The 140,071-nt window shown below is 44.0% G+C and overlaps 2 protein-coding genes and 2 long non-coding RNA genes across 9 annotated transcripts in view; 2 read left to right on the plus strand and 2 right to left on the minus strand.

Annotated features, from left to right (window-relative positions):
• Window positions 1-2,469: 2,469 nt before the first annotated feature.
• Window positions 2,470-90,057, minus strand: LOC117407808 (butyrophilin subfamily 1 member A1-like). Of its 6 annotated transcripts, XM_059018339.1 has the most exons (12): window positions 89,950-90,057; window positions 88,366-88,521; window positions 80,037-80,110; window positions 29,779-29,852; window positions 29,180-29,527; window positions 16,890-17,171; window positions 15,189-15,296; window positions 15,059-15,085; window positions 14,460-14,486; window positions 8,903-8,932; window positions 8,734-8,760; window positions 2,470-3,389 (listed from the first exon to the last, which is right to left on the minus strand). In XM_059018339.1, exons 2-12 carry the CDS (start codon window positions 88,396-88,398, stop codon window positions 2,833-2,835), a joined length of 1,587 nt encoding a protein of 528 aa, XP_058874322.1. In that variant the 5' UTR covers window positions 88,399-88,521; window positions 89,950-90,057; the 3' UTR covers window positions 2,470-2,832. The 6 variants fall into 6 exon arrangements, with proteins under 6 accessions (XP_058874322.1, XP_058874326.1, XP_058874325.1 ...); XM_059018343.1 differs by lacking the exon at window positions 89,950-90,057 and having other exon boundaries at window positions 79,964-80,110; window positions 88,366-88,397; XM_059018342.1 differs by lacking the exons at window positions 88,366-88,521; window positions 89,950-90,057 and adding an exon at window positions 84,619-84,689 and having other exon boundaries at window positions 79,964-80,110.
• A 5,808-nt stretch (window positions 90,058-95,865) lies between these two features.
• Window positions 95,866-99,116, plus strand: LOC131725017 (uncharacterized). The gene is made up of 3 exons (XR_009320389.1): window positions 95,866-95,918; window positions 96,009-96,176; window positions 96,307-99,116. It is a non-coding gene; the product is annotated as an uncharacterized LOC131725017 (long non-coding RNA).
• A 26,002-nt stretch (window positions 99,117-125,118) lies between these two features.
• LOC131725016 (uncharacterized) lies at window positions 125,119-126,109 on the plus strand. The gene is made up of 2 exons (XR_009320388.1): window positions 125,119-125,299; window positions 125,982-126,109. It is a non-coding gene; the product is annotated as an uncharacterized LOC131725016 (long non-coding RNA).
• Window positions 126,110-128,040: 1,931 nt separating this feature from the next.
• The window catches only part of LOC117410028 (butyrophilin subfamily 1 member A1-like), a 69,743-nt gene continuing 57,712 nt past the window's right edge, over window positions 128,041-140,071 (minus strand). The window contains exon 12 of the mRNA XM_059018337.1: window positions 128,041-131,245. Coding sequence (XP_058874320.1) covers window positions 130,695-131,245 — 551 coding nt within the window. The 3' untranslated portion in view covers window positions 128,041-130,694. The remainder of the gene's footprint in view (window positions 131,246-140,071) is intronic.

Here is a 140,071-nt window from a genome sequence, read left to right on the forward strand (position 1 = left end):
CCTCCCTCCCTCTCCCCCTCCCCTCTCTCACCAGCGGTGTGGATCTGTATTACAGCCCCAGCTGTCTCCCCCTCCCTCCCTCTCCCCCTCTCCTCTCTCCTCAGCAGTGTGGATCTGTAGTACAGCCCCAGCTGTCTCCCCCTCCCTCCCTTTCCCCCTCCCCTCTCTCCTCAGCGGTGTGGATCTGTAGTGCAGCCCCAGCTGTCTCTGTGAAGAATCTGCTCATGGTCCCAACAGGCTTGTTATTGTTGAGAGTTATGTGTGAAGAATCACAATTAAAATGTCCAGTTTAAGGATCCAATTCATTCATATGTGTAAATGGTCTAATTTAATCAGCACTCTGCTGTCATGAATGTCTTTCTTTTTACGAGTTCAAGATTGCCGAGGTAAACAATTGAGCAGTAAATCACACAACACCGTTATATCTTTTATACATTTTATCAAGAAAGACAGAAAATAGATGCGCTACAAAAACAGAACAGAAGATTCATATCAAAATAGCAGAAATCAGTTCACTGAGTTTAGCAATGAATAATATTCAGGGAGCATCTCAGCTTCAGTGTAAATATTGATTACATGGAAAATAATGCGTCTAGAAAGTATTTTATCATTATTTATTTCTTAGCAGACACCCTTATCCAGGGAGACTTACAGCTGTTACAAAATATCACAGTACAAAATTAGAGAGGGCAGGGAGGAGAGAGGGAGAGGGAGGAGAGGAGAGGGAGAGTAGAGAGGATGGAGGAGAGAGGGAGAGTAGAGAGGATGGAGGAGAGAGGGAGAGGAAAGAGGATGGAGGAGAGAGGGAGAGTAGAGAAGGCAGGGAGGAGAGAGGGAGAGTAGAGAAGGCAGGGTGGAGAGAGGGAGAGTAGAGAGGATGGAGGAGAGAGGGAGAGTAGAGAGGGCAGGGAGGAGAGAGGGAGTGTAGAGAGGATGGAGGAGAGAGGGAGAGTAGAGAAGGCAGGGTGGAGAGAGGGAGAGTAGAGAGGGCAGGGTGGAGAGAGGGAGAGTAGAGAAGGCAGGGAGGAGAGAGGGAGAGTAGAGAAGGCAGGGTGGAGAGAGGGAGAGTAGAGAGGATGGAGGAGAGAGGGAGAGTAGAGAAGGCAGGGAGGAGAGAGGGAGAGTAGAGAAGGCAGGGTGGAGAGAGGGAGAGTAGAGAGGATGGAGGAGAGAGGGAGAGTAGAGAAGGCAGGGTGGAGAGAGTGAGAGTAGAATGTTTGGCTCTGAATCAGATGTCAATCACACAGTGCATGCATGTGAGTACTGAAAACGTAAATTTAGAAACTGCTGTTAAAACTGCAGAGCTGAAGCTTTCTGGATTTTTGTCTGAGCATAACATAGCCTTGCAAGCCGCTGATCATTTGACTGATGTGCTGAAAGACATTTTTAAGGACTCAAAAGTAGCGCAAAATATTAGTCTTGGCCGCACAAAGGCTACTGTGATCACAAAGAGAGGGAGGGGATTATTATATAAGAGGGAAGAGAATGAGAAAGAGAGGGAGGGGATTATTATATAAGAGGGAAGAGAGAGAAAAAGAGAGGGAGGGGATTATTATATAAGAGGGAAGAGAGAAAAAAGAGGGAGGGGATTATTATATAAGAGGGAAGAGAGAAAAAGAGAGGGAGGGGATTATTATATAAGAGGGAAGAGAAAAAGAGAGGAGAGCAGAAGAGGAGAGAAAGAGAAAAAGAGAGGGAGGGGATTATTATATAAGAGGGAAGAGAGACTAAAAGAGGGAGAGGATTATTATATAAGAGGGAAGAGAGAGAAAAAGAGAGGGAGGGGATTATTATATAAGAGGGAAGAGAGAGAAAAAGAGAGGGAGGGGATTATTATATAAGAGGGAAGAGAGAGAAAAAGAGAGGAGAGCAGAAGAGGAGAAAGAGAAAAAGAGAGGGAGGGGATTATTATATAAGAGGGGAGAGAGAGAAAAAGAGAGGGAGGGGATTATTATATAAGAGGGAAGAGAGAGAAAAAGAGAGGGAGGGGATTATTATATAAGAGGGAAGAGAGAGAAAAAGAGAGGGAGGGGATTATTATATAAGAGGGAAGAGAGAGAAAAAGAGAGGGAGGGGATTATTATATAAGAGGGAAGAGAGAAAAAGAGAGGAGAGCAGAAGAGGAGAGAAAGAGAAAAAGAGAGGGAGGGGATTATTATATAAGAGGGAAGAGAGACTAAAAGAGGGAGAGGATTATTATATAAGAGGGAAGAGAGAGAAAAAGAGAGGGAGGGGATTATTATATAAGAGGGAAGAGAGAGAAAAAGAGAGGGAGGGGATTATTATATAAGAGGGAAGAGAGAGAAAAAGAGAGGAGAGCAGAAGAGGAGAAAGAAAAAGAGAGGGAGGGGATTATTATATAAGAGGGGAGAGAGAGAAAAAGAGAGGGAGGGGATTATTATATAAGAGGGAAGAGAGAGAAAAAGAGAGGGAGGGGATTATTATATAAGAGGGAAGAGAGAGAAAAAAGAGAGGGAGGGGAGAGAAAAAGAGAGGGAGGGGATTATTATATAAGAGGGAAGAGACAGAAAAAGAGAGGGAGGGGATTATTATATAAGAGGGAAGAGAAAGAGAAAGAGAGAGGAGAGCAGAAGAGGAGAGAAAGAGGGATCTGGAGATGGAGAGGTGGAGGGGAAAGAGAGAGGGAGACAGGAAGGGAGAGTAGGAAAGGGGGTGTTGAGAAATAAAGAGGAGGGGCTCAGGGTAAGAGGGTGGAAGAGAGAGGATTTCTTCTCATCAGCCCCGAAGAGTGCAGAGAGAGTGTCAGTGAAAGTGAAGAGGAGATTGTCTGAGCTGTTTGAATAGTTTCCTGGTTCAGACAGCAATGTGTGTTTAATCTGTAGCGCTGACAGGGTCAGGGTCAGGGGACTCCAGCACAAGCTCTGTATTCCAGTCCTCAATATAGAAGAATGGATAGAGTTTCTCATTGGGATTGAACTTCATGTCAGTGAAAGTGTAGATGTGAGATCTGGTCTCCACATTGTAAAAGGAGAGCTGCCCTTCCTCATAATCCAGATACACCCCCAGCTTCTGGGGCTTCAGGCTCCGGGGGAGGGGTGTCTGGGGGTCAGTGAGAGCAGTGAACGCATCTCTATATCCATTCCACTCCACAGTCCAGTAACCCTGCTGGGGGATCATGCTGAAATCCCCCTTCCTCCGGGCAGACTCTCTGCTGACTCCTAATCTCCAGTCTCTATTCCCCCCCACCTGCACCTGCCAGTAGCGTCTCCCCGAGGTGTACCCCTCCCTGCCCAGCACACACTCCCAGTAATCAAATCTCTCTGGATTGGCAGGGAGATCCTGCCATGCCTCTCCCAGTCTCACTCGTTTCCCCTCCGCAGACAGGATGAGCCGGCGGTGTGCTGTATCAGGGTCCAGAGTCACATCAACTGTGGAGCAGAGAAGAGACATCATTATTATTATTATTATTATTATTATTATTATTATTATTATTATTATTATTATTATTATTTACACAAAAAGGGTTTAAAAAAAAAAAACTGGCCTAACAGCCAAACCACAACCTTAAATAACCTTAAAATGACGTCTAAAACAGATTATTATTATTATTATTATTATGAGCAGTATTATTATTATAAAATAAGAGAAAAGAGGAACGAAAGAAAGAAAGAAAGAAAGAAAGAAGGAAAGAAAGAAAGAAAGGTGACAAAGGCAGAAGCTGAGCCTCTTACCTCAATTAAAATGAATCTTGAAATAATAATATTTTCTAGATATAAATATTAACTAAACCCCGAGATCGCCTCGTACAGTAAAGTCTCTTAAATCGACAGGATGAACTCAAGCTGCAGTTTGGAATCGCAGTTGGAATTGTAGCAGTTCTTCGAATTTCGAACTGTAGCGGTGTTCTGTTGTCATGGAAACCGCAGTGAACGCAATGAGCCGCGAGATACGCGATCCTGAAGAGGGGAGAAGAACAAAACAAACTGAAAGTGTGAGAGAAAACCCTGACGGAGGCTCTTCCGTGACCGGCGAGTGAACAAGATCTGGAGCCCAAACATCTCAGCCTTTTCAGACCAGCACACCCGAGCCGAGCCGAGCCGAGCCGAGCCCCCCCAGCGCGGGTGTGTTCACACTGCTGCTCAAAGAAGCAGCTGCCTGTGGAACGTGACGTCAGATTCCACGGACACGCGCGCACAGAGGAGTGCTGTGGATTTGTTTTGAGAATGGATCCCGAGGTCGGACTGTCCCAAACGATAAAGTACCAAAAGATTTCACACGAATACACAAATATGGGTTTGTGTTTCACATGCTGCTGACTGCAAATACAAACCGAATAATTTCATTTCATATTATTAAAGTTACATTAACTACTACTAATAATAACTTTAAAAAGCTACAGATAGTATTTAAAAATGTCAGTAAACACGTCAGAAAAATAGATTTAAAGCAGGCCTATTAAAAACAAAATCTAAACGAAACATTAAAGAGATTTTTCTGTACAGCTTGTTTTTACACATGCAATGTTAATAGATGGGATTTTTTAAAATGACCGAATTGAATGTGATTTTCAGATACTTTGCACATTTCCAATATACGGAGCTTATTTCTTTATTTATTTATTTTCTGTTAAGGACTGGTTTATAAAGTAACCACAAAATAATATGCGCGATTACTGATCACTTTATTCATTAGAAAAAATGATAATGCTTTATATTGCGTGGCATAAATTAATATTAAACTGACATTAAATGAATGTTAAATTGCATATTAAATTTACGTTCAATTATTCCTTGTTACTTTCCATTGACATTCAAGTCAGATTAACTGTATTTTCAATAAGGGGAAATTATTACATATTTTCAATGGTAAAAAAACGTGATATAAATGGACGTGACGTGCCATTACATTTTCAATCGATATTTGGGTAACATTTAGCAAGAAACCAGCATTTTAGTATCAGCTGTGCAGCATAAGGAGCGTGCTGCCTGCTGCACTTCACTGTGTGGCAGGAAACCTGGCTCGGTTATTATCATGTCTGTGACAGGGTCTTCCTCGTGTCACGCGTGGGGGTAGCCGCTGTTCAAGCATACAGAGACACAGACGTGGTGTTGACAACGCCGGCACAGGCGCGCAGGTTTTATTCACAAACAAACAGAAAACGAAAGTAAAATAAAGGTGGTCATGTGACGTTACCAGCGATGGTAACGCACAGAGGACTAGTACATCAAGCTGTACAAAAAGTGCAAAACAAAACACAATCCCACAAACTAGAAATCAAAGGTGCCGTGAAAACGCCACGCCTTGCAGCAGCCCTGAGCCATCTCCCGCGGACACTCGATCAAGACCCGCCCACCGGCTGATTGAGGTCCAGCGCCAGCCAATCACTTGCTGCCCTTCCCCTCAACCAAACCTAGCAGGCAGCAAGTCTCAATCAAGCGCCCGTCTAAAACAATAATTCAATAAAACAAATCAACTCCAAAACATACAACAAACCCATTTCAACATACAAATGATACCAACACTAAATACACACGTGCAGGGCACTCGCCCTGCTACAATGTCTAATAAACATTCTTAAGCCACTAAATAGAAAGGAATCAAATGGAATGGTTTCAAAGGTTACACGCTATTGCATATTTATTAATTTAACATTAATATCAGTTGCATATCTATTTAATATTAATTTATGTCACGCTATATAAAGCGTTGCTGATAAATACATGGAACTCAATTCATGAAGCAGCAGCAGACCTTGCAGTTCACACACTGTAAGGATTGATTTGTCTCTGTTTGAAATGATCCCTGTCAGTGTTAAACAATTTAAAGGAGAAATACTTTCCAGAAGACAAGTCTCTGAATTCAACACATCGGCGCCGGTCGCTGCAGGTCTGTGACCAAGAACTGCGTCCATTAAGACATCAGATTCACTTTTTTTGCGGTCTGACGCTTTTATTGTTATGATCTTTTATTTTTTTAATCCTGTTTTATTATTTTTATTTTTTCACAACACTGTTTCGCGCTGCGGTTTAGTCTCATATTTCTCAATTCCTGTGAAATCTTTTGGTAGACTCTCGTTTCAGGCAGTACGAGTTAACCGCGCCCCCAGCCTTGCTCAGCACCGAGCCAGTACCAGATATCTCGCGAGGCCAGAGTTTCACGGTTCCGGTTCGGCTCGACAAAATGACCCGTGTGAAACTAGCCGTACCGTGAGGGCTCGGCTCGGCTCTGGTGTGCTCGTGTGAAAAGGCTGTTAGAGAGCCCTGCAGCTACTGAACCGAACCAGCCTGGGGAGCCCCCGACACATCGCCATGCATACCGGCACCAATGCCCTGGACCAGCGCGGAGACGTGGCCACAGCAGTGAGGAAGGTGTCAGAGAGAGCCACGCAGGAGTTCACACTCCAGAGTTGTCATTTCCACAGAGCAGACACCCCCCCACACATCACCAGTAATATCAACGCTGAGATCATCCGGGGCTGTGCTCTGATACCCAGCGTCCACCTGGCACACCCCCCCACACTGAGCCCCTGGCAGCTGTACGACAGAGTGCACCTCAACCAGGAAGCCGTCCGGGTCTTTGATAAATCCCTCAAGAATACAGCCAGCCCCCCCCCCCCCGCGCAGCATACAACCAGTGAGGAGACCCCCTGGAGCCACAGGACACACACCAGTGAGGAGACCCCCTGGAGCCACAGGACACACACCTGCGAGGGGCCAACCCATCCCTCACCCGCACAGCACAGCAAGGCCCAACACTGTCTGAGCCATTGCAACCCGGAGCAGCACAGCCCAGCCAGGACCAGCCAGACCCAGAGCCCCTCCGCGCACCAACCAGCCGCAGCACCAGCCAGCTACTCTGGAGCCCTCGCTCAGCCAGCCCCCCCTGCCACCACTGAGCTGGGTGAGATAAAACAGCTCCTCAACACCCTCTGCTCAAGACTGCTGGACTGAGGGACCCGCAGCACTCGGGTAGGACACAGGAAACCCAAGTTTACCTGGGAAAATACCAGAAACGAATGGGATATGAATATGAAGAAAAACAATGTGTGTGTGTGTGTGTGTGTGTGTGTGTGCGTGTGCGTGCGTGTGTGTGTGTGTGTGTGTGTGCGTGTGCGTGTGTGTGTGTGTGCGTGTGCGTGTGTGCGTGTGTGTGTGTGTGTGTGTGTGTGTGTATCAGACACAGTATCACTGCACAGACACATCTACATATTTACTTAATGTTGTAATTTGCTTCTTGTTTTATTACAAATAATAGAAATTTAAAAGAGAAAAGAGAAAAGATGAGATCTCCTTCAATCAGCTGCTGAACATCCAGGGTCTGTACTCCTCGGTCTTCAGGCTGAAGAGCACAGACCCTGAGTTTGTTCTCAATGTAAATAATATTGATATTATGATCCTATTAGAGACGTGGTGCCGTGCAGATGTGCCACTCACTGTCCCTCAGGCTACAGGGAGATCATAGTGCCCTCCCTGAAACACAGCACAGTCACACACGGCAGTTTTATAGACTTTAAAAAAGCATTTGATTCCATTTGGCATGAAGGTTTAAATGATAAAATTCTACAACGTGGTGTACGGGGTAAAATTTAGACAAAGTCAATGTACTCAGAAAACAAGAGGAGAGGAGGAGAGGGATGGAGAGGGAGGAAGAGGAGGGGGAGAGGAGAGGTAGAGGGGAGAGGGAGAGAAGAGGAGAGAGAGAAGGAGGGGGATAGGAGAGGAGAGAGGGGAGGGAGAGCAGAGGGAGGGAGAGGAGAGAGGGAATGTATAAGGGAAGGAGAGGAGGGGTATTTGCACATAAACATAATTAGGGCTTCGGATTTCTGTTTTTTCATCCTGAGTTTTCTCATCTCCTTAAGAATTTAAGCAATTCATGCTTCTCAATCACAACTGTACAACTGATTGAATTTATATATATTTTTTCTACTAAATGGGCTTTTAAATCGTAAGTCTTACTTTTTCATTTCAAAGCAGAAGCGACTCCTCTTTATTAATGTCAATACAGTCACGCACAGCGATTGTAATAAAGTGAGTCCAGCATAAAATACTGTATTGTTCATTCTAGCTTTAATAAAGAGGAGTCTCTTATTAACATGTCGCGATCTCGTTTGCATGTCCTGCTTGTAATGAAAATGAAGGCTTGGCTGATTGAAAAGCCCATTTAGTTGTTTCACAGAATGAATCAAGTTTACTATGAACACGTTTCTCAGTTGTGATTGAGAGACACAAACTGCTTCACAGGGATCAGATGAATTCTTAAAGCAGAGTAGAAAAGTCGGGTAAAACACTGACAATCAGAAGCCCTGCCTCGAGTATACACTGGGATATGCATCCCCACTGAGGAGGAGAGGAGAGGAGAGAAGGATAGAGGGAGGGGTACACTCATGAGAGGAGAGGTGCAGACAGGCTCCAGATTGTGATGCTCTTAATAATGTGTATAATGAATGTCTGTACCAAGTTTCATCACAATCAGATCAGCAGTTCTCTAGCTGCATGTCAAAGTGTAACATATGGACCCCTGCAGTGTCTACATGTGATCTTCACTTCACAGTGAGTACACAATCTGGGGCATTATAACTAAACACACTTTCTCCTCTCCTTTTCAGTGTTTCCTTTGGGAGGCACACAAGGCTGGCGTTAGCTGAGCTGGGAGTGCACAGAGGTTTAAATGGGGCACAATGTAAATATAGATGTAAACACAGTGAGTGAGACGGGGCTCCTCGCTGTTCTTTTACCCTCCACTGTGAAAGGAATCCATTGAAGAGACACATACCTGCTGAGCTGAGGATCCACTTCCATTCTAGAACACAGAAATAAAGAGAGCATTATTTTACAATCACTCCTCCTGTACTTTCTACAGTTCAGAAGATGTGTAGCACACACTAACCAGCAGGGCTGTGCTGGGGTGAGTCAGGCTGTGGATTTCCACACACTCTACATACCTGATTTAAGGACCTCTCGCTTTACAGACTCTGTGAAAAGAAGAGAGCTGGATTACATTCTGCACACTGAGGTGTAAAATCTATTGCGCACTATTGTGGAGAGTTACATGTAAATACAGTAGGGTTGCCAGGGGTGACAGAAAACAGAGAAATGAACTCCTCTGTCAGCTTGGCTTGTTCTGACAGCCCCCCACCTCCCCGATAGCCAGCACACATCTCTCCAGAGAAATGAACTCCTCTGTCAGCTTGGCTTGTTCTGACAGCCCCTCACCTCCCCGATAGCCAGCACACATCTCTCCAGAGAAATGAACTCCTCTGTCAGCTTGGCTTGTTCTGACAGCCCCTCACCTCCCCGATAGCCAGCACACATCTCTCCAGAGAAATGAACTCCTCTGTCAGCTTGGCTTGTTCTGACAGCCCCCCACCTCCACTATAGCCAGCACACATCTCTCCAGAAAAATGAACTCCTCTGTCAGAGCCCTATGGAGTTCAGTGATATCCTCCTCCAGCTCTCTCGTCGCCTCGCTAGTGCTCTTTGTAGCATTCATAGTGTACTGTTGACAGAACAGTCAGGTCTGAACTTTACTCACGTCCCACCATTGCCTTATTGATAAAAAAAAGCCCCTTTCTGCCTTTCATTGTTCATAAAAGAAGTCTTTTAAAAGTTTAGTATAAAATGCCAATAGGAAGAATAAACACATTCAGTATGGATAATCATATTCAGACTGAGCAAACTATGATCAGATAGACCTGTGGGATGAATAGTACATTTAGAAAAATAATTTAAATGATGCTTCAACACATCAAATGTATCTAGTCGAGCTAAACATATATTCTCATGGCTCCCCTTAGCCCAGGTATAGTGCTTAACATCAGGATTCATTACTCTCCACACATCCTCCATATCATGTGCTGTTAAAACACTAACCAGCTCCTGAACTGACCTGGGGTGAGGCTCTGGGCTATTTCTGTCTAGCTTGTCGTCAACTGTACAATTAAAATTACCAGCTAATAAAACCACTTCTTCAGTCTGACTCTGGGCTAGAACTCCATTGAAAGTCTGAAAAAACAGCACCTCTCTCTCTCATCGTTTGGTGCATAAATATTAACAAATACTACAATTCTACCATCTACAAATAACCTCCCCTTCCCAATCCTGAATCCTCTCAGATTTACAGTGCCTTGCGAAAGTATTCGGCCCCCTTGAACTTTGCGACCTTTTGCCACATTTCAGGCTTCAAACATAAAGATATGAAACTGTAATTTTTTGTGAAGAATCAACAACAAGTGGGACACAATCATGAAGTGGAACGAAATTTATTGGATATTTCAAACTTTTTTAACAAATAAAAAACTGAAAAATTGGGCGTGCAAAATTATTCAGCCCCTTTACTTTCAGTGCAGCAAACTCTCTCCAGAAGTTCAGTGAGGATCTCTGAATGATCCAATGTTGACCTAAATGACTAATGATGATAAATAGAATCCACCTGTGTGTAATCAAGTCTCTGTATAAATGCACCTGCACTGTGATAGTCTCAGAGGTCCGTTTAAAGCGCAGAGAGCATCATGAAGAACAAGGAACACACCAGGCAGGTCCGAGATACTGTTGTGGAGAAGTTTAAAGCCGGATTTGGATACAAAAAGATTTCCCAAGCTTTAAACATCCCAAGGAGCACTGTGCAAGCGATAATATTGAAATGGAAGGAGTATCAGACCACTGCAAATCTACCAAGACCTGGCCGTCCCTCTAAACTTTCAGCTCATACAAGGAGAAGACTGATCAGAGATGCAGCCAAGAGGCCCATGATCACTCTGGATGAACTGCAGAGATCTACAGCTGAGGTGGGAGACTCTGTCCATAGGACAACAATCAGTCGTATACTGCACAAATCTGGCCTTTATGGAAGAGTGGCAAGAAGGAAGCCATTTCTTAAAGATATCCATAAAAAGTGTCGTTTACAGTTTGCCACAAGCCACCTGGGAGACACACCAAACATGTGGAAGAAGGTGCTCTGGTCAGATGAAACCAAAATCGAACTTTTTGGCAACAATGCAAAACGTTATGTTTGGCGTAAAAGCAACACAGCTCATCACCCTGAACACACCATCCCCACTGTCAAACATGGTGGTGGCAGCATCATGGTTTGGGCCTGCTTTTCTTCAGCAGGGACAGGGAAGATGGTTAAAATTGATGGGAAGATGGATGGAGCCAAATACAGGACCATTCTGGAAGAAAACCTGATGGAGTCTGCAAAAGACCTGAGACTGGGACGGAGATTTGTCTTCCAACAAGACAATGATCCAAAACATAAAGCAAAATCTACAATGGAATGGTTCACAAATAAACATATCCAGGTGTTAGAATGGCCAAGTCAAAGTCCAGACCTGAATCCAATCGAGAATCTGTGGAAAGAACTGAAAACTGCTGTTCACAAATGCTCTCCATCCAACCTCACTGAGCTCGAGCTGTTTTGCAAGGAGGAATGGGCAAAAATGTCAGTCTCTCGATGTGCAAAACTGATAGAGACATACCCCAAGCGACTTACAGCTGTAATCGCAGCAAAAGGTGGCGCTACAAAGTATTAACTTAAGGGGGCTGAATAATTTTGCACGCCCAATTTTTCAGTTTTTTATTTGTTAAAAAAGTTTGAAATATCCAATAAATTTCATTCCACTTCATGATTGTGTCCCACTTGTTGTTGATTCTTCACAAAAAATTACAGTTTCATATCTTTATGTTTGAAGCCTGAAATGTGGCAAAAGGTCGCAAAGTTCAAGGGGGCCGAATACTTTCGCAAGGCACTGTATTATTCTCATCTGTATGGGTCTCTTGGAGCATGGCAACATTAACTTTCTTTTGGTTTAAATATTCAAACAGAGCTGCTCTCTTTGCACAATCTCTACCTCCACTTATATTTAAAGTTCCTATATTAAGAGTCTGCATTGTAGGGTTGAAAGAGATGCACTGGAAAGTACAAACAATAGTAAAAACGTACAAAAGAAAAGATGCTTGTGTAGACTTATACATCATTCCTGTTTAGAGAGGCACGAACTTTGCTTATTACATTTTTAATTGATCTCTTTCTCTTTGCTCCATGCCCAATACAGCTGCATTGCGTCTAATTTGCTGTGCAGAATTTAAGAACAATTTTAAATCAGGGAAGTGCTCAATAACTTGAATCCCTCTTTTCCCTTTAGCAGAGCTTTAAAATGCCCGAATGCTTTCAGCACTATACCCCCCTCTCGCTTGCTGACTAGCCAACAGATCAGAGCTAAATGGAGGAGTCAGTATCACTGCCCCTGTCTTCGCTAACATCACCACCACTGACCTCTGTGCTGTGTGTTTGAGCGCAGTCCATTCTCACAGACAGCTCACTCTCTGATTCATCAGCCTGAATGACCCCAGCCTCAGAAACAAGGCTGCGTTTCACTGTAATACTGTGTCTGTTTTTAGCCTTTCTTTTCCCTTTGGAGAGTTTAAACTCACCTGCTTCCGTCTCTTTCTCCAACATTAAAACCGCAGCCTCATTCTGTTCTGTGATTCCCTCAATCTGTTCTCTCCCCTCACTACCCTGTCCCTCACCTGACAACCCCACTTCAGGTATCTCTCCAGCCCTGGTCACAATCACAGCTTCTCCTGTCCTCCTGTCTATTTCAGACGGTTCCTGCAACTCACTTTCACCTTCTACCACACCAGACTCAACAAAACCAGGTTGGAGCTCTTCAGTCTCTCGCTCTGCTCTTCTATCTACAGCGCTGTGAGTCCATCACCCTGGCTCCCCAGGGGCTTCTTCCCTCTCGCTTTCAGTTTCTCCTACAGTCCTCTTGCAGTTCTTCACAATATGCCCTTTACGGCCACATTTGAAACATTTCATTGTTTCAGAAGAAGCAAAAACGATGTATTTGCTACCATCCACCCAAAACCTGAAAGCTGCATTTAGCTCTCCATTCAGGTCGTTCAGAAGCATATATAACTGTCTTCTGAAAGAAACTACCTGCTTTAACTCAGGGGATTTACAACCCAGAGGAATCATTGTAATGCTTGACATTATTTTTCCATGACGGCTTAGCTCTCTCACTATAAGTTAGTTTTTCAGAAAAGGAGGAATATTAGAAATTGTTATTTTCCTAGCGGGAGCCGCAAGAGGCAGAACAGACACTAGTACTCTGTCAATAACCAAACCTTGCTGAACAATTTCCAAAACTATTGTTTCATTACTCAAGAACACGACACCAAACTTGTTCATAGGTGAAGCCGACTTGATATTCTCACACCTGATTACGTTTCCAAGTTCGACCACACATTTCTCAACAGGGAAAGACACATTCACTACAATTTTTATACCATTTCTCCTTGTAATATTTTCTAATTTGGGACTTGATCCCCTAGGGACACCCCCCAACTTTGTCCATCACAGCTGTTAATTTATAAAAGACCCAACTATTAATCCATTTCTTTTTACAAAACTATGAAATAAGAAACAAAAGGATGAAAAGTGAAAAAAAAAAGCAGAGGAGAACCTCTCACTCACTCTGAGCTCCGCACACGTAGAGGAGAACCCCTCACTCACTCTGAGCTCTGCACTCTGCACACGCAGAGGAGAACCCCTCACTCACTCTGAGCTCCACACGCAGAGGAGAACCCCTCACTCACTCTGAGCTCCACACTCTGCACACGCAGAGGAGAACCCCTCACTCACTCTGAGCTCCGCACTCTGCACACGCAGAGGAGAACCCCTCACTCACTCTGAGCTCCACACTCTGCACACGCAGAGGAGAACCCCTCTCGCTCTGAGCTCCGCACTCTGCACACGCAGAGGAGAACCCCTCACTCACTCTGAGCTCCACACGCAGAGGAGAACCCCTCACTCACTCTGAGCTCCACACTCTGCACACGCAGAGGAGAACCCCTCACTCACTCTGAGCTCCGCACTCTGCACACGCAGAGGAGAACCCCTCACTCACTCTGAGCTCCACACTCTGCACACGCAGAGGAGAACCCCTCACTCACTCTGAGCTCCGCACTCTGCACACGCAGAGGAAAACCCCTCACTCACTCTGAGCTCCGCACTCTGCACACTCAGAGGAGAACCCCTCACTCACTCTGCACACGCAGAGGAGAACCCCTCACTCACTCTGAGCTCCACACTCTGCACACGCAGAGGAGAACCCCTCACTCACTCTGAGCTCCGCACTCTGCACACGCAGAGGAGAACCCCTCACTCACTCTGAGCTCCGCACTCTGCACACACAGAGGAGAACCCCTCACTCACTCTGAGCTCCACACTCTGCACACGCAGAGGAGAACCCCTCACTCACTCTGAGCTCCACACTCTGCACACGCAGAGGAGAACCCCTCACTCACTCTGAGCTCCGCACTCTGCACACGCAGAGGAGAACCCCTCACTCACTCTGAGCTCCACACTCTGCACACACACTGCAAGCACTCCCGAGAGACACAGCGACAGACAGACAGCATGAGTAGATAGACAGATAGATAGATAGATACATACATTTACAGTAATTCTACAAATAAAGTTATGAAAACAGTTCTTACCAAGTTCCTCACGAAGGCGCTGAGCAGCTAAAAAAAAGAATCAGACAGAACAGTGTGTGGTTATTTCAGCTCCAGTACAGATTAAAATGAATCAGACAGAACAGTGTGTGGTTATTTCAGCTCCAGTACAGATTAAATTGCAGTATGAAAAACACAACCAGTTAAATGAACAGGATGTCCATGTGAAAATGAATATGCAATCTGAGAAGTATATGAAACATACAAACTAAAATTGTTACAATTTTCAACATCCCTCCATAAGGAAATATTTATATTCTTAAGCCTTTGTGTCCAAAAAAAAAACCCCAACTTTTTAAAATTTAAATTGGAATATATGAATTGATTTAACCAGGAGATTTAATTTATGAATTTACTTAATCAGGTATAATTTACAAGAGGGTCCTGGAAACAATAAAATAACAATTGCAACGTATAAAAACAATTATATTTATTATTATTTACTTATTATTTATAATCATTTCTGATCAGCTGGATTTCCGGTCCAGGGATGTCTTTATTTATGGGTGTGGTAGTTTAAGATACTGCTGCAGAAACCTGGAATGGGTTTTCAGCATCTCTTCATTAAGTGCTTTACTTACCCATAGGCTCAAGCTTTCTCTCCATGACTAGAAGAAAAACAGAACAGTCCATATTACTGTAAACCTGTTTGACATGTTTAAAATGCACAGAGCTATATGAAATGCCTCATGATAATGATAAAGTTCATACCATCCATTCTTCTCCATTGGAACACCAGCAGAGGAATGGCTGCAATACTGAGAGCTAAAGTCAAGAAGAAAGCCACCATCCATCCAGAGACTCCTGGGAAAAAATCACCTGGAAAACAACACAGCAGCTCAACACACTGGAACACACACACCCCTCCCAACACTGAACCACACCCCCTCATAGTGAGCATTCCACACACCCCTCCCAACACTGACCACACCCCTCATAGTGAGCATTCCACACACCCCTCCCAACACTGACCACACCCCTCATAGTGAGCATTCCACACACCCCTCCCAACACTGACCACACCCCCTCATAGTGAGCATTCCACACACCCCTCCCAACACTGAGCCACACCCCTCATAGTGAGCATTCCACACACTCCTCCCAACACTGAGCCACACCCCTTATAGTGAGCATTCCACACACCCCTCCCAACACTGACACACCCCTCCCAACACTGAGCCACACCCCTCATAGTGAGCATTCCACACACCCCTCCCAACACTGACCACACCCCTCATAGTGAGCATTCCACACCCCTCCCAACACTGACCACACCCCTCATAGTGAGCATTCCACACACCCCTCCCAACACTGACCACACCCCTCATAGTGAGCATTCCACACACCCCTCCCAACACTGAGCCACACCCCCTCATAGTGAGCATTCCACACACCACTCCCAACACTGAGACACACCCCTCCCAACACTGAGCCACACCCCTCATAGTGAGCATTCCACACACCCCTCCCAACACTGACCACACCCCCTCATAGTGAGCATTCCACACACCCCTCCCAACACTGACCACACCCCCTCATAGTGAGCATTCCACACACCCTCATAGTGAGCATTCCACACACCCCTCATAGTGAGCATTCCACACACCCCTCCCAACACTGACCACACCCCTCATAGTGAGCATTCCACACACCCCTCATAGTGAGCATTCCACACACCCCTCCCAACACTGACCACACCCCTCATCTCATAGTGAGCATTACACACACCCCTCCCAACACTGACCACACCCCTCCCAACACTGACCACACCCCCTCATAGTAAGCATTCCCCCCCCCACAACCAATGTTTGATTCAGATATTGACTGGTCCACTAGTTCATGTGTTTGATTCAGATATTGACTGGCCCACTAGTTCATGTGTTTGATTCAGATGTTGACTGGCCCACTAGTTCTATGTTTGATTCAGATATTGACTGGTCCACTAGTTCATGTGTTTGATTCAGATGTTGACTGGCCCACTAGTTCATGTGTTTGATTCAGATATTGACTGGTCCACTAGTTCATGTGTTTGATTCAGATATTGACTGGTCCACTAGTTCATGTGTTTGATTCAGATATTGACTGGTCCACTAGTTCATGTGTTTGATTCAGATATTGACTGGTCCACTAGTTCATGTGTTTGATTCAGATATTGACTGGTCCACTAGTTCATGTGTTTGATTCAGATATTGACTGGTCCACTAGTTCATGTGTTTGATTCAGATATTGACTGGTCCACTAGTCCATGTGTTTGATTCAGATGTTGACTGGCCCACTAGTCCATGTGTTTGATTCAGATGTTGACTGGCCCACTAGTCCATGTGTTTGATTCAGATATTGATGCCCCATCATGGTGACTGTAATCTATGGTCAGTGTCAGTCAGGCTCAATCCACAAACATGTGATACTCACTGGATATGTGGAGTTTGGATTCCCAGTCTGGTTTGGGTATTTTACTTCTAACCAGACAGGAGAACATGTTGGACTGCTGTTTGATTTTGATGTAGCTGCTGACACTGAGGAGCCCCTGACTGTCCCTCTGCACTGTTGGGCTGGACAGTGACGTCACATTGTTTCCATCCCTGTCTCTCCAGATCACTTCAGGTTCAGGGTACCACCCCTCTGATCTGCACACCAGCCGGGTCTGCTCTCCTTGTGTAGAGTCCATAGATATTGAGGGCTGGGTGCCCAGAGCTGTCAGGAAATAGACAGTATTTAACAGCCATGTGCTGGTACAGGCAGGTTAGTAGTGCAGCTTTATCTATTCATGCTACACAGACATGTATTGTGCAGAGTTATTAAAAACACAACATGGCAATTTGACATTTTTATCAAAGTGTAGGGGTGGATGGATCATCAAACAGAATACATATAACATTTTTCTGTATTTATTATTATTATTATTATTATTATTATTATTTACTTCTTAGCCGACGCCCTTATCCAGGGCGACTTACAATTGTTACAAGATATCACATTATTTTTACATACAATTATCCATTTATACAGTTGGGTTTTTACTGGAGCAATCTAGGTAAAGTACCTTGCTCAAGGGTACAGTAGCAGTGTCCCCCACCTGGGATTGAACCCACGACCCTCCGGTCAAGAGTCCAGAGCACTAACCACTACTCCACACTGCTGCCATTTAGTGTTGATAGGGTTCAGTAGTAAACTGTTCTTGATGTAAATTAATTAATTCTGCCTTCCTTCCATTGTGTGCATACTTGTACTAATCCCTGAGACAAGTTTAACATATTCATTTCAAACTACAGTCAGCTCTCACATATCCAACCCTATAAAATGTTGACTTCAGCAATGGTTAAACACATGTGGCGCGTATCTGATTATTTCATTTTGGCCCGTTCCAACCCTTGTCCGTTTTTCAGGGAACACAAAAAAGATACAATATCTAAAATACATGTGAACAGGCTGGCTTGGGTGGGGATGTCAGGCCAAGAAATGCAGGACACAGAATCTAATTAAGAGCACAAAACACAGAATTAAGTTTTTCCAGTTTGGCTAACTAAATGAAAGTCTTAGAGGGAACGTAGCCCATGTTTCACAAGAGAAGTAGATGTGAGATTGAGACACTCCACTTCTTTTAATGAATGACAGTTCTGTGGTAAATTCCTCTCTGTATTTCTGACAAGCCAACCTCGATCTTTTATAGCCTTTTCACACGAGCACACCAAGGCCGTGCCGAGCCCTCGCGGTACAGCTAGTTCCACACGGGTCATTTTGTCGAGCCGAACCGGAACCGTGAAACTCTGGCCTCGTGAGATATCTGGTACTGGCTCTGTGCTGAGCAAGGCTGGGGGCGCGGTTAACTCGTACTGCCTGAAACGATAGAGTCTACCAAAAGATTTCACAGGGATTGAGAAATATGAGACTAAACCGCAGCGCGAAACAGTGCTGTGAAAAAATAACAATAATAAAACAGGATTAAAAAAAATAAAAGATCATAACAATAAAAGCAAAAAAGTAAATCTGATGTCTTAATGGACGCAGTTCTTGGTCACAGACCTGCAGCGACCGGCGCCGATGTGTTGAATTCAGAGACTAGTCTTCTGGAATCGATGTGCAGTCCCACACGGAATGAAGCCGAGTTCACATATTACAACATTCTTTAAGCTTTGCCCATTTAATTTTTTTAAATATTTCTCATTTAAACTGTTTAATCCAGCGAGGTATCATTGAAAAGAGAGACAAATAAAATGTAGTGTGTTAACTGCAAGATCTACTGCGGTTTCATTAATTGTATTCCATATATTTTATTATGAATAAAGCGATCAGTAATTGCGCATATTATGTTGTGGTTCCTTTATAAATCAGTCCTAAACAGAAAAAAAAAAAAAAAAAAAAAAACGTGGCAGTGTGCTCCAAGCCCAAGAGTGAGACTGCCTGCCGCTCCCACCTCCAGCACCAGGGGGAGACTACCCGCTGCTCCCACCTTCGCTGCCAGGGGAAGGCTGCTTGCCACTCCCTCCTCCACTGCCAGAGGGAGAGCAGCAGGAGCTTCCTCTCCTTCCACCACCAGAGGGAGAGCAGCAGGAGCTTCCTCTCCTATCAACTACCAGAGGGGAGTAGCAGGAGCTTCCTCTCCTTTCCACCACCAGAGGGAGAGCAGCAGGAGCTTCCTCTCCTTCCACCACCAGAGGGAGAGCAGCAGGAGCTTCCTCTCATATCAACTACCAGAGGGGAGTAGCAGGAGCTTCCTCTCCTTTCCACCACCAGAGGGAGAGCAGCAGGAGCTTCCTCTCCTTCCACCACCAGAGGGAGAGCAGCAGGAGCTTCCTCTCCTTCCACCACCAGAGGGAGAGCAGCAGGAGCTTCCTCTCATATCAACTACCAGAGGGAGAGCAGCAGGAGCTTCCTCTCATATCAACCAGAGGGAGAGCAGCAGGAGCTTCCTCTCCTTTCCACTACCAGAGGGAGAGCAGCAGGAGCTTCCTCTCCTTTCCACCACCAGAGGGAGAGCAGCAAGAGCTTCCTCTCCTTTCCACCACCAGAGGGAGAGCAGCAGGAGCTTCCTCCCCTATCAACTACCAGAGGGAGAGCAGCAGGAGCTTCCTCTCCTTCCACCACCAGAGGGAGAGCAGCAGGAGCTTCCTCTCATATCAACTACCAGAGGGAGAGCAGCAGGAGCTTCCTCTCCTTTCCACCACCAGAGGGAGAGCAGCAGGAGCTTCCTCCCCTATCAACTACCAGAGGGAGAGCAGCAGGAGCTTCCTCTCCTTCCACCACCAGAGGGAGAGTAGCAGGAGCTTCCTCTCCTTTCCACCACCAGAGGGAGAGCAGCAGGAGCTTCCTCCCCTATCAACTACCAGAGGGAGAGCAGCAGGAGCTTCCTCTCCTTCCACCACCAGAGGGAGAGCAGCAGGAGCTTCCTCTCATATCAACTACCAGAGGGGAGTAGCAGGAGCTTCCTCTCCTTTCCACCACCAGAGGGAGAGCAGCAGAAGCTTCCTCTCCTTCCACCACCAGAGGGAGAGTAGCAGGAGCTTCCTCTCCTTCCACCACCAGAGGGAGAGCAGCAGGAGCTTCCTCTCATATCAACTACCAGAGGGGAGTAGCAGGAGCTTCCTCTCCTTTCCACCACCAGAGGGAGAGCAGCAGGAGCTTCCTCTCATATCAACTACCAGAGGGAGAGCAGCAGGAGCTTCCTCTCCTTCCACCACCAGAGGGACAGCAGCAGGAGCTTCCTCTCCTTCCACCACCAGAGGGAAAGCAGCAGGAGCTTCCTCTCCTTCCACCACCAGAGGGAGAGCAGCAGGAGCTTCCTCTCCTTCCACCACCAGAGGGAGAGCAGCAGGAGCTTCCTCCCCTATCAACTACCAGAGGGAGAGCAGCAGGAGCTTCCTCTCCTTTCCACCACCAGAGGGAGAGCAGCAGGAGCTTCCTCCCCTATCAACTACCAGAGGGAGAGTAGCAGGAGCTTCCTCTCCTTTCCACCACCAGAGGGAGAGCAGCAGGAGCTTCCTCCCCTATCAACTACCAGAGGGAGAGCAGCAGGAGCTTCCTCTCCTTCCACCACCAGAGGGAGAGTAGCAGGAGCTTCCTCCCCTATCAACTACCAGAGGGAGAGCAGCAGGAGCTTCCTCTCATATCAACTACCAGAGGGGAGTAGCAGGAGCTTCCTCTCCTTTCCACCACCAGAGGGAGAGCAGCAGAAGCTTCCTCTCCTTCCACCACCAGAGGGAGAGTAGCAGGAGCTTCCTCTCCTTCCACCACCAGAGGGAGAGCAGCAGGAGCTTCCTCTCATATCAACTACCAGAGGGGAGTAGCAGGAGCTTCCTCTCCTTTCCACCACCAGAGGGAGAGCAGCAGGAGCTTCCTCTCATATCAACTACCAGAGGGAGAGCAGCAGGAGCTTCCTCTCCTTTCCACCACCAGAGGGACAGCAGCAGGAGCTTCCTCTCCTTCCACCACCAGAGGGAAAGCAGCAGGAGCTTCCTCTCCTTCCACCACCAGAGGGAGAGCAGCAGGAGCTTCCTCTCCTTTCCACCACCAGAGGGAGAGCAGCAGGAGCTTCCTCTCCTTCCACCACCAGAGGGAAAGCAGCAGGAGCTTCCTCTCCTTCCACCACCAGAGGGAGAGCAGCAGGAGCTTCCTCTCCTTCCACCACCAGAGGGAGAGCAGCAGGAGCTTCCTCTCCTTCCACCAACAGAGGGAGAGCAGCAGGAGCTTCCTCTCCTATCAACTACCAGAGGGACAGCAGCAGGAGCTTCCTCTCCCTTCCACCACCAGAGGGAGAGCAGCAGGAGCTTCCTCCCCTATCAACTACCAGAGGGAGAGCAGCAGGAGCTTCCTCTTCTTCCACCACCAGAGGGAGAGCAGCAGGAGCTTCCTCTCCTATCAACTACCAGAGGGACAGCAGCAGGAGCTTCCTCTCCCTTCCACCACCAGAGGGAGAGCAGCAGGAGCTTCCTCTCATATCAACTACCAGAGGGAGAGCAGCAGGAGCTTCCTCTCCTTCCACCACCAGAGGGACAGCAGCAGGAGCTTCCTCTCCTTCCACCACCAGAGGGAAAGCAGCAGGAGCTTCCTCTCCTTCCACCACCAGAGGGAGAGCAGCAGGAGCGTCCTCTCCTTCCACCACCAGAGGGAGAGCAGCAGGAGCTTCCTCTCCTTCCACCACCAGAGGGAGAGCAGCAGGAGCTTCCTCTCATATCAACTACCAGAGGGAGAGCAGCAGGAGCTTCCTCTCCTTCCACCACCAGAGGGAGAGCAGCAGGAGCGTCCTCTCCTTCCACCACCAGAGGGAGAGCAGCAGGAGCTTCCTCTCATATCAACTACCAGAGGGAGAGCAGGAGGAGCTTCCTCTTCTTCCACCACCAGAGGGAGAGCAGCAGGAGCTTCCTCTCCTATCAACTACCAGAGGGACAGCAGCAGGAGCTTCCTCTCCTTCCACCACCAGAGGGAGAGCAGCAGGAGCTGCCTCTGCTATCAACCACCAGAGGGGAGTAGCAGGAGCTGCCTCTGCCTCCACTACCACAGGGAGTGTTGCAGGAGTTGCCTCTCCTTCCACCACCAGAGGGAGACTATCTGCATCTCCCACCACCACCACCACACAAGGGAGACTGCCTGCAACTCCAACCTGCACCACAAGAGAAAGGACCAGGACGTGATGCTGGCATTCCTCAGCAGCCACTGCATAGGCTGCTGAGGGGAGCACTGAGGAAAACAAACTGGCTGAAGCTGCCGAAGAAGGCCAGCACCAACGCAGCCACTGCCAGAGTGGCCAACCCCAGAGTATGCAAACGGTTAAGCAAGACTTTGGGGATTTTAACCCTTTGCTGTCCTATGTCGGACCAGGTCCGACATTGCAATTATTCCTTTCCGGTCTGACATCATCAAAAAGACGTCAAGCACAGGTCTCTAGTCGTTTTTTCTCTGGAAAAAGCCGAGAAAACAATTCAATGGCCGAGTGAGACCGATAGGAGATGAGAGAAGCCAAAAATAAATAAATAAATAAATAAATAAATGGGGCTGATCTGAGCAACACACACAGCCCAGGCACCACAGAGATAACACGGACATAAACAAACAAGACAGCTGCTTCTGCATCCAGTGCTCAAAGAATATCACAAACATTTGCACAGCTATTTGAGATGTTATAGTAATAAAATAATGACTTGGATCGTATTATTGAGGAGTTTGGTGATAAAGTGAGTGGTGAGCACGACTATAAAGAGGTATGTGAAAAATACAGCTAAGAAGGAGTTTTAATGTGAACAAAAATACTTTTAAACAGAGCATGTGAAAATAAATTGGACCTGATGCGCGCTGAATAAATGGAACGCTAAGGGTTAAGGGGGGAGGTGGGCAGTAATGCCATGTGTGCTGCGCACAAGGAGGAAGGTATGTGGCAGTGTGCCCCGCCCATTTGTGTGTTATGTGTTGCGTTCCGTGTGGTGTGTTAATGTTGGTGTAATAGTATGTGAGCACAGGGTTGCACAAATTAGTTCACATGCTGGGATTCAAGTGAATAATTAATTAGTATTTGAATCCCGGCACAACAGTATATATAGATGCACGTTTCACTCACTCGGGGTTGTGTGTTCGGTGAGTGGAGAACGGGTGTGGAGAAGAAGAAAATAAAAAGAGAAAGAAATAACAATTTCTACGACGTGCTGGAAGCACCAGCACGGTACTTGTCTGCTCGTCCACTGTTTTATCTGTCTGTTCGTTTGGCCATTGCACCGTTTATTTTGAGTGTTTTGTTTTGTTTAAACCTTTTATTTTACAATAAAACACTGAGCGCCGCAGCGTCTCGGTTTTGCCCGCAGTTGCTGCGTGTCTTGCATTCATTTCCTGGCCTGACGTCACCGCTACAGCCAGCCTGTTCACAGATACATATATTGGAAATGTGCAAAGTATCTAAAAATCACATTCAATATGTTTTTTTAAATACCATATATTAACATTGCATGTATAAAAACAAGATGTAAAGAAAAATCTTTAAATAGGTTTAGATTTTGTATTTAATAAGCCTACTTTAAATGTATTTTTCTGAAATGTTTACTGATATTTTTCAAATACTATCTAACTTTTAAAAGGTATTATAGTAGTTCAATCTAACTTTAATAAGATGAAATGAAATTATTCGGTTTGTATTTGCATTCAGCAACATGTGAAAAACAAATACAAAACAAGAAGTTTTTATTTTTTATTTTTTCACAACACTGTTTTGCGCTGCTTTAATCCCATATTTGTGTATTCCTGTGAAATCTTTTGGTACTTTTATCATTTCGGACAGTACGACCTCGGGATCCATTCTCAAAACAAATCCACAGCACTCCTCTGTGCGCGCGTGTCCGTGGAATCTGACGTCACGTTCCACAGGCAGCTTCTTCTTTGAGCAGCAGTGTGAACACACCCGCGCTGGGGGGGCTCGGCTCGGTTCTGTCTTGGCTCGGCTCGGGTGTGCTAGTCTGAAAAGGCTATTAGATTATATTTGTTTGATTAGTGATTCTTATTTTAATAACTGATAAGTAAGGCTGGGATTTTGTCATGGAAATTTGTACTAAAAGTCACAGAGCAGTCACGGTAAATTTGTTCAAAATCACGGAGGAAGGGGATGAAAATTCAACTGTTTATTTTTCTTAATACAATATACATTACCTACATACACATACAATTAGTCTGTCTATAGAAGAAGGAAAAAAGGGAAAATAAATCTAAATATTTATTTATTATGGGTTTCACAACATCAGGTTCATTGATAAGATTCACAGCATACACAACTATAAACAGAAGTGTTCGTTTTACATACCAGTTGGTGGGGTTTCTACAGGACAGCAAACAAAAAGTAGGTTATACATACCTTTAAAAAATAACATTTGAAGTTGAAAGACTCTTTATGTGCATCTGTTGCTTCTGCTGTGGTTCAGTTTGCAGTTATTTCACGTTTTGGGTTGTTTGTCTACATATTACTCTGATTCAGCATGCTGTACATGTTTGATGCCTTTCTGGAGCGCCAGTCATCCCCAAGTACATTTCTTTTATGCAGAAAATGATTACAGCAAGAGCTGGGAATCTCGTTAACATGTTTTTCCAGAACTGGTAAACGTTGTATTTCATTTCACTGGCAATTTCATAGTAAGCCCGGTATTCATGCAGTGCTAAACAGCTATCTTCAAACAGTAGAACGGCTTTAAAAACACAAGACACTTCGCTTGATCTGAGTCAAAGACCCGATAGACATGCATCTACAGTTTGACAAAATCGGGCAATAGAGTTGCACCTGCATGTATGTTTAAATCAATTGAGAGCGCTGAAAAAATTGAAAGCGTGAACGACTACATTGCAAAGTAAGGCAACCAAGCTAGTTTAACATCATTTCATGTGACAAGAGCCGGGGCTGAAGTGAAAGGTCGTTACTTGGATAGGTAGTTTGAGCAGTGGTCTCAGGGGATAGGATAGGAAAGGGAAGGAAAGAAAAAGAGGACCCCAACTGGCAGGAGCCTTCTTACAAAGATCTTGGCCAGAGGAGAGGGAGCGGCCTTGAAGGCAAACACATCAGATAGATTGGCTCTGCGGAGCGGCAGTCGTGTAGGAGGAATAGGCTCTTGCACTGAAGAACCTGGAAAAGGAATGATACAATAGGGAGCTGGAAAGAGCCCAGTCTCAATTTGAGGAAGATAAAGAGCAGGAGCTGCTAAAGGATAGAGTGTGTGGCCAGCCGGGGATCCCCACTGACTCACGCAGTGAGAACCCTCCCTCGGCAGAGGCACGGATGGTGGCGGCCATAGAGGTCAGAGAAGTGAGCCTCAATTACCCCCAAAGGTTGGACAAGCAATATGGATTAGTTTTTTTTTTTTGTTTTTTGTTTTTTTTTTTGACAAAAGATTGGGTAAAGTGAATTATGTGTTTACCTGCCGCACAGTGTAGAAATCTGGCGATCTGTAGGTGAGAAAGAGCATCAGCTGCATTATGTGAACGGGAATGTAACAGGCTTGAAAGAAGAAATTAAAAGACACTGAAATTAAAATCCAAATGAAGCGATGTAGTAACTGCGTTATAAGGGGAGAGGAAGATCTTCCTTTATTGATAATATGGACTGTAGATTTATTGTTGCTAAACAATGTGATAGATTTTCTTGACCATCGGTGACCCCAGATGTGAGCAGCTGTGATGATGGGATACAGTTCCAGAAGAGCCAGGGGCCATTCAGAACCATTTCAGTCCCTAGGCAACCCCCTAATCCTAAGAATGAGAAAGTCAGTGAAGAGATTCAAATCATGAGGAGCTGAAATCAGGTCTTCATTAGAATGAGGACAGGCCGTTCCAGTGACGTATTAAAGTAGCCCACATCTTAATAACCTTTCTTGCTTCGTAGAGAGCAGAGATCTGCTGACGCGGAGATTGTAACAGTGTGCGGTGGACTGCCGTCACTACTGTGCAGTGGCCTGCTGTAGAGAGCAGAGATCTGCTGACGCGGAGATCGTAACAGGGTGTGGTGGTCTGCCGTCAGTACTGTGCAGTGGCCTGGTGTAGAGAGCAGAGATCTGCTGAAGCGGAGATCGTAACAGTGTGTGGTGGACTGCCGTCACTACTGTGCAGTGGCCTGGTGTAGAGAGCAGAGATCTGCTGACGCGGAGATCGTAACAGGGTGTGGTGGTCTGCCGTCAGTACTGTGCAGTGGCCTGCTGTAGAGAGCAGAGATCTGCTGAAGCGGAGATCGTAACAGGGTGTGGTGGACTGCTGTCAGTACTGTGCAGTGGCCTGCTGTAGAGAGCAGAGATCTGCTGACGCGGAGATCGTAACAGTGTGTGGTGGACTGCCGTCAGTACTGTGCAGTGGCCTGCTGTAGAGAGCAGAGATCTGCTGACGCGGAGATCGTAACAGTGTGTGGTGGACTGCCGTCAGTACTGTGCAGTGGCCTGCTGTAGAGAGCAGAGATCTGCTGACGCGGAGATCGTAACAGGGTGTGGTGGACTGCCGTCAGTACTGTGCAGTGGCCTGCTGTAGAGAGCAGAGATCTGCTGACGCGGAGAACGTAACAGGGTGTGGTGGACTGCCGTCAGTACTGTGCAGTGGCCTGCTGTAGAGAGCAGAGATCTGCTGACGCGGAGATCGTAACAGGGTGTGGTGGACTGCCGTCAGTACTGTGCAGTGGCCTGCTGTAGAGAGCAGAGATCTGCTGACGCGGAGAACGTAACAGGGTGTGGTGGACTGCCGTCAGTACTGTGCAGTGGCCTGCTGTAGAGAGCAGAGATCTGCTGACGCGGAGAACGTAACAGGGTGTGGTGGACTGCCGTCAGTACTGTGCAGTGGCCTGCTGTAGAGAGCAGAGATCTGCTGAAATGAGTGAAAAGAAACTCATTGTGAGATACGAGCACATTTAAGCTGCATGAAGTGCCTCTTGGGATTGCAGGAGGTTGCTCAATTGTCTGCCAACCAGAATTTTGATAGGACGTCGATGTTGGTCTTTAAGTGTTAAGGCGATTTAGATGGAGCCAAAGATGAGGCTGCTTTCAGGAGAGATGTAGAATGCATTGCTGTGAGGTCGTTGCAAAACCTATTGATTTGATCGGGAGCGGTCTATGAGTGTATTGTCCATTGCAAGGTGGGAGGCTGGTTTGACTGAAACGCTGATAAATCGAAGTACATGGTTTCCGTACCTGACTGGCAGCTCACATCGAATGAAATATGATTTGAAAATACATGACTTTCGCAGTGAAAGGACCAGCTAAAATATAGAACTTGTGGTGTTATACTGCCATCTGGACATTATGATTAGAATAAAACGTTGGTGCTCCCGAGTGGCGCATCCAGTAAAGGCGCTCCGCGTGGAGTGCAGGATGCTCTCTATAGCCTGGACGTCGCCGGTTCGAGTCCAGGCTATTCTAAAGCCGACCGTGGACAGACTACAGGGGTCGCTGGTACACGGTGAGCTGAGGACACCCTGGCCGACCTAAACCCTCCCTCCCCCCGGGCGACGCTCGGCCAATTGTGCGCCGTCCCCTGGGAGCTCCCGTCCACGGTCGGCTGTGGAATAGCCTGCACTCGAACTGGCGACATCCAGGCTATAGAGCGCATCCTGCACTCCACGCGGAGCGCGTTTACCGGATGCGCCACTCGGGAGCCCCAAGGTGGAATTTCAAGTTGTGTTGGTAAACTTCAATGTTCTCTACTAAAATCACAGAACCCGTCACCACCGTGCCTTAATCCCAGACTAATAAGCAAGCAAGGCGACATGTGCGCAGCGGTTTCTGAAGAACCCCTAAACTGATTACTAAGCAACCCGGCGCAGTTACAATGCCACAATAAACTTAAATAAGCTATTTAAGAATCTTTAATTCATTGAAAAATTAAACAGGAAAACACACATGGTATTGAAATAACATTTCATAAACATCCTGGGAGTATCCATCATTTATTTATTTAATAAAGCTTGTCGTATTATACCCCTTCGATGTAGCACCGTAGCAGAACCTCCACAATAGTAGCTGCTACAGCCAATCGTAGCAGTTGGCATCTCTGTATATATAATGGGAATTGATTTGTTTCTTAATACAAGGATGGTAAAACACGACTGACGCGTATCTGAGTGTCATATATCCGAGTGCTGACTGTATTTTTAAATTTCAATGAAATGCCTTTATTCTAGACTGCATTATTCTGTCCTCAGAGCTTATACTATCAGGTTCTAGCTCCACAGTACCTTATTAAGTATTCATGTCCGTAATAAAGTCACCAGAATTGGTGATTGTTGGAAAACATGGAACAAGTGTTGAATAGCAGTTTGCTACGCATGAGGAATGACAGGGCTGTATTCATGTTATTTTTCTGAAAAGTGATTTAACATTGGATAGAAAAAACTGTTAGTTCCAAAAATGCAAGCACTGCTGTAATAGATGAAGGCTGGCTATATACTCTGGGTATATAGATACTTGCACTGTATTGACTCCGAGCAAGCAAGAAATAATAGCAGCTTCATTGAGCAATGGATGGTAGCAGAGAGCTGAGAAAAACACCAAGTTAACGTATATTTAACTATATTTAAACAACCGCACATTAGAAGTAAATTGAAGGCAATATGGTAGAGAAGTTACCCTGAAGTTATGAGAACTGAAAAGGATTCTTTTGTGTCAAAGCAAATGACTGACCAGCAGCACAAGGTTGTACAAACAAGTCCTTTGACCTCCAGCCCTGACATGAAAGACGTTTGCCCTTCGGGGAGTCCACTGTTGGGTACAAAACTAATTAAACAGGTTTTTGCTTAGAATATACAGCTGGTTTATGAGGGGGTCATAAAGCTAGTCTTCAGGGGGATCTGGAAGGAGCCAGACACTTCAAAGGGGCTGATAAGAGATTTGTAGATTTGTATAAACTAATCAAGAGAAACTTGTTTTTTCCTGATTGGAGTGCACATGGTACATAGTGACTGGAATAAGGCATTGTCCCTTTGCCATTGGTTGAGTGTTATAGGAAGAGGAGGAAAGAGACACCTATGCAGAAGGGTATTTGATGTCATGCACAAATTGTAAGAACGAGTATTCTGTTTGCCCTGTACCTGGGACCAGACTCCCTGCATATTTCAATAAACCTAACAACTGATTGAAGAAAAGGACTCTGCGCATTTTCTTGAATCTACTTACTCACCATCATTTTTTTTAAGTTACATCAATGATATTATGGGGTTTAACTGGATAATTGTAGAATCTCAGATAAAGTTCCTTCAGCTTGAATCCTACCTGTAACTATCACTTCAGTCTGTCCTTCTTCATTCCAGCTTCCATCATCAGCTAAGCAGGTATAGACGCCTGTGTCAGCGGGCTGGAGGTTTCTCAGATGCAGAGAGATATCGCCTGTCTGCAGTGCAGAGGGAGGGAGAGCAGTGCGGCCCCGGTAAGGTATGTCCTGTCCTCTTGGCTGATCCTTTTTGTTTAGATATAAATGAACAGGCGTGTCGAATCTGTCCCTGTACCACCTCACTTCCATGTCCACAGCACTGACTCTGGGTGAAATGTGACAGGGCAGGATGACATCTTCACCAGGCTCAGCAATGACAGGCTGATCAGAGCCAACAACACGCCATCGTCCTGAGAAAGAAAAGACAAGGTTAGGCAATAAAAAAAAAGCATCTTCAGTAGAGTAAGTATTTGAAAGCTGTAAGTAGGGTTGGTGCTCCTCCTGGAAGTTCTTTGAGCTCAATGCTATACATCCACACAGAGACAATAAACACACTGACAATTAAATATTTTATCTCAGTGGATCTTTCCTGATGAAATATCTTCAGGTTAGCATTAGTGATGCGTCTCTTCATCAGTTTCATTTCTACAGTCCCTCTCACCTTGTGTAGAAACAGCTGGTAGCAAACTCAAGACAATGAGACAGGTCCTCCCCAGGAATCTCATCTTCATTTCCCTGGAAAACAACACAAGATCTGTTAATTAAAGCTGTGTGACACAACTAGAGATGCAGACTGAGACACACTGAGCTAACACAATGCAGGATCAGCACAGGCAAGTTCTGTAGAGCAGCGGTTCCCAAACTGTGGTACGCGAGCAGTCTGCCAGTGACACGTCAAAGCAGTTTGTGTGTGTTCATTTGTCTTCGGGAATATGGAGCAAGCTGTGCATGTATTCTTTCTTTTTCACCATCTAGTGGCTGTCGTAGAATACCGGATGTTTAAAAACAGTTTTGATTTGTGACAGTTTCTGCCTCGTGTTATGACAAGAGTATGCACTGAATTTACAAGTTAATAATTCCAAACTCTCTAATATGGATAAGTGGCTGACTTTTGGTTCCCTGAAGAGAAAACATTCTGAGACGAACCAAAGGCCTGTTGATGAACCGGGTGATGAATCACTTCTAATCAATCCAAAGAGGAAGGGAATTCTTGTGCAGTTTGCTGGTTCTATCTTGAGTTCTGTGCTGATGTGATTTACGTTTTTTGGAGGTGATTGGACTTGTTTGAAAGAACGATGTTAATAAATACAGTGTATAATGCCAGCGCTGTGTGTGCTATGCGAAGGCACAGCCAGCGTTTGTACATTTTCTTTAATCATGATTGTAACAGGGAATGTGTTACATGTGTGGGTAGTCACTGGAAAATACTGACAGACAGAAAGCATTGGTGTTGATACGCCGCTCAGGCACGCAGATTTAATTTAAACACAGTATGGACACTGGGGTAGCAGCAATGATAGACCTAGTGTCACATTTAATAAAGAAAACAAAACAAAAACAAAGCTAAAAATAAAAGCCTGCCACACAAAGCGACGCGCGCTAGTCCCACTAAACGGAACGTTCTGCTCCAGGAACCTGCTAGTCTACGGTAACCCTCTCTATACTGTTTTGGGATCCACATCCCCTAAGCTGACCTACTTCTGTTCTGTTGCTTCCGAAGTCCCGCCTCCCAGCGACTCCGGGCCGTTCTGACGGTCCTGGCTGGGCAATCGCCTCCAGGCCTCGTCTTGCAGTAAAAGGGCTCTGTGGTAGTAGTTCCTGCAGAGCGGACGCTTCCCTCCTGGATGTAAACAAACAAGGGTTAAGCTTTCTGCACTTTATTTTGTATTTATAATTTAAGAGGTTTCATTTTTCTATTGCACTTTGATTATTTTACATTGATATGTTTTTTTAAAGCACGTGTGAATGTGTGTAAGGAGATCGCGTTGTAATTGATTAATTAGTCCAATTGTTTGTAGCTGAATATTTCATAAAGCTTCATTAAGAAGAATGAGGGGAGAGCTGGGAGGATGTTCAGGATAACAAGCAGTGTGTGTGAGCATGGATGCCGGGCTGGTAGGGTTTTTGAGAAATTGCTACTCTGTGTGTGAAGTTCATGAACTGTAGTGTGTACTGACGGGGGTGTGTATCTGCATATAGCAATTGTAGCTCATGTGTTGCCGCTGCTGCTACATTCTTAGCCCGGGAGCGGCTCTGCCTGTAGTGAGAGGGGTAGGGGCAGAGCTAGAATGGCTCCTACGGGATTGTTTAGCCTATAAAATGAAAATCCACTTCCTTTCTTTGATAGCTGTGAGAATGGGATTATTTAGCCAATGGAATACGTGCCCGATGCTTGGTATCTGAACTTCATTGGGAGACGAGATTGTGGACGGAGTCCTCAACCATATCTCCAATTCACCAATGTAACTAAATGGATTGTTTTACTGCTAGGTGCCCTTTAGTGCTTCACAATCTGTGATGCTGACTTGCGAACGACAGTATCAAACTTGTTCAGCTGATGTTAACTAATGTGCCTAACGTTTTACGAAGCCCAGGATCCATTTGAGATTCAATTTTTGTAAATGCGAAAAGCATGTTTTATCTTATTAAAAACATTGAACTCCATTTTTGCTTGCTCTCTGCTCTTCTTGTGGTTCATGCATTGCTCTGTCTCAATAAAGTAACATGTGCTGTTAAACTAGGGTAAAATTTGGGAAACATTTTAGTTGCTCTTTTTTATAGATGTGGTGTAGTCGGATTACTGCACGGCACGGTAGTGGCTTAGCCCGTGTGTAGCTGTGCACACTGCTCCAACGGTGCCGGTGTCACCTCACACTGCTCCAGCGGTGCCGGTGTCACCTCACACTGCTCCAACGGTGCCGGTGTCGCACACACTGATCCAGCGGTGCCGGTGTCGCACACACTGATCCAGCGGTGCCGGTGTCGCACACACTGATCCAGCGGTGCCGGTGTCGCACACACTGATCCAGCGGTGCCGGTGTCCCACACACTGATCCAGCGGTGCCGGTGTCCCACACACTGATCCAGCGGTGCCGGTGTCCCACACACTGCTCCAGCGGTGCCGGTGTCGCACACACTGATCCAGCGGTGCCGGTGTCGCACACACTGATCCAGCGGTGCCGGTGTCGCACACACTGATCCAGCGGTGCCGGAGTCCCACACACTGCTCCAGCGGTGCCGGTGTCGCACACACTGCTCCAGCGGTGCCGGTGTCGCACACACTGCTCCAGCGGTGCCGGTGTCGCACACACTGCTCCAGCGGTGCCGGTGTCGCACACACTGCTCCAGCGGTGCCGGTGTCGCACACACTGCTCCAGCGGTGCCGGTGTCGCACACACTGCTCCAGCGGTGCCGGTGTCGCACACACTGATCCAGCGGTGCCGGTGTCCCACACACTGATCTAGCGGTGCCGGTGTCGCACACACTGATCTAGTGGTGCCGGTATCACCTCACACTGCTATAGTGGTGCTGGTGTCACACACACTGCTATAGTGGTGCTTGTGACACACACTGCTATAGTGGTGCCGGTATCATCTCACACTGCTCTAGTGGTGCCGGTGTCACCTCACACTGTTATAGTGGTGCCGGTGTCATCTCACACTGCTATAGTGGTGCCGGTATCATCTCACACTGCTATAGTGGTGCCGGTGTCATCTCACACTGCTCTAGTGGTGCCGGTGTCACACACACTGCTCTAGTGGTGCCGGTGTCACCTCACACTGCTCTAGTGGTGCCAGTGCCACACACACTGCTCTAGTGGTGCTGGTATCATCTCACACTGCTATAGTGGTGCCGGTATCATCTCACACTGCTCTAGTGGTGCCGGTGTCACACACACTGCTATAGTGGTGCCGGTATCATCTCACACTGCTATAGTGGTGCTGGTGTCACACACACTGCTATAGTGGTGCCGGTGTCACACACACTGCTATACTGGTGCTGGTGTCACACACACTGCTACAGTGGTGCCGGTATCACCTCACACTGCTATAGTGGTGCCGGTGTCACACACACTGCTCTAGTGGTGCCGGTGTCACACACACTGCTATAGTGGTGCCGGTATCACCTCACACTGCTATAGTGGTTCCGGTGTCACACACACTGCTATAGTGGTGCTGGTGTCACACACACTGCTATACTGGTGCTGGTGTCACACACACTGCTATAGTGGTGCCGGTATCACCTCACACTGCTATAGTGGTGCCGGTGTCACACACACTGCTCTAGTGGTGATGGTGTCACACACACTGCTATAGTGGTGCTGGTATCACCTCACACTGCTATACTGGTGCTGGTGTCACACACACTGCTATACTGGTGCCGGTGTCACACACACTGCTATAGTGGTGCTGGTATCACCTCACACTGCTATACTGGTGCTGGTGTCACACACACTGCTATAGTGGTGCCGGTGTCACACACACTGCTATAGTGGTGCCGGTATCACCTCACACTGCTATAGTGGTGCCGGTATCACCTCACACTGCTATAGTGGTGCCGGTGTCACACACACTGCTCTAGTGGTGCTGGTGTCACACACACTGTTATAGTGGTGCTGGTATCACCTCACACTGCTATACTGGTGCTGGTGTCACACACACTGCTATAGTGGTGCCGGTATCACCTCACACTGCTATAGTGGTGCCGGTGTCACACACACTGCTATAGTGGTGCCGGTGTCACACACACTGCTCTAGTGGTGCTGGTGTCACACACACTGTTATAGTGGTGCTGGTATCACCTCACACTGCTATACTGGTGCTGGTGTCACACACACTGCTATAGTGGTGCCGGTATCACCTCACACTGCTATAGTGGTGCCGGTGTCACACACACTGCTCTAGTGGTGCTGGTGTCACACACACTGCTATAGCGGTGCCGGTGTCGCACACACTGCTCCAGCGGTGCCGGTGTCGCACACACTGCTCCAGCGGTGCCGGTATCACCTCACACTGCTATAGTGGTGCCGGTGTCACACACACTGCTATACTGGTGCCGGTGTCACACACACTGCTATAGTGGTGCCGGTGTCGCACACACTGCTCTAGTGGTGCCGGTATCACCTCACACTGCTATAGTGGTGCTGGTGTCACACACACTGCTATACTGGTGCCGGTGTCACACACACTGCTATAGTGGTGCCGGTGTCGCACACACTGCTCTAGTGGTGCCGGTATCACCTCACACTGCTCTAGTGGTGCCGGTATCACACACACTGCTATACTGGTGCTGGTGTCACACACACACTGCTCTAGTGGTGCCGGTATCACCTCACACTGCTCTAGTGGTGCCGGTGTCGCACACACTGCTCTAGTGGTGCCGGTATCACCTCACACTGCTATAGTGGTGCTGGTGTCACACACACTGCTATACTGGTGCTGGTGTCACACACACTGCTATACTGGTGCCGGTGTCACACACACTGCTATAGTGGTGCTGGTGTCACACACACTGCTATACTAGTGCTGGTATCATCACTGACTGGGTTAATATGTTTTCGCAAAGTGCAGATAAAACAAGACATTCTCTTTCTAATAACAGCCCATCTACATTCCCTCCCCTCCTAGGTCTATTAATTCTTTCTATTCCGCAAAATTTCAAGGAGGCAACATTGCGCTTATACTCATGAAAATGTTTAGCAACCACGGAGGTCATGTCTATCCGTCTAATAGCACTTATGCTGCGATATTTGTGTTTTTAAAGTTCTGCTAGTTTTTCCTACATGTGCAAGTCCACAAGGACAAAATCACATTTTGGGTACTGCAATTGATTACACCTCTAACTTTAATTGTTATACCTGTGTGGGGGTGCCGGAAGGTGTCAGTTTTGTAAGTATTGTTACATTGTGCACAATTATGACAATGATAGTACCCTGGTAGAATACCAAAGTGGCAGGTAGGTGTAGGCTTATAATGATCCACTCTTACTAAAAGATCTTTGAGATTTCTATCTCTCTTAAAACAAAACAATGGTGGTGTTTTAAACTGGAAGTCTATCGGTAACAAACTATCCGAAGCAATAATGTTCCAATGTTTCAAAATGAGATCCTCAATTGTCTTAGATGCAGGACTATATGTAGTAATGCATACAATCCTAGATTGTTTAGTTACATCCGTAGATTTTGTTTTTAGTACTGTACGTCTGACAAAAAAAAAACAGTAGGAAATACTATTCTGCATTGTATTACAGTGTTTAGTATTATTATTGGTCCATCTGATCTCGTTGTTTCAGTTCACCCATAAATGCAACACAGTGACTCTTGTATGTTACACGCGGGAACGAGATTTGAGGTTAGTTTGTTAAACGGAGTAGAATATATGCTGTTAATATTGAACACAAATTCTCCCATGGATGAGTGATAAAAGCCAATGCCTGGCTTCAGCACAGGGAGCTGTCCTCACAGGCCCCAGGCTAGGCTGCTGGTTGACATTTAAAAAAAAAAAAAAAAAGGCATTTTCTGAATAACCAAATCATTATAAAAGTTAAACTGTGTTGTTTCTTTTTGTGCCCAATAATTAGCTTTATATATGAATCAAGCAAAAGGACAAAACATCCTACATTTCAGCCTTGACTTCAGTTTAGTGGCCTGGGTGCCCTCTACACATTTATTTAACAAGGCCATTTTGACCTTGCCAATTAAGAGCCCTGTGTGATGCTTTCAGGAGCTTCCGAGTCACACTGCAAAAGTCCACTAACGCAGGCGGCTGCAGATTCAGCATGAAAGCAATAAAAACACAGTTTATTACAGCAGCCAGAGTGGTTGTCTTTTGCTTCATTTACTTTCTTTGCAGATTTTTAACCAGGCGAACATGATGTGCCGAATGGCCTCCTCTCGCTGGTAAACATGTCTTCTGTTCTAGTTATAAAAAGTCTGCTTTCAGGAAAGTATTTCTGTGTTATTTTGTTATCTATAAGAATTAAGAGATTCCTTGTAATTGGAGTATTTGAAGCCAGTCAGGTCTCTTTTTATAGGTAAGAAATAAAGATAATGGTGTCTTTTACCCCAAGTGTTGCGCTTTCTCACCAGTTTTATTTGAATTTTATAGTCAGTGGCCAGCAGTCCACCTGCAGTTTATACGGATTTAAAAAAAAATCAGGAAATCACACCAAATTTCAATTGAATGTGTGAAAATATGCATAACAATTCTGCTGCACAGCTTGTCTACCTGTTGTCTTTGCAGCCAATCACAGTAAGAATAAGAAAAATTCACAGGTCAAGGTATAAACACTCCAGTACAGCTACAAATCCAACTGGAAGCATCGTCAGAGGCAACAGTAAACAAACTTTTCTATCTGATTAATGCATTTCCTTATTTTATTTATCTGTATGGCTTTATATTGAGGTTTTAACATGATCACCGAGTTTAAGAATGTAATGTTAAAATATAAGTAACGTAATTCATTTGCAGTCAATGTGATATCGTACGTCGATGCGCTGAGCTGATGGACTTGCAGAACACACGCGTGGTTGTACAGGAGTTCAAAGTAACATTGCAGTTAAAATGGAAGGCCTACCCCATTACTATCAAAGATTGTACAGTATTTAACGAGATTACTCATGAAAGGTAAGGTTGTATTTTACCCCCTGAAAATACATTTTACTCTGTGTTAAAATCAGAGGGTAAGCTACTCCCAGACCCAGTGGCAATGACCTATGAATACACTGGAACTGGTTTTCAGCAGGAAAATAAAACATACATTTAAACATATATTGTACCATTTAACATGTAATGGATATACGATCCAAAGTATGGTGATAGTATGAATATCATGATACTGTGCATGGTCTCGTATCGAGACTCCTAACTGAGGTATCACACAACACTAGTGCAGACTGTGTACTGTGCATGGTATCGTATCGAGGCTCCTAACTGAGGTATCACACAACACTAGTGCAGACTGTGTACTGTGCATGGTATCGTATCGAGACTCCTAACTGAGGTATCACACAACACTAGTGCAGACTGTGTACTGTGCATGGTATCGTATCGAGGCTCCTAACTGAGGTATCACACAACACTAGTGCAGACTGTGTACTGTGCATGGTATCGTATCGAGACTCCTAACTGAGGTATCACACAACACTAGTGCACACTGTGTACTGTGCATGGTATCGTATCGAGACTCCTAACTGAGGTATCACACAACACTAGTGCAGACTGTGTACTGTGCATGGTATCGTATCGAGACTCCTAACTGAGGTATCACACAACACTAGTGCAGACTGTGTACTGTGCATGGTATCGTATCGAGACTCCTAACTGAGGTATCACACAACACTAGTGCAGACTGTGTACTGTGCATGGTATCGTATCGAGGCTCCTAACTGAGGTATCACACAACACTAGTGCAGACTGTGTACTGTGCATGGTATCGTATCGAGACTCCTAACTGAGGTATCACACAACACTAGTGCACACTGTGTACTGTGCATGGTATCGTATCGAGACTCCTAACTGAGGTATCACACAACACTAGTGCAGACTGTGTACTGTGCATGGTATCGTATCGAGACTCCTAACTGAGGTATCACACAACACTAGTGCAGACTGTGTACTTTGCATGGTATCGTATCGAGACTCCTCCCTAACTGAGGTATCACACAACACTAGTGCAGACTGTGTACTGTGCATGGTATCGTATCGAGACTCCTAACTGAGGTATCACACAACACTAGTGCAGACTGTGTACTGTGCATGGTATCGTATCGAGACTCCTCCCTAACTGAGGTATCACACAACACTAGTGCAGGCTGTGTACTGTGCATGGTATCATATCGAGACTCCTCCCTAACTGAGGTATCACACAACACTAGTGCAGACTGTGTACTGTGCATGGTATCGTATCGAGACTCCTAACTGAGGTATCACACAACACTAGTGCAGACTGTGTACTGTGCATGGTATCGTATCGAGACTCCTAACTGAGGTATCACACAACACTAGTGCAGACTGTGTACTGTGCATGGTATCGTATCGAGACTGCTCCCTAACTGAGGTATCACACAACACTAGTGCAGACTGTTTACTGTGCATGGTATCGTATCGAGACTCCTAACTGAGGTATCTCACAACACTAGTGCAAACTGTGTACTGTGCATGGTATCGTATCGAGACTGCTCCCTAACTGAGGTATCACACAACACTAGTGCAGACTGTGTACTGTGCATGGTATCGTATCGAGACTCCTAACTGAGGTATCACACAACACTAGTGCAGACTGTGTACTGTGCATGGTATCGTATCGAGACTCCTAACTGAGGTATCACACAACACTAGTGCAGGCTGTGTACTGTGCATGGTATCGTATCGAGGCTCCTAACTGAGGTATCACACAACACTAGTGCAGACTGTGTACTGTGCATGGTATCGTATCGAGACTCCTAACTGAGATATCACACAACACTAGTGCAGACTGTGTACTGTGCATGGTATCGTATCGAGACTCCTCCCTAACTGAGGTATCACACAACACTAGTACAGACTGTGTACTGTGCATGGTATCGTATCGAGACTCCTAACTGAGGTATCACACAACACTAGTGCAGACTGTGTACTGTGCATGGTATCGTATCGAGACTCCTAACTGAGGTATCACACAACACTAGTGCAGACTGTGTACTGTGCATGGTATCGTATCGAGACTCCTAACTGAGGTATCACACAACACTAGTGCACACTGTGTACTGTGCATGGTATCGTATCAAGACTGCTAACTGAGATATCACACAACACTAGTGCAGACTGTGAACTGTGCATGGTATCGTATCGAGACTCCTCCCTAACTGAGGTATCACACAACACTAGTGCAGACTGTGTACTGTGCATGGTATCGTATCGAGACTCCTAACTGAGGTATCACACAATACTAGTGCACACTGTGTACTGTGCATGGTATCGTATCGAGACTCCTAACTGAGGTATCACACAACACTAGTGCAGGCTGTGTACTGTGCATGGTATCGTATCGAGACTCCTAACTGAGGTATCACACAACACTAGTGCAGACTGTGTACTGTGCATGGTATCGTATCGAGACTCCTCCCTAACTGAGGTATCACACAACACTAGTGCAGACTGTGTACTGTGCATGGTATCGTATCGAGACTCCTAACTGAGGTATCACACAACACTAGTGCAGACTGTGTACTGTGCATGGTATCGTATTGAGACTCCCCCCTAACTGAGGTATCACACAACACTAGTGCAGACTGTGTACTGTGCATGGTATCGTATCGAGACTCCTAACTGAGGTATCACACAACACTAGTGCAGACTGTGTACTGTGCATGGTATCGTATCGAGACTCCTAACTGAGGTATCACACAACACTAGTGCAGGCTGTGTACTGTGCATGGTATCGTCTCGAGACTCCTCCCTAACTGAGGTATCACACAACACTAGTGCAGGCTGTGTACTGTGCATGGTATCGTCTCGAGACTCCTCCCTAACTGAGGTATCACACAACACTAGTGCAGGCTGTGTACTGTGCATGGTATCGTATCGAGACTCCTAACTGAGGTATCACACAACACTAGTGCAGGCTGTGTACTGTGCATGGTATCGTATCGAGACTCCCCCCTAACTGAGGTATCACAAAACACTAGTGCAGACTGTGTACTGTGCATGGTATCGTATCGAGACTCCTAACTGAGGTATCACACAACACTAGTGCAGGCTGTGTACTGTGCATGGTATCGTATCGAGACTCCTAACTGAGGTATCACACAACACTAGTGCAGGCTGTGTACTGTGCATGGTATCGTATCGAGACTCCTAACTGAGGTATCACACAACACTAGTGGAGACTGTGTACTGTGCATGGTATCGTCTCGAGACTCCTAACTGAGGTATCACACAACACTAGTGCAGACTGTGTACTGTGCATGGTATCGTATCGAGACTCCTAACTGAGGTATCACACAACACTAGTGCAGGCTGTGTACTGTGCATGGTATCGTATCGAGACTCCTAACTGAGGTATCACACAACACTAGTGGAGACTGTGTACTGTGCATGGTATCGTCTCGAGACTCCTAACTGAGGTATCACACAACACTAGTGCAGACTGTGTACTGTGCATGGTATCGTATCGAGACTCCTAACTGAGGTATCACACAACACTAGTGCAGGCTGTGTACTGTGCATGGTATCGTATCGAGACTCCTAACTGAGGTATCACACAACACTAGTGCAGACTGTGTACTGTGCATGGTATCGTATCGAGACTCCCCCCTAACTGAGGTATCACAAAACACTAGTGCAGACTGTGTACTGTGCATGGTATCGTATCGAGACTCCTCCCTAACTGAGGTATCACACATCACTAGTGCAGACTGTGTACTTTGCATGGTATCGTATCGAGACTCCTCCCTAACTGAGGTATCACACAACACTAGTGCAGACTGTGAACTGTGCATGGTATCGTATCGAGACTCCTTCCTAACTGAGGTATCACACAACACTAGTGCAGACTGTGTACTGTGCATGGTATCGTATCGAGACTCCTAACTGAGGTATCACACAACACTAGTGCAGACTGTGTACTGTGCATGGTATCGTATCGAGACTCCCCCCTAACTGAGGTATCACACAACACTAGTGCAGACTGTGTACTGTGCATGGTATCGTATCGAGACTCCTAACTGAGGTATCACACAACACTAGTGCAGACTGTGTACTGTGCATGGTATCGTATCGAGACTCCTAACTGAGGTATCACACAACACTAGTGCAGACTGTGTACTGTGCATGGTATCGTATCGAGACTCCCCCCCTAACTGAGGTATCACACAACACTAGTGCAGACTGTGTACTGTGCATGGTATCGTATCGAGACTCCTCCCTAACTGAGGTATCACACAACACTAGTGCAGACTGTGTACTGTGCATGGTATCGTATCGAGACTCCTCCCTAACTGAGGTATCACACAACACTAGTGCAGACTGTGTACTGTGCATGGTATCGTATCGAGACTCCTAACTGAGGGATCACACAACACTAGTGCAGACTGTGTACTGTGCATGGTATCATATCGAGACTCCTAACTGAGGTATCACACAACACTAGTGCAGACTGTGTACTGTGCATGGTATCGTATCGAGACTCCTAACTGAGGTATCACACAACACTAGTGCAGACTGCGTACTGTGCATGGTATCGTATCGAGACTCCTCCCTAACTGAGGTATCACACAACACTAGTGCAGACTGCGTACTGTGCATGGTATCGTATCGAGACTCCTAACTGAGGTATCACACAACACTAGTGCACACTGTGTACTGTGCATGGTATCGTATCGAGGCTCCTAACTGAGGTATCACACAACACTAGTGCAGACTGTGTACTGTGCATGGTATCGTATCGAGGCTCCTAACTGAGGTATCACACAACACTAGTGCAGACTGTGTACTGTGCATGGTATCGTATCGAGACTCCTAACTGAGGTATCACACAACACTAGTGCAGACTGTGTACTGTGCATGGTATCGTATCGAGACTCCTAACTGAGGTATCACACAACACTAGTGCAGACTGTGTACTGTGCATGGTATCGTATCGAGACTCCTAACTGAGGTATCACACAACACTAGTGCACACTGTGTACTGTGCATGGTATCGTATCGAGACTCCCCCCCTAACTGAGGTATCACACAACACTAGTGCAGACTGTGTACTGTGCATGGTATCGTATCGAGACTCCTAACTGAGGTATCACACAACACTAGTGCAGACTGTGTACTGTGCATGGTATCGTATCGAGACTCCTAACTGAGGTATCACACAACACTAGTGCAGACTGTGTACTGTGCATGGTATCGTACCGAGACTCCTAACTGAGGTATCACACAACACTAGTGCAGACTGTGTACTGTGCATGGTATCGTATCGAGACTCCTAACTGAGGTATCACTCAACACTAGTGCACACTGTGTACTGTGCATGGTATCGTATCGAGGCTCCTAACTGAGGTATCACACAACACTAGTGCAGACTGTGTACTGTGCATGGTATCGTATCGAGACTTCTAACTGAGGTATCACACAACACTAGTGCAGACTGTGTACTGTGCATGGTATCGTATCGAGACTCCTCCCTAACTGAGGTATCACACAACACTAGTGCAGACTGTGTACTGTGCATGGTATCGTATCGAGACTCCTAACTGAGGTATCACACAACACTAGTGCAGGCTGTGTACTGTGCATGGTATCGTATCGAGGCTCCTAACTGAGGTATCACACAACACTAGTGCAGACTGTGTACTGTGCATGGTATCGTATCGAGACTCCTAACTGAGGTATCACACAACACTAGTGCAGACTGTGTACTGTGCATGGTATCGTATCGAGACTCCTAACTGAGGTATCACACAACACTAGTGCAGACTGTGTACTGTGCATGGTATCGTATCGAGACTCCCCCCCTAACTGAGGTATCACACAACACTAGTGCAGACTGTGTACTGTGCATGGTATCGTATCGAGACTCCTAACTGAGGTATCACACAACACTAGTGCAGACTGTGTACTGTGCATGGTATCGTATCGAGACTCCTTACTGAGGTATCACACAACACTAGTGCAGACTGTGTACTGTGCATGGTATCGTATCGAGACTCCCCCCCTAACTGAGGTATCACACAACACTAGTGCAGACTGTGTACTGTGCATGGTATCGTATCGAGACTCCTAACTGAGGTATCACACAACACTAGTGCAGGCTGTGTACTGTGCATGGTATCGTATCGAGACTCCTAACTGAGGTATCACACAACACTAGTGCAGACTGTGTACTGTGCATGGTATCGTATCGAGACTCCTAACTGAGGTATCACACAACACTAGTGCAGACTGTGTACTGTGCATGGTATCGTATCGAGACTCCTAACTGAGGTATCACACAACACTAGTGCAGACTATGTACTGTGCATGGTATCGTATCGAGACTCCTAACTGAGGTATCACACAACACTAGTGCAGACTGTGTACTGTGCATGGTATCGTATCGAGACTCCCCCCTAACTGAGGTATCACAAAACACTAGTGCAGACTGTGTACTGTGCATGGTATCGTATCGAGACTCCTAACTGAGGTATCACACAACACTAGTGCAGGCTGTGTACTGTGCATGGTATCGTATCGAGACTCCTAACTGAGGTATCACACAACACTAGTGCAGGCTGTGTACTGTGCATGGTATCGTATCGAGACTCCTAACTGAGGTATCACACAACACTAGTGGAGACTGTGTACTGTGCATGGTATCGTCTCGAGACTCCTAACTGAGGTATCACACAACACTAGTGCAGACTGTGTACTGTGCATGGTATCGTATCGAGACTCCTAACTGAGGTATCACACAACACTAGTGCAGGCTGTGTACTGTGCATGGTATCGTATCGAGACTCCTAACTGAGGTATCACACAACACTAGTGGAGACTGTGTACTGTGCATGGTATCGTCTCGAGACTCCTAACTGAGGTATCACACAACACTAGTGCAGACTGTGTACTGTGCATGGTATCGTATCGAGACTCCTAACTGAGGTATCACACAACACTAGTGCAGGCTGTGTACTGTGCATGGTATCGTATCGAGACTCCTAACTGAGGTATCACACAACACTAGTGCAGACTGTGTACTGTGCATGGTATCGTATCGAGACTCCCCCCTAACTGAGGTATCACAAAACACTAGTGCAGACTGTGTACTGTGCATGGTATCGTATCGAGACTCCTCCCTAACTGAGGTATCACACATCACTAGTGCAGACTGTGTACTTTGCATGGTATCGTATCGAGACTCCTCCCTAACTGAGGTATCACACAACACTAGTGCAGACTGTGAACTGTGCATGGTATCGTATCGAGACTCCTTCCTAACTGAGGTATCACACAACACTAGTGCAGACTGTGTACTGTGCATGGTATCGTATCGAGACTCCTAACTGAGGTATCACACAACACTAGTGCAGACTGTGTACTGTGCATGGTATCGTATCGAGACTCCCCCCTAACTGAGGTATCACACAACACTAGTGCAGACTGTGTACTGTGCATGGTATCGTATCGAGACTCCTAACTGAGGTATCACACAACACTAGTGCAGACTGTGTACTGTGCATGGTATCGTATCGAGACTCCTAACTGAGGTATCACACAACACTAGTGCAGACTGTGTACTGTGCATGGTATCGTATCGAGACTCCCCCCTAACTGAGGTATCACAAAACACTAGTGCAGACTGTGTACTGTGCATGGTATCGTATCGAGACTCCTCCCTAACTGAGGTATCACACAACACTAGTGCAGACTGTGTACTGTGCATGGTATCGTATCGAGACTCCTCCCTAACTGAGGTATCACACAACACTAGTGCAGACTGTGTACTGTGCATGGTATCGTATCGAGACTCCTAACTGAGGGATCACACAACACTAGTGCAGACTGTGTACTGTGCATGGTATCATATCGAGACTCCTAACTGAGGTATCACACAACACTAGTGCAGACTGTGTACTGTGCATGGTATCGTATCGAGACTCCTAACTGAGGTATCACACAACACTAGTGCAGACTGCGTACTGTGCATGGTATCGTATCGAGACTCCTCCCTAACTGAGGTATCACACAACACTAGTGCAGACTGTGTACTGTGCATGGTATCGTATCGAGACTCCTAACTGAGGTATCACACAACACTAGTGCAGACTGTGTACTGTGCATGGTATCGTATCGAGACTCCTAACTGAGGTATCACACAACACTAGTGCACACTGTGTACTGTGCATGGTATCGTATCGAGACTCCCCCCCTAACTGAGGTATCACACAACACTAGTGCAGACTGTGTACTGTGCATGGTATCGTATCGAGACTCCTAACTGAGGTATCACACAACACTAGTGCAGACTGTGTACTGTGCATGGTATCGTATCGAGACTCCCCCCCTAACTGAGGTATCACACAACACTAGTGCAGACTGTGTACTGTGCATGGTATCGTATCGAGACTCCTAACTGAGGTATCACACAACACTAGTGCAGACTGTGTACTGTGCATGGTATCGTACCGAGACTCCTAACTGAGGTATCACACAACACTAGTGCAGACTGTGTACTGTGCATGGTATCGTATCGAGACTCCTAACTGAGGTATCACTCAACACTAGTGCACACTGTGTACTGTGCATGGTATCGTATCGAGGCTCCTAACTGAGGTATCACACAACACTAGTGCAGACTGTGTACTGTGCATGGTATCGTATCGAGACTTCTAACTGAGGTATCACACAACACTAGTGCAGACTGTGTACTGTGCATGGTATCGTATCGAGACTCCTCCCTAACTGAGGTATCACACAACACTAGTGCAGACTGTGTACTGTGCATGGTATCGTATCGAGACTCCTAACTGAGGTATCACACAACACTAGTGCAGGCTGTGTACTGTGCATGGTATCGTATCGAGGCTCCTAACTGAGGTATCACACAACACTAGTGCAGACTGTGTACTGTGCATGGTATCGTATCGAGACTCCTAACTGAGGTATCACACAACACTAGTGCAGACTGTGTACTGTGCATGGTATCGTATCGAGACTCCTAACTGAGGTATCACACAACACTAGTGCAGACTGTGTACTGTGCATGGTATCGTATCGAGACTCCCCCCCTAACTGAGGTATCACACAACACTAGTGCAGACTGTGTACTGTGCATGGTATCGTATCGAGACTCCTAACTGAGGTATCACACAACACTAGTGCAGACTGTGTACTGTGCATGGTATCGTATCGAGACTCCTTACTGAGGTATCACACAACACTAGTGCAGACTGTGTACTGTGCATGGTATCGTATCGAGACTCCCCCCCTAACTGAGGTATCACACAACACTAGTGCAGACTGTGTACTGTGCATGGTATCGTATCGAGACTCCTAACTGAGGTATCACACAACACTAGTGCAGGCTGTGTACTGTGCATGGTATCGTATCGAGACTCCTAACTGAGGTATCACACAACACTAGTGCAGACTGTGTACTGTGCATGGTATCGTATCGAGACTCCTAACTGAGGTATCACACAACACTAGTGCAGACTGTGTACTGTGCATGGTATCGTATCGAGACTCCTAACTGAGGTATCACACAACACTAGTGCAGACTGTGTACTGTGCATGGTATCGTATCGAGACTCCTAACTGAGGTATCACACAACACTAGTGCAGACTGTGTACTGTGCATGGTATCGTATCGAGACTCCCCCCTAACTGAGGTATCACACAACACTAGTGCAGACTGTGTACTGTGCATGGTATCGTATCGAGACTCCTAACTGAGGTATCACACAACACTAGTGCAGACTGTGTACTGTGCATGGTATCGTATCGAGACTCCTAACTGAGGGATCACACAACACTAGTGCAGACTGTGTACTGTGCATGGTATCGTATCGAGACTCCTAACTGAGGTATCACACAACACTAGTGCAGACTGTGTACTGTGCATGGTATCGTATCGAGACTCCTCACTGAGGTATCACACAACACTAGTGCAGACTGTGTACTGTGCATGGTATCGTATCGAGACTCCTAACTGAGGTATCACACAACACTAGTGCAGACTGTGTACTGTGCATGGTATCGTATCGAGACTCCCCCCTAACTGAGGTATCACACAACACTAGTGCAGACTGTGTACTGTGCATGGTATCGGATCGAGACTGCTCCCTAACTGAGGTATCACACAACACTAGTGCAGACTGTGTACTGTGCATGGTATCGTATCGAGACTCCTAACTGAGGTATCACACAACACTAGTGCAGACTGTGTACTGTGCATGGTATCGTATCGAGACTCCTAACTGAGGTATCACACAACACTAGTACAGACTGTGTACTGTGCATGGTATCGTATCGAGACTCCTAACTGAGGTATCACACAACACTAGTGCAGACTGTGTACTGTGCATGGTATCGTATCGAGACTCCTAACTGAGGTATCACACAACACTAGTGCAGACTGTGTACTGTGCATGGTATCGTATCGAGACTCCTAACTGAGGTATCACACAACACTAGTGCAGACTGTGTACTGTGCATGGTATCGTATCGAGACTCCTAACTGAGGTATCACACAACACTAGTGCAGACTGTGTACTGTGCATGGTATCGTATCGAGACTCCTAACTGAGGTATCACACAACACTAGTGCAGACTGTGTACTGTGCATGGTATCGTATCGAGACTCCTCACTGAGGTATCACACAACACTAGTGCAGACTGTGTACTGTGCATGGTATCGTATCGAGACTCCTAACTGAGGGATCACACAACACTAGTGCAGACTGTGTACTGTGCATGGTATCGTATCGAGACTCCTAACTGAGGTATCACACAACACTAGTGCACACTGTGTACTGTGCATGGTATCGTATCGAGACCCCCCTAACTGAGGTATCACACAACACTAGTGCACACTGTGTACTGTGCATGGTATCGTATCGAGACTCCTAACTGAGGTATCACACAACACTAGTGCAGACTGTGTACTGTGCATGGTATCGTATCGAGACTCCTCCCTAAATGAGGTATCACACAACACTAGTGCAGACTGTGAACTGTGCATGGTATCGTATCGAGACTCCTTCCTAACTGAGGTATCACACAACACTAGTGCAGACTGTGTACTGTGCATGGTATCGTATCGAGACTCCTAACTGAGGTATCACACAACACTAGTGCAGACTGTGTACTGTGCATGGTATCGTATCGAGACTCCCCCCTAACTGAGGTATCACACAACACTAGTGCAGACTGTGTACTGTGCATGGTATCGTATCGAGACTCCTAACTGAGGTATCACACAACACTAGTGCAGACTGTGTACTGTGCATGGTATCGTATCGAGACTCCTAACTGAGGTATCACACAACACTAGTGCAGACTGTGTACTGTGCATGGTATCGTATCGAGACTCCCCCCTAACTGAGGTATCACAAAACACTAGTGCAGACTGTGTACTGTGCATGGTATCGTATCGAGACTCCTCCCTAACTGAGGTATCACACAACACTAGTGCAGACTGTGTACTGTGCATGGTATCGTATCGAGACTCCTCCCTAACTGAGGTATCACACAACACTAGTGCAGACTGTGTACTGTGCATGGTATCGTATCGAGACTCCTCCCTAACTGAGGTATCACACAACACTAGTGCAGACTGCGTACTGTGCATGGTATCGTATCGAGACTCCTAACTGAGGTATCACACAACACTAGTGCACACTGTGTACTGTGCATGGTATCGTATCGAGGCTCCTAACTGAGGTATCACACAACACTAGTGCAGACTGTGTACTGTGCATGGTATCGTATCGAGACTCCTAACTGAGGTATCACACAACACTAGTGCAGACTGTGTACTGTGCATGGTATCGTATCGAGACTCCTAACTGAGGTATCACACAACACTAGTGCACACTGTGTACTGTGCATGGTATCGTATCGAGACTCCCCCCCTAACTGAGGTATCACACAACACTAGTGCAGACTGTGTACTGTGCATGGTATCGTATCGAGACTCCTAACTGAGGTATCACACAACACTAGTGCAGACTGTGTACTGTGCATGGTATCGTATCGAGACTCCTAACTGAGGTATCACACAACACCAGTGCAGGCTGTGTACTGTGCATGGTATCGTATCGAGACTCCTAACTGAGGTATCACACAACACTAGTGCAGACTGTGTACTGTGCATGGTATCGTATCGAGACTCCTAACTGAGATATCACACAACACTAGTGCAGACTGTTTACTGTGCATGGTATCGTATCGAGACTCCTAACTGAGGTATCTCACAACACTAGTGCAGACTGTGTACTGTGCATGGTATCGTATCGAGACTGCTCCCTAACTGAGGTATCACACAACACTAGTGCACACTGTGTACTGTGCATGGTATCGTATCGAGACTCCTAACTGAGGTATCACACAACACTAGTGCAGACTGTGTACTGTGCATGGTATCGTATCGAGACTCCTAACTGAGGTATCACACAACACTAGTGCAGACTGTGTACTGTGCATGGTATCGTATCGAGACTCCTAACTGAGGTTTCACACAACACTAGTGCAGACTGTGTACTGTGCATGGTATCGTATCGAGACTCCTAACTGAGGGATCACACAACACTAGTGCAGACTGTGTACTGTGCATGGTATCATATCGAGACTCCTAACTGAGGTATCACACAACACTAGTGCAGACTGTGTACTGTGCATGGTATCGTATCGAGACTCCTCCCTAACTGAGGTATCACACAACACTAGTGCAGACTGTGTACTGTGCATGGTATCGTATCGAGACTCCTCCCTAACTGAGGTATCACACAACACTAGTGCAGACTGTGTACTGTGCATGGTATCGTATCGAGACTCCTCCCTAACTGAGGTATCACACAACACTAGTGCAGACTGTGTACTGTGCATGGTATCGTATCGAGACTCCTAACTGAGGGATCACACAACACTAGTGCAGACTGTGTACTGTGCATGGTATCATATCGAGACTCCTAACTGAGGTATCACACAACACTAGTGCAGACTGTGTACTGTGCATGGTATCGTATCGAGACTCCTAACTGAGGTATCACACAACACTAGTGCAGACTGCGTACTGTGCATGGTATCGTATCGAGACTCCTCCCTAACTGAGGTATCACACAACACTAGTGCAGACTGCGTACTGTGCATGGTATCGTATCGAGACTCCTAACTGAGGTATCACACAACACTAGTGCACACTGTGTACTGTGCATGGTATCGTATCGAGGCTCCTAACTGAGGTATCACACAACACTAGTGCAGACTGTGTACTGTGCATGGTATCGTATCGAGGCTCCTAACTGAGGTATCACACAACACTAGTGCAGACTGTGTACTGTGCATGGTATCGTATCGAGACTCCTAACTGAGGTATCACACAACACTAGTGCAGACTGTGTACTGTGCATGGTATCGTATCGAGACTCCTAACTGAGGTATCACACAACACTAGTGCAGACTGTGTACTGTGCATGGTATCGTATCGAGACTCCTAACTGAGGTATCACACAACACTAGTGCACACTGTGTACTGTGCATGGTATCGTATCGAGACTCCCCCCCTAACTGAGGTATCACACAACACTAGTGCAGACTGTGTACTGTGCATGGTATCGTATCGAGACTCCTAACTGAGGTATCACACAACACTAGTGCAGACTGTGTACTGTGCATGGTATCGTATCGAGACTCCCCCCCTAACTGAGGTATCACACAACACTAGTGCAGACTGTGTACTGTGCATGGTATCGTATCGAGACTCCTAACTGAGGTATCACACAACACTAGTGCAGACTGTGTACTGTGCATGGTATCGTACCGAGACTCCTAACTGAGGTATCACACAACACTAGTGCAGACTGTGTACTGTGCATGGTATCGTATCGAGACTCCTAACTGAGGTATCACTCAACACTAGTGCACACTGTGTACTGTGCATGGTATCGTATCGAGGCTCCTAACTGAGGTATCACACAACACTAGTGCAGACTGTGTACTGTGCATGGTATCGTATCGAGACTTCTAACTGAGGTATCACACAACACTAGTGCAGACTGTGTACTGTGCATGGCATCGTATCGAGACTCCTCCCTAACTGAGGTATCACACAACACTAGTGCAGACTGTGTACTGTGCATGGTATCGTATCGAGACTCCTAACTGAGGTATCACACAACACTAGTGCACACTGTGTACTGTGCATGGTATCGTATCGAGGCTCCTAACTGAGGTATCACACAACACTAGTGCAGACTGTGTACTGTGCATGGTATCGTATCGAGACTCCTAACTGAGGTATCACACAACACTAGTGCAGACTGTGTACTGTGCATGGTATCGTATCGAGACTCCTAACTGAGGTATCACACAACACTAGTGCAGACTGTGTACTGTGCATGGTATCGTATCGAGACTCCCCCCCTAACTGAGGTATCACACAACACTAGTGCAGACTGTGTACTGTGCATGGTATCGTATCGAGACTCCTAACTGAGGGATCACACAACACTAGTGCAGACTGTGTACTGTGCATGGTATCGTATCGAGACTCCTTACTGAGGTATCACACAACACTAGTGCAGACTGTGTACTGTGCATGGTATCGTATCGAGACTCCTCACTGAGGTATCACACAACACTAGTGCAGACTGTGTACTGTGCATGGTATCGTATCGAGACTCCTAACTGAGGTATCACACAACACTAGTGCAGACTGTGTACTGTGCATGGTATCGTATCGAGACTCCCCCCTAACTGAGGTATCACACAACACTAGTGCAGACTGTGTACTGTGCATGGTATCGGATCGAGACTGCTCCCTAACTGAGGTATCACACAACACTAGTGCAGACTGTGTACTGTGCATGGTATCGTATCGAGACTCCTAACTGAGGTATCACACAACACTAGTGCAGACTGTGTACTGTGCATGGTATCGTATCGAGACTCCTAACTGAGGTATCACACAACACTAGTACAGACTGTGTACTGTGCATGGTATCGTATCGAGACTCCTAACTGAGGTATCACACAACACTAGTGCAGACTGTGTACTGTGCATGGTATCGTATCGAGACTCCTAACTGAGGTATCACACAACACTAGTGCAGACTGTGTACTGTGCATGGTATCGTATCGAGACTCCTAACTGAGGTATCACACAACACTAGTGCAGACTGTGTACTGTGCATGGTATCGTATCGAGACTCCTAACTGAGGTATCACACAACACTAGTGCAGACTGTGTACTGTGCATGGTATCGTATCGAGACTCCTAACTGAGGTATCACACAACACTAGTGCAGACTGTGTACTGTGCATGGTATCGTATCGAGACTCCTCACTGAGGTATCACACAACACTAGTGCAGACTGTGTACTGTGCATGGTATCGTATCGAGACTCCTAACTGAGGGATCACACAACACTAGTGCAGACTGTGTACTGTGCATGGTATCGTATCGAGACTCCTAACTGAGGTATCACACAACACTAGTGCACACTGTGTACTGTGCATGGTATCGTATCGAGACCCCCCTAACTGAGGTATCACACAACACTAGTGCACACTGTGTACTGTGCATGGTATCGTATCGAGACTCCTAACTGAGGTATCACACAACACTAGTGCAGACTGTGTACTGTGCATGGTATCGTATCGAGACTCCTCCCTAAATGAGGTATCACACAACACTAGTGCAGACTGTGAACTGTGCATGGTATCGTATCGAGACTCCTTCCTAACTGAGGTATCACACAACACTAGTGCAGACTGTGTACTGTGCATGGTATCGTATCGAGACTCCTAACTGAGGTATCACACAACACTAGTGCAGACTGTGTACTGTGCATGGTATCGTATCGAGACTCCCCCCTAACTGAGGTATCACACAACACTAGTGCAGACTGTGTACTGTGCATGGTATCGTATCGAGACTCCTAACTGAGGTATCACACAACACTAGTGCAGACTGTGTACTGTGCATGGTATCGTATCGAGACTCCTAACTGAGGTATCACACAACACTAGTGCAGACTGTGTACTGTGCATGGTATCGTATCGAGACTCCCCCCTAACTGAGGTATCACAAAACACTAGTGCAGACTGTGTACTGTGCATGGTATCGTATCGAGACTCCTCCCTAACTGAGGTATCACACAACACTAGTGCAGACTGTGTACTGTGCATGGTATCGTATCGAGACTCCTCCCTAACTGAGGTATCACACAACACTAGTGCAGACTGTGTACTGTGCATGGTATCGTATCGAGACTCCTCCCTAACTGAGGTATCACACAACACTAGTGCAGACTGCGTACTGTGCATGGTATCGTATCGAGACTCCTAACTGAGGTATCACACAACACTAGTGCACACTGTGTACTGTGCATGGTATCGTATCGAGGCTCCTAACTGAGGTATCACACAACACTAGTGCAGACTGTGTACTGTGCATGGTATCGTATCGAGACTCCTAACTGAGGTATCACACAACACTAGTGCAGACTGTGTACTGTGCATGGTATCGTATCGAGACTCCTAACTGAGGTATCACACAACACTAGTGCACACTGTGTACTGTGCATGGTATCGTATCGAGACTCCCCCCCTAACTGAGGTATCACACAACACTAGTGCAGACTGTGTACTGTGCATGGTATCGTATCGAGACTCCTAACTGAGGTATCACACAACACTAGTGCAGACTGTGTACTGTGCATGGTATCGTATCGAGACTCCTAACTGAGGTATCACACAACACCAGTGCAGGCTGTGTACTGTGCATGGTATCGTATCGAGACTCCTAACTGAGGTATCACACAACACTAGTGCAGACTGTGTACTGTGCATGGTATCGTATCGAGACTCCTAACTGAGATATCACACAACACTAGTGCAGACTGTTTACTGTGCATGGTATCGTATCGAGACTCCTAACTGAGGTATCTCACAACACTAGTGCAGACTGTGTACTGTGCATGGTATCGTATCGAGACTGCTCCCTAACTGAGGTATCACACAACACTAGTGCACACTGTGTACTGTGCATGGTATCGTATCGAGACTCCTAACTGAGGTATCACACAACACTAGTGCAGACTGTGTACTGTGCATGGTATCGTATCGAGACTCCTAACTGAGGTATCACACAACACTAGTGCAGACTGTGTACTGTGCATGGTATCGTATCGAGACTCCTAACTGAGGTTTCACACAACACTAGTGCAGACTGTGTACTTTGCATGGTATCGTATCGAGACTCCTCCCTAACTGAGGTATCACACAACACTAGTGCAGACTGTGTACTGTGCATGGTATCGTATCGAGACTCCTAACTGAGGTATCACACAACACTAGTGCAGACTGTGTACTGTGCATGGTATCGTATCGAGACTTCTCCCTAACTGAGGTATCACACAACACTAGTGCAGGCTGTGTACTGTGCATGGTATCATATCGAGACTCCTCCCTAACTGAGGTATCACACAACACTAGTGCAGACTGTGTACTGTGCATGGTATCGTATCGAGACTCCTAACTGAGGTATCACACAACACCAGTGCAGGCTGTGTACTGTGCATGGTATCGTATCGAGACTCCTAACTGAGGTATCACACAACACTAGTGCAGACTGTGTACTGTGCATGGTATCGTATCGAGACTCCTAACTGAGGTATCACACAACACTAGTGCAGGCTGTGTACTGTGCATGGTATCGTATCGAGACTCCTCCCTAACTGAGGTATCACACAACACTAGTGCAGACTGTGTACTGTGCATGGTATCGTATCGAGACTCCTAACTGAGGTATCACACAACACTAGTGCAGACTGTGTACTGTGCATGGTATCGTATCGAGACTCCTAACTGAGGTATCACACAACACTAGTGCAGGCTGTGTACTGTGCATGGTATCGTATCGAGACTCCTCCCTAACTGAGGTATCACACAACACTAGTGCAGACTGTGTACTGTGCATGGTATCGTATCGAGACTCCTAACTGAGATATCACACAACACTAGTGCAGACTGTGTACTGTGCATGGTATCGTATCGAGACTCCTCCCTAACTGAGGTATCACACAACACTAGTACAGACTGTGTACTGTGCATGGTATCGTATCGAGACTCCTAACTGAGGTATCACACAACACTAGTGCAGACTGTGTACTGTGCATGGTATCGTATCGAGACTCCTAACTGAGGTATCACACAACACTAGTGCAGACTGTGTACTGTGCATGGTATCGTATCGAGACTCCTAACTGAGGTATCACACAACACTAGTGCACACTGTGTACTGTGCATGGTATCGTATCAAGACTGCTAACTGAGATATCACACAACACTAGTGCAGACTGTGAACTGTGCATGGTATCGTATCGAGACTCCTCCCTAACTGAGGTATCACACAACACTAGTGCAGACTGTGTACTGTGCATGGTATCGTATCGAGACTCCTAACTGAGGTATCACACAACACTAGTGCACACTGTGTACTGTGCATGGTATCGTATCGAGACTCCTAACTGAGGTATCACACAACACTAGTGCAGGCTGTGTACTGTGCATGGTATCGTATCGAGACTCCTAACTGAGGTATCACACAACACTAGTGCAGACTGTGTACTGTGCATGGTATCGTATCGAGACTCCTCCCTAACTGAGGTATCACACAACACTAGTGCAGACTGTGTACTGTGCATGGTATCGTATCGAGACTCCCCCCTAACTGAGGTATCACACAACACTAGTGCAGACTGTGTACTGTGCATGGTATCGTATCGAGACTCCTAACTGAGGTATCACACAACACTAGTGCAGACTGTGTACTGTGCATGGTATCGTATCGAGACTCCTAACTGAGGTATCACACAACACTAGTGCAGACTGTGTACTGTGCATGGTATCGTATCGAGACTCCTAACTGAGGTATCACACAACACTAGTGCAGGCTGTGTACTGTGCATGGTATCGTATCGAGACTCCTAACTGAGGTATCACACAACACTAGTGCAGGCTGTGTACTGTGCATGGTATCGTCTCGAGACTCCTCCCTAACTGAGGTATCACACAACACTAGTGCAGGCTGTGTACTGTGCATGGTATCGTATCGAGACTCCTAACTGAGGTATCACACAACACTAGTGCAGGCTGTGTACTGTGCATGGTATCGTATCGAGACTCCCCCCTAACTGAGGTATCACAAAACACTAGTGCAGACTGTGTACTGTGCATGGTATCGTATCGAGACTCCTAACTGAGGTATCACACAACACTAGTGCAGACTGTGTACTGTGCATGGTATCGTATCGAGACTCCTAACTGAGGTATCACACAACACTAGTGCAGGCTGTGTACTGTGCATGGTATCGTATCGGGACTCCTAACTGAGGTATCACACAACACTAGTGCAGGCTGTGTACTGTGCATGGTATCGTATCGAGACTCCTAACTGAGGTATCATACAACACTAGTGGAGACTGTGTACTGTGCATGGTATCGTCTCGAGACTCCTAACTGAGGTATCACACAACACTAGTGCAGACTGTGTACTGTGCATGGTATCGTATCGAGACTCCTAACTGAGGTATCACACAACACTAGTGCAGACTGTGTACTGTGCATGGTATCGTATCGAGACTCCTAACTGAGGTATCACACAACACTAGTGCAGGCTGTGTACTGTGCATGGTATCGTATCGAGACTCCTAACTGAGGTATCACACAACACTAGTGCAGACTGTGTACTGTGCATGGTATCGTATCGAGACTCCCCCCTAACTGAGGTATCACAAAACACTAGTGCAGACTGTGTACTGTGCATGGTATCGTATCGAGACTCCTCCCTAACTGAGGTATCACACAACACTAGTGCAGACTGTGTACTGTGCATGGTATCGTATCGAGACTCCTCCCTAACTGAGGTATCACACAACACTAGTGCAGACTGTGAACTGTGCATGGTATCGTATCGAGACTCCTTCCTAACTGAGGTATCACACAACACTAGTGCAGACTGTGTACTGTGCATGGTATCGTATCGAGACTCCTAACTGAGGTATCACACAACACTAGTGCAGACTGTGTACTGTGCATGGTATCGTATCGAGACTCCCCCCTAACTGAGGTATCACACAACACTAGTGCAGACTGTGTACTGTGCATGGTATCGTATCGAGACTCCTAACTGAGGTATCACACAACACTAGTGCAGACTGTGTACTGTGCATGGTATCGTATCGAGACTCCTAACTGAGGTATCACACAACACTAGTGCAGACTGTGTACTGTGCATGGTATCGTATCGAGACTCCCCCCTAACTGAGGTATCACAAAACACTAGTGCAGACTGTGTACTGTGCATGGTATCGTATCGAGACTCCTCCCTAACTGAGGTATCACACAACACTAGTGCAGACTGTGTACTGTGCATGGTATCGTATCGAGACTCCTCCCTAACTGAGGTATCACACAACACTAGTGCAGACTGTGTACTGTGCATGGTATCGTATCGAGACTCCTAACTGAGGGATCACACAACACTAGTGCAGACTGTGTACTGTGCATGGTATCATATCGAGACTCCTAACTGAGGTATCACACAACACTAGTGCAGACTGTGTACTGTGCATGGTATCGTATCGAGACTCCTAACTGAGGTATCACACAACACTAGTGCAGACTGTGTACTGTGCATGGTATCGTATCGAGACTCCTCCCTAACTGAGGTATCACACAACACCAGTGCAGACTGCGTACTGTGCATGGTATCGTATCGAGACTCCTAACTGAGGTATCACACAACACTAGTGCACACTGTGTACTGTGCATGGTATCGTATCGAGGCTCCTAACTGAGGTATCACACAACACTAGTGCAGACTGTGTACTGTGCATGGTATCGTATCGAGACTCCTAACTGAGGTATCACACAACACTAGTGCAGACTGTGTACTGTGCATGGTATCGTATCGAGACTCCTAACTGAGGTATCACACAACACTAGTGCACACTGTGTACTGTGCATGGTATCGTATCGAGACTCCCCCCCTAACTGAGGTATCACACAACACTAGTGCAGACTGTGTACTGTGCATGGTATCGTATCGAGACTCCTAACTGAGGTATCATACAACACTAGTGGAGACTGTGTACTGTGCATGGTATCGTCTCGAGACTCCTAACTGAGGTATCACACAACACTAGTGCAGACTGTGTACTGTGCATGGTATCGTATCGAGACTCCTAACTGAGGTATCACACAACACTAGTGCAGACTGTGTACTGTGCATGGTATCGTATCGAGACTCCTAACTGAGGTATCACACAACACTAGTGCAGGCTGTGTACTGTGCATGGTATCGTATCGAGACTCCTAACTGAGGTATCACACAACACTAGTGCAGACTGTGTACTGTGCATGGTATCGTATCGAGACTCCCCCCTAACTGAGGTATCACAAAACACTAGTGCAGACTGTGTACTGTGCATGGTATCGTATCGAGACTCCTCCCTAACTGAGGTATCACACAACACTAGTGCAGACTGTGTACTGTGCATGGTATCGTATCGAGACTCCTCCCTAACTGAGGTATCACACAACACTAGTGCAGACTGTGAACTGTGCATGGTATCGTATCGAGACTCCTTCCTAACTGAGGTATCACACAACACTAGTGCAGACTGTGTACTGTGCATGGTATCGTATCGAGACTCCTAACTGAGGTATCACACAACACTAGTGCAGACTGTGTACTGTGCATGGTATCGTATCGAGACTCCCCCCTAACTGAGGTATCACACAACACTAGTGCAGACTGTGTACTGTGCATGGTATCGTATCGAGACTCCTAACTGAGGTATCACACAACACTAGTGCAGACTGTGTACTGTGCATGGTATCGTATCGAGACTCCTAACTGAGGTATCACACAACACTAGTGCAGACTGTGTACTGTGCATGGTATCGTATCGAGACTCCCCCCTAACTGAGGTATCACAAAACACTAGTGCAGACTGTGTACTGTGCATGGTATCGTATCGAGACTCCTCCCTAACTGAGGTATCACACAACACTAGTGCAGACTGTGTACTGTGCATGGTATCGTATCGAGACTCCTCCCTAACTGAGGTATCACACAACACTAGTGCAGACTGTGTACTGTGCATGGTATCGTATCGAGACTCCTAACTGAGGGATCACACAACACTAGTGCAGACTGTGTACTGTGCATGGTATCGTATCGAGACTCCTAACTGAGGTATCACACAACACTAGTGCAGACTGTGTACTGTGCATGGTATCGTATCGAGACTCCTAACTGAGGTATCACACAACACTAGTGCAGACTGTGTACTGTGCATGGTATCGTATCGAGACTCCTCCCTAACTGAGGTATCACACAACACTAGTGCAGACTGCGTACTGTGCATGGTATCGTATCGAGACTCCTAACTGAGGTATCACACAACACTAGTGCACACTGTGTACTGTGCATGGTATCGTATCGAGGCTCCTAACTGAGGTATCACACAACACTAGTGCAGACTGTGTACTGTGCATGGTATCGTATCGAGACTCCTAACTGAGGTATCACACAACACTAGTGCAGACTGTGTACTGTGCATGGTATCGTATCGAGACTCCTAACTGAGGTATCACACAACACTAGTGCACACTGTGTACTGTGCATGGTATCGTATCGAGACTCCCCCCCTAACTGAGGTATCACACAACACTAGTGCAGACTGTGTACTGTGCATGGTATCGTATCGAGACTCCTAACTGAGGTATCACACAACACTAGTGCAGACTGTGTACTGTGCATGGTATCGTATCGAGACTCCTAACTGAGGTATCACACAACACTAGTGCAGACTGTGTACTGTGCATGGTATCGTATCGAGACTCCTAACTGAGGTATCACTCAACACTAGTGCACACTGTGTACTGTGCATGGTATCGTATCGAGGCTCCTAACTGAGGTATCACACAACACTAGTGCAGACTGTGTACTGTGCATGGTATCGTATCGAGACTCCTAACTGAGGTATCACACAACACTAGTGCAGACTGTGTACTGTGCATGGTATCGTATCGAGACTCCTCCCTAACTGAGGTATCACACAACACTAGTGCAGACTGTGTACTGTGCATGGTATCGTATCGAGACTCCTAACTGAGGTATCACACAACACTAGTGCACACTGTGTACTGTGCATGGTATCGTATCGAGGCTCCTAACTGAGGTATCACACAACACTAGTGCAGACTGTGTACTGTGCATGGTATCGTATCGAGACTCCTAACTGAGGTATCACACAACACTAGTGCAGACTGTGTACTGTGCATGGTATCGTATCGAGACTCCTAACTGAGGTATCACACAACACTAGTGCAGACTGTGTACTGTGCATGGTATCGTATCGAGACTCCCCCCCTAACTGAGGTATCACACAACACTAGTGCAGACTGTGTACTGTGCATGGTATCGTATCGAGACTCCTAACTGAGGTATCACACAACACTAGTGCAGACTGTGTACTGTGCATGGTATCGTATCGAGACTCCTAACTGAGGTATCACACAACACTAGTGCAGACTGTGTACTGTGCATGGTATCGTATCGAGACTCCCCCCCTAACTGAGGTATCACACAACACTAGTGCACACTGTGTACTGTGCATGGTATCGTATCGAGACTCCTAACTGAGGTATCACACAACACTAGTGCAGACTGTGTACTGTGCATGGTATCGTATCGAGACTCCTAACTGAGGTATCACACAACACTAGTGCAGACTGTGTACTGTGCATGGTATCGTATCGAGACTCCTAACTGAGGTATCACACAACACTAGTGCAGACTGTGTACTGTGCATGGTATCGTATCGAGACTCCCCCCCTAACTGAGGTATCACACAACACTAGTGCAGACTGTGTACTGTGCATGGTATCGTATCGAGACTCCTAACTGAGGTATCACACAACACTAGTGCAGACTGTGTACTGTGCATGGTATCGTATCGAGACTCCTAACTGAGGTATCACACAACACTAGTGCAGACTGTGTACTGTGCATGGTATCGTATCGAGACTCCCCCCCTAACTGAGGTATCACACAACACTAGTGCAGACTGTGTACTGTGCATGGTATCGTATCGAGACTCCTAACTGAGGTATCACACAACACTAGTGCAGGCTGTGTACTGTGCATGGTATCGTATCGAGACTCCTAACTGAGGTATCACACAACACTAGTGCAGACTGTGTACTGTGCATGGTATCGTATCGAGACTCCTAACTGAGGTATCACACAACACTAGTGCAGACTGTGTACTGTGCATGGTATCGTATCGAGACTCCCCCCTAACTGAGGTATCACACAACACTAGTGCAGACTGTGTACTGTGCATGGTATCGTATCGAGACTCCTAACTGAGGTATCACACAACACTAGTGCAGACTGTGTACTGTGCATGGTATCGTATCGAGACTCCTAACTGAGGGATCACACAACACTAGTGCAGACTGTGTACTGTGCATGGTATCGTATCGAGACTCCTAACTGAGGTATCACACAACACTAGTGCAGACTGTGTACTGTGCATGGTAACGTATCGAGACTCCTCACTGAGGTATCACACAACACTAGTGCAGACTGTGTACTGTGCATGGTATCGTATCGAGACTCCTAACTGAGGTATCACACAACACTAGTGCAGACTGTGTACTGTGCATGGTATCGTATCGAGACTCCCCCCTAACTGAGGTATCACACAACACTAGTGCAGACTGTGTACTATGCATGGTATCGGATCGAGACTGCTCCCTAACTGAGGTATCACACAACACTAGTGCAGACTGTGTACTGTGCATGGTATCGTATCGAGACTCCTAACTGAGGTATCACACAACACTAGTGCAGACTGTGTACTGTGCATGGTATCGTATCGAGACTCCTAACTGAGGTATCACACAACACTAGTACAGACTGTGTACTGTGCATGGTATCGTATCGAGACTCCTAACTGAGGTATCACACAACACTAGTGCAGACTGTGTACTGTGCATGGTATCGTATCGAGACTCCTAACTGAGGTATCACACAACACTAGTGCAGACTGTGTACTGTGCATGGTATCGTATCGAGACTCCTAACTGAGGTATCACACAACACTAGTGCAGACTGTGTACTGTGCATGGTATCGTATCGAGACTCCTAACTGAGGTATCACACAACACTAGTGCAGACTGTGTACTGTGCATGGTATCGTATCGAGACTCTTAACTGAGGTATCACACAACACTAGTGCAGACTGTGTACTGTGCATGGTATCGTATCGAGACTCCTCACTGAGGTATCACACAACACTAGTGCAGACTGTGTACTGTGCATGGTATCGTATCGAGACTCCTAACTGAGGGATCACACAACACTAGTGCAGACTGTGTACTGTGCATGGTATCGTATCGAGACTCCTAACTGAGGTATCACACAACACTAGTGCACACTGTGTACTGTGCATGGTATCGTATCGAGACCCCCCTAACTGAGGTATCACACAACACTAGTGCACACTGTGTACTGTGCATGGTATCGTATCGAGACTCCTAACTGAGGTATCACACAACACTAGTGCAGACTGTGTACTGTGCATGGTATCGTATCGAGACTCCTCCCTAAATGAGGTATCACACAACACTAGTGCAGACTGTGAACTGTGCATGGTATCGTATCGAGACTCCTTCCTAACTGAGGTATCACACAACACTAGTGCAGACTGTGTACTGTGCATGGTATCGTATCGAGACTCCTAACTGAGGTATCACACAACACTAGTGCAGACTGTGTACTGTGCATGGTATCGTATCGAGACTCCCCCCTAACTGAGGTATCACACAACACTAGTGCAGACTGTGTACTGTGCATGGTATCGTATCGAGGCTCCTAACTGAGGTATCACACAACACTAGTGCAGACTGTGTACTGTGCATGGTATCGTATCGAGACTCCTAACTGAGGTATCACACAACACTAGTGCAGACTGTGTACTGTGCATGGTATCGTATCGAGACTCCCCCCTAACTGAGGTATCACAAAACACTAGTGCAGACTGTGTACTGTGCATGGTATCGTATCGAGACTCCTCCCTAACTGAGGTATCACACAACACTAGTGCAGACTGTGTACTGTGCATGGTATCGTATCGAGACTCCTCCCTAACTGAGGTATCACACAACACTAGTGCAGACTGTGTACTGTGCATGGTATCGTATCGAGACTCCTCCCTAACTGAGGTATCACACAACACTAGTGCAGACTGCGTACTGTGCATGGTATCGTATCGAGACTCCTAACTGAGGTATCACACAACACTAGTGCACACTGTGTACTGTGCATGGCATCGTATCGAGGCTCCTAACTGAGGTATCACACAACACTAGTGCAGACTGTGTACTGTGCATGGTATCGTATCGAGACTCCTAACTGAGGTATCACACAACACTAGTGCAGACTGTGTACTGTGCATGGTATCGTATCGAGACTCCTAACTGAGGTATCACACAACACTAGTGCACACTGTGTACTGTGCATGGTATCGTATCGAGACTCCCCCCCTAACTGAGGTATCACACAACACTAGTGCAGACTGTGTACTGTGCATGGTATCGTATCGAGACTCCTAACTGAGGTATCACACAACACTAGTGCACACTGTGTACTGTGCATGGTATCGTATCGAGACTCCTAACTGAGGTATCACACAACACTAGTGCAGACTGTGTACTGTGCATGGTATCGTATCGAGACTCCTAACTGAGGTATCACACAACACTAGTGCAGACTGTGTACTGTGCATGGTATCGTATCGAGACTCCTCCCTAACTGAGGTATCACACAACACTAGTGCAGACTGTGTACTGTGCATGGTATCGTATCGAGACTCCTCCCTAACTGAGGTATCACACAACACTAGTGCAGACTGTGTACTGTGCATGGTATCGTATCGAGACTCCTCCCTAACTGAGGTATCACACAACACTAGTGCAGACTGCGTACTGTGCATGGTATCGTATCGAGACTCCTAACTGAGGTATCACACAACACTAGTGCACACTGTGTACTGTGCATGGCATCGTATCGAGGCTCCTAACTGAGGTATCACACAACACTAGTGCAGACTGTGTACTGTGCATGGTATCGTATCGAGACTCCTAACTGAGGTATCACACAACACTAGTGCAGACTGTGTACTGTGCATGGTATCGTATCGAGACTCCTAACTGAGGTATCACACAACACTAGTGCAGACTGTGTACTGTGCATGGTATCGTATCGAGACTCCCCCCCTAACTGAGGTATCACACAACACTAGTGCAGACTGTGTACTGTGCATGGTATCGTATCGAGACTCCTAACTGAGGTATCACACAACACTAGTGCAGACTGTGTACTGTGCATGGTATCGTATCGAGACTCCTAACTGAGGTATCACACAACACTAGTGCAGACTGTGTACTGTGCATGGTATCGTATCGAGACTCCTAACTGAGGTATCACACAACACTAGTGCACACTGTGTACTGTGCATGGTATCGTATCGAGACTCCTCCCTAACTGAGGTATCACACAACACTAGTGCAGACTGTGTACTGTGCATGGTATCGTATCGAGACTCCTAACTGAGGTATCACACAACACTAGTGCACACTGTGTACTGTGCATGGTATCGTATCGAGACTCCTAACTGAGGTATCACACAACACTAGTGCAGACTGTGTACTGTGCATGGTATCGTATCGAGACTGCTCCCTAACTGAGGTATCACACAACACTAGTGCACACTGTGTACTGTGCATGGTATCGTATCGAGACTCCTAACTGAGGTATCACACAACACTAGTGCACACTGTGTACTGTGCATGGTATCGTATCGAGACTCCTAACTGAGGTATCACACAACACTAGTGCAGGCTGTGTACTGTGCATGGTATCGTATCGAGACTCCTAACTGAGGTATCACACAACACTAGTGCAGACTGTGTACTGTGCATGGTATCGTATCGAGACTGCTCCCTAACTGAGGTATCACACAACACTAGTGCAGACTGTGTACTGTGCATGGTATCGTATCGAGACTCCTAACTGAGGTATCACACAACACTAGTGCACACTGTGTACTGTGCATGGTATCGTATCGAGACTCCTAACTGAGGTATCACACAACACTAGTACAGACTGTGTACTGTGCATGGTATCGTATCGAGACTCCTAACTGAGGTATCACACAACACTAGTGCAGACTGTGTACTGTGCATTGTATCGTATCGAGGCTCCTAACTGAGGTATCACACAACACTAGTGCAGACTGTGTACTGTGCATTGTATCGTATCGAGGCTCCTAACTGAGGTATCACACAACACTAGTACAGACTGTGTACTGTGCATGGTATCGTATCGAGACTCCTAACTGAGGTATCACACAACACTAGTGCAGACTGTGTACTGTGCATGGTATCGTATCGAGACTCCCCCCTAACTGAGGTATCACACAACACTAGTGCAGACTGTATACTGTGCATGGTATCGTATCGAGACTCCTAACTGAGGTATCACACAACACTAGTGCAGACTGTGTACTGTGCATGGTATCGTATCGAGACTCCCCCCTAACTGAGGTATCACACAACACTAGTGCAGACTGTGTACTGTGCATGGTATCGTATCGAGACTCCTAACTGAGGTATCACACAACACTAGTGCAGACTGTGAACTGTGCATGGTATCGTATCGAGACTCCTAACTGAGGTATCACACAACACTAGTACAGACTGTGTACTGTGCATGGTATCGTATCGAGACTCCTAACTGAGGTATCACACAACACTAGTGCAGACTGTGTACTGTGCATGGTATCGTATCGAGACTCCCCCCTAACTGAGGTATCACACAACACTAGTGCAGACTGTGTACTGTGCATGGTATCGTATCGAGACTCCTAACTGAGGTATCACACAACACTAGTGCAGACTGTGTACTGTGCATGGTATCGTATCGAGACTCCTAACTGAGGTATCACACAACACTAGTGCAGACTGTGTACTGTGCATGGTATCGTATCGAGACTCCCCCCTAACTGAGGTATCACACAACACTAGTGCAGACTGTGTACTGTGCATGGTATCGTATCGAGACTCCTAACTGAGGTATCACACAACACTAGTGCAGACTGTGAACTGTGCATGGTATCGTATCGAGACTCCTAACTGAGGTATCACACAACACTAGTACAGACTGTGTACTGTGCATGGTATCGTATCGAGACTCCTAACTGAGGTATCACACAACACTAGTGCAGACTGTGTACTGTGCATGGTATCGTATCGAGACTCCCCCCTAACTGAGGTATCACACAACACTAGTGCAGACTGTGTACTGTGCATGGTATCGTATCGAGACTCCTAACTGAGGTATCACACAACACTAGTGCAGGCTGTGTACTGTGCATGGTATCGTATCGAGACTCCTAACTGAGGTATCACACAACACTAGTGCAGACTGTGTACTGTGCATGGTATCGTATCGAGACTCCTAACTGAGGTATCACACAACACTAGTGCAGACTGTGTACTGTGCATGGTATCGTATCGAGACTCCTAACTGAGGTATCACACAACACTAGTGCAGACTGTGTACTGTGCATGGTATCGTATCGAGACTCCTAACTGAGGTATCACACAACACTAGTGCAGACTGTGTACTGTGCATGGTATCGTATCGAGACTGCTCCCTAACTGAGGTATCACACAACACTAGTGCAGACTGTGTACTGTGCATGGTATCGTATCGAGACTCCTAACTGAGGTATCACACAACACTAGTGCAGACTGTGTACTGTGCATGGTATCGTATCGAGACTCCTAACTGAGGTATCACACAACACTAGTGCAGGCTGTGTACTGTGCATGGTATCGTATCGAGACTCCTCACTGAGGTATCACACAACACTAGTGCAGACTGTGTACTGTGCATGGTATCGTATCGAGACTCCTAACTGAGGTATCACACAACACTAGTGCAGGCTGTGTACTGTGCATGGTATCGTATCGAGACTCCTAACTGAGGTATCACACAACACTAGTGCACACTGTGTACTGTGCATGGTATCGTATCGAGACTCCTAACTGAGGTATCACACAACACTAGTGCAGACTGTGTACTGTGCATGGTATCGTATCGAGACTCCTAACTGAGGTATCACACAACACTAGTGCAGACTGTGTACTGTGCATGGTATCGTATCGAGACTCCTAACTGAGGTATCACACAACACTAGTGCAGGCTGTGTACTGTGCATGGTATCGTATCGAGACTCCTAACTGAGGTATCACACAACACTAGTGCAGACTGTGTACTGTGCATGGTATCGTATCGAGACTCCCCCCTAACTGAGGTATCACACAACACTAGTGCAGACTGTATACTGTGCATGGTATCGTATCGAGACTCCTAACTGAGGTATCACACAACACTAGTGCAGACTGTGTACTGTGCATGGTATCGTATCGAGACTCCCCCCTAACTGAGGTATCACACAACACTAGTGCAGACTGTGTACTGTGCATGGTATCGTATCGAGACTCCTAACTGAGGTATCACACAACACTAGTGCAGACTGTGAACTGTGCATGGTATCGTATCGAGACTCCTAACTGAGGTATCACACAACACTAGTACAGACTGTGTACTGTGCATGGTATCGTATCGAGACTCCTAACTGAGGTATCACACAACACTAGTGCAGGCTGTGTACTGTGCATGGTATCGTATCGAGACTCCTAACTGAGGTATCACACAACACTAGTGCAGACTGTGTACTGTGCATGGTATCGTATCGAGACTCCCCCCTAACTGAGGTATCACACAACACTAGTGCAGACTGTGTACTGTGCATGGTATCGTATCGAGACTCCTAACTGAGGTATCACACAACACTAGTGCAGGCTGTGTACTGTGCATGGTATCGTATCGAGACTCCTAACTGAGGTATCACACAACACTAGTGCAGACTGTGTACTGTGCATGGTATCGTATCGAGACTCCTAACTGAGGTATCACACAACACTAGTGCAGACTGTGTACTGTGCATGGTATCGTATCGAGACTCCTAACTGAGGTATCACACAACACTAGTGCAGACTGTGTACTGTGCATGGTATCGTATCGAGACTCCTAACTGAGGTATCACACAACACTAGTGCAGACTGTGTACTGTGCATGGTATCGTATCGAGACTGCTCCCTAACTGAGGTATCACACAACACTAGTGCAGACTGTGTACTGTGCATGGTATCGTATCGAGACTCCTAACTGAGGTATCACACAACACTAGTGCAGACTGTGTACTGTGCATGGTATCGTATCGAGACTCCTAACTGAGGTATCACACAACACTAGTGCAGGCTGTGTACTGTGCATGGTATCGTATCGAGACTCCTCACTGAGGTATCACACAACACTAGTGCAGACTGTGTACTGTGCATGGTATCGTATCGAGACTCCTAACTGAGGTATCACACAACACTAGTGCAGGCTGTGTACTGTGCATGGTATCGTATCGAGACTCCTAACTGAGGTATCACACAACACTAGTGCAGACTGTGTACTGTGCATGGTATCGTATCGAGACTCCTAACTGAGGTATCACACAACACTAGTGCAGACTGTGTACTGTGCATGGTATCGTATCGAGACTCCTAACTGAGGTATCACACAACACTAGTGCAGACTGTGTACTGTGCATGGTATCGTATCGAGACTCCTAACTGAGGTATCACACAACACTAGTGCAGACTGTGTACTGTGCATGGTATCGTATCGAGACTCCTAACTGAGGTATCACACAACACTAGTGCAGACTGTGTACTGTGCATGGTATCGTATCGAGACTCCTAACTGAGGTATCACACAACACTAGTGCAGACTGTGTACTGTGCATGGTATCGTATCGAGACTCCCCCCTAACTGAGGTATCACACAACACTAGTGCAGACTGTGTACTGTGCATGGTATCGTATCGAGACTCCTAACTGAGGTATCACACAACACTAGTGCAGACTGTGAACTGTGCATGGTATCGTATCGAGACTCCTAACTGAGGTATCACACAACACTAGTACAGACTGTGTACTGTGCATGGTATCGTATCGAGACTCCTAACTGAGGTATCACACAACACTAGTGCAGACTGTGTACTGTGCATGGTATCGTATCGAGACTCCCCCCTAACTGAGGTATCACACAACACTAGTGCAGACTGTGTACTGTGCATGGTATCGTATCGAGACTCCTAACTGAGGTATCACACAACACTAGTGCAGGCTGTGTACTGTGCATGGTATCGTATCGAGACTCCTAACTGAGGTATCACACAACACTAGTGCAGACTGTGTACTGTGCATGGTATCGTATCGAGACTCCTAACTGAGGTATCACACAACACTAGTGCAGACTGTGTACTGTGCATGGTATCGTATCGAGACTCCTAACTGAGGTATCACACAACACTAGTGCAGACTGTGTACTGTGCATGGTATCGTATCGAGACTCCTAACTGAGGTATCACACAACACTAGTGCAGACTGTGTACTGTGCATGGTATCGTATCGAGACTGCTCCCTAACTGAGGTATCACACAACACTAGTGCAGACTGTGTACTGTGCATGGTATCGTATCGAGACTCCTAACTGAGGTATCACACAACACTAGTGCAGACTGTGTACTGTGCATGGTATCGTATCGAGACTCCTAACTGAGGTATCACACAACACTAGTGCAGGCTGTGTACTGTGCATGGTATCGTATCGAGACTCCTCACTGAGGTATCACACAACACTAGTGCAGACTGTGTACTGTGCATGGTATCGTATCGAGACTCCTAACTGAGGTATCACACAACACTAGTGCAGGCTGTGTACTGTGCATGGTATCGTATCGAGACTCCTAACTGAGGTATCACACAACACTAGTGCACACTGTGTACTGTGCATGGTATCGTATCGAGACTCCTAACTGAGGTATCACACAACACTAGTGCAGACTGTGTACTGTGCATGGTATCGTATCGAGACTCCTAACTGAGGTATCACACAACACTAGTGCAGACTGTGTACTGTGCATGGTATCGTATCGAGACTCCTAACTGAGGTATCACACAACACTAGTGCAGGCTGTGTACTGTGCATGGTATCGTATCGAGACTCCTAACTGAGGTATCACACAACACTAGTGCAGACTGTGTACTGTGCATGGTATCGTATCGAGACTCCCCCCTAACTGAGGTATCACACAACACTAGTGCAGACTGTATACTGTGCATGGTATCGTATCGAGACTCCTAACTGAGGTATCACACAACACTAGTGCAGACTGTGTACTGTGCATGGTATCGTATCGAGACTCCCCCCTAACTGAGGTATCACACAACACTAGTGCAGACTGTGTACTGTGCATGGTATCGTATCGAGACTCCTAACTGAGGTATCACACAACACTAGTGCAGACTGTGAACTGTGCATGGTATCGTATCGAGACTCCTAACTGAGGTATCACACAACACTAGTACAGACTGTGTACTGTGCATGGTATCGTATCGAGACTCCTAACTGAGGTATCACACAACACTAGTGCAGGCTGTGTACTGTGCATGGTATCGTATCGAGACTCCTAACTGAGGTATCACACAACACTAGTGCAGACTGTGTACTGTGCATGGTATCGTATCGAGACTCCCCCCTAACTGAGGTATCACACAACACTAGTGCAGACTGTGTACTGTGCATGGTATCGTATCGAGACTCCTAACTGAGGTATCACACAACACTAGTGCAGGCTGTGTACTGTGCATGGTATCGTATCGAGACTCCTAACTGAGGTATCACACAACACTAGTGCAGACTGTGTACTGTGCATGGTATCGTATCGAGACTCCTAACTGAGGTATCACACAACACTAGTGCAGACTGTGTACTGTGCATGGTATCGTATCGAGACTCCTAACTGAGGTATCACACAACACTAGTGCAGACTGTGTACTGTGCATGGTATCGTATCGAGACTCCTAACTGAGGTATCACACAACACTAGTGCAGACTGTGTACTGTGCATGGTATCGTATCGAGACTGCTCCCTAACTGAGGTATCACACAACACTAGTGCAGACTGTGTACTGTGCATGGTATCGTATCGAGACTCCTAACTGAGGTATCACACAACACTAGTGCAGACTGTGTACTGTGCATGGTATCGTATCGAGACTCCTAACTGAGGTATCACACAACACTAGTGCAGGCTGTGTACTGTGCATGGTATCGTATCGAGACTCCTCACTGAGGTATCACACAACACTAGTGCAGACTGTGTACTGTGCATGGTATCGTATCGAGACTCCTAACTGAGGTATCACACAACACTAGTGCAGGCTGTGTACTGTGCATGGTATCGTATCGAGACTCCTAACTGAGGTATCACACAACACTAGTGCAGACTGTGTACTGTGCATGGTATCGTATCGAGACTCCTAACTGAGGTATCACACAACACTAGTGCAGACTGTGTACTGTGCATGGTATCGTATCGAGACTCCTAACTGAGGTATCACACAACACTAGTGCAGACTGTGTACTGTGCATGGTATCGTATCGAGACTCCTAACTGAGGTATCACACAACACTAGTGCAGACTGTGTACTGTGCATGGTATCGTATCGAGACTCCTAACTGAGGTATCACACAACACTAGTGCAGACTGTGTACTGTGCATGGTATCGTATCGAGACTCCTAACTGAGGTATCACACAACACTAGTGCAGACTGTGTACTGTGCATGGTATCGTATCGAGGCTCCTAACTGAGGTATCACACAACACTAGTGCACACTGTGTACTGTGCATGGTATCGTATCGAGACTCCTAACTGAGGTATCACACAACACTAGTGCAGGCTGTGTACTGTGCATGGTATCGTATCGAGACTCCTAACTGAGGTATCACACAACACTAGTGCAGACTGTGTACTGTGCATGGTATCGTATCGAGACTCCTAACTGAGGTATCACACAACACTAGTGCAGGCTGTGTACTGTGCATGGTAAATATACATATTGTGACAGAAAAAAAAGCCCAAGCATTTTGGAAAGTAACGCAAACAATAATTTCATACAGTATATAAAAAGTGAAAGCCCAGAAAAAAAAAAAAAAAGTAATGACTTACATAAAACTCAAATAGTTTAACCCCCACGCACCAGACCTCTCTAGTTTCAGGACTTAAATCCGAGAACGCAATCTCTCTTTTGGGATGTCTCGCAGCCCTAATAAGCCGTCAATCAATCAAATCAGTGTTTCTGAGCCTGTCACTGAATAAGGCTCGGCACTCCAGCGATACCTCATTTAGGGAGTATCGATACGACACCATGCACAGTACCACGACATTAGAGACTATCACCATACTTTGGATCTTATGTCCGTTACATGTTAAATTGCTGTGTGTATTTAAAGGTCATTGCCACCGATGATAAAATTAATATAAAAGTGGTAAGAAAGCACAACACTGTGTAAAAGACTTTACTTAAAAAGAGAACTTGTTTCAGCCAGCTTCAAAAACTCCAATTACAAGGAATCTCTTCATTCTGATATATAATAAAATAACACAGAAATACTTTTCTTGAAGCAGTCTTTTTATAACCAAGCCAGATGTTTTACATACAGGGGTATCTTAGAAGTGCTAAAAAATGTGAGCAAGGAATGAAAAAATGAAGCACATGTGGAAGCTGATTTACACGGTTACTTTGAGAAATGGCTTGATGAGGTTCTTGGATCAATAAACAACCAAATAAGCAAGATGGGCCAAATGGACCTCCTCTTGCTTGTAACATTTCTTATGTTCTTAAAGTCACATACAACATAACACTCCATGAATCTATACTGTGCAAATATTTTAGAAAGTAAAACAAGTGAACACAGAGTATCATGCTAAACTAGACTGGCCCGATTGATTCATGTACACTGTGAAACATTTCTCTTAACCCTTTGAGTAGTGAGTTCTAAAATGCACTGCCGGTCCTACAGGAGTGAGTTTTTTTTTCTGTCTTAAGCATGCGCTTGATTATTACAAGTACAGCGTACAAGCAAGCTGAAAGCTATTATGTCTGTATGTACAGACGTGCTCAAATTTGTTGGTACCCCTCCACAAAAAACAAAGAATGCACAATTTTCTCTGAAATAACTTGAAACTGACAAAAGTAATTGGCATCCACCGTTGTTTATTCCATATTTAATAGAAATCAGACTTTGCTTTTGATTTTTTATTCAACATAATATTGTAAATAATAAAACAAATGAAAATGGCATGGACAAAAATGATGGGACCGCTAACCTAATATTTTGTTGCACAACCTTTAGAGGCAATCACTGCAATCAAACGTTTTCTGTAGCTCTCAATGAGACTTCTGCACCTGTTAACAGGTAGTTTAGCCCACTCTTCCTGAGCAAACTGCTCCAGCTGTCTCAGGTTTGATGGGTGCCTTCTCCAGACTGCAAGTTTCAGCTCTTTTCATAGATGTTCGATAGGATTCAGATCAGGACTCATAGAAGGCCACTTCAGAATAGTCCAATGTTTTGTTCTTATCCATTCTTGGGTGCTTTTAGCTGTGTGTTTTGGGTCATTATCCTGTTGTAGGACCCATGATCTGCGACTGAGACAGAGCTTTCTGACACTGGGCAGTACGTTTCGCTCCAGAATGCCTTGATAGTCTTGAGATTTCATTGTGCCCTGCACAGATTCAAGGCACCCTGTGCCAGGCGCAGCAAAGCAGCCCCAAAACATAACCGAGCCTCCTCCATGTTTCACTGTAGGTATGGTGTTCTTTTCTTTGAAAGCTTCGTTTTTTCGTCTGTGAACATAGAGCTGATGTGACTTGCCAAAAAGCTCCAGTTTTGACTCATCTGTCCAAAGGACATTCTCCCAGAAGGATTGTGGCTTGTCAATATGCATTTTAGCAAATTCCAGTCTGGCTTTTTTATGTTTTTCTGTCAAAAGTGGAGTCCTCCTGGGTCTTCTTCCATGGAGCCCACTTTCGCTCAAAAAGCGACGGATGGTGCGATCAGAAACTGACGTACCTTCACCTTGGAGTTCAGCTTGTATCTCTTTGGCAGTTATCCTTGGTTCTTTTTCTACCATTCGCACTATCCTTCTGTTCAATCTGGGGTCGATTTTCCTCTTGCGGCCGCGCCCAGGGAGGTTGGCTACAGTTCCATGGACCTTAAACTTCTTAATAATATTTGCAACTGTTGTCACAGGAACATCAAGCTGCTTGGAGATGGTCTTGTAGCCTTTACCTTTACCATGCTTGTCTATTATTTTCTTTCTGATCTCCTCAGACAACTCTCTCCTTTGCTTTCTCTGGTCCATGTTCAGTGTGGTGCACACAATGATACCAAACAGCACAGTGACTACTTTTCTCCATTTAAATAGGCTGAATGACTGATTACAAGATTGGAGACATGTGTGATACTAATTAAAGAAACTAATTAGTTTGAAATATCACTATAATCCAATTATTTATTATCTTTTCTAAGGGGTACCAACAAATGTGTCCAGGCCATTTTAGAATATCTTTGTAGAATAAGCAATAATTCATCTCTTTTCACAGCTTCTTTGCTTTATTCTATGACATACCAAAGGCATGCAAGTATACATGATAAAATAGCTTTTAATTTCATCACTTTTCAGGAGGAATGAAGCATTATTTCAATGAGCTGTAAGGGTACCAACAAATTTGAGCACGTCTGTATGTAATGAATACTGACAAAATACAGACAAATCATTTTTACCGTCAATAAATAAAACAAATAAATACACTGTTTAATTTTGTCATAGGGAAAGGTTTTGACTAAAAAATAACAGGAAGACAATAAACAATAAACAGGGTGGAACAACAACAACACGTCCTAAAAAAAAAGGGCTGAATTAGAGGGAGAGAGCAAGCGAGAGAGAGAGAGAGAGAGAGAGAGAGAGAGAGATGAATAAATCATATCTGGTTAAACAGGTGGTGGGGGCGGAGGGAGTGAGAGTGCCTAATGCTTCAGCGTTTGATACTCCTTGAAGCATGGAGCAATCTGAATTCAGTATTATTTCTAATACTTCTTTCTCACTGAGCAATTTTCGCCAGTTTACAAACACTGTTGACATTTTTGTGATGGTTTATTGTATGTAATTCAGTCAATATCTAGCAGAGGGCGCAAGAGACCAATAAAAGGTGTTACAGAAACTTAGTGTAACAAGATATTATCAGAAGTTTTGTAAGCTCAGTAATTCAAGTTTAAAGTTGCAGAACGTACCGTTCGTACTCCCTGGGGACCAGAGAGCAGTGAACATACCGGTACGTTCGTACTACTCAAAGGGTTAAATGAACACAGTAATGTGTTACATTAGGGAATACACACAAACGCTATATTCCTTCATTTTAAACACTATGCGTTCATTTTACATTTGTATAGTGTTAAAGATATTTTGAAAATCACCAAGAAATAATTTAATAAATTTGTTCAACGGATTAAAAAAAAAAAAAAAAAAAAAAAAAAAAGGTACTTCTTGCAAAGAACCGCTTTACTAAAAACACTGCTAACATACTCAATTCATTAGTGAAAAGTTCAAATTTAAGTATTATATTTAACGCTATGTTTCTAAAACAAACAGGCCACTTCTGTAGATGCCTTCCTCTTACGTGCTATTAGAACAGAATTCTGTTTGATCGTATTGAAGCCAAATGTCTTCGTCAAAACAACGCCCCAGTGCACCTTAAATAAGAACACAAGACATTCTACTAGCGAGAGGAGGCCATTCGGCACATCATGCTCGTCTGGTTGTTAAAAATCTTGCACAGAAAGTAAATTAGACAAAAGACAACCACTGGCTACTGTAATAAACTGCAAGTACTTTTTATTGCTTTCATGCTGAACCTGTAGCTGTCTGCAGTGTGACTCAGAAGCTTTATAGGTCCTGTGCTTTCCTCTGCAGGTGAAGCGTCACATTGATCCTGTTAGGGAAACATGCTGGCAATGAAGTCTATTCATTCTGGTCTTTCCACCGCTCATGCATGCAATTCAACACACAGGACTTTCACAGCTATCACAACACACAGGGCTCTACACATAAAATACAGACAGGACTTTCACAGCTATCACAACACACAGGGCTCTACACATAAAATACAGACAGGAATTTCACAGCTATCACAACACACAGGGCTCTACACATAAAATACAGACAGGACTCTCACAGCTATCACAACACACAGGGCTCTACACATAAAATACAGACAGGAATTTCACAGCTATCACAACACACAGGGCTCTACACATAAAATACAGACAGGACTTTCACAGCTATCACAACACACAGGGCTCTACACATAAAATACAGACAGGACTTTCACAGCTATCACAACACACAGGGCTCTACACATAAAATACAGACAGGACTCTCACAGCTATCACAACACACAGGACTTTCACAGCTATCACAACACACAGGGCTCTACACATAAAATACAGACAGGACTTTCACAGCTATCACAACACACAGGGCTCTACACATAAAATACAGACAGGAATTTCACAGCTATCACAACACACAGGGCTCTACACATAAAATACAGACAGGACTTTCACAGCTATCACAACACACAGGGCTCTACACATAAAATACAGACAGGACTTTCACAGCTATCACAACACACAGGGCTCTACACATAAAATACAGACAGGACTTTCACAGCTATCACAACACACAGGGCTCTACACATAAAATACAGACAGGACTCTCACAGCTATCACAACACACAGGACTTTCACAGCTATCACAACACACAGGGCTCTACACATAAAATACAGACAGGACTTTCACAGCTATCACAACACACAGGGCTCTACACATAAAATACAGACAGGACTTTCACAGCTATCACAACACACAGGGCTCTACACATAAAATACAGACAGGACTTTCACAGCTATCACAACACACAGGGCTCTACACATAAAATACAGACAGGACTTTCACAGCTATCACAACACACAGGGCTCTACACATAAAATACAGACAGGACTTTCATAGCTATCACAACACACTTACATAAAATACAGATTAACATGTAGAGTTTTAACCCTTTCCGGTCCTACATTGCAATTTTCCCTTTCCGGTCCATGTCGGACCCTGTCCTACATCATCAAAAAGACGCAAAAAACAGGTCTCTAGTCGATTTTTCTCCGGAAAATAATAACTTGGATCGCATTACCGAGGAGTTTGGTAATAAAACGAGTGATCAGATGATTTATCGGTATGCACGACTATCAAGAGGTATGTGAAAAAAACAGCGAACGAGGGGCTGGAGATTACTGAGTGTCCTGTTGATATGCAGAGTCTTTTAAACATGTTTTACTGTGAAAAAATTACTTTTAAACAGCGCGTCTAAAATAAACTGCGCGTGTGAAAATAAATTGGACCTGACATGCCTGAGACGCAATGAATAACTGGACCGCTAAGGGTTAATGACACGTCAGCAAATTAGATTTTTGCAGCTTCTAGCAAATGTACTGTAATGACGAAATAAACAAGAATCAATTAACTCCCTTTAGATCGGCTTCTAGTTTTATTTTTATTTGCATTTATTCCTGTTATCTTTGCTGTGACTTTTTATAAAGTAATATGCACTGGGATTCACTTACTTAAAACTAAAAGAATGGAAGAAACCGCAGTAAAAGTAAACTTTGGTAAGAGATTGGGGTGGCGATCTGAAAGATGTTTCAATAAACTGGTGGCATTTCCTCCTTTGCTGTTGTCATCTGACTGAAATCCAAGCTTCTCTCCTGCATTCACCATGACTGCTGCACTCACTGAATTTTCCCAGAGCATGCAGGGTAGTTGGTCTCTTCCGCTAAGCAGAAATGAGTCTGCTTAGTTCATATTGTTTTTAAAGCACTCAATTTGTTTTTCGAATTTTCAATACGATATTTTTATTTTACCCCGACATTAGGGATCAGAGGATTTTGGTATCATGATATTTGGTATCGATATAAAGCGGAACACTACTAGGAACAAAACAACAGTATCCCTACATGCCAGTTTAGATGCCACACTTCAAAAACGCCCCAGAGGAAACGCATGTACCAGCGCGTATCCTGAAGTGGAAGAGGAGGACAGGATGAGAGCAGGCTTGCACTTGACAGTACGAGCACCACACTGCATCACTGGATTGATTGATTTGTTTGTTTGTTTTCTTACAGTGGTGGCAAAATGTATTGCATCACCTCATTATCTTTACAATGGCTGCTTTATGAGTTCTGCACCATGTAGTTCGTTTTTCTATAGATTTTTGTTTTTTGTTATTGTTGATGTGCTGTTCGTAGTTATAGTAAATTCTATAACTTTTGTCTATAAATATGATTCTCTTCATAGTGCAAAATGATTTCAAGTCAGGAAACATACAGCACATTATGTTTATATCCCAAATGAAATGCATGTATTTATTTGTTTGCTTACAGTGGTGGCCGCATTCATTGCAGCAGTCCAATACAGTTAGGGTTACTGCTTTGTCGCCATTTATGTTTTGTTGGTTTAGTAAGTTTTTCCATAGACTTGAATTGCTATTCGTGGATATATTGAATTATATTCGCGGATATATTGAATTCTATAACGTGTGTAAAAAACCAACTGCATTTTTTACTTGTATTCATATATATCATGGTTAAAAGGTTTTACGTTATGATTTGGCAATGAACACTTTTTTGCTTAGTCTGGACTACTTTCATAAAACAGCTGACAGTGCTGTGAACAGGGCGTTCTGTCATACAGACCAGGGCTCGGACAAGATCTTGTAGCTCCTCAACGGCAGAAGAGAGTCAAATAAAAAAAATCAGATTTTAAAACCCTCATAAAATTTCACAACTAACGTCTGAATATTTTTTCTATATCTAACTTAGAAAGGGGTTGAAATTGGCAGTTTTTTTTTTTTTTTATATTTATTATTTTACATTACGATGTTTTGGGGGGCATGGCTTACATAAATATACACATTCCACACCAAAATACATGATACCACTGGAAACAGACAGGTAAGCCCTTTCTGTAGATATACTGGGTTTTAATTTCTGATTTAAGGTTGCTAAAACACAAAGGGGTCATATTCATGCCTGTATGTGGCCATTCTGCTTAGGCATCAAAGGGTTAAAATAAGCACCTAAAATGAATAATAAAAAACAAAAAACAGAAGCCTGAATTATAATTTAAATCCAACTGACTGAGCTACACTAACCCAACTGACTGGGTCTCCACTAACCCAACTGACTGGGTCTCCACTAACCCAACTGACTGGGTTTCCACTAACCCAACTGACTGGGTTTCCACTAACCCAACTGACTGGGTCTTCACTAACCCAACTGACTGGGTCTCCACTAACCCAACTGACTGGGTCTTCACTAACCCAACTGACTGGGTCTTCACTAACCCAATTGACTATGAATGGCATGTAAAGGAGCTCTATAAATGACATGTAAAGCTCTTTGAGATCCTGTGGTATGGAAGGAGCTCTATAAATGACATGTAAAGCTCTTTGAGATCCTGTGGTATGGAAGGAGCTCTATAAATGACATGTAAAGCTCTTTGAGATCCTGTGGTATGGAAGGAGCTCTATAAATGATATGTAAAGCTCTTTGAGATCCTGTGGTATGGAAGGAGCTCTATAAATGACATGTAAAGCTCTTTGAGAACCTGTGGTATGGAAGGAGCTCTATAAATGACATGTAAAGCTCTGAGATCCTGTGGTATGGAAGGAGCTCTATAAATGACACGTAAAGCTCTGAGATCCTGTGGTATGGAAGGAGCTCTATAAATGACACGTAAAGCTCTGAGATCCTGTGGTATGGAAGGAGCTCTATAAATGACACGTAAAGCTCTGAGATCCTGTGGTATGGAAGGAGCTCTATAAATGACATGTAAAGCTCTTTGAGATCCTGTGCTATGAAAGGAGCTCTATAAATGACATGTAAAGCTCTTGGAGATACTGTGGTATGAAAGGCACTATATACAGTATATTAAGTACAGAGGACACTTACAGCCCAGCGCAGGATCCAGGAGACGAGCTCAGTCGTTATAACCGGACCTGGGTTCAACTCCTATAACACTCACTCTGCTCCGCTACACCTCCTTCCTGACTGAAGTCTGCGTTGTGTGTGTTTGTTACAGTACCAACGACCAACTTCCTGTAAAGAACACAGAGAGAGAGAGAGAGGGGTAGTGTGTCTGCTACTTGACATTAGGATCATATTAACAATTACACAAAAACAAACACCATGTCAATTATTTTAACGCAAGTTTTCATCTCTTATCAAGGAAGGAAGAAGCCATTTGAGACCCTGCTGGGTTCCACTCCCAGCATGCACTGCAGTGTGTTATCAATAACAAGTCAGGCTCTGTACCCGAGTGTGAGTGTGACCAAAGATATTCTATTAACAAGATACTCGACTCTGCTGATTTTCAATGGAGACTTCCGTCTCACTGCGCGCAAAGCATTGTGGTATATACAGAGAGCTCGGCAGAACTGTTTCTATGGAGAGTCAATGGAGGAGGCGTAAGAAATGTTGCTGGTTTTCGCCATGTTAAAAAAATTCAGACTTTTGAAGTCGATTTCACACTTGCCCAAGGCCTTTTGAAGAAAAGGGCAACATTAGCAAATTATGACAATACGTAATTATAAAAAATGCGCTGTCCTGTTCAGCATGCGCAGAAACATCGCTCTAAAGAAGCGACGCCTGCATGCAAGTCCAGGTGTGTGCAGGAAAGACAGGCAGGTGAGCTATGTACTTATTATTCTTAACACTGAAATTAAGTTAAAACCGTGTTTAACAATCTTATGTTTATCTATCTATCTATCTATCTATTTAAATATAGGTCATTACAATTAAACAAGAAATTACATAATATATGGTATTTTATGTGTAAAGTGAAGTTAAAGCTTTTTTATATTTAATCTTTGTAGTTTAATTGATACATTACTTTGTTTATAAACTATTAAATACGGTGCTGAACAGAACAGAAGATAAGGAGACAGACGTGTGAAATTAACATTTATTATTCTTGGAGAAACCATTTTTATTCAAATAACTCACTATTCAGTGGTACAGTTAACACATCACAGTTTATATTTACAAAAATTAATTTGCAACAATTACATAACCAGAAACTTAGATTTACAAATGTGTTCTTTATTATTTTTTTTAAAACACTTAAATAGACTACAGGCAACAATTACATATTATTATTAAATATATACAGCAGAGTACTTTTCAGTCTTTTTTTTAAACTAATAGCAACAAAGTAAGTTCTTAGTTCAATTAAGGCTTCAATGAAGTCACTTTGAGCTGATTTACATTAATATCCAGCAGACACAGTGACTGGGTGGAGCCTGAATTTACATTGAGGTGATGCATTTAATAGAAAACGAAACGTATTCATTAAATCATGTAACAGTCTGGTAACAGCGGTTACTTTTGAAATACATAACATTACAACATGAAATATTATCAAGACACTGCAATACATTACGGTAAACAAACTACCGGTAGCTACTTGGACAAGCAGGTTAAAAAAAAGGTAATGTTCATCCGTATATTTGTTATGAAACGATTTCACAAATAATGAACACACACAAAAATAGTAATAAAATATATCTGACATGATGCAGCTTTTAAATTTCCCGTTACCCGCTCCAGAAAGCTGTCAATAAATATTACCATCGATCAGCCGTAACTGTATTTACTGCGCATGCGCCGCGGAACAGGACAGCGCTCAGGAAACAGCATGTTTCATATTAATTACGTGTTGTCATAATTTGCTAATGTTGCGTTTTCTTCAAAGGGCCTTGGGCAAGTGTGAAATCGACTTAAAGTCTGATGCATTTTTTTAACATGGCGAAAACCAGCAACAATTCTTACGCCTCCATTGACAAAATTGTGCCGAGCTCTCTCAGCAATGATTTGCGCGCAGTGAGACGGAACTAAAGGCGGAGTGGAGCATCTTGTTAAATGTTATATATCTTTGTAACGGCGCAGTTACACCCGACTGCAGAGAGATTTCAAACTACACGCTCTGCATCGTTCACATGACTGAACCCCAGAGGACAGGATAGGACAGCACACTCACAATCATTACTAACGAGAGCAACAGCGAAACACTCCCATCGCATACTATACGACATGTTTACAGAAACATACCTCAGCTTGATATAAATCTACGAATATAACGAGTGACACTGTTTTAGAGCTCTACGCATTTCTAGAGCCATTTCACTTTCGTTTCAGTTTGTATTTTCATATTGCATCGCCCTTGTTTGTCTGTTAGACAGGAAGTGGGCATCGGCCTCAATGCCAGCGAGCAGGGATAAAGAGCAGAGGAAGAGAGGAAGGGGGTACATTCGAGATCTCTGTTCTAAAAACAGTGGAATAAAAATCCTGCAATACTCTCTGGGCGATTAAGTGCTGAAAATGAAAAGAGAGAGGGTTCCTACCTCGTTGTTTTGTCCACTCGACCGCATTGCGCAGCTAGAAATGAACTTCCTCTCTGCAGATGTGCGCTGACAGGAAGGGCGCGCCCGAGCGCGGAAACCAAACAACTGAACTCCTCCCCGAATTGCAACATCGTTCATAACTGAGTCAGGACGGAGCTAGCCAAGAATAATCTGCAAGCACAGCCGAGACCTGCGCCGCGCCCACCCTCTCCCCCCGAGGTTTATAACGACACAAAGAGGATATCAGCAGATTGTTATATGCAGTTTGTTTAAATACAAACGGTTAGTTAACAGTGTGTTGTTTTTTTTTTGTTTTGATTTTTTCTAAATACGACACTATTATAGACTTGTGAGTACTGCGGTTCTGACTCTGCAATATAATACGGACTGTGTGGTTTTGTACAGGGTTGTGACAGCAGCGATATACAGGAATATACGTGTTCTCCTTCAGGAAATGCACTGCTCCGATTGGCTTGTTTACACAGCATCACGTGCAGCTCATTTTAAAGTAGTTTGCCAATCTTCCTGTGACCACTGTCATCACATTTCTGCAACATGTCTGTCGTGGAGAGATCAATCTCATCTCTGTGACAGTAAAGCAGGGCAAGACCACACAGCCGATCTGCACACATGGAAGATCTTGTCCAGCCCTTAAACAATTAATAATATTATTGCAACTGAACAACTTGTCGGCTAAAATAAAAACCGCTTCAGCAAGTAGATATTTAATGTGCTTTGTATTGTTGTGCAATGCGTGTGTATATGGTATAACAATACGACATTAATGCTTTGTGTTTAATTGTTTTGTATATTTTGTTTGTGATTTGTATCGTGCAGTACGAAACAAAATTAACAGTAATTTCAAGGGAAATTGCCTATATGTATATGCCTGTGTATATTACAAGCCTCTTCCACTAGAGGTTTAGAATTGCAATATTAATAAGCTGGTTCACTACACTGCAGTTTACAAGCCTCTTCCACTAGAGGTTTAGAATTGCAATATTAATAAGCTGGTTCACTACACTGCAGTTTACAAGCTGCTTCCACTAGTGGTTTCTAAACTGTTGGCTACCGAGGGAATGTATTATTTCTTTCTAATCAACATTATTACTTTGCTTCGCCTTGTTAAAAAGTCACCAATAAGCCTTGGTCGTTTAGAAGCCATTTGAACGTGTTTAACTCACAGCTATGCTGGTATGAACTGAGCCGTACAGTGTTTTTGAAGAGCACAGAGGCTGTAGATATCAGTGGGACTTGGGAATTAATGCATGCACACAACGAGGGATGAAATGCATTTTATTTTGCGCCAAAGCAATACGTAAGAGAGCCTTAATAAATAAAGATCATTATGATTTTAACACAGCTCCGTGACTCGATGCCTCATATGGCTATGGCATTGCTTACTTACTGAAATCACGGTCCTTCCCTTGAAAGGAGCGCTGACCATCTTTAAAATCCATTCTCTCACCTCTTATTAGCTTTATTAACATGCTCACTGGTCCCTCCCTTTAAAGGAGCGCTGACCATCTTTAAAATCCATTCTCTTACCTCTTATTAGCTTTATTAACATGCTCACTGGTCCCTCCCTTTAAAGGAGCGCTGACCATCTTTAAAATCCATTCTCTCACCTCTTATTAGCTTTATTAACATGATCACTGGTCCCTCCCTTTAAATCAGTGCTGACCATCTTTAAAATCAATTCTCTTACCTCTTATTAGCTTTATTAACATGATCACTGATCCCTCCCTTTAAATCAGTGCTGACCATCTTTAAAATCATTTCTCTTACCTCTTATTAGCTTTATTAACATTATCACTGACTCTCCCTTTAAAGGAGTGCTGACCATCTTTAAAATCCATTCTCTCACCTCTTATTAGCTTTATTAACATGATCACTGTCCCCTCCCTTTAAAGGAGCGCTGATCATCTTTAAAATCCATTCTCTTACATATTACCTTATATTATAACTCGTCCCCAAAGCCTTTGAAACGTTTAAAACAGATTCCGTTTTTATTTTGTATTGCCTTGTTTGTTACAGACAGGAAATGAGCGTCGGCCTCAATGCCAGTGAGCAGGGAGAGACAGAGGAGAAGGGGCTCCATTCGAGATCATTGTTCTGAAAACAGAGGAATAAAAATCCTGCAATACTCTCTGGGGGATTAATTGCTGAAACAAAGAACACAGACAGAGACAGAAGGGTTCCTACCTCGTTGTCTTGTCCACACCACCGCACTGCGCACCAGGAAACCAGCTTCCTCTCCGCACTGACAAGAAGTGCACTCCACAGCATGGCAACCAAACTCCCCGCCCCCCCCAACTGCAACATAATTCTTAACTTACTTTTTAAAGAGTGCTGACCATCTTTAAAATCCATTCTCTCACCTCGTATTAGCTTTATTAACATGATCACCGGTCCCTCCCTTTAAAAAAGTGCTGACCATCTTTAAAATCCATTCTCTCACCTCTTATTAGCTTTATTAACATGATCACCGGTCCCTCCCTTTAAAAAAGTGCTGACCATCTTTAAAATTCATTCTCTTACCTCTGTTTTATAATTGCCCCTGTCTACTCTTCTGTGTGAAATGTTCATCTCTGTTTGTTTTTTCCACGATTGTGTTTTAACTCTTTCAAGCACATGATCTGCTTAGTTTAGTCACTTTTATGGCACAGCCGACCCGTGAGGGCTCGGTACGGTACAGGTACGGGTGGTTCTCCACTGGCTATTTGTCGAGCTGAGTGAGAACCAAACCGTGAAACTCCAGGCCCCCGACATCCGAATCGAGAAGGGTAAAGCTGCAAGAGGTGCGTGTCCCATCTGGTACATCCAGTCTGGTACAGCTGCGTGCGCACACCGCTACAATGACAATGGGAACTGGAAGAAGAATGGTCAAAAATCACTAAAGAATCATGCCAAAAGCGTATTGACAAATATCCTTATCGTTTAAAAGAGGTTATTATTGCTAAAGGTGCCTCAACAAACTACTAATTTCGTTTTCCATGTCAGGGTATGAATACTTTTGAATTAGCATTTTTTTTAAAAAAAAAAAAATTTGAAATAAGTAATTATAGACATCTATTTCTTCTGACTTTTTTTTCCCTCACCTACAAAAAGCAAAACTTTTGCTACAAAAGATTTTTCCTTTAATTTGTTTGAGAAATTTCAAGAAATTATAGATGTACATTGGGGTATGTAAACTTTTGACTACATACATACATACACACACATACACAGTTGTCGTCAAAAGTGTGCATACCCCACTGAATTCAAATTTCCATACATTGCGGTATGTAAACCCTTGACGACATCTGTATATATAGACACTCACAACCACGATTAATTTACTCCACCTATCCGGCAGATATGACTTCTTCTAGTTATTTGTAGTAATTACCCTGTAATGTAAAGTATTCCATTTAATTATTTTTATTTATCAATCATGTATTGAAGTGTGATTACCGTAAAACTTTGAATAAATGCCCCAGTTTTTATTTACAGTATTTGCCAGTAGCCCCGGCGATTATTTGTGACTCTGCGTTTATTATGTAAGATCACTAACATCTGCAAATACTTCAGATGCAATCATGAAAAAGTTGCCTGCACGCAACCTTATAGAAACGACATGAGAATTACAACATTCCAGCAACATCATTAAAGGTAGACATATAGTGAACCAGTACAGTCCACATATTTGTGAGCTGTGCCAAACTGTGTCTGTTTTGGTGCAGAAGGATGTGATAGAGACCAAGGTCGGGAATAACACTTCTTTTTAATTGTTTTCAAATAAAATAATTACAGCTGCTCGCCACGTCACCACAAGCGAAACGTTTTCCCTTGTGGCTCAACTATTTTTCCCCAAGTTGGCCACGGTGGCGAAGGCTTTGAAAAATGTACTTGTGTGAGACTACCGCACATTCAACGTGTGATGGTAGATGAATCAATACAGACTATTTGGTTAGATTTCATTTTGCCCAATGAAAGCTCTTTAGCTTGATCACGTAACATATGCATGCCACAAACGTTGTGTTTGGCGGGAGGACAGAGGTTCTAATTAGAAACAGTCAGCGGACGAGCTGCTTGTGAAAGAAAAAAAACAAACAAAACACATGGCATCCAAACGGAAAAAAATGATAGAAAAAAATTGTACAGACAAATGACCAATTTAATAATTTAATAAAAAATAAACACATTTATTACTTTAAAAAGAAGGATTTTAATGTCAGAATCAGTGCAATATTACTGTCAGTAGTCCCAGGTGAAAGAACACGGTAAAAAAGGTTTGGCTCCCAAGTGGCGCATCCAGGAAAGGCGCTCCGCTGGAGTGCAGGATGCGCCCTATAGCCTGGAGATCGCAGGTTCGAATCCAGGCTATGTCACAGCTGACCGAAGCATAGGCCCGGCAGGAGAATGCACAGTTCACCGCGCACCAGCGACCCCTGTGGCCGACAGGGCGCCTGCAGTTCTGCAGTGGAGCCATCAGATCTGTGTTGTCCTCCAGCACTGTAGGTCTGGTGGCCTCGCTGTGGATCCGCAGTGCAAAAAATGACGGCTTGGCAGGAGCACGTTTTGGACGACGCGTGTTCCAGCCTCCGTTTCCCGAGTCGCCAGGAGGTTGCAGCAGTGAACCAGGATATAAACAATAATTGGGCATTTCAAATTGGGAAGAAAACCGGGGTAAAAAATTGCCGACGGCTACATTTAAAATAAATAAATAAAAATACATTTTTTAAACATAGTAGTGGATGTACAATCCTACTAATATTAATCACATTAGTACAAGCTTGCATAACTAGAGCTGCTGTTGGTCAGGGAGACATTAATATTAACACACACTAGCACTGTCCTGCAGTGGAAAGAAAACCGCGTCACAGTCCAAATAATGTAAAGGATTATGCAGTACATGAACATCTCTGCAAACCTATTCAGAATTTAGGAAATCTGTAATCTGTAAAGTTTTTTCATGTGGGACTAAGTTTGGCATTTATTAAATGGGAATCAGATTTATAGTGCACTTTAAATATACGGTTTATATGTATTGTAAAGGGTAGGGTCTGGCATTTAAATATCTACGTGTTTTCAAATAAAATACACGTCTTTTTGCCTTGTGAAACAGCATGTTTAACTTGTTTACAGTATTGTTAAGTGGCTTAAGTTTTTCCAGTGTGGCTAAAAAATGTTAAGTTACTTTAGCCACAGTGGCTAACTAAATGAAAGTCTTGGAGGGAACGTAGAATGCTAGCGGTGTCGATACAAGTATTTTCAGAGTAATCATAATGGCCTTTAAGTTGTATTTGTCAGCAGGTATTAAAATCAATCAAAGCATGCCTATTTATTAATGTGTTGATTTCAAAACAAGAAAAGCTGCCCTTCCCTCACCTTTACAATAGAATATCAATCAATGGCAATGAACTTCAGCATTGAGTGTTTTAAAAGAGTGCAAGAGAATGAACCACACTCTCAACATGATCAGAGGGAGACACACCCGATACTCAGAAACATATTATAAGAGACGCCCGACACACCACAGATTAGCTGATATAAAACTGACGTACGGGGAGAGGGGAGAGGGGAGAGGGAGGATCTGTCCTACAAAGAGTGCAAGAGAATGAAACACACTCTCAACATGATCACAGGGAGATACACCCGATACTCAGAAACATATTATAAGAGACGCCCGACACACCACAGATTAACCAATATAAAACTGACGTACGGGGAGAGGGGAGAGGGGAGAGGGAGGATCTGTCCTACAAAGAGTGCACAAGAATGAAACACACTCTCAACATGATCAGAGGGAGACGCACCTCCGATACTCAAACATACACTAATAACCTTTATAATGTATAGTAAGCATAAACCTTGAAACCCCTTTCAGAAAATATCTATTACAATTTCAAATGTGAAAGGGATCAAGATTTTGATGTGCAGAGAGGTTAAGAGTCTGGATGAGGGTACCTGTATTTGATAGCGAGGTACAGGGGGGTACATCCAAACCGGTCTCTCACTGTGGGCTCCGCCCCACTGGCCAGCAGGAATTTGACCATGTTGGTGTTGCCGCAGATGGCTGCCATGTGCAAGGGGGTGGTGCTGTCATAGTCACCACAGTTCAACCTGCGCGGGAGAGAGAGGAGAGTGAGGAGACACGCACTTAAAAGTCATAATCATAATTATATTTGCTGTATCTCGTACTTGACTTTACTCTTAAAAGGTAACCGTAGTCAAGTTTTTTTTGTTTTTTTTTGTAATTGCTCTTCTTTGAAATCGTTCTTTTCTATTTATTGTACTGACTACTTGCTCTTAATAGAATTTACTCTTATAACCAAACATTTGTAAGTTTAACTGCTCTTAGTTGAAATCACTCAGAAACGTAATTATTGACTGCATTTTTTATTTTCTCTTATTTGAATTAGCTCTTACTAGTGATTGTATTGTATTCCAGTACTGCTATTATCTATGTGATACTTTGTACTGTGATATTTTGTAACAACTGTAAATTGCCCTGAATAAGGACGCCTGCTAAGAAATAAATAAATAAACAAATAATATATTCTCTGGCAGTCTGTTACAACTTCCCTTCCTCGCTCACCTCAGCAGTGTCTTCTTAAGACTCACCTCTTCAGACAGCACCTGTAGAACTCCTCTGTTTTTCCCCTGGGACACTATCACCCTTCCTTAAATGCACTTTACTTGCTCTTATCTGCACCGTTTTACTGCATTTAATCCTGTACTTCAGAATACTGTAATCTGACAAGTGTTTAATCTGCAGTATTTTGTATTTAATCATATCCTGATGTAACTATCACTGTCACTGTTATCTGCTGTATTATTGAATTGTATTTTGTCACACTTGTACTTGCTTGAACCAAAGTCATTGTATTTATCTTGCTCTTATTGTATTATTACTTGTACTGTAACACTTGAAATGTATTTGCTTAAGATTGTAAATCGCCCTGGATAAGGGCGTCTGCTAAGAAATAAATAATAATAATAATAATAATAATAATAATAATAAATAAAGGTTACTGGCTGAAAGCATGTCAGTCAATAGGGGAGGCAGCAGCTGATTGGTTACTTAACAAGTGAATGGCTTTTAGAAATCATCTATGCTAGTCTGCCCCTCAAACAGTTTTAAATATAATTTTAGATTAATACGGCAGTTAGTGTATAAATCCATTTCTAAAACGGGTCGCATTTTGTAATTTAAATACGTATGAGCTACCAAAACGTATTTTTGTTTCATATCGTTATTAATGTATTTATTTATTTATTTGGTTAAACTGTAATCCAGCCTTACATTTTAACTTCTTGAAGTTACCACAGCGTGTCTATGTATGAATTACTGACGAGTAATATTGAGATTTGATTACACTAGCAGATGAACTGATAATATATGGATGTTATTTTGTGAAAACAATAAACTATTAATATTAAAAAAAGAAACACTACAAGAAATAAAGAATTCAATTAAATAAACACCAAACTGTACCACATTCGTTTAGTCTCAATATCATAACAAATATACTTATTATAAATACGCACCTTCTTTTATTTGTTGGAAAACGGTCTGGAACTGAAGTAAAGTGCTTTTTAATAAAGTGCTATTTGATTATTTAAAATATGGTTATCTTCAAAATTAAAATGTATGTCAGCAACGGTGTGTTAATTAAACGAAGCGCCTGACGCCGCTCGGAACTTTGGCATTTTTAAATCCTAACGGTCTCTGCTCAGCGGAGTGGAATGTTCAGGAGCCGGTTGCCTAGCAGCGTCTCCCCCTCCTTCTCTGCCCCGCCCCCTCTCTCCCTCTCTCGTTGCTCCAGCTAGGAGTTCACATTCAGCTTCCTTAGATTATATAGCGCCATTCTTTACTAACTTTTACAAATGAGCTTATTGGAGGCTTCGTGTTTTTAAGATGGTTCAGGTGCAGTCCGGGCAGACTGACTGCAGCATCATTACAGTATACCGCACTGCGCTCGGCTTTGTGTGGAGGCTGATACACAAAATAATGAACGACTGGTAAAGAAATCACATGGATTGCTTTTTAATGCTAAATGTGTATCTGGTATTCTAAGTATTATCTACAATTAATAATTTTCAGCTATATTCATATTCAGAATGTAATACAGTATTAAGACAGGGTCCAGTATTATAAATAAATAAACACGCTTTAAGAGAAACAGCAGTGATGTTTATTGCCCATTCCCATCCATTCTCTAGATGTTTCTACATTGTGGTTGCAATCCACAGGGACAAGGGACTCAGCGATGTTAAATAAAAACCTAGAGCGCACAATTAACCAAAATATTAAATGTAAAGAACACGTTCATGTCTTGCTTTCTCATAGCTGTTTCTGTGTGTGTGCACCCGTGGTGTTTATTTTGTGTGATTATCTTGTCTAAGACTCTGCATATTATACAGGGTTAGACTCCTACAGAAAACAGTGAGTGGACTGTGAAGTGTAAATCCTTTACCAGCTTTGGAAAAACGGAACTGTGCGATCATATTTGTCCATGCATAATGTTTATGCTGGTCTGTAAACTGTTGTTAAATTAAATGCTGTTTGTTTTAAAACACATTTTTGGTTGTACCGTTAAAAGAGTATCATGTGACTCACTTGCAGAAATTGAATGTTAAGCAAATATATTCTATTTAACAAGATAGTCGATTAATCTGTAGACAGGAGAGTTTCGCGTGGCCGCTGCAGATCCACATTATAAACACACAAGCACAACAATAGCGTGTAACGTGTTCGGGTTGCGCATTGAAGTGAATAAAGAAAGACTGCATTTCCCAGCGTCGCTCGCTCTATTTAAAGCTGCGCTTGCGCACTGAAGTGAATAAAGAAAGACTGCATTTCCCAGCGTCGCTCGCTCTATTTAAAGCTGCGCTTGCGCATTGAAGTGAATAAAGAAAGACTGCATTTCCCAGCGTCGCTCGCTCTATTTAAAGCTGCGCTTGCGCACTGAAGTGAATAAAGAAAGACTGCATTTCCCAGCGTCGCTCTCTCTTTTTAAAGCTGCGCTTGCGCATTGAAGTGAATAAAGAAAGACTGCATTTCCCAGCGTCGCTCTGTTTTCACAGGTGCGCTTGCGCATTAACGTGATAAAAAAGATGGACAGTACGTTCATTTAGATCATTCTGTGCAGAATCTGACCACTTTATCGAATGATCTTAGAATTGGTCAGATTCTGCTCAGAATCTGCAGAGAATGGTCTCCGTGAACACACGCTTAATCAGCCTCTCAGTGCGTCTGCACTGGCTTTTCTTGTGCCCTGCTGTACTGTGCGGAGCAGGTGGGACACAGGCAGGGCTGCATTGATTTCATTCAGGTTGCCAAAATCTAGTTTTCAGCATTAGACGTAAAATACCAAAAATGGACGACAAAGCAAAACAAGCAGAGTGTATTTCATCTGAGGATTAAAAATGTGTTGAATAAAATGTTTCTGGCCCGCCTACTCTTAACTTTATTACAATCTGGCCCCCGAAATAAACGAGTTGAAGAGCCCTGCGTTAAGCCATTCGTGTATCTCAATCACGTCCTGAGAAACGCGTCAATAGTAAAATTGATTTATTTATTTATTTTTCTGTGAAACAACTAAATGGGCTTTTAAATCGTAAGTCTGACTTTTTCATTTCAAAGCAGAAGCGACTCTTCTTATGTAAATACAGTCTCGCACAACGATTGTGAGTCCAGCATCAAATACTTTATTTTTAATTGTAGCTTTGATAAAGATTTGTCGTTATTAACACGTTGCGATCTCGTTTCTGCTCGTTAATCAAAAATTAAAGCTTAATTTGGTTGTTTCACAGAAAAAAACAAAAACATGTCAATCAAATCAATTTTGCTATTAACTGGTTTCTCAGTTGTGATTGAGATACACGAATGGCTCAACAGGTATCGATTTAATTATTAAAGGAGAGCAGAAAAGTCGGTTAAAGTCGAGATATTTGAACGGGGTCTGTGTTGTGTAGCTGCGCGAGACTGACAGCTGAGAGCTCTCAGAACTGCGGCGCGAGCAGGGGGCGTGGCCACTGGACTGCGTGTGTGTGCGTGTGTGTGTGTGTGTGTCTCTGTGTGTATCTCAGTGTGTGTGTGTGTGTGTGTGTGTGTTTCTTCTCAATGGAATATCACTGTGCTCTGTGTGTGTGTGTGTGTGTGTGTGTGTGTGTGTGTGTTTCTTCTCAATGGAATATCACTGTGCTCTGTGTGTGTGTGTGTGTGTGTGTGTGTGTGTGTTCTCAATGGAATATCACTGTGCTCTGTGTGTGTGTGCGTGTGTGTGTGTCTGTGTGTTTGTGTGTGTGTGTGTGTGTGTGTGTGTGTGTGTGTTTCTTCTCAATGGAATATCACTGTGCTCTGTGTGTGTGTGCGTGTGTGTGTGTGTCTGTGTGTTTGTGTGTGTGTGTGTGTGTGTGTGTGTGTGTGTGTTTCTTCTCAATGGAATATCACTGTGCTCTGTGTGTGTGTGTGTCTGTGTGTGTGTGTATGTGTGTGTGTGTGTGTGTGTGTGTTTCTTCTCAATGGAATATCACTGTGCTCTGTGTGTGTGTGTGTCTGTGTGTGTGTGTATGTGTGTGTGTGTGTGTGTGTGTGTTTCTTCTCAATGGAATATCACTGTGCTCTGTGTGTGTGTGTGTGTGTGTGTGTGTGTGTGTGTGTGTGTGTGCTCTGTTATTGTTGTTTATGTTCTGTTAATGTTCTGTTATTCGGCACACTGGACCTGTAGGGCGGTGCTCGTATCCTTCATCCTAGCCTGTAGTTACACAATAACGATACACTCGAAATTAACATTCCTGCATTGAATCCTATGAAGGAGGACAGGCGATGATGTCACAAAATGGGCGGGGCTAACGGTTACGCGCTTTACTGTCATTGTGGCTTTCTAACACCGAAAATATATTTTAAAATTAAGCACAGTTATATCTTATTTTCTTGACAGTACAATGCATTCTCATTCATATAAACTATTAGTTTGGTTTTGATATTTAGTTAAGAGATCACGAGTCCTTAAAAAATCCCAAATTTACATTTTTCGTATCGCCCTATTTTAACACCAGCTAGAGTTAAATCAAAAGACATTGGAGCAGGCGATTAATATCAAAGATATCGTATGAAGATTAATATTGGAATCCTGATATCACACATTAAAGAAATGTATTTTTCAAAATGTTTATTGATGATCTGTCCTTATTTCATATAAAGTTGGATAGCTAGCTGGTTTTCTTTTTGACATGTCACATGTGCTTAAGGAGATGCTGGTTGCAGTGGAATGTAAGGGAGTGAGGTGATATGTGAGGGTTCCTAAGACAGACCCCAAGTATGATTACACTGAATTCATCCAAGCAGCTCAGTTAAGACAGAATCTCAGGACTATTTCATTTCTTTTGTTGTGGATAGTTCATTTGTAATCAGATGGGCTACATTTAGGTAGGCTTAATGTCTTGCAGTGGAATTCAATCTTGCGCTCTTGTGAGTGTCTCAGGTCAGTCCAATGGTAGCTAACGTGCCCATTTTTTCTCAGTTCAATTCAATCTGCCACCAGAGATCCATGTGGACTTAAAGGACTCTTCAGGAATTGAAGTTGATGCAGACATCTTTGATGAGCTTATGACGTCAAGTGAAGTATCCTTCAAAGTCTTCACTGGAGAACAATCTGGTAAGACTTTGAGTTATAGGCTAAGCAAAGTTTATCCTGTTGCGCATTCTGCTTAAAACCCTTTAAATTCTCAAAATGATATCATACGGAGCAGAAGCGGACAGGACGTCCTGGCTAAGTACTCAAGCTAGCTGTGCTTTAAAGCCCATTGACCGTGTTTTCCATTGGCTAATGTAAGGAATTTATTGAAAGGAGACTTGTGATTTTGGCATTGTCATGACAATTTTCTGTCAAATTAGATGTCATTAGTCATCCTATCATCTGTCTTTTATGACAGCGGACGATAGGATGACTCATCTAATTTGACAGAATTGTCATGGCAATGGCAAAATCACAACTCTCCTTTCAACTGATTGCTTACTTTAGCCAGTGCAAAACACAGTCAGTGGGCTTTAGAGCACAGCTAGCTCGAGTAATGTGCCAGTTTGTCATGTCTGCTTCTGCTCCCATTGTGTGTGTCTTCAGATCTATCTGAGGCCTCGTTCTGCTCAGTGGGGTCTGATTCATCATCAGGTTCAACTGTGATTCTTGAAGAAACCATAGCAAGGAGAAGAAATCGGACTGATAGTCCCGTAGACAGTAATGCAGCATGAGGTGTGAGTTTAAAGATATATATTTTGTATTATATGCACTGCTTGTGCATTCGTGAATGTTTTAGAACACATTGTGTGGTTTCTGCCATTTCCAGCACCCTTGAAGATGCACTGCTGTGGCTGTTAGGTTTTTATCTTGTTCTTCCAGATGATCAGTGCCATCCTTGACTCGAAGGCAGGAGGTGAAAAGATATTCCTTGAGTTTGCCAAAACCAAGAGTCTCTCTGATAGCACCCGTAGGCTATTAGTGAACATGCTTGTGGCAGATATGATTGAGAAGCATGGGTAAGTGAATGATTCAATGTGCTGGGTCTGTATGATAACAATGCTAGAATTACCTTTCATTACTGATAACATAATCACAAACCAACATTTTGTCTGGCATGATTTTAGTCAGACTTAGTCTTAGTCATTCATTTTCATATATTCATGTTGTGGTGTTCTGCTGCAATTTATCTTAAAAGGAGGGTCCCCCCATCAAGTGTGCGCACCAAGCATGCCCTGGGAATCGTGACTTTATTCCCCTATTTGAAGGATCCAGATTCAAGTAATGGATATGTAAGTTTGGATTATTGTAGGTAACAATGCATGCACATTTTTAACCTTTCTTAATTAAATTGGTTGGGCCAAATTGCTTAAATTATCAGCTCAGGACTCATCTTGTACTGGGGACACCTGGCCAAGAGTTCTATGGTCATAAATAGTGACTTATGTATTTCAGTGTTTCCCCTAGATTATAGTCCAGACAGGGTGGAAAGGCTCCATCTCTCATCCAGACCCTCTTTATCCGAAACTGTCAATAGAAACCAGTAGAAGCCTAAGTCTTTCTGGTGGGGGAGCACGAGACCTAGGCAGACAGGGCTGCCCTGCATACACAATGGTAAGGGGAACTCTGTTTTGTCAAGTTCTTACTGTGTTTTCCTTTTGAAAGGAACACTACTGCAATGCCGAAAGTGGATCGGGTTACCTGGCCTGGAGGATTAAGACTGTCCAACGCAACACATCACATGGGACCAAGAAGAGATCCATGTCCACATACCAAGATGGTCCAAAGGCTAAGCGGGCTTCACATTCAACTGTTGAGCAACTGACAGGCGACGAATGCAGAGAGGCGATATCTGTGCTTCAGCATTCAACTGACGAGTCACTGGTCAAGGAGAAGATGAGGGCAACATTCAAACACAGACAGAACATTGTGCAGGATCCAGAGTCCTCAACCATCTTGGGCGTCTTCCCCCGATTCCTTGACATACCAGGCTTGGTAGTTATGATTAGAAGCAAGCTTTTTGCCATACTTTGTAGATTTAAAGATAGGAGTTTTGTGAAACAATGTTGGTTCAATGTTTTTCAGATCGACCAAGACTTCACAATGCTGTTTGGAGAGGATGCATCTGGCAAGTTCCTGGCGAAATGGCCTCCTTTGTTCAGACCAGGGTCATCGCAGACTGCATGAACCTACCCCCCAGTGCCCATTTGGAAGCCCTCCTCTCTTCTGCGCAGCACGACTCTGATGATTTGGGTACATGAGTACATCATTTCTGCTTGACCACCAAATAGTTTGAAGTCTTACTAACATGTCATGTGAGCTTCAGGTTTTTACTGTAGCGTTTACTGTAGCGTTTGCTCTACTGTGTTTATCCTTCACTAAGACTAGGATGGGACAGTGACTTGGCAGCCATTCTGTTGATGCTGCATCTGCTACCCCCGACCTCAAAAGACAAGAGGGCTGCAAAGATCGCTGTCTCTCAAGCTGCTGACCATCTGGTGAAATATATGAAGGTATGTTCTCTTATTTTGGTTGTGCTTTTCTGTGCCACTCTCCTTTTATCTAGCACAGTGCCTCCTTGCCATACACACAGCCCCTGCAAGCCCCTCTCCCACCCCTTGCTTTCTGACAGTTTCACCAAGGTGATTGGAGGTGCATTGCAGACAGCAGCTGTATCGTAACCAATCAGCATGTTTGCTCAATCTGAGTGCAATAATGGAGGCTACTTTGTCTTTGCGTTGTGTGACAGAAATGAATGGCTGTGGTTTCCCCTATGTTCTTTCTTTCAGGTGGGGACGAGCTTGGTGACCTTCCTTGCGCAAGTTGGACGTGAACAGCCCTTCCTCCTCTGTGTCGGCGAACAAAAGAAGATCATCCAGAAATTCTACATCATCGTTGACCAGAAGGCCGTTCCGTGCAAGACCCAAACATCAGTGGCAGCTTTCGATGAGCTCTTCAAGGCACACTACGTCTTCGGCGTGTCCTATGACAAAGCTTTGGGTAGTTTCTACACGTTCATTCAAACCACAGTGTATAATATTGATGTAGGGAATGCAAAGGAGAGCCCAAGGGTCAAGGAGATTAGAGCAAGGCTGCTTAACAGAGACACTTGAATTGATACACATCTTTGGGCTTAAAGATGTTTACTTGTTTCATTTGTAAAGTACACCACAGAAGTTGTGCATTGCTTTGTCAACATTTTAAGTTCCATCAGGAAGGACATTGCGTTTGAAATGCGGAGATCCTGAGTGTTCCTCCGTTTTTGGCACTTATTCTGGCTTTAAGAAGCACTTGGTTCGTGTACATGGTGACTGTGTTACTCCAAATACCATTGACAATGTTGAGACTTTGAGCAATAATGATGTTGAACCTTCATGTTGTCAGTCATTCGGTACAGACTCTCCTACTACTCAGGTTCCTATTGAGAGGAGGCAATTGCTGGACATGTGTGGGTCTGTTGGAGCTCAGTTACAGGCATCGGGGGTTGCTGAAAGTACTGTTCAATCTATGGTTGGTTCAATGGAAGAACTTGTGAATGACATCCATGCTCAAGCAAGGGAAGCTGTACTAAAAAGTATTTCATCAGAGACTCAAGGTCAAGACCTAGGTGAAAAAGCTGGGGATTGTTTTGATCAGCTTGAAAATCCTTTCTCAGTCTTGAACACAGGAGCCAAGCGGCAGAGGTATTTTGAGGAAAAATGGGAAATAGCTGAGCCTGTAGAGCATGTTCTTGGAGTGCGGTTTGATGTACGCTGAGATGGAACACCTGGTGTGTTCAGTCAAGCTCCAGTAAATGATACGTTTATTGATGTACCTATCTTAGGAACTCTGAAGTCTATGTTTAAGAACAGTGAAGTGTGTAAAAGTTTCCAGCAGGTAAGAGAACATCAAGAAGGTACTTACAAAGACATTAATGATGGTTCATACTTCAGAAATCATTGTCTATTTTCACAACAAGAATATGCTCTACAGATTCAGCTGTACTATGACGATTTTGAAACTGCCAATCCTTTAGGCTCAAAAAAGAGAATACATAAACTTGGCTGTGTTTATTTTATTTTAAGAAACCTACCACCAAAATTGAACTCTGTGTTGATGAATATTCATCTTGTTGCTCTCTTTCACTCAGAGGACTTAAAGAAATATGGATTTGATGAAATCCTAAAGCCACTTGTAAATGATTTCAAAGTTTTGAAAACCGAAGGAATTCAAATCTCCTTTTCAGACACAGTGAATATTGTGTTCTCACCAATTGTAACAAATGGTATGACATATTATTTGAAGCATTTGAATTGTTTTCACCACAAACTGTTTAAGTCTGTTTCCAGATAGAAACTTGATTCCCAAACACCACTTCATGATACATTATCCGAGGTGTGTTTGCAGAATCAGTCCACTTCTACACACATGGTGCATGAGATTTGAAGGGAAACACAACTTCTTCAAAAGGTCTGTTAAGAATTTTAAGAACATCACTAAGACTTTAGCAAAGAAACATCAGCATCATTTGGCTTTTCATTGGGAGAGTTTTTATTTTCAACGGTTTCAGTTTGGTCCCATTAAAATGGAAATGATCAACAGTTTGGAGGGTAGTGATATTTTAACTGAAATATTGCGTTGAAGTTTATACTCTGATGTTTCCACAACTAGTTGGGTGAAGAACTATGGAAGCGAGTATCACATTGGTATGTTTGTTTGCTCAGGTACAGAAAGTGAAATGCCTGTATTCAAGAAGATCATTAATGTGATTGTAGAAGATGACCAAGCTTTTCTTTTGACCTCGAATGTTGCTACGTTGTGTTTTGATGATCACTTAAATGCATTCAGCATTGAAGAAATAAGTGATGCATTTACTGTGATATGTGTAGAAGACCTGGTTTACCATAGACCTCATGACAGACAGTTTTCGTATGACACGGATGATGAGAGAACATGCATTGTCCCATACTGTCACATTGTATGACTCGCATTTTGTTTTTGATGTGTGTAGAAGTGCTGCTTTACCATCGGCCGTACATCAGACTGTTTTTGTATCATACTGATAGAGAGCACATTGTCACAAGTTGTGTCATGTTTACCTGTTCAATGTGAGTCAGGGTAATGTCACGTGTTGAATGTGGTGTACATGTTGAGATTAAAAGAAATAACAGCAGTTTCTGTGCTGTGTTTATTTTAGTTGTAAGTACACTAAGGTTAAAGGCACAAACGCATTGGGGGGTTCAGGGGGTATTATATGGCTGGAATGGTTATAATTCAAGTTTACATCCTATAGTGTGAATATTAGAGTAAAAGTTACAGTGTGAGAGTTGATTTTATATTTACACCCTACAGGGTTGAAAGGTAGAAAACTGGCAGAGTAAAAATGTACTCTGATGGAGTTGATTGTTAACATGTTACACTAGTGTAGAGTTAATGCAACAATAACCAGGGTTGGCCAGTGTTCATTTTTAACTGTTTACAGAGTTACAGTAACTCTGCTAAAGTGTTAAAAAGCTAACACTTTCAAAAGTGTAAGATTAACACTGTGTAGAGAGGGACAATATAGACACTTTCTGAGTGTTCAATTTAACACGATTAGAGCTGATTTAACACGTGAGAGGGAGAGAGGGGGCGGGGCAGAGAAGGAGGCGGAGACGCTGCTAGGCAACCGGCTCCTGAACATTCCACTCCGCTGAGCAGAGACCGTTAGGATTTAAAAATGCGAAAGTTCCGAGCGGCGTCAGGCGCTTCGTTTAATTAACACACCGTTGCTGATATTTTAATTTTGAAGATAACCAGATTTTAAATACTCAAATAGCACTGATAATTCATATGTTAAACTATAACACCACACTACTTAGCACTCCGAGAAATGTAGAAACGATTCATTTGTAAAGAATTAGCTGTGAGATTATTTAGATAAATAATCAGAATTATGGATGCATGGATTTTGTATTAAAACATAGCCGCATGTATGTTTGTTTCATGTCGTAGGACAGGGTGTGTGTGTGTGTGTTATCATGAGGTAATATCACCACGTCTTGGGTGCGTTGTGAGGCTCTAGATGAAGTGGAGTCCTTCAGCCGCCCAGGAAGTGGTGATATATTCATGAACACAGCTTTAGACCTACAGGACTATATTTATATATCCCTACACCCCCTGCTCACAGCTGCGCCTGCGCACTGAAGGGAATAAAGAAAGACTGCATTTCCCAGCGTCGCTCTCTCTTTTAAAAGCTGCGCCTGCGCACTGAAGTGAATAAAGAAAGACTGCATTTCCCAGCGTCGCTCTCTCTTTTTAAAGCTGCGCCTGCGCACTGAAGTGAAAAAAGAAAGACTGCATTTCCCAGCGTCGCTCTCTCTTTTTAAAGCTGCGCCTGCGCACTGAAGAGAATACAGAAAGACTGCATTTCCCAGCGTCGCTCTCTCTATTTAAAGCTGCGCCTGCGCACTGAAGTGAATAAAGAAAGACTGCATTTCCCAGCGTCGCTCTCTATTTAAAGCTGCGCCTGCGCACTGAAGTGAATAAAGAAAGACTGCATTTCCCAGCGTCGCTCTCTCTTTTTAAAGCTGCGCCTGTGCACTGAAGTGAAAAAAGAAAGACTGCATTTCCCAGCGTCGCTCTCTCTTTTTAAAGCTGCGCCTGCGCACTGAAGGGAATAAAGAAAGACTGCATTTCCCAGCGTCGCTCTCTCTTTTTAAAGCTGCGCCTGCGCACTGAAGTGAAAAAAGAAAGACTGCATTTCCCAGCGTCGCTCTCTCTTTTTAAAGCTGCGCCTGCGCATTGAAGTGAATAAAGAAAGACTGCATTTCCCAGCATCGCTCTCTCTTTTAAAAGCTGCGCTTGCGCACTGAAGTGAATAAAGAAAGACTGCATTTCCCAGCATCGCTCTCTCTTTTAAAAGCTGCGCCTGCGCACTGAAGTGAATAAAGTGTCAGGGTGCGTTCACGGATATAATTCTGCGCAGATCTTGTGCAGAATGTGACCAATTTATCCAATGACCTTCTATGAACTGGTCAGAATCTGCACATAATGATCTCCGTGAACGCGCCCTTAAAGTCTCCCTTTCACAGCTGCCCGGTTCAGCGCAGTTAATTCAGAAGCGGCTCGCTGCTTGATCTCCCCGCCCTGCCAATCATCTACTCCCTTTATAAATGCGGAGGAATATTGTGAGAGGGAGACCCGGACTTGTGAAGGAGATTCCGCGCTGCAGACTGGAGCTGGAACGCGGAGAGACTTTATGAAACTGATAGATCCAAGTATTTTATATAAACTGCAATAATATAATCTGTGGTAACTAGTTTAATTAACTTCACTATAAGAAACTGATAGATTTAGAGTTTGTTTTATTGTATCATCCCTATATATACTAGACAATTGTTATAGACTGTGAAGTGAAGGTGGCATTATCATATGGTTTACATTATTGTTAATGTGTTTGAGATTTTTTAAATTCAATTATTACTAATAAAAACTTGTAAAGATTATTTTTGGTGCATGATTGCTTGGTTTCTCCCGGATAAAAGAGTTTGCGCGGGAACCAACCACTCGAGGTCCTTGTCCTCAATAAAAACAAACAAAATGAGACTTCTGAGCGGGGTGCTCGTTAAACCCCGATAAATAAACAAAAAGGATAATAATCCCAAACAAACAGTCAGAACAGAACAGATAATCCAGCAGCTAAAAAATAAGAGATTCCTCCCCATCAGGGGATCTCACCCGGTTCCTCCTCGGTCCTGTAGAGCTTGGAGTTTCCAACCAGGTAAGGAGACAAAAAGTGATGATTTGGATAAGAAATGGATTAGTCACCGTTGTTGCTCTTAGGATAAAAAATAAACCATTTGAATGATGTGGATAGTTTCAATTGGGCAGTAGGATTAGATAACTGGTTACCTTCAAACTGGAAAATGGCAGCTTAGAGAAAACACATTGTTTCTAACAACCAAAAGATGATTGCTTCCCGGTCTCTCCTTTACAGACCAGCAACCTTCCTCTTCAAAAAAAAACCCTGCTCCTTCCTCCAAACACTCTGCATCCACAAAAACCACACCCGAAAAAGAATCACCCCAGAAAAAGGAACCCACTCCCCCTTCACAGGAAGTAATAGCCATATTTAAAGAGCTCCCAATTAAGATACTTAAAGACATAATGATTAATCAAGCTCAATAAGCCCTTTGCCAAGGCAATTAGCAAAACACCTGAATCCAATTAGAATTTCCATGTGGAAATTAAGGAAAAGATCATTCAATTAAAACAACGAGAGAGACCAGTACAGAGAGACACCCCTTACCAAAAACAGACAGTAAATTGATATAGCTTCACCTAATTTTACCTTATGAATCTGAAAGGCCGACTTTATAAACGAGGAATAAATTACTTAGCAATTGAATAGAGAATTAACTTAACCTGGCCAGGTATTCTAAGTGCTTTCACACAGAGGAGTTATGACGGTTCAAAACCGCCACTGTAGCGGCTTATAGGTCTGTGTGAATTGCTTATACCGCCACAGCAATACCATCATATTTTATACCGTCTCTGAAGCACCTCACCAGGTGGTTCAGAGACGGCACTGAAGCGTCTTAACTGCCTGTGTGAAAGGCTGTACCGCCACTGAAGCACTATAGTGGGCGTGGTTTCAAAGCAACATGCCACGTCACTACAGCGTAGGGATTCATTTGTGTCTGAGCTTGAGTCATAGTGCCGGTACCTATAGTTAAAAATCTCATAAAACGCTTTCTTTTTAAATTCTCAACACAGTTGCATCAAGTCTGCAAGTTCTTGCGTGCGCGTTAAAGAGAGACAGTCCGCTGCCACGTTTGTAGCTGACTTTTAAATTACTTTACGATTTCAGCTTGAGCGCCTTTAAGTAAGATGACACTGCCTGCAACTCTATTCTCGTTTTTTATAGACAAATAAGCTAACTTGATTTGAAAAACGTCATGAACGATACAAGCATCTTCTTACACTACTTGGTTTGATTAAATTAGTACACGACAAAATATGAAAGCGGAACATTAAATTTCAAAGAACAAACGGCAACTTTAATGAAAAAATATATTGTAGCCCACTTCAATAGGAACATGAGCCTTCTATATTATATTAAACCAAAACAATAACAACAACAACAACAATCTGGTTCTCCTGCCTTTTTCAATTAATATAATTTAATTAATAAAGAATAAAACATACTAAAGTTAACAACTACCTAGCCTAAGTTTAATTGATGTTTTTTGTAATCTACCAGCAGCTTCTGTTGCACACACATCGCTGATAATAGTGCAGACCGCGGGGCAAACCAATGCTCGTGTGGGGGGCGTTTTTTCATCAATATCGTCCTTCTGGACTTTTTTCATGTAGAATACGTGATTGTAATCATCTAACACTAGTCCGTACAATACTCTTTCAAATAAATATTAGGTCCTCTGCTATTCCTAATCTACATTAATGATTTAGACTCTGATATAGTAAGCAAACTCGTTAAATTTGCAGACGACACAAAAATAGGAGGAGTGGCAAACACTGTTGCAGCAGCAAAGGTCATTCAAAATGATCTCGACAGCATTCAGAACTGGGCAGACACATGGCAAATGACATTTAATAGAGGAAAGTATTGCATGCAGGCAATAAAAATGTGCATTATAAATATCATATGGGAGATACTGAAATTGAAGAAGGAATCTATGATAAAGACCTAGGAGTTTATGTTGACTCAGAAATGTCTTCATCTAGACAATGTGGGGAAGCTATAAAAAAAGGCCAACAAGATGCTCGGATATATTGTGAGAAGTGTTGAATTTAAATCAAGGGAAGTAATGTTAAAACTTTACAATGCATTAGTAAGACCTCACCTATTGTGTCCAGTTCTGGTCACCTCGTTACAAAAAGGATATTGCTGCTCTAGAATGAGTGCAAAGAAGAGCAACCAGAATTATCCCAGGTTTAAAAGGCATGTCGTATGCAGACAGGCTAAAAGAATTGAATCTATTCAGTCTTGAACAAAGAAGACTACGCGGCGATCTGATTCAAACATTCAAAATCCTAAAAGGTATAGATAATGTTGACACAAGAAACTTTTTTGACCAGAAAAAAAGAAACAAGGACCAGGGGTCACAAATGGAGATTAGATAAAGGAGCATTCAGAACAGAAAATAGGAGTCACTTTTTTACACAGAGAATTGTGAGGGTCTGGAACCAACTCCCCAGTAATGTTGTTGAAGCTGACACCCTGGGATCCTTCAAGAAGCTGCTTGATGAGATTCTGGGATCAATAAGCTACTAACAACCAAACGAGCAAGATGGGCTGAATGGGGCCTCCTCTCGTTTGGAAACTTTCTTATGTTCTTATGTTCTTAAACGTGTTCTGATTTTGAATATGCTCTTCTTAGGGTCGGTATTATTGTCATTGCTTGCGTCTCGGCTCCTTTTTCTTTACACATTAGGTGCAGCGTGCACGTGTTCGGTCTTGTCAGTGAACAATCTGTTGATTGACAGGTTTGAAGGTTGTACTCGCGCGACCTCTTTGGCTGTGTGAAAGGGTGATTAAGTTATTACACCCGCATGGATTGTGTGATTTCATGCTGTGTGAAAGGGTATTTTACACACTCATTTCTGAGTGAAAATGTAATACTCAATTAAGAGCAGCAGATAGCAAATTACTTATGCTGCATTCATGTAGCTAGTGCTACAACAAACACACACACGGAGACACGCACACACACTGAGACACACACACTGAGACACACACACACACTGAGACACACACACTGAGACACACACACACTAAGACACACACTGACACACTCACACACACAGTTACTGACCCACAAACACACGCACACACACAGGTACTGACACGTGCACACACACTTATGCTATGCTAATTGGTGAATATGCAAATGTAAACATTACAAGAGCAAATCAAATCACGTGAAAGCACAAAGCGGGCGGAGCTTATTTGCATACAAACTCCAGATTTAGCTGCCAGTTAAATATTTAACTAAATGTTAAATCTAGTTAAGAGATTCAAGATGTATTTAAATATTTAGCCAACTGTTAAATCTTGTAACTAGATTTCTAAATGATATCTGAATGCACACATTTATAAAAAGCTGTATTTATTTTCTCCTCATTTCTGGCAGCCCATACTAACGGCGCTCGGAACTTTCGCATTTTTAAATCCTAACGGTCTCTGCTCAGCGGAGTGGAATGTTCAGGAGCCGGTTGCCTAGCAGCGTCTCCGCCTCCTTCTCTGCCCCGCCCCCTCTCTCCCTCTCTCGTTGCTCCAGCTAGGAGTTCACATTCAGCTTCCTTAGATTATATAGCGCCATTCTTTACTAACTTTTATAAATGAGCTTATTGGAGGCTTCGTGTTTTTAAGATGGTTCAGGTGCAGTCCGGGCAGACTGACTGGAGCATCATTACAGTATACCGCACTGCGCTCGGCTTTGTGTGGAGGCTGATACACAAAATAATGAACGACTGGTAAAGAAATCACATGGATTGCTTTTTAATGCTAAATATGTATCTGGTATTCTAAGTATAATCTACAATTAATAATTTTCAGCTATATTCATATTCAGAATGTAATACAGTATTAAGACAGGGTCCAGTATTAGAAATAAATAAACACGCTTTCAGAGAAACAGCAGTGATGTTTATTGACCATTCCCATCCATTCTCTATATGTTTCTACATTGTGGTTGCAATCCACAGGGACAAGGGACTCAGTGATGTTAAATAAAAAACTAGAGCCCACAATTAACCAATATAGAAAGGAAGGGGGGAGAAATGTATTGCCTGCGTGCAGTACCTTCCACTTTCCTCTATTAAATGTCATTTGTCATGTGTCTGCCCAGTTCTGAATGCTGTCGAGATCATTTTGAATGACCTTTGCTGCTGCAACAGCGTTTGCCACTCCTCCTGTTTGGAACTGCAAACACAAGTCAAAAAGGAAGTTAGAAAGGCCAAGAGAGAGACAGAAATGAACATTGCTAAGGGGTTGTGAAGGAGGAGACCCTCACATTGTCTCAGTATGTATCTGGACATTTACTGCAAATGTTCATTATTTTGTGTATCAGCCTCCACACAAAGCCGAGACACACACACTGAGACACACACAGACTAAGACACACACACTGAGACACACACACCATCATCATCATCATCATCTTCATCGGCGATCACTCGAGTCGAGTATGATTGTCCTCCATAGGGTTTTCTATTTGTGGCTCTTCAGTTGGCTGTAAAGGCTTATCCGGGAGCCACATATTTTGGTGCAGTGTGGGCAGGGGTGAGTGTTGCTTGTGGTTGGTAGTTGGTTCTTCCTGGTGTTGAGTCTCTCCTTGCGTAGCTGCTGCTTGTCCTCTGCGGCACAGCGAAGATCCTTTTCATGTAGTGCAGCCCCCTCTTGAATGATTTCCCTCCAGCTGTGTCTGTTTAGTGCAATGTTTTCCCAGTTGTTGGTGGTGATGTTGAATTTCTTCAGGTTTGTTTTGATGTTGTCTTTGTAGCGTTTCTTTTGCCCGCCAGGGGCTTGCTGACCTTCCCTCAGCTGGGAGTACATGATCTGTTTCAGGAGGCGTGAGTTGGGCATGCGGATGACATGGCCTGTCCATCGGAGTCGGTGTTGCATTATGGTAGTGGTGATGCTGTTTATGTTGGCCTCCTCCAGAACGCTGGTGTTGGTGCGTCCTGTCCTCCCAGCTGATCCTCAGGATTTTCCGTAAGGATCTTTGGTGTTGTTCCAGAGCTTTCAGTTGCCTACTGTAGGTGGTCCATGTTTCGGCTCCGTATAGCAGTGTGTGGAGGACAACAGCTTTGTAGACCAGGAGTTTTGTGTGGACCTGTAGGTCATGGTCTTTGAAGACTCTTTTTCTCAGTCTTGCGTAAGCTCCACTGGCACACCTCAGGAGGTGGTTTATCTCTGAGTCAACGCCTGCTTTGGAGGAGAGAACGCTGCCGAGGTATGAAAAGTGATCAGCATTTTACAAGAGTGTTATTGTCGACTTGTATTGTGGGCAGAGTAGAGGGCTTTTTGGGTGGCGGTTGGTGAAGAACTTGCGTCTTCTTTATATTCAAGGCTAGACCCAGGATCCTGTATGCCTTGGCAAAAGCATTCAGGATACACTGGAGGTCTTCTGCGGAGTGCGCTGTGATGGCATCATCGTCGGTGTACTGAAGCTCCATGATGGTGGTGGTGACGACTTTGCTTTTAGCCTTGAACCTGTTGAGGTTGAAGAGCCTGCCATCTGTTCGGTACAGGATTTGAATTCCCTGTGGCAGGTCTTGGCCAATGAGGTGAAAAATGGCAGCAATGAAAAACGGCAAACAGGGTGGGTGCGATGATGCAGCCCTGTTTGAACCCTGTCTCCACAGTGAGGGGCTCTGACTCAGAGCCGCTGTTTGGCCCCTGTCTCCACAGTGAGGGGCTCTGACTCAGAGCCGCTGTTTGACCCCTGTCTCCACATTGAGGGGCTCTGACTCAGAGCCACTGTTGCTGAGCACTGTGGCAGACATGCCGTCATGCAGCAGCCTCAGTATTCCGACGAACTTGTCAGGGCAGCCGTATTTCAAGAAAATCCACCAGAGAGCGTGGCGGTTAACTGTGTCAAAGGCTTTCGTTAGGTCTATGAAGGCCAAGTACAATGGTGCTTTTGTTCCCGGCGTTTCTCTTGTAGTTGGCGTGCTGTGAAGATCACGTCTGCAGTACCTCTGGATGGGCGGAAACCACACTGCGATTCTGGGAGAACTTCTTCAGACAAGGGTAGAAGTACTTTGCCCGTGGTTGACAGGAGGGAGATGCCCCTGTAGTTCCCACAATCTGCCTTGTCTCCCTTTTTGAAGATTGTCACTATCAGAGCGTCCCTGAGCTCCGAGGGCAGTTCTTGTCACTATCAGAGCGTCCCTGAGCTCCGAGGGCAGTTCTTGTCACTATTAGAGCGTCCCTGAGCTCCGAGGGCAGTTCTTGTCACTATCAGAGCATCCCTGAGCTCCGAGGGCAGTTCTTGTCGCTAGCAGAGCGTCCCTGAGCTCCGAGGGCTGTTCTTGTCACTAGTAGAGCGTCCCTGAGCTCCGAGGGCAGTTCTTGTTACTAGCAGAGCGTCCCTGAGCTGTGAGGGCAGTTCTTCCTTATCCCAGATCTTATCTCATCTTCCTTATCCCAGAACACACACACACACAGGTACTGACACACACAGGTACTGACACATAGGTACTGACACACACAGGTAGTGACACTGACACACACACAGAGGTACTGACACAAACACGCACACACACACACACACACACACACACAGGTACTGACACACAGGTACTGACACACGCACACAGGTACTGACACACACACACAAATGTTAAATCTAGCTAAGACTTAATATTGTAATGTTGTGTTTAATCTTGTAACTGGATTTCTAAATGATATCTGAATGAACGGTTGCCTAGCAGCGTCTCCCCCTCCTTCTCTGCCCCGCCCCCTCTCTCCCTCTCTCGTTGCTCCAGCTAGGAGTTCACATTCAGCTTCCTTAGATTATATAGCGCCATTCTTTACTAACTTTTACAAATGAGCTTATTGGAGGCTTCGTGTTTTTAAGATGGTTCAGGTGCAGTCCATAAACACGAACACATAAACATAAACATGAACACGGCATCCTTTATATTCCCTTGTGTGATCGAGTGGAAATCCGCTCTGCCGCGCACTCCAGCACCCACACAGCTCCCTGACCTGCACACCGCAGGACAACTGCTGTACAAAGGCTGTTTTATCAGTCCCTGCTGTGGATTAAAATAGTATTGGTTTTAAGAATAAATAATTAAACTCACATGGGGAGGTGCCGGGTCGCGGGGCTTCCTGTGCTGTAAACCTGGTCGTCATGGAGACGGGCGGAACGCAGCTCTCGCTATTCCTTATACAATGCTGCCATCGTGTGGCCATTTACTAGAACTGTTTGTTCTAATATATCTATATCTATCAGCTCAGTTGCCCTTTGAAATGACTCGTAATAACCTTAACCCCTGTGCAAAAATAGACATTTCAGATACATTCTTAAAATACAGCAAAAGCAATATTTACAGGATAGCCAGGAGAGTACTGTGTGTATAAATAACGTTTTCTGTAATTGCTCTTATTTGAAATCATTCTCATGTATTTATCATGCTTACTGCCTGTTCTTACTGGACTCATATCAGCAAATAGTTACTATCAGGTTTAGCTGCTCTTAGTCGAATTCACTCTTATAATTTACTGTGTGCTTTATTATTCTGCTCTTACTTGAATTGATTTTATGGTACTTTCATATCTGCTCTTATCTGTATTATAATATTCTGTAATGTGATATTTTATAATGTGATACTTTGTACTGTGATCATTTGGAACAATTGTAAGCAGCCCTGGATTTCTGCTAAGAAATAAATAATAATAACAGTAATGATGTCATTGTGAATTTCACTACCTGTACTACCCATTGTAAACAGCAGAGGGCACCAGCAACCGCTTGTCACTGAGCAGTGCTCTGATAAAAAATAAAAAAATAAAAAATAAAAACCAACAGTTCTACTAAATGGCCACACGATGGCAGCATTGGATAAGGAATAGCTAGAGCTGCGTTCTGCTTTTAGTCGAATTTGCTCTTGTTTATAGTTAACTGTATGCTTTATTATTTTGCTCTTACTTGAATTGATTTTATACTTTCATATCTGTATTATGATATTTTTTAATGTGATACTTTGTACTGAGAGAACTTGTAACAATTGCAAGTCACCCTGGATAACGGAGTCTGGATAAGGAAGTCTGCTAAGAAATAAATACGACTGCTACACAACAGTCAAGGGTCAAGTCTGGAAACAGCCACCCTGATTGAACTGATGAGGATGAGGAGGATGATGAGGATGAGGAGGAGGATGATATACATGTACTGTATATATATATATTTTTGTCACATTTGATGTAAGAGTGTTTCAGACTTTTGGTACAGATGGTAATTCTAAGTGATTTAGTTTTGCCGCTGCAACATGGTGAAAACAGCTAAACTCTTGGAGCTGTATAGAGACTCTCGGTCGTTTCAAACACGTTTTTCTAACTCCTCTCAATCCCACGACAAAAACATTGTCAATGTAAATAAACAAGTTAGAAAAACGCAACAGCCGTTTAAAGGGGTGATATCAAACACAAAAGAACAAGTTAGGAGAAGCAATCAGGCCAATCTTGTCAAGCATCAAGCAAATAGGCACACTTTGAAAGGTGCTGGGGCCCAAGATTCACACAATTCTTGCTTCTAACTTGGCGCCTTTTTTTGATCGCTTCGCTCCACTTTATCCCTCCACTTGAAATGCTCTTTGTATGACTTGAAGTGACTGAGACACACACACTGAGAGACACACAGACACACACACACACTGAGACACACACACACACACACACACACACACTGAGACACACACACACTGAGACTGCGACAGACACACACACACTGAGACACACACACACTGAGACACACACACTGAGACACAGACAGAAACTAAGACAAACACACACACACACACAGGTACTGACACACACACACACAGGTACTGACACGCACACACAGAGGTACTGACCCACACACACACACAGATACTCACCCGCACACACACACACACACACACACACAGGTACTGACACACACACATATAATGAATCTTTAGTAAGCTGACTTTAGACTGGAATTAAAGGGTATATTTTTATTTGGGAGATCAAATGCATGTTTTTTCCTCTAAATATTAAATGCTATACGTTTTGTATCGATTGATAATAGCAATATTTTCTGCTGATTTATCAAAGAATAGAAAAATTCACCTTTCACACAACACAGATTTCCCTGCAGGTACTGACACACACACACACAACCACACACACACACACACACACACACACACACAGAGGTACTGACACGCACACACTGACACACACACAACCACACACACACACACACACACACACTTATGCTATGCACTTATTTTATGCTAATTGATAAACATGCAAATTTCAACATTACAAGAGCCAATCAAATCGCGTGAAACACTCATTTGCATACAAACTCCAGAGTTTGCTGCTAGTTAAATATTTAACTAAATGTTAAATCTAGCTAAGATTTAAGATTTATTTAAATATTTAGGTAAATGTTAAATTTAGTTGAGATTTAAGATTTAATTAAATATTTGGCGAAATGTTAAATCTAGCTAAGAGATTTAGTATTTAGTTAAATATTTAGCTAAATGCTAAATCTAGTTAAGAGATTTAAGATTTATTTAAATATTTAGCTAACTGTTAAATCTTGTAACTAGATTTCTAAATGATATCTGAATGCACACATTTATAAAAAGCTGTATTTATTTTCTCCTCATTTCTGGCAGCCCATACTAACGGCGCTCGGAACTTTCGCATTTTTAAATCCTAACGGTCTCTGCTCAGCGGAGTGGAATGTTCAGGAGCCGGTTGCCTAGCAGCGTCTCCGCCTCCTTCTCTGCCCCGCCCCGTCTCTCCCTCTCTCGTTGCTCCAGCTAGGAGTTCACATTCAGCTTCCTTAGATTATATAGCGCCATTCTTTACTAACTTTTACAAATGAGCTTATTGGAGGCTTCGTGTTTTTAAGATGGTTCAGGTGCAGTCCGGGCACACTGACTGGAGCATCATTACAGTATACCGCACTGCGCTCGGCTTTGTGTGGAGGCTGATACACAAAATAATGAACGACTGGTAAAGAAATCACATGGATTGCATTTTAATGCTAAATGTGTATCTGGTATTCCAAGTATTATGTACAATTAATAACTCAGCTATATTCATATTCAGAATGTAATACAGTATTAAGACAGGGTCCAGTATTAGAAATAAATAAAAACGCTTTCAGAGAAACAGCAGTGATGTTTATTGACCATTCCCATCCATTCTCTATATGTTTCTACATTGTGGTTGCAATCCACAGGGACAAGGGATTCAGTGATGTTAAATAAAAAACTAGAGCCCACAATTAACCAATATAGAAAGGAAGGGGGGAGAAATGTATTGCCTGCGTGCAGTACCTTGCACTTTCCTCTATTAAATGTCATTTGCCATGTGTCTGCCCAGTTCTGAATGCTGTCGAGATCATTTTGAATGACCTTTGCTGCTGCAACAGTGTTTGCCACTCCTCCTGTTTGGAACTGCAAACACAAGTCAAAAAGGAAGTTAGAAAGGCCAACAGAGAGACAGAAATGAACATTGCTAAGGGGGCTAAAACCAATTCCAAAATGTTTTTCCAATATTATAACAGCAAGAGAACATTCAAAGAGGAGGTTAAATGTCCAAGAGACACAAACGGCAAAATCATAGATGAAGAAAAAAAAATAGCGAGTATATTAAATGATTACTTTTCACAGGTTTTTAAAACGAAGGACTCGGACAACATGCCCCACATGTCGACCTGTTCCTATCCAGTTTTAAATTTAGCATAACAGAGGCAGAAGTGTTAAAGGGACTAGGAGCTCTTAAAATAAACAAATCCCCTGGGCCGGATGAGATCCTCCCAATAGTACTCAAAGAAATGAAAGAAGTTATTTACAAACCGCTAACCAAGATCATGCAACAGTCTCTTGACACAGGGGTTGTACCGACAGACTGGAAAATAGCAAACGTAATACCAATCCACAAAAAGGGAGACAAAACCGAACCAGGTAACTACAGACCAATAAGCCTGACTTCTATTATATGTAAACTTATGGAAACTATAATAAGATCCAAAATGGAAAATTACCTATATGGTAACAATATCCTGGGAGACAGTCAGCATGGTTTTAGGAAAGGGAGATCGTGTCCAACTAACGTGCTTGACTTTTTTGAGGATGCAACATTGAATATGGATAATTGCAAAGCATACGACATGGTTTATTTAGATTTCCAGAAAGCTTTTGACAAAGTCCCGCATAAAAGATTAATTCTCAAACTGAACGCAGTAGGGATTCAAGGAAATGCATGCACACGGATTAGGGAGTGGTTAACATATAGAAAACAGAAAGTACTGATTAGAGGAGAAACCTCAAAATGGAGCGAGGTAACCAGTGGTGTACCACAGGGATCAGTATTAGGTCCTCTGCTAGGGCAGCAGTGTGGAGTAGTGGTTAGGGCTCTGGACTCTTGACCGGAGGGTTGTGGGTTCAATCTGCTGTTGTACCCTTGAGCAAGGTACTTTACCTAGATTGCTCCAGTAAAAACCCAACTGTATAAGTGGGTAATTGTATGTAAAATAATGTGATATCTGTATAATGTGAAATAATGTATAATGTGATATCTTGTAACAATTGTAAGTCGCCCTGGATAAGGGCGTCTGCTAAGAAATAAATAATAATAATAATATTCCTAATCTACATTAATGATTTTGATTCTGGTATAGTAAGCAAACTTGTTAAATTTGCAGAGGACACAAAAATAGGAGGAGTGGCAAACACTGTTGCAGCAGCAAAGGTCATTCAAAATGATCTAGACAGCATTGAGAACTGGGCAGACACATGACAAATGAAATTTAATAGAGGAAAGTGTAAAGTATTGCATGCAGGCAATAAAAATGTGCATTATAAATATCATATGGGAGATACTGAAATTGAAGAAGGAATCTATGAAAAAGACCTAGGAGTTTATGTTGACTCAGAAATGTCTTCATCTAGACAATGTGGGGAAGCTATAAAAAAGGCCAACAAGATGCTCGGATATATTATGAAACGTGTTGAAATTAAATCAAGGGAAGTAATGTTAAAACTTTACAATGCATAAGTAAGACCTCACCTAGAATATTGTGTTCAGTTCTGGTCACCTCGTTACAAAAAGGATATTGCTGCTCTAGAAAGAGTGCAAAGAAGAGCAACCAGAATTATCCCGGGTTTAAAAGGCATGTCGTATGCAGACAGGCTCAAAGAATTGAATCTGTTCAGTCTTGAACAAAGAAGACTACGCGGCGATCTGATTCAAGCATTCAAAATCCTAAAAGGTATTGACAATGTCGACCCAGGGGACTTTTTCAACCTGAAAAAAGAAACAAGGACCAGGGGTCACAAATGGAGATTAGATAAAGGGGCATTCAGAACAGAAAATAGGAGGCACTTTTTTACACAGAGAATTGTGAGGGTCTGCAACCAACTCCCCAGTAATGTTGTTGAAGCTGACACCCTGGGATCCTTCAAGAAGCTGCTTGATGAGATTCTGGGATCAATAAGCTACTAACAACCAAACGAGCAAGATGGGCTGAATGGGGCCTCCTCTCGTTGGTAAACTTTCTTATGTTCTTATGTTCTTATTCCTTATACAATGCTGCTACCGTGTGGACATTTACTAGAACTGTTTGTTCTAATATATATATTTATGTCAAGTCTCAAGTCACAACGGTCAAGGGTCAAGTCTGGAAACAGCCGAGCGTGATTGACCTGATGAGGAAGATAAGGATGATGATGATGATGAGGAGGAGGAGGAGGAGGAGTGTGAGGGAGGAGACCCTCACATTGTCTCAGTATGTATCTGGACATTTACTGCAAATGTTTTGAATCTGTTTTTGTATGGTGTTGCTGATCCTTGTGTCTAGTAAGGAAAATAATAAAAACAAAATTCACTTCCCTGTTGTATGGGGACTGGAGGCCTGTGGTTGGGAGTGTCCTGAACAACAAAAGAAAGGTTAATGAAGAGTACGGTTTAGAGAGCTGGTTTGGAAAGGAGCACACTTCCAGAACAATGTATTGCAGTACTATTGTTGAGATAAACTGATATGCAATGGTTCAGGTAACCTGAGTTGGGTGTGGTGGTGAGGTCCTCCATCTTGACAGGAAGTGGGGAAGCAGCCATGTTGGTGAGGGAAGCTTTTAATGACTTTCCTGAGTACTGACTTCCTGTAGTCAGGGCAGTACCTGTAGAAGATATTGAAAGGGGGGACAGCTGATTTTAAGTACGTTTCCCTCTGCTTGTTTTAAAGCATAGTTTTAATGCACGTGTTAGATTAATGTTTATATATATATATATTCATTGATTTGTTTCTTTTTGAATACTTTATTTATTCTTGATAACTGTTTGCTGGTTTGTTTCTATATACCCACCTGCAGAATGGTTTATTCTGGGGGAGGGGGAGGTCTGGAAGGGTATAAAGGCTGTTAGTTTTGTTCAGTCAGGATCGTCTTTTTGTGCAGATCAGAGGGCAGTTTTGCAGCTCTGTGGTTGGACTCAGTTATTGGAGTCAGTACCTGTGATTAGGTGACTATAAATAGTTATTTTTGGTTTCCACTTTTTCTTTCCTCAAATTGTTTGATATTTTGTTCAATTAGCTTTTTGTTTATTATTGTTCTTAACCTGTTAAAACCCCAGCCCCTCACAGACAATTTCCGCCTGGGGGGCTGTGCCCTTAAACAAATCACAATATCTTCTAAAGTATAGACAGCACAGGCATGGTTCAGGGCTTGAATTCAAGGTAACCCCTTGGGCATCAAGACTAAAACCTCAGGTGTGATAAAAGTCTTACTCAGTACCACACTGGAAGGAGATATCCAGAAAAAATACATAAAAAAACAACAAACGCTTTTCATTTTTTTATGTTCTATAGTCATTTTTTCAACTTGTAGCAGATGAAAAGAGACCGATTTTTTTCCAGTGGTTCACCAACATGTCTAATATACTGGGTAAAAATTTGGAACTGTTTGAACAAAGGGATCAAATTCTACAGGAGTTTTTACAAAGCTAAGCCCAAGGGTCCCCAAACCTCTCCAAAAATAAACATTGTGTAAATCTTTATGTCAATTGATATACTAAGTTCTAAAGGGATGTTATCTTCTGGCACCTCACATGCTATCCATTGCCACATGCATTTGCCTTTGAAAGGCTTTTTTTCCCCTTATCTCATTCAAGAGGTGGGCGTGTTTGTTTGCACATCGATTACTCTGTGATGGATTGGGTTACAAACAAAGTAAAGGTATGAATGGAAAGCTTGTGACCTCCCCTACAACGTGATCAGGGAGACTTCACCGTCATCAAGGTTGTAAGACCAGAGCAGCAAAACGCAAGCTAGTCGATTGCTTTTGTTTTGAATGCATGGGGGTACTAGACACATTGTGAATGGGATATCTCAGCGGTGAAATGACAGATTCGAAAAATTCCTTCGCTGTTTGACGGTAGGAAAACAATGATTTTGATATCGAGTCAGCTTTTTTTCTCTTTTGCTTTTGTAATAATATTAAAAATGAGTTATGAAATATAATATTTACGTGCAGTTCCGTGTTCCGCCCGCGGGACTAGAGGGCGTAATAAAAATAATTGGTTTGGCACCAAATTTCTCTGTGATCCTTGTGCGCGTGTGTGTGTGTCAGTCACACACACACACACACACACACACACACACCAAGACACACACTGAGACACAAACACACTGAGACACACACACACACTGAGACAAACACACTGAGACACACACAGTGAGACAGACACACTGAGACACAGACACACACACTGAAACACTCACACAGTGAGACACACACACTGAGACAAACACACTGAGACAAATACACTGAGACACACACACTGAGACAAACACACACACTGAGACACACACTGAGACATACACACACTGAGACAAATACACTGAGACACACACAGTGAGACACACACACTGAGACACAGACACACACACTGAAACACTCACACACTGAGACACACACTGAGACACACACACACTGAGACAAACACACTGAGACACACACACACACTGAGAGACACACACACTGAGACAGACACACACACTCATGCACTGAGACACACACTCACGCACTGAGATACAAAAACACTGAGACACACACACTGAGACACACAAACACACTGAGACACACACACTGAGACACAAACACACTGAGACACACAAACACACTGAGACAGACACACACACTGAGACAGACACACTGAGACAAACACACACACACACACACTTAGACACACACTGAGACACACACACACTGAGACAGACACACACACACATACACTGAGACACATACACTGAGACACACACACTAACACACTGAGAGACACACACACTGAGACACGAACACACACTGAGACAGACACACACACACACTGAGACAAACACACTGAGACACACACACATACACTGAGACACACACACTGAGACACAAACACACATTCTTAGACACACACACTGAGACACACACACACAGGTACAATTATGTTATGCTAATTGTTATATATTCAGATTTAGCGGCCAGTTAAATATTTAACTAAATGTTAAATCTAGCTAAGAGATTTAAGATTTATTTAAATATTTAGCTAAATGTTAAATCTAGATAAGATATTTAAGATGTATTTAAATATTTAGCTAACTGTTAAATGTTGTAACTAGATTTCTAAATGATATCTGAATGCACACATTTATAAAAAGCTGTATTTATTTTCTCCTCATTTCTGGCAGCCCATACTAACGGCGCTCGGAACTTTGGCATTTTTAAATCCTAACGGTCTCTGCTCAGCGGAGTGGAATGTTCAGGAGCCGGTTGCCTAGCAGCGTCTCCGCCTCCTTCTCTGCCCCGCCCCCTCTCTCCCTCTCTCGTTGCTCCAGCTAGGAGTTCACATTCAGCTTCCTTAGATTATATAGCGCCATTCTTTACTAACTTTTACAAATGAGCTTATTGGAGGCTTCGTGTTTTTAAGATGGTTCAGGTGCAGTCCGGGCAGACTGACTGGAGCATCATTACAGTATACCGCACTGCGCTCGGCTTTGTGTGGAGGCTGATACACAAAATAATGAACGACTGGTAAAGAAATCACATGGATTGCTTTTTAATGCTAAATGTGTATCTGGTATTCTAAGTATTACCTACAATTAATAACTCAGCTATATTCATATTCAGAATGTGATAGTATTACGTTCCTGGTTAACCTGCGATCTTTGAAATTGACGAGGAAATCAGTTAATGAGAAAGTAATCAAGCACTTTGTTTTTAAGGAAGTCTCTCGGAAGTGGTGTTTTGGGATTTCAATTAACCAGTCGGTCTGGAGTAGAGACGGTCCGAATCTGTGGAGGAGTGAATTCCTGGGAATTCGCACTCCTCCAGGGAGCCGCCATCTTCCTCAGCGACATCGTCATCGGAATTATCACAAACGGACCGCTAAAGTGACCTGGAATACATGAACTCAGCTGCTCGCTTCTAGTTTTGTGAAATCGACAGACGTTGTGTCTCCTTTTAAGAAGTAGGAGTTCATAAAGGCTGGAGTTGAGGGTTTGAAAACGTGACCCAATGAGAAGTCTTGTTTTTGTTTGACAGCGTATAAAGATTTTACTGACAAAAAGGCCTGATATGTTACATTGGAAGTGCTTCGCCTGTAAAGAGTTTGATAGTATGTTTACTTGATTTCCATTTTTATCATTCAAATACTAAACAGGTAAGATGCTCCCTCTGCAGATTACAGATTCTCTTCAGATTTCCGCGGTTCTGTGCAGTTTGGGACGGCCTCTAGGCTTGAGGTTTGCAGACATGTGATAGACAGTCGCTGGGTTCGGGCAGCGATGCACATTTTAATTTGAGCTGCTGTGCTGTTATAGATTCATCTGATAGAGACACAGGGATATCTTCAGACGGCACGGTTCAGGTGTTTTGAGACTTGTGGAAAGGATGGAAGTTTTACAAATATTACAATTTTTTTTTTTTTTTTATCAATAACTAGAGTAAATTATCAAAATCCGTTGTTCTGTATATGACTGGTTGTATGTTAACCTTACAGAGGATTCTATGAAGAGAAATGTAATAAATGAATTTTCAAATTTGACAGGCCCTCGATGTGCGTCTCTTGTTTTGTGTTTTGTTGTTCTTCAGAGCCGGGCTCGCTGACAGGTTTAAAACACAACGCGTCGCTTTCCCTGGCGTTCTGCTGCCTGGACTTATTCCTGCGATATCTTTATCAACACAATCGCCATGGTTTATGTTTTTATTAACATGTCCCTCGTCATGAATAGTTCTGAGGAGTTGTTTTAGTTTTACATCAGTTATGAACGGAGCGCGGGAGGGGACTTGAGACAAAAAATATATCTCCCAGAGACACACAGGTACTGACGCACGCATGCGCATGCGCACGCACACACACACACACACACAGGTACAGACACAAACACACACACACACACACAGGTACTGACCCACACCCACACACACACAGGTACTGACCTGCGCACACACAGGTACTGACAAACACACACACACACACACACAGATACTGACACGCACGCACACACACGTACTGACAAACACACACACACACTAAGACACACACTGAGACACACACACAGATAAGAACATAAGAAAGTTTACAAACGAGGAGGCCATTCAGCCCATCTTGCTCGTTTGGTTGTTAGTAGGTTATTGATCCCAGAATCTCATCAAGCAGCTTCTTGAAGGATCCCAGGGTGTCGGCTTCAACAACATTACTGGGGAGTTGGTTCCAGACCCTCACAATTCTCTGTGTAAAAAAGTGCCTCCTATTTTCTGTTCTGAATGCCCCTTTATCTAATCTCCATTTGTGACCCCTGGTCCTTGTTTCTTTTTTCAGGTCAAAGTAGTCCCCTGAGTTGACATTGTCTATACCTTTTAGGATTTTGAATGTTTGAATCAGATCGCTGCGTAGTCTTCTTTGTTCAAGACTGAATAGATTCAATTCTTTCAGCCTGTCTGCATACGACATGCCTTTTAAACCCGGGATAATTCTGGTTGCTCTTCTTTGCATTCTTTCTAGAGCAGCAATATCCTTTTTGTAATGCAGGTGACCAGAACTGAACACAATATTCTAGGTGAGGTCTTACTAATGCATTGTAAAGTTTTAACATTACTTCCCTTGATTTAAATTCAACACTTCTCACAATATATCTGAGCATCTTGTTAGCCTTTTTTATAGCTTCCCCACATTGTCTAGATGAAGACATTTCTGAGTCAACATAAACTCCTAGGTATTTTTCATAGATTCCTTCTTCAATTTCAGTATCTCCCAAATGATATTTATAATGCACATTTTTATTGCTTGCATGCAGTACTTTACACTTTTCTCTACTAAATGTCAGTTGCCATGTGTCTGCCCAGTTCTAAATGCTGTCTAGATCATTTTGAATGACCTTTGCTGCTGCAACAATGTTTGCCACTCCTCCTATTTTTGTGTCGTCTGCAAATTTAACGAGTTTGCTTACTATACCAGAATCTAAATCATTAATGTAGATTAGGAATAGCAGAGGACCTAATACTGATCCCTGTGGTACACCACTGGTTACCTCGCTCCATTTTGAGGTTTCGCCTCTAATCAGTACTTTCTGTTTTCTACATGTTAACCACTCCCTAATCCATGTGCATGCATTTCCTTGAATCCCTACTACGTTCAGTTTGAGAATTAATCTTTTATGCGGGACTTTGTCAAAAGCTTTCTGGAAATCTAAATAGACCATGTCATATGCTTTGCAGGTATCCATTGTCGATGTTGCATCCTCAAAAAAGTCAAGTAGGTTAGTTAGACATGATCTCCCTTTCCTAAAACCATGCTGACTGTCTCCCAGGATACTGTTACCATATAGGTAATTTTCCATTTTGGATCTTATTATAGTTTCCATAAGTTTACATATAATAGAAGTCAGGCTTACTGGTCTGCAGTTACCTGGTTCGGTTTTGTCTCCCTTTTTGTGGATCGGTATTACGTTTGCTATTTTCCAGTCTGTCGGTACAACCCCTGTGTCAAGAGACTGTTGCATGATCTTGGTTAGCGGCTTGTAAATAACTTCTTTCATTTCTTTGAGTACTATTGAGAGGATCTCATCCGGCCCAGGGGATTTGTTTATTTTAAGAGCTCCTAGTCCCTTTAACACTTCTGCCTCTGTTATGCTAAAGTTATTTAAAACTGGATAGGAACAGGTCGACATGTGGGGCATGTTGTCCGTGTCCTCCTTTGTAAAAATCTGTGAAAAGTAATCATTTAATATATTTGCTATTTTTTTTTCTTCATCTATGATTTTGCCATTTGTGTCTCTTAGACATTTAACCTCCTCTTTGAATGTTCTCTTGCTGTTATAATATTGGAAAAACATTTTGGAATTGGTTTTAGCCCCCTTAGCAATATTGATTTCTATCTCTCTCTTGGCCTTTCTAACTTCCTTTTTGACTTGTGTTTGCAGTTCCAAGTACTCTTTCTGTGTGCTTTGTTTTTGGTCCCTTTTAAACGCTCTGTAAAGTGCCTTTTTTCGCTGAATATTTTTTTTAATTGATCTATTAAACCATTTTGGCCATTTTGTTTTAGATTTAGATTTGTCTACTTTTGGGATGTAATTGTTTTGTGCCTCTAGTACTACATTTTTAAAAGACAGCCACCGTTTTTCTGTGGATGTTTTCTCTATTTTACTCCAATCTACTTCTGTTAGTCTCCGTTTCATACCTTCATAGTTTGCTTTTCTAAAATTGTAAACCTTAGCTTTAGTCATTACTTTTGGGGTTTTAAAAAATATTTCAAATGAGACCATGTTGTGGTCTGAGTTTGCCAATGGCTCTGTGACCTCTGTTTTAGTTATTCTGTCTTCATTATTTGAAAAGACTAAATCAAGGCATGCCTCCCCTCTAGTCGGTGCCTTGACAAATTGCGTTAGGAAGCAGTCATTTGTCATTTCCACCATTTCAATTTCGTCCGTCGTGCCCCCCATCGGGTTTTCCCAATTTATACAGGGGAAGTTGAAATCCCCCATTAGTATGGCTTCTCCTTTTCTACACGCATTTCTAATGTCATTGTACAACAGATTATTTTGCTCAGCGTCTGAATTTGGCGGTCTATAGCATGCTCCTATTATTATGCCCTTTGAATTTGTGTCCATTATTTTGACCCATATTGATTCTGCATTGTTTTCTTTGTCCTGATTTAACACCTGGGCTTCAAGGCTATTTCTTATGTATAGCGCTACCCCTCCGCCTCTTCTGTCCTGCCTGTCTTTCCTATACAGTGTGTACCCACTGATATTATATTCGTCTCCATCACTCTCAGACAACCAAGTTTCTGTAACACCTATCACATCGTAGTTACTTGTTAGTGCAGTAGCTTCAAGTTCTAACATTTTGTTTCTGAGACTTCTAGCATTAAGATAAATACATTTAATAGTGGTCTTACCTGAGTTGTTGCCCTTGTTTTGATGTGGTCTCCCTTCTGTTTTTTTGTTTTCTCCCCCCTTCCTTTCTAGTTTAAATGCTTCTGTACCGCCTGAAGGATCCTTTCTCCGAGTAGATTGGTTCCCTTTCTGTTTAAGTGCAGTCCGTCCCACCTGTATAGATAGTCCTTGTTGTAGAAAGTGCTCCAATGTTCAAGAAAGGTGAAGCCTTCCTGTGTGCACCATGATTTCAGCCATGCATTTTGATTTTGTATTTCCAGCTGTCCATATGGTCCTTTGCAAGGCGCCGGCAGTATCCCAGAAAATACCACAGTTTTGGTCTTGTCTTTTAATTTCCTTCCTAGCTCTCTGAATTTGTTCTGCAGGGATCTTGGCCTGTCTCTTCCAATGTTGTTTGTACCAATGTGGACGACTACTACCGGGTCATCTCCTGTTCGTTCTAGGAGCCTGTCCACGTTCTCAGTGATGTGCTTGACAGAGGCTCCTGGAAGGCAGCACACTGTTGTAGTAAGGGGGTCCAAACTGCGAACTGAACTTGCTGTGTTTCTCAGTATGGAGTCCCCAACAATCATGACCTCCCTTCTTTTTGCTGGCTGGTCAGCACTGTTTATAGGGTCCTGGGTGTTGTTTCTTTCATTCTCTTGATGTTGGTTTTGGTCATCTAAATGTTGAAGTGGCTCAAATGTGTTGGATGTCTGGATTTCTGGTGGTTGTGTTTGACGAAGTTTCTTTTTTTCCCTGCTTCTGCCTATCTGAACCCAGCTGTTTCGACTCTCTTCCATCTCCCTGGTGGCTTTCAGTCTGCTAGGGGTGCAGACTTCCATGAATTGTGGGTGTGTCAGCTCCTCAAGCTCCTGTTGCTGTCTCATTTCCTCCAGCTCCTTTTCTAGCAGGCTTAATCGCTGAAGCAAGTCCTGGATGGTGCGGCACTTTACACAAACTTGGTTGAGCTCTGTTGGGTTTTCTCGGATTTCCCACATCATGCAGTTGTCACAGATTACTGGCTTGAAGACCATTTTTTTTGTTTAGTGTAGCTTCTGCAGCTGTCAACCTGCTTTCAAACTGCTTCTAACTGCGCTGTACTTCTCCCACGATGTCGCTTCCACACGCTGTCGCTAGGAAGACTGCCTGCCTTTTGTTTGTTTGTGTTTGTGCTGCGTGCTCCGCTCCTCCCCCGTGTCCCAGAACGCCGCGGGATTTGAATCAGCTGCTCCGAGGACTTGTGTGTCACTGGTGGCAGAAGGAACCATTTCAAAACCACAACACCCAAGCATCAGCGGGTCTCATTTGCAGCAACCAGAGTGGCACTTCAGTATTCAAACAGAAATCTTGATTTCAGATTCTGAGGTTGTTTCAGCCTGACAAACTGCTTTTTATTAAAGGGGTTTACAGAAATTCACATTCAACTTGTTTTAGACAGTGAATTTGGTGGAATCCATACCAAAATATAAAGCAGTTGCTCACTATATCAGCAGATTCTTGCAGTCCCTGATGTGATTGAATTGTGCTTCCTGCAGTTAGTGAATCTGTACCTGATGATGGCTCTGGAGCGGAGGCTGGAAGTGCTTGTATTCCCATCAGAGGTGACTGTTTTTAATACTACTCAGCACATGTGAACTGCTGTGAGAAAGCTGCTTGGTTTCCAAACCCAGAATTGATTTCCATGACTGCAGAGATGGAGATAAGACTCCTATTGCACAGCAATGTCACCCATTCCAGGTTTTAAGAAGAGCTTGATTAGCTACAGTGTGGTGAACAAGCTCAAGTGTATTTTACTAAACCAGTGGGGGCCAAAACAGCAAACACTGCGGTGCATTGTGGGGGATCTCAACGCGATCCGCGATCCACCCGTCAGCTATGAGCAACAATTATTAGCGGGATTTAATATAATAGCGTCCAATGCGTAACAGCAATAATGAAACAAAACAACGACAACAACAAACACGTAACAGACGCTCTACGCGGTATCTTTCAGGCACATGTGCGCCTAATTAAAAAAAAAAAAAGATAGACGCGCACTTCAAAAGTTGAATATCTACAGATCTTCGTTTCCTTCCTTTCTTACACAACACTTGTGCGGTTCAATGCTGTCGCATCAACACAATTAAAATGGAGGGTTGTGTGTTTTTAGCTCCCTGCTCGCATGTTCCTCAGAAGGCGCTGCTTGCTGTTCATGGCAGCGCGCTGAGCTGCCTCTCCGCACACTGCGTGTCGTTTTGAAGCGCTGTGTTTAAGATATTTTCATGTTTGAACTCCTGGCTCCCTGTTAAAAATGCAGTCTGTCCTGCCATCAGTTCCCCTGCCTCCTGATAAAACGGGCACAACATGGAGGTTTTTTTTTTTTTTTTTTAACACTGTCAAACTGAAGCCAGGTGAAATCTTTTATCCCCTGTTGGTTGAACTGTCTGTTGATAATTCAGTGAAACTGGCGGGTATGGGATTTGTAGTTTTTAATGTGCGATTCACAGTGGGCAGTGGACACCAATAAACTACATTCCCAGAGTGCATTGCGATTGGGCTTTGAGTTTAGATCCGACTGTGAGGTTCTTTTTTTCTCTTTTGTTTTATACTTTTCAGCTTTATAAATAAATCTCGTTTATTGTTTATATTCAACCTTTAGGGATTTCTAGTCGCATCCGTGCGTCTAAATTAAAATGTGCGTTCACACAAGCATTGTGTTCGTCTCCTTTACCAGCTTTGAAAAACGAAACTGTGCGATTGTAGTAGGGTCTTCTTCTTCTTCTTCTTCTTCTTCTTCTTCTTCTTCACGTGTGGATTGTGTTTCTCATATTATTATTTGATAAATGTGTATTGTGTGTGTGTGTTGATTTATTTATATAAATGTGTGTTTTGTTGTTCAGCTCTTTATTATTATTTCTCATCTCGAGTGTGGTTTGATGGATTTGCTTCACTGGACCCCCCTAAACTACTTTCTCTCTTTCCTCTATGGAACTATACGAGCGAAACTCCGATTGGCTGAAGGACTGTCTGCCCAATGCACGCCCCCCCCCCCCCGCCCCGCCCCGCCCCGCCCCGCCCCGCCCCGGCTCGCTGCTTGATCTCCCCGCCCTGCCAATCATCTCCTGCCTTTATAAATGCGGAGGAATATTGTGAGAGGGAGAGCCGGACTTGTGAAGGAGATTCCGCGCTGCAGACTGGAGCTGGAACGCGGAGAGACTTTATGAAACTGATAGATCCGAGTATTTTATATAAACTGCAATAATATAATCTGTGGTAACTAGTTTAATTAACTTCACTATAAGAAACTGATAGATTTAGAGTTTGTTTTATTGTATCATCCCTATATATACTAGACAATTGTTATAGACTGTGAAGTGAAGGTGGCATTGTCATATGGTTTACATTATTGTTAATGTGTTTGAGATTTATAAAATCAATTATTACTAATAAAAACTTGTACAGATTATTTTTGGTGTGTGATTGCTTGGTTTCTCCCAGGTAAAAGAGTTTGCGCGGGAACCAACCACTCGAGGTCCTTGTCCTCGATAAACACAAGGTGGCGCAGTCACATTATTAACATCGATTTAGCAAAGACCTGTTACAAAAAAAATAAGGAGGGGAAACAAATATTCACAAGGTGAAATATTGGGTCCTGGGGGGGGGGGGGGGGAGTTAATATTTGTTTGCTGGGGGAACAAATATTCTGTGACACCGGTACAAAACAAGTCCTGGACACAAAATCCATCACAAAAATAAACCCTTCTTTACAGAGGAGGGTTCTTCACCCTGTCAGTGTCTGTCTGTCTGTGTGTGTGTCTATATATCTCTGTGTGTTTGTGTGTCTGTCTCTCTGTGTGTGTCTGTGTGTGTGTCTCTATCTCTATGTATGTGTGTGCAATGTCTGTCTGTCTTTCTGTGTGTCTTACTGATTTTGGTTTATTATTTTTTTCTTCAGATTAACGGATTGGCGTCGACTGGATCTTACGTTCAGAGCGGACAGAAAGACAAGGCTGCCTCCCAGTCTCTCTTCACTGCCAGTTACGTCTACTAGACCAGTGCGCTCATTAAACTGGGACCAGTAAACCTCACACACTGAGCCACTGCTTTTGCAATCTGAATTTTACATTCCAAAAGATGATTTTTACAAATTAAAAAAAAACAACAAAATGTGAAGACGTCTTTAAATAGCTTTAAATAAAAATCTACACTGTTGGAAAATTAAAGTGTGTGGAAATGCATGATTTTTCTTTTTTCTTTAAGTGATTTATAGCTTAACAAAATAATTTCATAAAGACGACCTGCTTGGAAGTTGCATTAGCTCTCAGATGTACAGTTTTTGAAAGATGTTCTCGCAGACCTGGATGACATGATCACTGGATTAAAGGAAGTTCTGTTTCTGTGCCTCGCACTTGGGAAGGCTGCTGGACTCCCCGCCTCACTTCACCTCTGCAGTGTCTTCTGGGTCATGTTACTGGCTGACGGCATGCCAGTCAGCAGGGGGAGCAGCAGCTGATTGGTTAATGACTGGAAAAAAGCCAGCGAAGGGGCGGGGACAATTTCACCCTCCCGGTGCACAAGGAAGTGCAACCCTAACTGAAACCATGGCTTGCAAACAGATTTCTTTAACTGGGTGTAGCACTGTAGCACATGTTTGTTTGACTATAGCAGCTAGACTAGAGCACAGTGTTTGACTGACTATAGCAGCTAGACTAGAGCACAGTGTTTGATTGACTATAGCAGCTAGACTAGAGCACAGTGTTTGATTGACTATAGCAGCTAGACTAGAGCAGTGTTTGATTGACTATAGCAGCTAGAGCACAGTGTTTGATTGACTATAGCAGCTAGACTAGAGCAGTGTTTGATTGACTATAGCAGCTAGACTAGAGCACAGTGTTTGACTGACTATAGCAGCTAGACTAGAGCACAGTGTTTGATTGACTATAGCAGCTAGACTAGAGCACAGTGTTTGATTGACTATAGCAGCTAGACTAGAGCAGTGTTTGATTGACTATAGCAGCTAGAGCACAGTGTTTGATTGACTATAGCAGCTAGACTAGAGCACAGTGTTTGATTGACTATAGCAGCTAGACTAGAGCACAGTGTTTGATTGACTATAGCAGCTAGACTAGAGCACAGTGTTTGACTGACTATAGCAGCTAGACTAGAGCACAGTGTTTGATTGACTATAGCAGCTAGACTAGAGCAGTGTTTGATTGACTTTAGCAGCTAGACTAGAGCAGTGTTTGATTGACTATAGCAGCTAGAGCAGTGTTTGATTGACTATAGCAGCTAGACTAGAGCACAGTGTTTGATTGACTTTAGCAGCTAGACTAGAGCAGTGTTTGATTGACTATAGCAGCTAGAGCACAGTGTTTGATTGACTATAGCAGCTAGACTAGGGCACAGTGTTTGACTATAGCAGCTAGACTAGAGCACAGTATTTGATTGACTATAGCAGCTAGAGCAGTGTTTGATTGACTATAGCAGCTAGACTAGAGCAGTGTTTGATTGCTGACTATAGCAGCTAGACTAGAGCAGTGTTTGATTGACTATAGCAGCTAGACTAGAGCACAGTGTTTGATTGACTATAGCAGCTAGACTAGAGCAGTGTTTCATTGCTGACTATAGCAGCTAGACTAGAGCACAGTGTTTGATTGACTATAGCAGCTAGACTAGAGCACAGTGTTTGATTGCTGACTATAGCAGCTAGACCAGAGCACAGTATTTGATTGATGACTATAGCAGCTAGACTAGAGCAGTGTTTGATTGCTGACTATAGCAGCTAGACTAGAGCACAGTGCCTCTGTGAAGAATCTGCTCATGGACCCAACAGGCTTGTTATTGTTGAGAGTTATGTGTGAAGAATCACAATTAAAATGTCCAGTTTAAGGATCCAATTCATTCATATGTGTAATGGTCTCATTTAATCAGCACTCTGCTGTCATGAATGTCTTTCTTTTTACGAGTTCAAGATTGCCGAGGTAAACAATTGAGCAGTAAATCACACAACACCGTTATATCTTTTATACATTTTATCAAGAAAGATAGAAAATAGATGCGCTACAAAAACAGAACAGAAGATTCATATCAAAATAGCAGAAATCAGTTCACTGAGTTTAGCAATGAATAATATTCAGGGAGCATCTCAGCTTCAGTGTAAATATTGATTACATGGAAAATAATGCATTCATCTATTGTCTAGAAAGTCTTTTATCATTATTTATTTCTTAGCAGACACCCTTATCCAGGGAGACTTACAGCTGTTACAAAATATCACAGTACAAAATTAGAGGGGGGAGGGAGGAGAGAGGGAGAGAGGGAGAGTAGAGGGGATGGAGGAGAGAGGGAGAGTAGAGAAGGCAGGGAGGAGAGAGGGAGAGTAGAGACGAAGGAGGAGAGAGGGAGAGTAGAGAGGATGGAGGAGAGAGGGAGAGTAGAGAGGATGGAGGAGAGAGGGAGAGTAGAGAGGATGGAGGAGAGAGGGAGAGTAGAGAAGGCAGGGAGGAGAGAGGGAGAGTAGAGAGGATGGAGGAGAGAGGGAGAGTAGAGAGGGTGGAGGAGAGAGGGAGAGTAGAGAAGGCAGGGAGGAGAGAGGGAGAGTAGAGAGGATGGAGGGGAGAGGGAGAGTAGAGAGGGCAGGGAGGAGAGAGGGAGAGTAGAGAGGGCAGGGAGGAGAGAGGGAGAGTAGAGAGGATGGAGGAGAGAGGGAGAGTAGAGAGGATGGAGGAGAGAGGGAGAGTAGAGAGGATGGAGGAGAGAGGGAGAGTAGAGAGGATGGAGGAGAGAGGGAGAGTAGAGAAGGCAGGGAGGAGAGAGGGAGAGTAGAGAGGATGGAGGGGAGAGGGAGAGTAGAGAGGATGGAGGAGAGAGGGAGAGTAGAGAGGGCAGGGAGGAGAGAGGGAGAGTAGAGAGGATGGAGGAGAGAGGGAGAGTAGAGAGGATGGAGGAGAGAGGGAGAGTAGAGAGGATGGAGGAGAGAGGGAGAGTAGAGAAGGCAGGGAGGAGAGAGGGAGAGTAGAGAGGATGGAGGGGAGAGGGAGAGTAGAGAGGATGGAGGAGAGAGGGAGAGTAGAGAGGATGGAGGAGAGAGGGAGAGTAGAGAGGGCAGGGAGGAGAGAGGGAGAGTAGAGAGGATGGAGGAGAGAGGGAGAGTAGAGAGGATGGAGGAGAGAGGGAGAGTAGAGAAGGCAGGGAGGAGAGAGGGAGAGTAGAGAGGATGGAGGAGAGAGGGAGAGAAGAGAAGGCAGGGAGGAGAGAGGGAGAGTAGAGAGGATGGAGGAGAGAGGGAGAGTAGAGAGGATGGAGGAGAGAGGGAGAGTAGAGAGGATGGAGGAGAGAGGGAGAGTAGAGAAGGCAGGGAGGAGAGAGGGAGAGTAGAGAGGATGGAGGAGAGAGGGAGAGCAGAGAAGGCAGGGTGGAGAGAGGCAGAGAGGATGGAGGAGAGAGGGAGAGTAGAGAGGATGGAGGAGAGAGGGAGAGTAGAGAAGAGAGGGAGGAGAGAGGGAGAGTAGAGAGGATGGAGGAGAGAGGGAGAGTAGAGAGGATGGAGGAGAGAGGGAGAGTAGAGAAGGCAGGGAGGAGAGAGGGAGAGTAGAGAGGATGGAGGAGAGAGGGAGAGCAGAGAAGGCAGGGTGGAGAGAGGCAGAGAGGATGGAGGAGAGAGGGAGAGTAGAGAGGATGGAGGAGAGAGGGAGAGTAGAGAGGATGGAGGAGAGAGGGAGAGTAGAGAAGGCAGGGAGGAGAGAGGGAGAGTAGAGAGGATGGAGGAGAGAGGGAGAGTAGAGAGGATGGAGGGGAGAGGGAGAGTAGAGAAGGCAGGGAGGAGAGAGGGAGAGTAGAGAGGATGGAGGAGAGAGGGAGAGTAGAGAGGGCAGGGAGGAGAGGGAGAGTAGAGAAGGCAGGGTGGAGAGAGGGAGAGTAGAGAGGATGGAGGAGAGAGGGAGAGTAGAGAAGGCAGGGTGGAGAGAGGGAGAGTAGAATGTTTGGCTCCGAATCAGATGTCAATCACACAGTGCATGCATGTGAGTACTGAAAACGTAAATTTAGAAACTGCTGTTAAAACTGCAGAGCTGAAGCTTTCTGGATTTTTGTCTGAGCATAACATAGCCTTGCGAGCCGCTGATCATTTGACTGATGTGCTGAAAGACATTTTTTAGGACTCAAAATTAGCGCAAAATTGGCCGCACAAAGGCTACTGTGATCACAAAGAGAGGGAGGGGATTATTATATAAGAGGGAAGAGAGAGAAAAAGAGAGGGAGGGGATTATTATATAAGAGGGAAGAGAGAGAAAAAGAGAGGGAGGGGATTATTATATAAGAGGGAAGAGAGAGAAAAAGAGAGGGAGGGGATTATTATATAAGAGGGAAGAGAGAAAAAGAGAGGGAGGGGATTATTATATAAGAGGGAAGAGAAAGAGAGGAGAGCAGAAGAGGAGAGAAAGAGGGATCTGGGGATGGAGAGGTGGATGGGAAAGAGAGAGGGAGACAGGAAGGGAGAGTAGGAAAGGGGGTGTAGAGAAATAAAGAGGAGGGGCTCAGGGTAAGAGGGTGGAAGAGTGAGGATTTCTTCTCATCAGCCCAGAAGAGTGCAGAGAGAGTGTCAGTGAAAGTGAAGAGGAGATTGTCTGAGCTGTTTGAATACTTTCCTGGTTCAGACAGCAATGTGTGTTTAATCTGCAGCGCTGACAGGGTCAGGGTCAGGGGACTCCAGCACAAGGTCTGTATTCCTGTCCTCAGTACAGAAGAATGGATAGAGTTTCTCATTGGGATTGAACTCCATGTCAGTGAAAGTGTAGATGTGAGATCTGGTCTCCACATTGTAAAAGGAGAGCTGCCCTTCCTCATAATCCAGATACACCCCCAGCTTCTGGGGCTTCAGGCTCCGGGGGAGGGGGGTCTCGGGGTCAGTGAGAGCAGTGAACGCACCTCCATACCACTTCACAGTCCAGTAACCCTGCTGGGGGGTCATGCTGATCCCCCCCCTCCTCTCGGCAGACTCTCTGCTGACTCCTAATCTCCAGTATGTATTCCACCCCACCTGCACCTGCCAGTAGCGTCTCCCCGAGGTGAAGCTCTCCCTGCCCAGCACACACTCCCAGTAATCAAATCTCTCTGGATTGCGAGGGAGATCCTGCCATGTCTCTCCCAGTCTCACTCGTTTCCCCTCCGCAGACAGGATGAGCGTGGGGTACGCTGTATCAGGGTCCAGAGTCACATCAACTGTGGAGCAGAGAGGAGACATCATTATTATTATTATTATTATTATTATTATTATTATTATTATTATTATGAGCAGTATTATTATTATAAAATAATATAAAAGAGGAACGAAAGAAAGAAAGAAAGAAAAAGAAAGAAAGAAAGAAAGAAAGAAAGAAAGAAAGAAAGAAAGAAAGGTGACAAAGGCAGAAGCTGAGCCTCTTACCTCAATTAAAATGAATCTTGAAATAATAATATTTTCTAGATATAAATATTAACTAAACCCCGAGATCGTCTCGTACAGTAAAGTCTCTTAAATCGACAGGATGAACTCAAGCTGCAGTTTGGAATCGCAGTTGGAATTGTAGCAGTGTTTCGAATTTCGAACTGTAGCGGTGTTCTGTTGTCATGGAAACCGCAGTGAACGCAATGAGCCGCGAGATACGCGATCCTGAAGAGGGGAGAAGAAACACAAACTGAAAGTGTGAGAGAAAACCCTGACGGAGGCTCTTCCGTGACCGGCGAGGGAACAAGATCTGGAGCCCAAACATCTTAGCCTTTTCAGACTAGCACACCCGAGCCGAGCCGAGCCGAGCCGAGCCCCCCCAGCGCGGGTGTGTTCACACTGCTGCTCAAAGAAGCAGCTGCCTGTGGAACGTGACGTCAGATTCCACGGACACGCGCGCACAGAGGAGTGCTGTGGATTTGTTTTGAGAATGGATCCCGAGGTCGGACTGTCCCAAACGATAAAGTACCAAAAGATTTCACACGAATACACAAATATGGGTTTGTGTTTCACATGCTGCTGACTGCAAATACAAACCGAATAATTTCATTTCATATTATTAAAGTTACATTAACTACTACTAATAATAACTTTAAAAAGCTACAGATAGTATTTAAAAATGTCAGGAAACACGTCAGAAAAATAGATTTAAAGCAGGCCTATTAAAAACAAAATCTAAACGAAACATTAAAGAGATTTTTTCTGTACAGCTTGTTTTTATACATGCAATGTTAATAGATGGGATTTTTTAAAATGACCGAATTGAATGTGATTTTCAGATACTTTGCACATTTCCAATATACGGAGCTTATTTCTTTATTTCTTTATTTTCTGTTAAGGACTGGTTTATAAAGTAACCACAAAATAATCTGCGCGATTACTGATCACTTTATTCATTAGAAAAAATGATAATGGTTTATATTGCGTGGCATAAATTAATATTAAACTGATATTAAATGAATGTTAAATTGCATATTAAATTTACATTCAATTATTCCTTGTTACTTTCCATTGACATTCAAGTCAGATTAACTGTATTTTTAATAAGGGGAAATTATTACATATTCAATCGATATTTGGGTAACATTTAGCAAGAAACCAGCTAGTGCACATTTATTAAATATTAATTTAACATTCATTTAATATCTATCGCATATCTATTTAATATTAATTTATGTCACACAATATAAAGCGTTGCTGATAAATACATGGAACTCAATTCATGAAGCAGCAGCAGACCTTGCAGTTCACACACTGTAAGGTTTGATTTGTCTCTGTTTGAAATGATCCCTGTCAGCGTTAAACAATTTAAAGGAGAAATACTTTCCAGAAGACAAGTCTCTGAATTCAACACATCGGCGCCGGTCGCTGCAGGTCTGTGACCAAGAACTGCGTCCATTAAGACATCAGATTCACTTTTTTTGCGGTCTGACGCTTTTATTGTTATGATCGTTTATTTATTTTAATCCTGTTTTATTATTTTTATTTTTTCACAACACTGTTTCGCGCTGCGGTTTAGTCTCATATTTCTCAATCCCTGTGAAATCTTTTGGTAGACTCTATCGTTTCAGGCAGTACGAGTTAACCGCGCCCCCAGCCTTGCTCAGCACAGAGCCAGTACCAGATATCTCGCGAGGCCAGAGTTTCACGGTTCCGGTTCGGATCGACAAAATGACCCGTGTGGAACTAGCCGTACCGTGAGGGCTCGGCTCGGCTGTGCTCGTGTGAAACAGCTATTAGAGACCCCTGCAGCTACTGAACCGAACCAGCCTGGGGAGCCCCCGACACATCGCCATGCATACCGGCACCAATGCCCTGGACCAGCGCGGAGACGTGGCCAAAGCAGTGAGGAAGGTGTCAGAGAGAGCCACGCAGGAGTTCAGACTCCAGAGTTGTCATTTCCACAGAGCAGACACCCCCCCCACACATCACCAGTAATATCAACGCTGAGATCGTCCGGGGCTGTGCTCTGATGCCCAGTGTCCACCTGGCACACCCCCCCACACTGAGCCCCTGGCAGCTGTATGACAGAGTGCACCTCAACCAGGAAGGCGTCTGGGTCTTTGATAAATCCCTCAAGGATACAGCCATGGGCCACAGCCCAGCCAGCTCCCCCCCCCCAGCGCAGCATACAACCAGTGAGGAGACCCCTTGGAGCCACAGGACACACACCAGTGAGGAGACCCCCTGGAGCCACAGGACACACACCTGTGAGGAGACCCCATGGAGCCACAGGACACACACCAGTGAGGAGACCCCCTGGAGCCACAGGACACACACCAGTGAGGAGACCCCCTGGAGCCACAGGACACACACCAGGGAGGAGACCCCCTGGAGCCACAGGACACACACCAGGGAGGGGCCAACCCACCCCTCGCCCACACAGCACAGCACGGCCCAACACTGTCTGAACCATTGCAACCCAGAGCAGCACAGATCAGCCAGGACCAGCCAGACCCAGAGCCCCTCCGAGCACCAACCAGCCACAGCACCAGCTCAGCTAAGCTGGAGCCCTCGCTCAGCCAGCCCCCCCTGCCACCACTGAGCTGGGTGAGATAAAACAGCTCCTCAACACCCTCTGCTCAAGACTGCTGGACTGAGGGGCCCGCAGCACTCGGGTAGGACACAGGAAACCCTAGTTTACCTGGGAAAATACCAGAAACGAATGTGATATGAATATGAAGAAAAACAATGTGTGTGTGTGTGTCAGTGTGTGTGCGTGCATGCGTGCGTGTGTGCGTGTGTGTGTCTCTGTGTGTGTGTGTGTGTGTGTATATCACACACAGTATCACTGCACAGATACATCTACATATTTACTTAATGTTGTAATTTGCAGTTTGTTTTTTTATAAATAATAGAAATTTAAAAAACAAAAAGAGAAAAGCTGAGATCTCCTTCAATCAGCTGCTGAACATCCAGGGTCTGTATTCCTCGGTCTTCAGGCTGAAGAGCACAGACCCTGAGTTTGTTCTCAATGTAAATAATATTGATATTATGATCCTATTAGAGACTCGCTGTCCCTTAGGCTACAGGGAGATCATAGTGCCCTCCCTGAAACACAGCACAGTCACACACGGCAGGGACGCCGGGGGCAATACTAGTGTGGCACAGAGGGGAGCTCGCCCAATCCATCAGCTCAATTAAACAAGGACAGACACACACGTGGCTCAAAATAAACAAAAACGCAGTCCAAGGTGAAACTGACGTTTACCTGTGTGCAGCCTGCACCCCTCCCTCGGAATCCCAAACTACAATGAGGAATATTTTCATACCCTCCACACAGAGATCAGCCATTTCCAGACCCAGGGAAATGTGCTGCTCTGTGGGGATTTCAACACCAGAACAGGAACAGAGCCTGACTGTAGAAGCACACAAGGTAACAGCCATGTATTTGGACAAACCCCTCTGTACCTCACACCTACCTCAATCCACAGAAACAACCCTGATTGTATTGTGAACACAAATGGGAGGCAGTTGGTGCATCTCTTTCAAGCCTGGGGTCTGTACATCATTACTGGCAGGATCAGAGGGGACTCTTTAGGTAGATTCACATACTGCTCAGCTCTTGGGACTAGCGTAGTTGATTACGCCATCACTGACCTGGACCCCTCCTTTATTAATGCATTCACTGTCAAGCCACAAACACCTCTGTCAGGCCACAGTCAAATTACTGTGTTCCTATAAAGAACAAGACAGCCCAGTAACACACTAATACAGCCATGCAAGCTGTACCATCTGAACCATACTTATAAATGGGCTCCAAACAGCACAGAGGAATTCGATAAAGCAACTGGCTCTCCTGAAAACACTAACCTTACTGACACCTTCCAAATCACACAGTGCTAGCCTAATGTGAGAGGAGTAAATCTGGCAGTTAATCAATCACATGAATGAAATATTAGAACAAACAGCAAGCAAGGCAAATCTCAAAAAAATGAACAAGTAAAAAACAATCAGAAGCACAAACCCAAAGAAAAATGGTTTGATGATGAATGTGAAACAATAAGGAAAAAACTAAGACAAGAATCAAATCAAAAACATCATCAGCCACACAACCCAGATTTACACCTCAGGTACTGCGAGACCCTAAAGCAACACAAACACACCCTGAAACAGAACAAAGAGAAACACATGAACACAACCCTCACAGACACCGAGGAATCTATTAACCAAAATCAGTTCTGGGAATGTGGAACAATATGAACTCCACACACAAACAAGAACTGACAATACAAAATGAAACTACACCCACCCCTCGTTATATCGACCCTCGCTATCCTGCGGATTCGGATACATCGCGCTCCTGGAGTCGGTTCCCCATCTTTACTGTCTAACTGCACATGCCTTACCTGCAGTATACAATCGGCACTTAGAATTACTGTGAGTTTTATTTCGTACTGCACATCACAAACAACAATATACAAAACAATTAAAAACAAAGCATTAATGTCGTACGAACAATGAGAAAAAGCGGGTTGCGTAGAGGACTTTAATTGGACTCTGACGCCTCTGATAAAACGAGGGAGTGGTTGTACAGTATTTGTTATCGCCTATTTGGGCCCTCGATATACAGTGCCGTGAAAGTATTTGCCCCGTCTGATTTTCTGCATTTTTGCACATTTTTCACATTGTATTTGGTCAGAATTTTTTGTGGTTTGTAGTAGTATATAGAGGGAGTGAGAGAAAAAATGACACAAAAGAAATTCCTAAAGAGTTGTTGATGCCTATCAGTCTGGAAAGGGTTACAAAGCCATTTCTAAGGCTCTGGGGCTCCACCGAACCAGTCTCTTTTTCTTGTTCTTCAACCATTCTGATGCAGACTTGCTTGTGTGTTTCGGATCATTGTCTTGCTGCATGACCCAGCTGCGCTTCAGCTTCAGCTCACGGACGGATGGCCTGACATTCTCCTGTAGAATTCTCTGATACAGAGCAGAATTCATGGTTCCTTCAATGATGGCAAGGCGTCCAGGTCCTGATGCAGCAAAGCAACCCCAAACCATGACAATACCACCACCATGCTTGACCGTTGGTATGAGGTTCTTACTGTGGAGTGCAGTGTTTGGTTTTCGTCAGACATAACAGGGCCCATGTCGGCCAAAAAGTTCAACTTTTGACTCATCTGTCCATAGAACATTGTTCCAGAACTCTTGAGGATCATCCAGGTGCTTTTTGGCAAACTTGAGACGAGCATTCATGTTCTTCTTAGTGAGCAATGGTTTCCGCCTTGCTAGTCCCATTTTTGCCCAGTGTCTTTCTGATGGTGGAGTCATGAACACTGACCTTAGCCGAGGCGAGAGAGGCCTGCAGATCCCTGGATGTTGTTCTAGGGTTCTTTGTGACTTCCTGGATGATTTTACGCCTTGCTCTTGGAGAGATTTTGGCAGGACGGCCACTCCTGGGAAGAGTCACTACTGTCCCAAACTTTCTCCATTTGGACAATATGGCTCTGACTGTGGTTCGGTGGAGCCCCACAGCCTTAGAAATGGCTTTGTAACCCTTTCCAGACTGATAGGCATCAACAACTTTTTTCCAGAGGTCTTCAGGAATTTATTTTGTTCGTGGCATGATGTGCCTCTAGAACCTGTGTGCTGACAACTTCACTCTGATGGTAAGGGCCAAAGTCAGTCAGATTTATATTGGGCAGGGCTGGCCCAAATCAGGCCTGGTTGTTAACCAAAGTACTCAAACAGCTGACCCTAATTATCCCTTTAATTGGGTTGAGTTAACTGGGGGGGGGACAATAACTTTTTCACACCTGAAGACTGCGTGTTTGATTACCTTGCACACCAAACAAATGAAAGAAGCACCAAACTTTGGTGTCATATTTTTCTCTCAGACTCCCTCTATATACTACTACAACCCCCCCAAAAATCTGACCAAATACAATGTGAAAAATGTGCAAAAATGCAGAAAATCAGACAGGGGGCAAATACTTTTTCACGGCACTCTATATTTTTATATAAACAGTATCAGTCAAAAGTTTGAGTACACCTGCTTGAAACCAGGTTTTTCATGATTATCTATGCTTTTAACTGTATAAACTTGTCTATAAACACTTAATATTTCATTATATGCTACGTGTACTTATATAAGCTGATAATCATACGTGAATTGCATTCAAAAATTTTATTTTTAAATGAAAATGTAAATCTTGTCAATTTCAATGAAATGGTCACCCAAAGCAAGGGGATTTCAGTCTGAAGCCCAAGTCAGTTAAAAGTCTGAAATGTGTATAACACGGTGTTAGAACACTGGCCTAAGTATAAAAGTGTCTTTGTTAGATGTTCTCCGAGTTAACTAGCATGTTACCTAATTAACCTTTTGTCACCAATTATTGTTAACAGGTGAGGGTCCATGATTACTATAAATATAGGTAGCATAGGCACAAGTTTGTCATTCCTGAATGTAAGGGAGCAGAAAATGGCAAAATACGCTCAGTTAAGCAAAGAAAAAAGAAAGTCTGTAATTGCTTTAAGAAATGAAGGTCAATCTTTAAGACAAATCGCAAGAACTTTGCAAGTGTCTTTAACTGCTGTGGCCAAGACCATCAAACGATTTGAAGAAACTGGCACTCATGAGGACCGAACAAGGTCAGGCAGGCCAAGGGTGACCTCAGAATCAGAGAACAAATTCATTCGAGTCACAATTCTGCGAAACACGCGATTAACTGCCCCTGAAATACAAGCTCAGCTAAATGCTACTAGAAGTACAGATGTTTCAACATCAACTGTTCAGAGGAGATTGCGTGAAGCTGGCCTAACTGGAAGAATTGCTGCAAAGAAACCATTGTTAAAGAGTGCAGAATAAGAGGAAGAGACACAGAAACTGGACGTTTGAGGAGTGGAAGTCGGTCTTATGGACCGATGAGTCAACATTTGAAATATTTGGGTCCAACCGCCGAGTTTTTGCAAGACGCAGAGAGCGCATGAGTTCTACATGTGTGGTTCCCACTGTCAAGCATGAAGGAGGCAGTGTTGTGGTCTGGGGTTGCTTTGCTGGTGACAGAGCTGGTGATCTTTAGCATGGCTATCACAGCATACTTCAGAGGCATGCCATTCCATCAGGATTACGGCTAGTTGGGCAGTCCTTCATTCTGCCCAACTAGCCGTAATCCTGATGGAATGGCATTCAGAACTATCTATCGAAGAAGGAAAGTGAAGGACAACTCAATCTAATGACCTGGCCTGCCCAGTCACCAGACCTCAATCCAATAGAACTTGTATGGGATGAACTGGACAGAAGAGCCAAAGCAAAGCTACCCACAAGTGCCCTACATCTCTGGGAATTGCTGCAGAAGCGCTGGGAAGACATGTCGGGTGATTTCCTGCTGAAACTTGTTAACCGAATACCTTGTGTTTGTGCGGCTGTTATTAAGGCAAAGGCTGGCTATATTGAGGAATCCAAGATTTAGAGACAGTTTACAATTTTCTTGAACATTGCTTTGATACTCCTTATGTTTTGTTTTGTATATTGTAACATGTGTTTTCATTTTCAAGTATTTACAGAAACGTATACGACGTAAAACATTGTCAATTATGAAAAAAAACTAGTTTCCAGCAAGTGTACTCAAACTTTTGACTGGTACTGTATATATATATATATATATATATATATATATATATATATATATATATATATATATATATATATATATATATATCAATTATTTGTTTCTTAGCAGATGCCCTTATCCAGGGCGACTTACAATTGTTACAAAGAAGAGCAAAGAAGAGCAACCAGAATTATCACGGGTTTAAAAGGCATGTCGTATGCAGACAGGCTAAAAGAATTGAATCTATTCAGTCTTGAACAAAGAAGACTATGCGGCGATCTGATTCAAGCATTCAAAATCCTAAAAGGTATAGACAATGTCAACCCGGGGGACTTCTTTGACTTGAAAAAAGGACCAGGGGTCATAAATGGAGATTAGATAAAGGGGCATTCAGAACAGAAAATAGGAGGCACTTTTTTACACAGAAAATTGTGAGGGTCTGGAACCAACTCCCCAGTAATGTTGTTGAAGCTGACACCTTGGGATCCTTCAAGAAGCTGCTTGATGAGATTCTGGGATCAATAAGCTACTAACAACCAAACGAGCAAGATGGGCTGAATGGCCTCCTCTCGTTTGTAAACTTTCTTATGTTCTTATGTTACAAGATATCACATTATTTTTACATACAATTACCCATTTATACAGTTGGGTTTTTATAGGAGCAATCTAGGTAAAGTACCTTGCTCAAGGGTACAGCAGCAGTGTCCCCCACCTGGGATTGAACCCACGACCCTCCGGTCAAGAGTCCACAGCCCTAACCACTACTCCACACTGCTGCCCCCGGTGTGTCTGTGTGTGTGTGTATATATATATATATATATATATACACAGTACTGTGCAAAAGTTTTAGGCAGGTGTGAAAAAATGCTGTAAAGTAAGAATGCTTTCAAAAATAGACGTGTTAATAGATTATATTTATCAATTAACTAAATGCAAAGCGAGTGAACAGAAGAACAATCTAAATCAAATCCATATTTGGTGTGACCACCCTTTGCCTTCAAAACAGCAT

This window comes from Acipenser ruthenus, chromosome 59 (assembly GCF_902713425.1).
Source record: "Acipenser ruthenus chromosome 59, fAciRut3.2 maternal haplotype, whole genome shotgun sequence".
NCBI lineage: Eukaryota > Metazoa > Chordata > Actinopteri > Acipenseriformes > Acipenseridae > Acipenser > Acipenser ruthenus.

Excerpts from the sequence above, each read along its gene's own strand:
- LOC117407808 (XM_059018338.1), bottom strand. The coding sequence starts at position 82,544 with ATGTTGCAATTCGGGGAGGAGTTCAGTTGTTTGGTTTCCGCGCTCGGG. Across the intron at positions 15,297-16,889 it reads ATCCAAACTCCACATATCCA|GTGATTTTTTCCCAGGAGTC; the intron begins GTGAGTATCACA and ends GTTGTTTTCCAG. Across the intron at positions 8,933-14,459 it reads GCGCCTTCGTGAGGAACTTG|AGTCTGTAAAGCGAGAGGTC; the intron begins GTAAGAACTGTT and ends TTCTTTTCACAG.